Source organism: Amphibalanus amphitrite, unplaced genomic scaffold (assembly GCF_019059575.1).
Source record: "Amphibalanus amphitrite isolate SeventyFive unplaced genomic scaffold, NRLGWU_Aamphi_draft 000065F_arrow, whole genome shotgun sequence".
Taxonomy (NCBI): Eukaryota; Metazoa; Arthropoda; class Thecostraca; order Balanomorpha; family Balanidae; genus Amphibalanus; species Amphibalanus amphitrite.
In genome coordinates this window covers 1180040-1310232 of record NW_024881561.1, presented here as the reverse complement: position 1 = coordinate 1310232, position 130193 = coordinate 1180040, and the positions used below count along the sequence as shown (strand labels likewise).

The following is a 130193-nucleotide window of genomic DNA, read 5'->3' as shown; positions in this document are numbered from 1 at the left end:
ACATAAACCATAGTAGCAGTCAGCTGCCAGCTATGACATAGGTACCATATATCAACCTACACATCGACAAACCGATTCTCTATTATTCAGTCACTATATATCGGTAACCAAACTGAATGCTGAAGTGATGGAGCCTACCCCATCAAACTCAATGGAAGGCGCTTTTGAAACTCGAGCGATGTCAACAATGCGAGGCGGGCCATTCATAAGCCATCGCAGCAGCTCGGGCGAGCGATGACGGCGCCGGCCGCCATTGTTGGATCGATGGCGGTGGCGCCGTGCGGACCAGCCGGATTGCCGGGCGCGTCCGCAGGTCAGGGTCGCGTCACCACTGCAGTGGGCCTGTGACTGCCCCGCAGTGGGCAATCGGTACCGTGGACTAACCAATCTGCGCCCAGCGAGCCGGGTGGATAGGTCAGTTAACACACCGTGGGCCGTGTGAAAGGGAACGTCGATGAGCATGCTAATGGGCGTTGAGATGCTGTGATATTCATCGATAGCTGGCGGTGATCCATCGATCATCCCCTGGAGCGGCTCCGCTCGGCGCGGTATGTACCCGCTGGGAGCCGGCTCCGCCCGCTCAGCACCCCGGCCCCGCCGAGATGCTGCTCCCGATTTAGCGCTCCGAGTGCGCGCCGCGGCCCGGCGGAGAGGGCGGGCGGGTGTGAACCGTGACCGGTGAACTTCGGCGCCGCCAGATGTGGGAGGCAGCGCAGCCTCCGCGGACGGCGCGGCGGTTCGATCAGGGAAACGAGCCCCTACACTCACTACAGCCCGCGGTCAGATTGCGGAGACCAGCGCCCGCGGCTGGCGGTTACGTTAGGGAGACCAGCAGCCAGATGTGTTCGGTGGCATCCTCTGCAGCCTGCGGAGAGATCGGGGAGGCAGCCTCTGCCGCCCGCGGGCATACGAGGGAGGCGGCCTCCGCAGCCACCACTGGCCGTCCCTCCCCGGCCGCACAGTAGCGGACACCGCAACACAGGCGGCGGGTCCATATAGGTATGGGTAGCGGATCCCCCGTCGCCACATCAGATGGAGCCGCCGGCGGGGCACCGGGCCGGGCGACAGGGCCGCGGTCACTGACAGCGCTGCTTTGTACCGGACACGGACGGAATTCGCCCGGCGCCGCCACCCCACGCTGATTACCATTGGTAATGTGCGGCTGTGCCGGCCGGACGAGCGGCCTGCATCGGGGTCGCGGGCACGTGCGGGGTGAGCGGCGGCGGCGCGGGTCGGCCGCCGAGGGCGCTATCGGCGTCACCCGGTGCCCGTCTCCGCGCCGCGCCGGTGCCGGCGGCCGGGTGGTGTCGGTGACCTGGACCGTCCTCAGACCCCCCCCCCCCCGGACACAGGGAGTGCTCGGACGGACACGGTCCAGGCCGAGTGGTTCCCAGAAATGGCTTTCGTTCCGGCTATCGCGCTGAGGTCACCGGTGTCGGCGCGAAAACAGGAATATCACCTGAGCCCTCTGGATCCTGGCGCGGCCGAAGACTGAGTAGCTGCCTCCGCCCGCCTTAGTTTAGGTCTGCATGATAGTGTTATCCTACGTGCAACCGTCTCAGTTAGGTAAATTAGTGCGCAGCGACCGTAACATGCCCGCATTTCACTGCAGCAGAGGCAGACACCGACGGGCAGTAAAAGCCGGCCCTGATTGTTGATGTTGCACACTAGTTGGCACTCACATTGCGGCGAAAGGGGGCGCGACCGCGGCGTCTGGCTTGTAGCGCATTCCGCCGAGACTGCATACACGATGAGTAGGTAGGTGGCTGGGTCAGGTGGCGGCGGCGGCCGTGGGTGACGCCATTAGCGAACAATCCGACCGACCCGGCGGCCACCTCCCGACGCGTCGGGGATGGGCGAAAGGTAGGTATTCATGGGAGAGGACATACACAATATTCCAAACGGAAGACGCTCATCATCATACCGAATTGCAACGAATGGAATGCACCCAATAGGCACAATGTTGCAAGCGCGATTGCTCTTCGCCAAGAAGGTCATCCTCGTATCCAAATGTCGGGTTTTTCTTGTTACCCAATGGGGGGGCGAGGCATTCTTGGGGTGCCGATGAGGTCTTCAGCGCTTTAAAAAAGTTATCAGCTCGGTAGAGCGCCCTGGCAGAGGCAGAGTGTGCCGTCTGCGGCGGCGGGCGGAGTGGCACCGATATCCGGCTGTCGCGACACGGCCACTCGGCCCATCTGGCACCGACAGCAGGTGCCGGCCGACCGACTCACGGTGTACCGAGTGGAGAGCGGCCGGCTGGCCGAGTGGAGAGCGGTGGACAGGCCCGGACTGGCCGAGTGGAGAGCGGTGGACAGGCACGGACTGGCCGAGTGGAGAGCGGTGGACAGGCCCGGACTGGCCGAGTGGAGAGCGGTGGACAGGCCCGGACTGGCCGAGTGGAGAGCGGTGGACAGGCACGGACTGGCCGAGTGGAGAGCGGTGGACAGGCCCGGACTGGACAGCCAGAGAGAGACTCCAGTAGCAGAGCGATGACCGGGCAAACTGGGGACCCAGTCCGTCACTTGGCACCAGGGATGCGGAGCCGGAGCCGGAGCCGGAGCCGGAGCCGTGAAACAATATAGCCCGGAGCCGGAGCCGGAGCCGGAGCCGTCAAAAAAGGGGGCGACTCCGGCTCCTTTTCTTAAGAGGAAACAATTATTTACCTAGTTCGGTTTGACAGCACAAGGCGTAAAACAATGTGGTATTCAAAATAGCCTTGTTAAACAAATACAGAAGCAACGTGTACCAATCCCATCGACTTTTTTCTTCCACCCGTATTTAATTGATCGCATAGGGGATGTACAGAGTAGAAGCCGGAGCCGGAGCCGCCAGAGCCGGAGCCGCCGGAGCCGGATCATTTTACTCGGAGCCGGAGCCGGAGCCGGAGCCGTTTTTTTTTTCTCCGGAGCCGGAGCTGGAGCCGGAGCCGTCTGAAATTTCCACGGCTCCGCATCCCTGCTTGGCACCAATCCTGTGATCGGCCGACCAGCGAGAGTGAGCCTCCAAATCTTGCCTATCCGCCTGAAAAATCGAGCACATTTTACCAGAAGGAGCAGCGCTAATCTCTACAAGCTATAAATAGATCATTCATCCATGCCCGCGGACCGGGTAATGAGAGTGAATCTCTGAAGCCACATCAACACAGAAACAGCGCTCCAACCATAGCCCCATGGGCTCGCTACCACCCAGTAGCCTTTCTCAGCTCCGCCATGAGTCATGTAGGTATCAGTAGATCGGCGCTGGGGGCGTCAAGACGTGGTACCTGTTTAAAGGGACCCTCCCACCTTCAAAAAAGTTAATGAATTGGCATGAAAGTGATGTCGCTGGATTCAGAAAGAGCAAAAATGAATATCTACCAAATTTCATCGAAAAATATTCACCGGTTTTCAAGATATTAGACTTTTACTTTTGTTTACTTTTTGGGATCTCCGCTGTTCCTAGCGACTTTATTTGAAAGTGCGGCATTTGTTGCGCGCAAAGCAGCATATACCACCGCGTGCTGCCAAACGTTTTAGTAAAAGATTTAAAAATCGTTAGATCTCCGCTGACGTCACAAATTCTAAGGGGGCATGCATACCAATGCATTAGCCCCTTAGAATCCGAAAACTGCAAGTTTGAAATTCCATATCTCCGAATTAAAGCATTTTTCGATGTTGTGAATGCCCAAACCGGTATTTTCAGGCCATGGCCACCAATTTGGCTATCTCAACTCAAAACTAATGTTAAGGTGGGAGGGTCCCTTTAATTAGTCAGATAGCGTTCATTGAAAGTACTCGTCGTCCGCCCACCCGCAGCCGGTAGCTGGCGGCGGCCGATACCGGCCATTACGCGCCGTGATTACATCGGGCAGCGGCGGCGCCTGCAGAGGTGGCTGCGGGGCGGCGGGGAGGGAGGAACGGACGGCGGCGGCTGCAGAGGTGGCTGCGGGCGGGGAGCGAGGAGCGGACGGACGGCCGCCGCATCGGACCGGAACGCGCCTCTGAGGCGGACCGCCGGCCCGGAACGGACGCCAAATCCCGATACACAGCCGCCTAACTGGACTGTCCCTGTCCGGGATGAACCGGCCGGGAGAGCGGCGCCCCGTCATCACAGCGGCACGGTCCGACGAGCCCTGAGGTCCATCGATCCCGGGCGATCCGACTTTATTTCTATGGATCCGACAGTCCCAGGCGGTCCGGCAGGCATTGTGCTCTACTGGTCCTTGAGACCGTAGTCCGATGGCTATGGTCCAGTCCGACGGTCTAATAGTGGGACCGACGTTCTGCGAGCACCTGCACAGTGCACGCACCTCTGTGTCACCGACTGGCTGCAGGTGGTGGGTCACGGCCGGCCGACTAGTCACTATCGGCTGAGCAGCGCCTCGTGCCAGTCCGTCTCTGTAAGATGGCATCCCCATGTGAGAGGAATCGTGAACAGATGCACGTCACGCGCTCCCAGTGGGCCATCGATTGTCGCATAACTGCTAAAAACCAACTCTGGAACTGTCATCGCGGGCAGGCTGACTTGTGTCCTCTCACTACAAAGGATAGCTGTCGGAGTGGTCAGATACTGACCTACTGCTGCCGGGGATAACTCCGTCTGTGCTCTAGACAAGAAGCAGCAGCACCGGACCCACCACCGCCCGGGCGCTGGTCCTACCCGAGGTCCCGGAGGTTCCTGCAGTTACTGCACGTTCTGCGCGCACCAGCTGTGAACAGTGCACGCGCCGAGCTCAGGGCGGGGCGAGAACGGCGCGGAGCGCACCCAGCCGTCCCAGGAGCGGCACATGCGTGACCGATGGGTGCCGGCGCCTCACCGCAGCGCGCCGCGCGCCGCAGAAACCCACCGGACAGGGACGCCGGTGCAGAATGTATGGGCGGTGACAACCCGGCGGGCCGCGGCCAGGTAGACCACAGAGCCCACTGTATCTGCGAGTACGGCTACTTTAGTTGTTATCCACAATCCTTCGGTATGATTAAACATTATAAGTTATAGCAAGTAACTTATGCATGCTCTTCAACGAAATCGCAGTTTAAACACCTCGTCAATCTTCCGTTGGCGAGCGATTCTACGGTCCGCCGATTCGGTCGTAGCCCCGGAGACTGCAGGCTCCGCTGGGTGGGAACAGCCGCGCCCGCCCGCGCCGTATATCGCACGCGGGCACCCATCGTGACTAGCATCGCACATCATATCGTCGATACGCCGCCACAATATCCGCAACGCCGACCAAGTCTCACGGCGGGAGTCGAAACGGAAACGGCCGCGCCGCGCTCAGTGCAGACACTATCGGTGTAATGCACCCGCGGCCGACAGCAGCCTGGCGGCACGAATCACCCCCAGTACCGCACTCAGTGATTGAATGAGGAGCGGCATCAGTGCAGCGGCGAGAAGCAGAGGCCGAGATACGAAACGAGCTACCGGCCGTGTTTGGGGAACCGACGGGTAATTTCAATGTCGAAAGCTACCCGGCTAATCGTTAGTTAAAATGATGCATTACAGATAAAAAGCCCTGCTTAAATAAAAAGGCATCCTTAACCATGCCGAACGGCTAACTGACATACGCTCGACAACCACATCGCAGACTACAGGGTCCTGCATAAGTTTTGTCGTATAAAAAAAAATGTGTTATCCAAGTTGCTCTATAAGAGGCAGCGATGCTTTTCAACGTTCAGTAATTCCCCACGAACAGGGATTTGTTCGCAATTTGGTACGCTGGCGACCAGGTTGGCAGCACAGACGGCTTGATTTTTTACCATGCCCGTTTGAGCTGTAACGGCAAGGCGCTGAGGCTGACCGCCGGCTTCTGTTTGTCCAAGTCTGGCTGGACGATATCCTTAAGTTCCTCGATCAGGATAAGGTCTATGTAGATGGTAGCCGGCATGACCCCTCCTTCCTCCAGAGCTACGGCAGGTTCGATTCGTACCACCGCTGGACCTTGGCAGAGCGATGAGCTGGCACGCCGTCCTGCGTGAAAATGCATATCGACCTGTCATCGACCATCCCTCGACTGAGCTGCTGGAGGCTCTTGTAGATAATGAGCCTCAGGGAGCTCTTCCAATAGCGTCTCACGATCCTCTCCGGAGACAGGATAGCCCGTGCGCGTAAGCTTGGCCACTTTTGTCACCAATTGCCTCCTCTAACCTCTAACCGGCCGCCTTTTTCAATGTGATCTCAGTCACCATGGGCGTAGGAACGGCTGGAACATTGTGGGTGCATGGGTGCAGATATCCAGCCATGGCCAAGCGGGGGGGGGGGGGGGGGGTAGGGAGCGACACCCGAGCGAAGGCTCGTTACGAGTTACGAGCTTTGAGGGGGGTGTATACTGTATACCATGTCGAAAAGGTAGCGACCGATTACCGATAAGTGCATTTGGAAGCATTATTTCCCTGGCATGTGTAGGGGGTTCGGATGAGCCCCCCATGGTTTTTTCGCAAATAACTCTCGCAAAAAGCGGCCGATCGCGACGAAACTTTAAGTACCCTCGAGTTGATCAGTTTTACACCTACTCTGAAAATTTCATGACCCTGACCCAAAAGACCTTTGACCTGTGACCTGATGCTCGAGACCATGTTCGGCCGGAATCGCGATTTGGCGTAGGTATGTCAGCTCACATTATCGGCGCGTTTCCAGTCTTTTTGTGATTGTAGACGTCCAAACATGTGAAATGATGTTCGTTCCATGCATCACGGTGGGTGTGAAGGTCACCTGAAGGTCAGGTCAGGTCATTGACCTTTGATGACCTCGATTCACTTTTTCGAGTACTACATGTTCTAGAGTAGTTTTCGGGCTGATTTCGAATTTAGCATCCATTTGAACGTTACCGAAGTAGTTTTAGTGCCTTCGTAACATGCTACGACGCCGTCAGTGGTAGTTGACACCTACTATGGATAGCCGGTAGGACGCCTAATGGTTGACCTGACCTGACCTGACCCGATCTGGCCTAAATGCATGAAGAAATCATCTGTGATCAAAACTAACAGGATATTCGTGATCAGCACCCCGAAAAACCCGATAACAGCTTCACTTTACGCAGTTCTAGCAGGTCCCGATTTTCCCGACTTTTGGAACATTGACCTGACCTGGAAGGTCAACCAATGACCTAGGACCTTAAAATTGGGTATCATTCATCGGCTTCCTCTCGTCACGGGCAACCCCCTCGTTTTTTTCCCGCGAAGCTCTAGCTCGATCAGCCCCTACCCCCCCCCCCCCCCCCTACACATTAGAAGCTGGAAAACGCCGCACACATGTGAGGGTTAATATTGTCAATATTGACTACCGCAAAAAGTAAAAGCGGCCAACTTAGCCATTTTCGAAGATATCGGGCTAAAAATTTTGACAGTGGATCATCGGCTCGGTATGTGTTCAATCACATGCTCCATTTCCTTTTTTTCAGCACAAATGTAAGTTTTGAAGACCATCACAAAAGCAAATGCTTCAAAAGATGGATAGTTGGCAACATATCCTGAATTTGCCGTGCTGCATGGAAAGTAGTGTTGATGAGAAAAGGGGTTTTTGGTTCAGATTATTGTGGTAGCAGAATACATTGTCTGCACCCACTGGAGAAATATTGTGGGTGCAGCTGCGCCCTTGCACCCATGGTTCCTACGCTTATGTCAGTCACGGTCGAACTGGCGGGCGAACGCCCGATCCGGGACGATCGGCAGCGCTGCCAGTAGCCGTATGCTTTTCCACCAACGCCGGACTGTGAAAACTGCAGGCAGATGTCTCAACTGGTCAGCAATGGCAAGCTGTGTCATTTCGGCCTGCGAGCATGCCAACTGTCTGGTTCACCTCCCCGATAAAAAAATCTGACCTTCATTTTGCGACACGGCCGTTCGTGTGGATTTGTGTAAAATTTGTGTAAAACTGGCCCTGGCCCTAACTAGCTCGGTGATCCATGACCCGAGGTCCGTTCACGACATCTTGTCCCGTGGCCAAGGGTCCTGTCACCTCACAACGCAGGGGTGCAACCAGAACCGTTATCCCTTAGGGATAGAAACGATTAGGAAGCGGTGTTATAAGTAGAGGACAAAACTTTTCCTGGACCATGGAGCTGGAACTGCTGTGGCAAAATGAACGAATACTTCACATCGACTTCAACGGACAAATGCCGCGAGCTATAAACATATGACCTTTTTTCGCAGTTTTACCACTTATCACTACACATAATTATTGGTTTCGTTTAGCGACTTACAATACGGCACACGGCAAGTGATCCGATCGGGTATCTGCTTCAGCGAAAGCCGTATCAGCACTGGGGGCAAACAGCTGAATCTGGCTGCCAAGACCTGCCAATGTGCACAGTCTCGATGGCGTGTTCTTCCAACCACAGCCTCAGTCTCTCAGTCTCAGGCTCCCAGTTCCGTGCTCGAATCACGTAAGCACGCAGAAAACATTCACCTGGTCACAGACTTCTGGATATTGTCCAGGTCTCGAAGTGTTCAGTTATGTCCCATGGGTCTCACGGGAACACGCTGCAGCCGGGGATCTTGAAGCAGGCTCAACAGGCTTCAATGTTTATTTAACAACGCCGACGGTGTTACACCTCAGCGCCTCAGTCACTGCACCTAGCAGGAAAGGCGTCCGGCTGGTCGTTGGCCGCTAACGGAGGAGCCGTCTCCCCGGTCGGCAGTGAGCGATGACCACCGGCGACCGCCCACCACACGCGGCGTCCACTCTCAGCCGATCCGCTTCGACGGCCGCCCGCTCACCGTATCGTGACTTGTCACATCGCAAAGCCGACAGATGTTTGCCAAATGGTCTGTTTGACCACTCTCGCCTCTCTCCGACAGGTGTCGCCACTAGCGCCGTCAGCCGGCCGCCGTACGAAGCTCAGTTGCTCGGCGCTCCGCCGGGCGGCGCCACCGGCGGACCATGCTGACCAGCCGGCCCGTGTCGGACGGCTACAGTTTCCGGCTGGACGCTGACTCGTCCAGCACCTACTCGGACTCGAGCAGCTCCGTCTACAAGCAGCGGATCGACTCCCTGTTCCGACCGGCCGCCGCCGCCGCAGCAGCCGCCGCCACCACCAGCTCCTCACACAGCGATTACGAGCCCGTGGAGGCGCCGCCGGAGCGGAAACAGCCGCCGCCGCCACCGCCCCCGCCGCGCGTGGTGCCGGCGCGCCCGACCACGACCACCCTGTGGTCCCCTCCAGGCGGCGGCGGTGGTCCCGGGGGTCAGACCGGCGGGCCCGTGGGTCAGACAGGTGGTCCCAGAGGTCAGGCCGGCGGCCCCGGAGGTCAGGCAGGCGCCCTGGTGCCGGTCAGCAGCTCTGCACCCCTCTGGACCCGGCCGGTCGTCACACCCGGTCCCACAGAGGCGGCCGTCGGCCGGCCCAGCCACGGCACAGAGTTCGCAGTGGAATACCTGGGCGCCGTGCAGGTGGCCGACAACGCCACGCGTCTGGAGCAGCTGCAGCAGCCGCTGAAGCGTCTGTACGTGCCGCGGCTGCGGCGGAGGCGCGCCGCGCAGCTCTCTGACTCGCTGTCCATCAGCGACACCGGGCTGCGGGTCCGCTACGGGCGCGACCAGGAGCTGCTCAACCCCTTCACCACAGTGGCCGTGTGGGCAGCCGTCAAGTTCGTGGCCAGTCGCGGCGGCGGCGGCGGCCGGCTGCGGTTCGGCTTCCTGCCACTCATCTGCGACCCGGAGAGTCCCGAGCGCGGCCGGCTGCTCGATGATGACGAGGGCAGCCTGCCGGCGGACGCGCCGGCAGCGCGCCACCCGCCGCTGCTCGCCTGCGTGATGCGCCGGCCCGGCACGCTGGGCGCCCTCGAGTGCCACGGGTTCGTGTGCGCCGCCGCCGAGGACGCCATCGTGATCGCCGCCAACCTGTACCAGGCGCTGCTGATGCGGATGCAGCCGGAGGCGGGCAGCGGCGGCCGCCGGCAGCCGCGGCCCGCCGACGCGCCCATCCTGGTCAGCGGCAGCGGCGGCTCCGGCTCTGAGGACGCACTGGGGCCGGCCCGGCGGCAGCGACGGCGGCGCGCCCCGCCCCCGCCGCCCGGCCCGCCCAGCCGACAGGACGCAGTGCGCCGCTCCGACCGCCGGTCAAACAGAGGGGCCTCGCTAGGGGAGCAGATAGACCCGGAGCGTCCCCACAGCTCCAGCAGGAGCCGCAGCCGGGACCACAGCCGAGACCACAGCCGGGAGAGCGGTCTCAGCCGGGACCAGAGCCGGGACCACAGCCGGGACCAGAGCCGAGAGAGCGGTCTCAGCCGCGACAGTAGCCGAGATAGTCTGCGGCGGCACGGTGAGCTGAGCCGGGACAGGAGTCGGGAGAGCGTGCGACGACGCGAGTTCCAGAGGAGCAGCAGTCGGGAGAGCGTACGAAGGAAAGAGTTTCAGAGGAGCAGCAGCAGGGACAGTGTACGGAGGAAGGAGTTTCAGAGGAGCAGCAGCAGAGAAAGCATGCGCAGACGCGAAGAGCTGAGTCCCGACAACAGCCGAGAGAGCATGCACCCGAAACAGTTCTACCGGGGCAGCAGCAGCAGGGGGAGCTCGCGCGGCCGAGGGTTCGAGCGGGACCCGAGTAGGGAGAGTGTCCGCAGCCGGGCGCGGGACGCAGCGCCCAGTGACGGCTCGCTGCGCCGGCGGACGGGCAGCGTGGGCGCCGTGCCGGCTCTGGTGGCTGCCGCCGCCGAGGCCGCCCGGCAGAGGGAGCCGGCGGCCGGCGGCGGCCGGCGGCTGGCCCGCAGCTCGTCCGACCCGAGCCGCAGCGCGCTGCAGGTGGTGAGCTCGTCGGCCGACCGGCGACCGCCGCCGGCGGCGCCCGACCCGGCCGTGGACCTGGGACAGCTGCTGGCGCACCTACAACAGCGCGACGGCATCCGCACCGTGGATGACGTGCTGCGCCGGGTGATCGCGCCCGGCGGCATGTCGTTCAGCGAGCTGCGGCCCGAGCACCGCGAGCTACTCCTCCGGCTGGCGCTCACACTCAGCAAGGACGAGATGTACCAGCGCAGCAAGAGCATCATGAAGAAGCAGACGCGCAAGGGGGCGCTCTTCAGCAGCGAGAGCGAGACCAGCACGTCCGACGGCAGCAGCACCATCAGCAACGTGCTCAAGGCCACCAAAAAGTCGCTGTCGCGGTTCGGCTGGCGGACGGGCGGCTTCCAGTCCCCGTCAGCCTACCTCAAACAGCACACGCCGTTCGGAAAGCTCTACAACGCCCGCGGAAACGCCAAGCAAAAGGAGACCGCCGCCAAGAGTCTGGCCGACGAGTTCCCTGCCAAGATATCTGGCTCGGTGTCGGCCGACAGCGAGCCGGCCCCCGACCGGTCGCGGCGGAGGACGCAGCGCCGCTCCCCGGCCCGCTGCGGCTGTGATCGGGACGCGGACCGCTTCGACTCCCCGCGCGGCGGGGGCGAGCGCCGGCCGTCTCGCTCGCTGATCGAGCTGCCGCTGACCTGTGACGCTGACAGCTGCTCGGGCAGCGACCGCTGCTACTGCTCGCTGCAGCGCGGCGCCTCGGCCGACGAGGCCGACAGGGAGCGGGCGGAGCGGCGCCGCAGCGCGGCCGACCTGCTATCGGAGCGGGCCCGTCGGCAGCAGCCGCGCGGCGCCTCCACCGGGGAGTCGAGCGGCGGCAGCAGCGGCGGCCGCGGCCACCGGCGGCGCGGTGGCCGGGCCACCTCGCTGTCACGAGCCGGCAGCACAGACACCGGCATCGGCTCGGCGGCCGATGACGGAGGCGGCGGCGGCGGCCGGTTTCTGGTGGTCTCGGCGGCCGACGAGGCGGGCCGGGTGTTCCACCGCGGCGGCTCGCAGCGCCGGCGAGAGCAGGACGTGCTCACGCTGAAGAAGAGTACCGAGATTGCGGCTACTTTCTCCGGACTGCGGCTGAGTCAGACCACCAACCTGCTGAGCAGCGGCGGCAGCGGCAGCGGCAGCGACAGCGAGCCGGAGCCGGCCGGCCGCCGGCTGCGGCACGGCTACTCGGACCAGGACATCGAGGACTCGCTCGGCTACCTGCCCTGACCGGTGGCGGCCACAGCGGCACACCGGGGAGGGCGACTGGGCGAGCAGAACCTCAGGGTGACAGGCGGCGGCCGAGTCCGGTCACAGCAGTCGGCAGGCGGGGTAGACTGAGCCGTGTGGATTGTTGTAGCCGTTGTTAAAAAGAGGGCCCAATATGATAGCTACTTCTGCTATAGTAAGGAAAATGCGGCGCTATCGTGTTCGTTAGCATTGTTTATTGATGAGATGTTGGATGGAAGTTGTGCGAAAGTGATTCGTAGATCACGATATAAAGTAACTGTGAGATTGAGGTTGGGCTATGGTTGAACGATAATGAAATGTCTTACGCCTTAGGTGTTTCTATGTGACTGCAATGAGAGCACTGAGGGATGATCAGCAGTCGATGGCCAACCATTTTTCCTACAGAGGTTAACCCGCGCACCGACGGGGGTCTGCGCCAACTTAGTACCGACGGGGGGGGGGGGGCGGATGACCGCCCCCCCCTGAGATCTCGAGAACGAAGCAAGATAGCGACAAGCGGTAAACGGCATCGGATACGCACGGACAAGGTCTACAATTTTTACTAAGGTCATTTTCAGGTCAGGTCAAAGATGACGTCACAGGGGTCGAAAAAGTCAAAATGGCGGCGCTAGATATGGAGAGGGTTTTTCTCGAATAACTTTCGAAGTAGTCAAGATAGGAACAAACTAAGGGCATCATCGTGATCCTCTCGTCAATCCGCATCGAATGATATATATGTTGACCTCGAAAGGTCAAGGTCAAAGGTTGACCTCAGGTCACGTGACCTTGAGGTCATCATGTATATCATTCGATGCGTCTTGACGAGCTGAACACAATGAGACCATCTGCGCGGCTGTATCTTGTTCCTGTAAGGAGTTATTGGCAAAAAACCTTTGGTGACCTTTGATGACGTCACATGACCTTACAGCTGCCCAACAGCAAAACAGACCTCAAGGTAGTGAAGGTTGATCGTATGTGAAGTCATGTATGGTATATGGGGCCATTCCGACCCGTTTTAGTGGTAAAAACAGGGAGTTGATTTTTCCCCCATTGACTTATAATGGGGAGGTCGCGAAATTGACCTGACCTTAGGTCACCGACATCAAAATTCCGAGATATACAAATTGTAGCTACTAATGACCTAATAACATCCTGCGACTTTCAAAGGCCTCCGACATCTACTGTAGCTCTGGCACGGTGACAAAGTTGCAAAAAAAGTGACTTGAGGTTGGGTCATTCAAAGTGACCTGGTGACCTGACCTTAAAAGTTAGGAGGTTCAAACTTGCACACCATGTGTAAAATTGATGAGAGAATAGTCATACCAAATTTCGCGGCGCTACGCGCCGCGGTTTTCCCGCTATCCGCGAAAAACCTCAGGGGGGCGGATATCCGCCCCCCCCCCCGTCGGTGCGCGGGTTAAAAGAGCATGCAATTGCAGGAAGTCAGACGAGATGTCCGAACTGCGAAATGCAAATGCTGTTGTTATTGCTTAAATACATATTTAAACGTTGAGACCATTTTTCGACTCTTTGCTTCATGTCGAAGTTAGAGCCATTACCTAGACACGTGCAATTTCGGTCCATGGTGCATGCCTGTCCCACCACTTCAATGAAGGATTACGTGACGGAAAACTCACGAGGTCTGAAAAGTCTCAGAATCTTGTTCGAGTTGGTTCGAGTTCGAAGAAATAGGGGTCCCAAACCAGTCCCAAACCTAATTCAATATACCCTGATCCCAAACGCATAACGAACGAAAGCCCTGAAACAGCTCGCGAGCAAATCGCCGTCCGACTCCAAGACAATCAAACCATTGCCTCATCCCACGCGCTGAAAACACATTATCCGGTCATAAATTCACAGTAAATTGGCCCAACAAACGTGCATCCGAGTCCCAACCAAGTAACAACGAGCTCCGATACTACCAATACTAGCCCGAGCGCTCCCACCACCTTGAAGACCGGGGCCGGAGCCCGCCACCCCAACCGGCCACAATGGCCAGCGAGGAGCAGCTGCAGACCGTCAACGCGGTGGCGCACTTTGAGACGTACGAGGCCTACCTGGACTCGATCGCCTCCTGGCAGGACATGTTCTACCTGGAGGACCAGACGCTGGCCCGTGCCGTCGTCGAGCTCGGCTACCGCGGCACGGCTGAGTTCATGCGCCGCAGGGAGTTCGATGAGAAGCGCGCCGAGTACGAGGCGTCCAAGGTGAGCCGCGACGCGCGTGAGGACGCCCTGGCCTCGGACGGCCTGCTGCTGGAGGACCCGCTGCTGCGCGCGCTGGCCGACCGCGAGGCGGCCAACCGCGACGGCAGCCTCACCACCGTCATCTTCCTGCGGAATCTCAACGAGCGAAACCAGGAGATCTCCGGCTACGTCGACTACGCGCAGCGGCTCAAGACGGACGACTTCTCAGAGTACTTCAGTGGCCGGGCGCGCCTGATGCCGCGGCTCAGCGATATGGCCTATTTCAACTGGAAGACGCAGCACGCGCGCTGCAACAACACGCCCAACTGGCAGGTCCTCTCAGAGAGCGTGCACGGACTGGTGTTCAAGTCGCGCCGCGACCGCAAGGTGGTGAGCGTGGACCCGCGGGTCGAGTCTCCCGGCGACAGTTCGACGCGCAGCCTGGTCTCGTCGCCCAATTACACGCAGGTGGTGCTGTATGACCACGTCATCAGACAGAAAATATAGGGGCGCAGAGACAGTCAACGCGGCCCGCCCAGACAGCCAGTGCTTGGCGGTGGTGAGAAACAATTACTGACGGTTGTAGTTGTTCGACCATGATGTCATAGCTGAAGTTTCAGTGTCTGTTTAAGAAAGTCCCTCGACCTTTTTCACACTCCCAATTGCTCTAACAATTTTCGCCTTATTTTTTAGCGAAATGCAGTACAGCTGCGCAGATAAACGAATTTTCACTAAAGTGAATGCCCAAGAAGCGTGCGAATAGACAGGGAAGGCGGAGGGCGAGCATTCTATGAAGGAAAGCAAGATAAGAAGTGCGACGTTGAGAAAACAAAGCAATGAGAGTAAAGATGGGCTCTAACTACGAAATAATGCGTTTTTTTTTCTTATTACCTACACTGTCGTACACATTCACAAAGCAAGCGCACTAGCTCTAAGACTGATATGGCTGCATTTAGTGCGGATCAGAGGGGCCGCTTGCCTGTTATCTACCGGCGCCGGACGGACGACTGACCCCCAGGGCGGACCTGCAACAGGAGAACACGCCTTTAAAATCTCTGGAGTGTAATTGAGTGATGTAATGAAGAACCAGCACTCATATAACACAAGGACAAGCACGTTAACAGTTAGGTTTAATTAACAAATTTAGTTAAAAAGAAGTGTCTGTAGCATAAACATTTCAACACAGGACCCAGTGACGGGGCCGAGTCGTTTCCCGGTATGCACGTCTGCTGCTGTAGCAAGGAAAAGATGAGCACCATCCCAGTCTTACCGGAGGTGACCCTTGAAGCCTTGCATCACGACATTAACACACGTCGTGACGCCGGAGTCGAACACTCACCTGGTCGCGAGTCCGGGCGAGGTCGTCAGTCCGCAGACGCCGGGTCCGCTCTGCAGGCAGTGGAGGTCGGTAGCTGCACTCTGCCGCTGGGTATGATACGGCACAGGCAGCGCCCGCTGTAGCCGCGTTACGTCCGAGCCCTGGTTAACGGCACGGCGCTACCCGGCGCTGCCAGGGGTTGGCGCTGGGTTTTCATAAGAATTAACCGAATCAACAAGGTTGTTTACGTTTCCATGGATACCGAGCGCCAATGCGTGGCAGCGGCGGGCAGCGGCGTGCCGTGATACAGGGCCCTGGTGCGGTAGGTGGGTTAAAGAGGAGAGCAGAACGGTCGGCAGACTCACTGACCCGTGTCAGCTATCCGAGGGAGCCACATCAAACATGTCAAATGAAACGCCCGAAAATGTAAACGGAGCAAATCTATAAATCTATATACTATATATGGCCTTGGAGCAAATGCTGGATCATTGGTAGCAAAAACTCGCACACAATATCATGCAACTGCCCGTCTAATGAGGTGAAATTACAGGGTGTCACATCCGTTTTGCAACTGCAACGGTGATCTTCTTGTAGCACTAGGCAGAAAGCACTATTCGCCACTCGGATCGTTTGCGGATGTTGCGACGACAACTGACTGATTTCCCTTACAGAGACTGCTCACCGGGTGCTTACAGTCAGGCGCGGTGAGCAGTCGCCGTAAGAGAGGTCGGCCACAGGCTGCAGGTCACCGAACGGGTCTCGCGGCCAGAGAATGGGCCCTCAGGCGCTATTGGATTACCGAACACCGTTGTCACAGCAGAAAGTTGAACAGTCAGACCGCACCATCTCCGCCCGGCAAGGGCAGCTGTGTGTTGTTTTTCGCTATTTCACGCAGCTTTCCGTGGGTTTGAGGTAAAAATAGATTTGTGACATCAGACATATAATGAAAACCAGTCCTGAGTCAAATACGTTGAATACATGTCAAGTCAATTCGACAAAAGAGTGGTCAAATACATTGAATACACGTCGGGTGAGTTCGATAAAAAAATAATGAAGTAATAACCAACACCGTGTATAAAGATGGTCTATATTGTCACACACAACAGACGGTACATATTACAACAGCTTGCAAATGACTAGCGGCTACTTGTATGGCCAGGATTTGGGCGTCGCGTAGCCGCGGTACTTCTTCTTGTACTTTATAGAGGAGACCACTGTCGAACTTTTCGGGAAGGCAGTCACACCACCAAACTTAGTATCCGTTTCTGAAAGGAACCGATATTAAAAATTAAAAAGGACCCTGACAGCATTGAACATAGAAGTTATTTGACATAAGTCGCAAGCAGTATTCAAAACCTTAGATAAAGAAACCACAGGGACACCAAAGACAATTTGAGACATGTGTACTTGTACCCATGGGCTGATGATGTCAGGATTACGATGCGAAGTCGCCGGCCAGCACTCACCGGGGTGAAAGCGCAGGTACTCGAGCTGAACGTGTATGTTCTTGGGGAGTTCCTGTTCACTCAGCTGCTCCAGCGGAGTGCTGGTGGTCACCGGCTCCGAGTAGTACGAAATGACGTCACCTGAGTGAAATGAGGCGGGTGAGCGACACATGAAAATAACACCTGCATGTTAGTTCAGACACGCAGGTATTGGTTTAGCGTGGGCTTCTGTGTGTGAGTGACATGCTCGGAATTCGATTCGCATTGCATAAATCACTGTCTGCTTCCTATCGACTTTTAACGGGCAACGTACACGTTGCAATCAGTAACTTGCTTTAGAAACTTGACGATGATAACATTCGCACGAACTACTGTAGTCATCAGGGTCTATCATACACAATAAGTAGCGACTGTATTAATTGTGGCCTATCCTATCACAATTAATAGCGATGTAACGATGTCATATAGCACGCTGATGTAACGAGGCAATGTTGAATGTAAATTGTACAGTGCACCATTCACCTAGCCCGCGAGTTGCTGGGGGGGGGGGGCGTTAAACGCCCCCACTTTTTTCGCCGGGCCATAGCATAAAAACGGCGCGCCGCAGGCGCGCCAAATTTTTGGTACCTGTAGGGAATTGATTTAAGTCTATTGTGACAAAATTTTAAAAAAAATCGGTCGGAAAATTTTGAAATATCGAGGTTTTAGTGACGTCATGATTTCTGAGTTTTCGACCAAAAACGGCATATGTTCAAAAAATCATATAAAATCACAGAATAGACATACAGACATGCCGTAAACGGCATTAGACTGCCAATACCATGAACAACAAAATGGCTATCTTCGATTATTGATTATCGTTTCGCATTTGCCAAAATCTTGATCTGAATCTTGGCAATTTCTCGTGACTACTTCACGACCATGATACATACATTTCTTAAATTGAACTTTTTGAGCCAAACACGTACACATATGATAAAATGAATGTCACCATCGTGTTCTACGCCCCAAATTACCCATAAAACATGTGTCACAGGCTGCGAATATCAGTTTTGATTTTCGGGGATATGTGCCTACCCGGTTGACCTGACCTTGACCTGACCTATGCTTAACTGACCCCTACATGGGGCTGACACTCTTGTAGGCCTTATATGATGGATTGTGCACCGTTTTGACAGAGTTTATGACGAGAGGCGCTCATTGCGAAGTCTTGAAGTCCATGCTACTGAAAGCCCGATTTCAGGTGTTTGACCTGACCTTGACCCGACCTGTGACCTCAAAATTCAACTTTAAAGTACTCATCTGAAGCGTCTCGTCGCGTTCTTTCGTTTGCCGCCTCGTGTGTTTCGCTGCGCCTATTGGTTCTCGAGTTATCGGCTGGGGGCGTTTAACGCCCCCCCCCCCAGCAAACGGTGGGTGGCGAAATACCCCAGCAACTGCCGGGCTAGCGTGGTCACGTTGTGCAGCACCACTCACCTAGCGTGGCGATGTTGTGCAGCACTACTCACCCAGCGTTGTGTGTACAGCACCACTCACCCAGCGTTGTGTGTGCACTGTGCAGCACCACTCACCCAGCGTTGTGATGTTTTACAGCACCACTCACCCAGCGGCGTGGCGATGTTGTGCAGCAGTAGCACCACTCACCCAGCGTGGTGATGTTGTGCAGCACCACTCACCCAGCGTGGTGATGTTGTGCAGCACCACTCACCCAGCGTTGTGCTGTTATGCAGCAGCACTCACTCAGCGTTGTGTGTACAGCACCACTCACCCAGCGCAGCGTTGTGATGTTGTGCAGCACCACTCACCCAGTGTGGTGATGTTGTGCAGCACCACTCACCCAGCGTTGTGTGTACGGCACCACTCACCCAGCGTGGTGATGTTTTACAGCACCACTCACTCACCCAGCGTTGTGTGTGCAGCACCACTCACCCAGCGTGGTGTGTGCAGCACCACTCACCCAGCGTGGTGATGTTGTGCAGCACCACTCACCCAGCGTGGTGATGTTGTGCAGCTGGCTGTTGGTGACGTGGTGCCCCAGCCGGTCGGCGCAGGCCGTCAGCAGCCGGTGTTTGGCGGCCAGGTCTCCGACGGCCGTGTGGGCGCCGGCGGCGGGACCCAGCACCGCCCGGAACACCTCCGACAGCTGTGAGTGGACGTCCACCGGCGGCTGGTACGGCCGCGACGGCCGCCGGTGGCTGCCGGCGGACAGATGTCAAGGATCAGCGGGGCGACAGAAAGCTGGCCGCAGGGGGAGGGGGGCAGATATCAGGTGTCAGAGGGGCGACAGACGGCCGGCCGCCGGTGGGGTGGCTGCCCGAGGAGGGGGAGGGGGCGGGGCAAGCTTCAGATATCAGGGGGGGCGACAGATAGCCGGCCGCCGGTGGCTGCCGGGGTGGGGGGGGGAGGGGCAAACATCAGATAGGTACCAGAGGGACGCGAGATAGAGCACAGTGACAGATGACAAGTAACATGAGTGGTTGGCAGTGTAAAAGGGACAGGGACAGGTGACAGGGAAAAAGACACTGAGCAAGTGATGAGGCAGGTGACACGAACAGGTGACATGGTGACCTGGCAGAGAGAGGTGTCAGGAACAGAGCACAAGACTACATGACAGGGATAGATGGCACAAACTGGTCACAGGAAAGGTGACATAGACAGGTGACAGGGTCAGGTGACAGGTCACAGGACAGGTGACAAGGCAGGTGACAGGGTCAGGTGACATGTCACAAAACAGGTGACATAGACAGGTGACAGGGCCAGGTAACATGTCACAGAACAGGTGACAGGGCCAGGTGACATGTCACAGAACAGGTGACAGGGCCAGGTAACAGGTCACAGAACAGGTGACAGGGCCAGGTGACATGTCACAGAACAGGTGACATAGACAGGTGACAGGGCCAGGTGACATGAACAGATGACATGGTCAGGTGATAGGGACAGATGCTAGGGACTGGTGACAAAGACTGGTGATAAGGATAGGAACAGGTAACAGGACGGTAACAGGACAGGGGACAGGACCAGTGACTGAACAGATGACAGGGATAGGTGATAGGTGTCAGGACAAGCAACAAGAATGGGTGATGGGGACCATGGTGACAGTGACAGGTGACAGGACAGGTGACAGACACCAGACAGGGACAGGGATGGGGTGAAAACTGACAGTGATATGAAGATAATGACAAGGGTGACAGCCAGATGACAGGGCATGGATAGAAGACAGAGATGTGGTGACAGTTGACAGGGACATGTGACAGGGAAATATGACAAGTACAGGGACAAATGATATCTGATGGGGGGGGGGGGGCAGATTACAGGGTACTCTCACCAGCTAAAATCTAAAATGGGGATATTCATCTTTCAAAATTTTGACAAAAGTCATATTCTTCTGTTTCATACCTGTTGGTGTTGGCCCACTTCAATTCATCAGGCCAAACAGTGTTTTCAGGGAATCTCTGGTCATCCTTTGGAACTTGAGCCTCGATGCCCTTCACCTGCACTGCTGGCAGATCATTTTTCAGGAAAGCCTGAAAAAATTTGAAGGGTTGAAGTAGCAAACACTTCATTGCACTGGCCTCCATCAGAATATTTTGAACACTCAGCAGTCAGTGGTCGGTACCTGGGTAGGTACCTACCCAAGGATTCAATCGTCAAATATTTAATTACAATTTGCCACATGATTTCTAAATGAACTTTAAAATATGATGAAGACCTTCAAAAAATATATCAATCAAAATAACCGAACAAAACTCTGTTTGTGCGATTTTGCTTTGATTTAACCCAGATCTGCCCAGAACAAAAATGTTTTCAGATTTTTTTGTATCGCTGGTTTTGGGGTACTTTTGAATCACATTGCTTACCAGCATGTGTCATTTGTTGTTGGCTGTACTCGTTTTGTCGGAAATTGCCGTATCATATATGATACGCTGGGCATTTTCGCACTTTTATGGCACCTTAACGAGCCTTTGCATTTGCCTATAATTTTACTTGTGAAAACGTCTCAGAATTGCCAGCTTTGAGTTTATTTGTAATAATGACACCAAGGAAACAGTAAATCGTTATTGACCATACCCATAGATACCTATAGGTAAGTAGGTCAACTAGTGCTTTCTGACATAATGCTTACTTTTGGGGCTGGAAGGTATCAAATACAATTTCCGTGGCCAGTTCTTCACTAATAGACAGTAACTTACCAATTAACGTCTGTCTTCAAGTCACTGGGACTTATCTTGGCAGAGAATCTAGACATTCCAGTGGTGGATGACCATGTTGATGGAGATGATGTCTTCGTAAAAACCACCGGAGGCGTCCTAAGACACGTACGAATACTCTAGTGATAATGAGGATGTCACAAGAAAACGTGATATCAACCGTCATCCTGCTCCGTAGCTGAATGCTCGGGCCGAGGTGCGAGGAAGAGAAACTTTCCGGGGCACTATTCCGACGGAAAACGTCTCGAAGACCTTCAGAGATGCGAGGTAAAGCGGAAACGTTGCTGGCCCAGCGTCAGAGCTCAGGAAGGTCTCGAAGCAAAGAGACGAAAGATCTGAAGTGGAAGCAAGGGCACTGTCCTGTGATCGTCTTCACCAGTATGCATCTTTCAGGCTTCGAGTCACACAATACCGTGATTCCTCTCTGAATGAGACATCCCTTCCTTTATACATGACGAAGTCCTCAAGCTCGTCCGGAAGGTCATGGTGTTTCACGCTTTTGACATCGTCGAAGTCTGACCTCGAGTTCTCTGACACTATAAACAAAAAGGACAAGATATCCTCCTTCGTGACACTGCACTCGACCTCAGACTTCAGGCACGTGCTCCATTTAGACTTATGGATGTGTTCCCTTTTGCCCACTTTTCATGTCGCTTCAAGGACCTTCTCGACTTCTGTTGCTGGGATGCAACAACGACGCTGCTTAACCATGCATCTCTGAAGGTCTCCGAGACGTCTTCTTTCTCGGAATCGCGTTTCGGAAAGTTTATTCTTCCTTGCACACTGGCCCTAACACACAGCTGCCGAGCAGGATGCCGGTTGAGGTCACGTTCTTCCGTGACATCCTCATCATCACCAGAGTACTCGTCCGTGTCGTAGGACGCCTCCGATGGTTTTACCAAGACGTCACCTCCATCAACATCGTCATCCACCACTAGAATGTCTAGAATTTGCTCCGAGGTGACCGGAAAACATGCGGATTAGGGACAAGTAATTGTGTAGGCTAATGTGAGAAACTGCCCACCGTATCATATATGATACGAATATGTTGTTATCATTCCTGACACGCCAGCTTTGGCGCAAGAATGTATTCAACCACCTGGTGTGTGAGCTTGAACATTTGGTACTATGCTGCCACAAAATTGAGCAGTTTGGCAGAAAGCACTAGTTAGCATACTAACGTCGGCATTATTGGGTCTGGTAAATTACGACTTCTGTGGGCAGCTGTTTTTGTTTAATCATGCTACACGGAAAATATATGAAATATAGAAAAGGTTACCCACTCTAGAAATAGTACACACGACTGACAACACAACATCACAAAATAAAGTTTCGGCGTCTTTCGGATGGAAGTCGGTTGCCTAGCAACGGTCGAGCGACTCATCGTATCATAAATGATACGGTGGGCAGATCTGGGTTAAACTGATACTGATGTGAGTTAAATACATTTGATATTAAATCTTAATAAGTTAAGATGCATGCTTCCACGTTAATACATAACTGAATTATTTTTCAATATGGACGCGACATACCTTCTGAATAAATGAGACAGAATTCCTCACATTTCCCACAGGTCGTATCCAATTCTGACATCGATGAAGCGCCATAGATTTACAAATGCTAGATAACTTTCTCTGAAAAACTAATGTACAAATAATCACTTTACTTCACTGAATCAGCGTTCAAATCTCATAAATTGTAAACTCACACCCTTGCTCACTCAATTCTTCGCTTTACTGCATGCAATGTTGACTGACAACATGCGAATCAACAAGTCCGTTCAGTGGTAGACCGATAGCAGTTTCGGTTGCTCTGAAATGACGTCAACGTACATTTTCTCCAATAATGTTTTGAATATTTTTCAGATGTTGGCTAATTTTATTGACAAAACTATCAAATAAGGTAATTGAAAACATAATTTGCAAAAATATTTGTTATTGATAGGTATTTATTTAAAAAAAAAACAGCATTAACAGACATTGGGTTGAACGCTGAACTACCGCTGAACAGGAATATCCAAGATTAGTGAAACTGGCGCAGGTGGGACAGTTATAAACAACGAGTTCGTATGCTTATTTCGCAAATTGAAATGTGGAATGCTACGGAAGTTAGCGAGTGTTTAGCTGTTGGATGTGGTCCTTTCCGAGCAGCTTTACACTCCTTTGGGTGTGCGTTTGTTTGGTTTTGATCATTTTCAGCTAGAATATCATTTGTCATTTGCTAGCAGATAATTTTGGCTTCTAAGTAGCCGTAAGTGCACTATAAACCATCCTTACTACCTTTAGGGCCTTGATCCTATTCCTAACTCACTCCAGTGGCCATGCCCCCTGACTAGCACGACATGTAGTAAATTCAATATATCGTCAGTCAGCACTCAGCAGTGCATGATCGAGAATCGTGTATCATCAGCATTTTTAAGCTTGCACACTGACAGATTCCAGGGGGCATTCGGGGTAGATGCCCCCCCCCCCATCATGCACAGTGTCATGATAATATAGGTATGTCCACCAATGACCACTGTGACCACCATGCCATATGTGGATGGTCCATGATTGTGATGATACTTCAAACATACATACATGCACAGTGCCGTAGACTGTCTGGATCTGCCTAAGAGTGTGCACAGCTGTTTTCATAAGTTTTTTTTTAACTTGCCCCTCCCCACCTGTTTCAGACACCATCAGATATCCTCCAGCATAGCAAGATGGCCTCCCCAGAGGGACTGGAGTTTGTTCTGCCAGGTGATGTGATTGAGGCCGAGGATGACGTGGACCTGGGCCCGGGACTGCGGCGTGATCCACGTGGCTGCGTGGTCCTCCAGCCCGGCGTGCACCGGTTCCGGGCGCCGCGCACCCACTGGGTGGACACACACTGCCGCCGGTACGTGCCCGTCCGGGGACAGTGCGTCATCGGCACCGTGACCGCGCGCGCCGGCGACTTTTTCCGGGTGGACATCGGCGCTCACGAACCGGCCGTGCTCTCCTACTTGTCCTTCGAGGGCGCCACCAAGAAGAACCGTCCGAACGTGCAGGTGGGCGACCTGGTGCTGGCGCGCCTGCTGGTCGCCAACAAGGACATGGAGCCGGAACTGGTGTGCGTCAACTCCAAGGGCCGCGCCGAGGGCCTCGGCGTGCTGGCCGCGGAGGGAGCGCTCGACTTCCGCGTGCCGCTGCACGTGTGCCGCAAGGTGCTGTCGCCGCTGTGCGGCCTGCTGGGCCGGCTGGGCTCCGAGCTGCGCTTCGAGATGGCCGTGGGGATGAACGGCCGCGTGTGGGCGCGCAGCGACAGCCTGCGGTACACGGCGGCCGTGGCGGCCGCCATCTGCGCCTGCGAGCACATGGACGAGCAGCAGATCGCGGCCATGTGCCGGGACATCACCGCCGCCGCGCACCAGAACCGGTGAGGGATAGCGAGGGTCCGGGCCGCGCAGATGTGAACGTCTGAACCAACAGTGGAAGAACTTGACCGTCTGAGTGGGAACCGGTGCATTCGTGTTTGTGCGGACCGTGGAACGTGGTTACTCTGACGCCGTCCAGGCCATGCAGAGAACTGTGGTTACCGTCGCAGTGAGCCGACGGGTCTATTCCATCACCGAGCTATCACCGCCAAGTCTTTTACGAACTCAAATGGGCCGATGGTCTCTGGTCATGGCTGGCCCCGACTGTGGCGTCGACTGAGCCCCCGCTGACACCGCCGACCGGTGAGCTGTCGGCGTCGGGTCTCCCGTGGAGCACTACGGATGATCAGGGAAGGCTGGTGTGAATACGCGCTGTGCGGACTGTTTCACGCAAGTGTGGGTAAGATGTCTCGTTATAGCCGTGATGTGATTGTTCATAGGCGTCATTCAGCTATCGTGAGATGCTGCGAGTCATTGGTCATAAAAACGGTACATAAAAAATCCATTATCTTCCAAAGACTTAAAGATTTGTTGATATGCATCGCATTTCATTCATTGAGCTCAATACATCTCCGAAGAATGCTGTTACGTATGGTGCGGACCCGCGTGCTGAGATACGCTCAAAGTAAGAAACTTGGATAGAAATGCGTAAAGTAGGTACCTAACGCATGGTCGGTACTGGCACGATACGAGAACCTATCACATGGCATCACTTGAACGGTTAAAAACATAATCACTCACTGACACAAGTTACGTTTACAGCAATTGAACGCATGCCGCGCTATACGTCGTGGGAACAGACGTGTGTACTATTCTTATGCATCGTAGGCGAAAACAGTAGAGTTCATCGAGATACCGCCGACTCGATTAAATTATTTAGCACTATTTCACAGCCTGAGTGAACGCTCCGTTCGCGGTCGGTCACCGCTCCAGTTCACCGGTCAGACAGCCGTGCCGTCAGCCATTGAAGAACTGGTGCACGGACCTGAGCACGATCTCTGCTAATAGCCGTGTCGTCAGCCGTTGAAGAGCTGATCTGGTCCCAGTCAACTGTCAGCCGTTGAAGAACTGGTGCACGGTCTGCGCCAGGGCCGGGCCCAGCAGCGGCGCCAGCTGCTCGGCCGCCGCCGCGCTCAGCGCCGCTAGCGAGCCGAACTGGGCCAGCAGCGCGTCCGCCTTCTTGGCGCCCAGTCCGGGCACGGCAGTGAGCGCGGCGGCCACCCGGCGCGCCGCGGGCGGCTCGTCGGCCGGCCGGCCCGCCAGCGGCTGCGGCGCGCCGCGCTCGGCCGCCGCCGCCAGCTCTGCCAGCAGCTGCGGCAGCTCGGCCAGCGAGCCGACCGGCAGCGCGGCCAGTCGCAGCTCGAGCGCCGCCTCCAGCTGCAGCTCGGACCAGGGCGCCGCCGTCACCGGCGTCCGCTCCAGCACGGCCACCTGGCGGCCAGCAGCAGGGACGGCCGGTCACAGGGCGGGCGGGGCCTCCTCACCGGCCGGGCGGTCGGAGATGGGCAGTGACGGAACGATATGACGAACACAGGTCACATCACAACACTTTGTGACTGCAACAAAGTATTGTGTGAACAGTGGGAGGAAAGCACAAGGCAAACACTGCATAGTGCATGTACAGCATGCCCAAAGCTGTATTGTGTGTAGCCGCAGCGTAAAACCGAAGACAGCGATCTGACCTTGTGCGGCATGCTTGCCTGCGCCAGTGTCACCAGCCGCCGGCGGCAGAGCTGTGGGCTCATCAGGTCGCGCTCGGTGAGCAGCAGCACGGCCGTATCCGACGCCGGGAGGAAGTCGGCCACTCCCAGCCGGTCCGAGAACAGGGGCCGCAGCGTGCCGGCGCGCAGCACGGCCGCCAGCTCGGAGCCCTGCCAGCGCAGCGACACCAGCACCCGGCCGGGCGGCACCGGCTGCGGCCGCGGCGGGCTGGAGGCCTGCGTCAGCGGCGCGCCAGACATCGCAGCGGCCTGCTGTGCCGGAGACATCAGATATCAGTACTTCATCTACCTTGGAGCTACCTAACAAGACAGCCACAAGACAGTGACAGGCTGGCTTCCAGCAAAACATTTTGATTAGCACTACTAAATAAGATGTATCTTTAAAATTATAATAATTAACAAAACCCAGTGATTCTTACTAACTGAAGTCTGGATGCTGGATTGCTGTTTCAATGCTCAAAGTTTTTTCTTCAAAGATGTGTTTCAACATTTTTTAAGAATGAATTCCCAATTCCCATAGCAAGGAGTGTGGAGCACACACATGACACAGTGCAGGAGTCAGGACACAGTACTCTTTGCACACTGTTGAAAAGAAAATTCTGACCAACACAGACCACACACTGGAGATATTTATCTATACCATTAAAAACCTGACACTGCAAGTTCAGTGACTTAGCTACAGGGTTGATAGGTAGGGTCCAACTCCAGGCATACAATTGACTCATTATTTTTTTTTAACCTAAAACAATTGAAGTCACAGATTGGTTTTGTTGCCATGCTTGGTGTACAATTTGTTTAATGATTAACAATTCAAAATTGAGAGACACATGGCATATCTATGTTATTCATTGTATATTTATCATGTCTCTGATCAACTGATAACAGAAAAACCATCAAGCCATTATTCACTTTGTCTAGAAAAAAATACCTACCAAGCAAGGTAACGGTGTGGCAGGCGTCACTTTGGCGACACCTGCGCCTGCCCCACCGTTACCCCAAGGCCCAAGCAGTTACATACCAAGGGCTGTACATAAGCACCTACAAACTTGAATGCTTTCAATCTTTCATATTGATCTTGATCTTGATCTACTGATTGTGATTGTATATAGGATCTTGCTACTGATGGGTAAAATGTTTCAGCTTTGAATCCAACAGCGGTAACAGTAAGCAAACAATAAGTTGAAGTCAGTGAAGTTGACTTAACCACTTCGACTTATAGTAGGCCGGCAAGGATGAAGAGATGAAACCCTCATTATATTCTACATTGAAAAGCAATTTACCTGAAATCGTCCAACGCAAGGCCGTATATCAACGATGTTACAAAAATATGAATTGAAATATAAACAAAAAGAGCGAGAAAAACCCACAATAAAGCCTGATGATGATGACGAAAATCAAAATTAATTTTAGCTGTCGCGCCTTGTGCGCCACATTGTCATTGATGCGCAGATATCACACACAAAATGAAATATGGCCTCATTTTCACTTCCCCAAATAACTTTAGATATAGGAAAATACTTCATCTCACATCTGTGACTCTTCCTCTGGCAAAGAAATTAAAATTAATATATTCATCTGCCTTTTATTTCACTTATGTTCTATTTGACCAGGTTTTACTAAGAAAGCGGGAAAAATCATCACAATCGAAAACAACGTATTTTTTCAAAACATTTCTCTTTTGAATCTCTTCCCGACCTACAGACCCATTTCTCCGTTTTACTTACAAACGGTAGGTTAGTACCTACACTCGTCTACGGTCTAACGTCTTATGTAGCTTAGCACATTCCATGCCTGTTTCGGCTGTTTGTCTTGTCGCCATCGCTGTACATTTTACTTCCATTCACATTTCAAAGCATTAGTCGGAAGGCGAGTACGAAATCGGTATGGCAGTGCCATTGGTATGCGCGCCTTCCCAGCCACTTGACCACAGACCACTGATCGATGATCACTGATCAGTCCTCTTCGGGGCCATCAGCCCGTGGTTATGCTTCAAAAGCATTTCCTATACGGGGCAAAGCGATCAGATACAACCGATCCTATCTATGAGAAGATATTATACAAAGGTCTTTGAAACACATTCGTTTTTATTATAAAGTCAACATCAGAAAATGCAAATACAAACGGAGCTCAGCGAACGCAGCTCAGCTCAGCGTCTGAAGACACTGGAGACACACCGATGGCCGCGTCAGCATCCCGCCAGATTGTTTTTTTCTCTCGCCATCAACACATTCCACGCTGTCACTGGTTTAACAATGGTTACAAAATGGAAGGAGGCAACGCCACGACAAAACCATGCTATATATCAACTTCCTACGATACAGAGGGCGCAAGGGATGCCCTTTGGTATCGTACATACGTGACAATTTTAATACGTCACATTGTTCAACATTTGAGATGCATGCTATCGAACGTGTTACTCAGCCTTAAAATTAAGGGTACAAGATCCAGCCGACCGTGAAATTTCTTACGGGCAAACAATATTTGCAATTACCTTGCTGGAACGGCATGGTACCAAGAACCCAAGAAAACTTATCATGCACAGTCCAACTGATCCTACAAGCCATCTTCACAGCTATAAGCCACCGTGCGGTCAGATCACATTTTGTATATGCACATGTAAATAATAATCATGCATTGGTATTCAATATACAATTACACATCACATTTAATGCAAGCAACCAACAGTGTAGATTATTCGTAGCTTTACATACGCAACTTGCATTCTGAGATAAAGCGGTAGCACCACGCTAAAACATGGGGCTCTGAGCAAACACGTGACCTCATTCATGCACTAAAGTGACGGTTCCAGTTGGTTCGGCCAGACACAATCCGGCCCACTCGCCTCCCCAATATAACGGCCCTTCCGGACGGCATCACACGCGGCCACGGCGAGCGCACGGCCGTAGCACGGCCACAGCCGGACTCACCTACCGCGGCACGGCTGTTCCCCCACAGTACCGGCGCTCCAGTGGAACCACCCACTCTCCTCAGACACGAACCTACTTAATCACCCGCATCAGCACACGTCCAGCAGTTCAGACAGCCTTTCCACACGCCGATGCAGCTCGTCGGATTGTCGTCGGTAGCGTCCTCTCCACGCGGCCGGTTCGGGGCGTCGGGCGGCGCCAGCGGTCACGGCTGGGATCGGGAGCCGTAGACGAACACAGGGTACGACGCGACGGTAATACCCCGAGCACACAGAGTGCAACATGCAGCAGCGCTACCCTCGGCACGCAGAGGACACCCCGCGATAGTGCCCGCCTGGGCGCGCAGAGGGCACCACGCACGGCGCGGTGGCTGGCGAAAAACTGTACACAGCACGGAGGACGAATGATTGATCTTAACGGGAAAACAGCCGACGAACTTCTGAGAATATCGAGAACCGTGTGGTCGACTCAGGAACGAATCACGGTTCAGGGGCGGACACAGCAGTCGCGGGCGGACAGCACACCTGAGTCCGAGTCTCGACCCCCTGTGGAGTGCGGTGTCCGCCAGAGGGCGCCCCACGCGGCTTCCTAACACCGAGCCGGCGGCGACCCTCAGCAGTAGAGCAGGATGCGTTTCTCGACCGTTTTGCGGCAGATGGGGCACTCCTGCATCCGGTCGCCGCACATCTGACACGTGCCGTGGCCGCACAGGAAGATCATGTTCTTCAGCCGGTCCAGGCACACCGGGCACATTGTCTGCGGACATGGTCAGAAGGGCACAGCGTCATGGGGCGGATACTGCCAGCAGGCAGAGGGCGGGCGCAAACGAAAAAGTTTCTCATTTCTTCCCGTGCCATTATAACTGTGGAAGAAGCTGCTTTTGAAAATAGCTTTTCGAGAGATATACCACCTCAGTTTCTCATATGCCTCAATTCCCTATCATACTCCTCAGATTAGGGGATAGGACAGAGTGTGCATATAGGGTGTAACAGAAAGATAAAGTTCATATAGTCTCTTTTGTCCACAATCCCCTGTTGATCCCCGTTCCGAACCCAGTTTTCCCGTCCGCACTGACCTGCTCCTTGATGTCCTGCAGCTGCTGCTGCAGCTTCTGGACGTCCGAGTGGTTGTTCATGGGCCGCTGGGCTCCCGCCGCGTTGGTGGCCATCCGGCCGGGCCCGGCTGCTGCCGCGGCGGCCGCGTTGGCAGCAGCGGCAGCGGCCGCCGCCGCCGCAGCCGCCGCGCTGGCCGGGTTGTTCGGAGCGCCGCCCGTAGCGCCCAGGTCCGAGTCGCTCAGGTCACCGCCGCTGTCCGGCCCTGAGGGAGGGGGACGGAGGTCAGACTCAGGTCACCGCCGCTGTCCGGTCCTGAGGGAGGGGGACGGAGGTCAGACTCAGGTCACCGCCGCTGTCCGGTCCTGGGGGAGGGGGACAGAGGTCAGGTCACCGCCGCCGCCGCAGCCGCCGCGCTGGCCGGGTTGTTCGGGGCGCCGCCCGTCGCGCCCAGATCCGAGTCGCTCAGGTCACCGCCGCTGTCCGGCCCTGACGGAGGGGGACAGACAGGTCAGACTCAGGTCACCGCCGCTGTCCGGCCCTGAGGGAGGGGGACGGAGGTCAGACTCAGGTCACCGCCGCTGTCCGGCCCTGAGGGAGGGGGACGGAGGTCAGACTCAGGTCACCGCCGCTGTCCGGTCCTGATGGAGGGGGATGGAGGTCAGACTCAGGTCACCGCCGCTGTCCGGCCCTGGGGGAGGTAGGGTATGTCAAGAGACTGAAAGGGATCACTTTCTGGAAAAAAAGCCAGGGAAAGAGGATGGCTACCAAGAGTGAGGTCAGAGTCAGACAACGTGAGAGCTCCTGAGGCACACCAAAGGTGGTCAGGTGCCCGGAGAGGAGTTAGCAGCCTGGGGAGATGTGCACTAAAAGACTGATAAAGGACGATTACCGCCCAGTAGGTAGGTGTTCGATACTCACCCTCGAGGCCGCAGCAGACGGCCAGCGGCACGCGGGCCTCGACGGGCGCGCGGCACTTGACGCACTTCTTCATGAGCGTGGCGCAGGAGTGGCAGGCCACCATGTGCTGGCACGGCCGGAACATCACCGAGGCCCGCTTGTCCGAGCAGATGATGCAGTCCTCCAGCTGCCGACGCACAGAAGAGGGGTGGGGTGGGGTCAGCCGGCTGAGGGAGGATGAATAGGTCGATACGATCACATAGATGTCCATGTAACGTGTTAGGTAGGTGAGCAAACGGCCAGTTACCGGAGACAAGCAGAGTACCTAAACGAGTGCGTTAGTGCAGTGAAAATTAACCACCTAACTGGAGCTGCGGACACATCGAGTTCTCAATAAGGACGTAGACAGCCCCGCTGGTTAGGATTAATAGCGGTCTTAAATTACATGAGGACCAGAACACAGTGCCTCTTTCCATTACCCTGACATTCTTAATTGTGACCGACAGTAACGCCCGAATTCTCGTGTAAAATTGATGGCATAACAAACAGCTGGACTGAGATCAGACGACACATACAGCCGAACGGACGGCTCTGACTCCCTCGCGTCGAAAACACCCCACGCCTCGTGTGAGCCCACCACCCGCGACTCTCCCTCCCCTCCCCCACCCGGCGGCGGCACTGACCTCCGAGTGGCTGAGCACCTCGCGCCGGCAGATCAGACACTTTTTGACGCGGTCGGCGCAGCTGGCGCACGTGCACACGTGGCCACACGGCTGGAACAGCACGTCGCGCTTGTTGTCCGAACAGACCATACACTCCTCGGCGGCGGCGGCGGCCGTGGACGCGTCACCGGCCGGGTCGCCGCCGCTCGCCGCGCCGCTCGACCGAGACGAGGTCATGACGCGCTCAGTCGCCTCCCTGTCAGGTCACAGCGGTCACAGAGGTCACACTGGGTCAGACGAGGTCATGACGCGCTCAGTGGCCTCCCTGTCAGGTCACAGCGGTCACAGAGGTCACACTGGGTCAGACGAGGTCATGATATATCCATGACAGGCCAAGGGGTCACACTAGGTTAGACGAGGTCATGATTGATAGGTGCCTCCACGAGATATCAAGAGCAAATCGAATCGGGCAAAGGCATAGCACGTATCACTGACCGTCGGGACATCACAGGGGTAAGTTATTTTGACCAAGCATTTTGCGTATGAGCATTGAGCATATGCCGTTTGCGTGACGCATAGTGATTAATACTGAAGGCATGTTCCGACGGCGCCTTTGGCTACCTCTCAGTCACCTAACTCCCCGCCGCCAGCTCACTCACACGGACTTCTCCCGGTAGCACTTGGCCAGCGCCTTGCTGAGGTTGGGGTCGGGGCACAGGTCGAGCGGCGTCTGTCCCTTCTTGTTCTTGATGGTGAGGTCGGCGCCGTTGGCAGCCAGGAAGCAGGCGATCGAGGCGGACGACTTTTTGTCGGAGCCCTGGCTGCCCAGTCCCATCACCAGCTGGGGAGAGATCAGGTCATAGGTCAGCAGTGGGCCAGGGGAGGACAACCATAGGGGAATCGAAATCAGACGTAAGTAGTATACCGGTCAGCATTTATCAAGTTACAAATACACTTGTATAAATGTTTGGCATTTGACACAAGTATCATCGCAATTGTCATTCATAAGGCGCCTGTCTTAAAAAGATCGTAGGTGTTTTAAAAACGATAGGAATAATGCCGGCATAAAATAGTGCCGGTAGGTGCTAGCTCCCTTCATGACTCATACCAACCGTCCAGGCGCGCTCACCTCAGCTCCCCTATTTCCCACAGTGCGCTCTCACCTTGCTGACGCTGACGTCGGGCATGTCCTGCAACTGCCGCAGCTGGGAGAGCGTGTGGTGGCGCAGCGCCTCGTGCAGCGGCGTGTCGCCGTCCTTGTCCTGCACGTTCAGGTTGCAGCCCTCGCGCACCAGCAGGCGCACGATCTGCACGTGCTGCCGCTCGACGGCCAGGTGCAGGGCCGTCTGCAGGTTGACGTTCTGCAGGTCCATGTTGGCCTTGCCCTGGATGACGAGCAGCTCGGCCACCTCGACGTGGCTGTTGAGCGCGGCCAGGTGCAGAGCCGTGTAGCCGTCGTCCTTCTTTTCGTCCACCAGCCACGGCCGGGACAGCTTCGACAACAGCACGCGCATCGCGCTGAGCAGACAGAGGGGAACGGGGAGGTCAGGGAGCGGCACACATCGCGCTGAGCAGACAGAGGGGGGGGGGGGGGTCAGGGGGAGGCACGCATCGCACTGAGCACGAGGAGGGAGCGGGGAACGCGCGGCACACTCCCACCGCAGAGGTACGGAGGGCAGGGCAACGCTCACACTCACCGCAAGGAGGTCAACTAGCCAGAAAACGTCAAATATCCTTTGGTATGGGACAAGTAGCGAAAAGAAGACAAGGAACATCGATTGTTACAAACCTGTTGCAAAAAAAAACTGCTAGCTCTATAACAGGTGGAGTCCTACGAAAAAAAAAAACGTTTCGTACAACCAAGCGGGAAAATACGTTTAATTCAAAATGAGATCAGCAGCTCATATGTCCACTGTCCAGATACCTTGTGAGCCGCTTATCTGTGACAAAACCTTGCTGGGGAAACGAGCATTTATTTATACGTGACAATGAATACCGGCCCGCAAACATCCCGTAGAAAAACGAGCCAGAAGCAATGAGCCGACCGAGAAGACGGAGCCGAGGCGAGTTGCGCCGCGACAGGAGCGTCTCAGATTCCATTCCTTTCCGAGCCCAGCTGTGGAACTGGGCAGGCAGGATGAGCTGGGGTGGGGTGAGCTGGGACTGGGGTAGTTAGGATGAGCTAGCTGGGGCGGGGCGGACTCGGACAGGCCAGGATTTGGCTGGGGCTGAGGTGGGGTGGAGGGAGACGAGGCGCCGCCACCGGAAACCTGCCGGCGCCGCCGCGCTGCGTGCCGCTGTTTCACGGCACATACCGGATGGCGCCGGGGCGGGGTGGGGTGGGGAGAGGGGGAGAGGAGCGGAGAGCGGCCCGGCTCGGCAGGGAAGATCCCCTCCGCGGCCGTATTTCGGTGAGACGCCGGGGAGGCTCTGGGGAGGGTCGGAGTGGCTCCGGGGAGGGCCGGGTGCGTGGGGGAGCGTCGGCCGCAGCTGGTGTCGCCGCCGACGCAGGAATGTAGCGCGCGCCGCGTGCCCCCCCCCCCCCCCCGGCCGGTGGCGCCGTGCCAGCCACGTGGCCGCCGCCGCCGCACGTGACCGGCCGTGCACGGCGCGTGGTGCACGACCGCCTGGCACGGGGCAGGGCAGCGGCCGTCCTGGCACGGTCAGACCTCTGCACGTCAGCCTGGCCGGCCGGGGGCGGTGTGCGGGCACCTGTCAACTATTAGATCCTCACCCGATGGACGGACTGCCTACAGGGAAAGAGCTGCTCTGTAGGACAAGGAAAATACAAGATCAACAAATAAACAACACGCACTACTCTGCAAGCAATTAGTTCCGCGGATAATGAGAATTATCTTCAGGCAGTATCGCAACCAGCATACAGAGGCCAAAGCCAATAAAGTTGGCTTAGATTGTGTTTGCGTCGACTGGCGAGTCGCAGACGACTAAGCTGGAGAATGGAGTTGACTATCTAACCTGCGTAACAGAAACTAAATCAGAGATAAAAAAACATAAAACGGCGAATTAATGTTAAAAAGTCACGCATCTTGAAACGTCTTCATTTAGTTATGAGCAGAAATAATCTGGTTATTAGACCTACTACCTAGAGCTAGTACCTACAACCCCAATAGTCCGTATTTTCGAAAATAATTGGTTTATGTTCAGAGGGCTTTCATCAAAGCAGGCAATAAAAAGTGGTCCTTTTTGTCCAAGTCATAATGGGCACACTATGGATAGAACACTGTTTTCTGCATAATCTTTATCTAAAAATGGGAAAACAAAGCGCAATTTCTACGCAACTCCGATACACTCGATTTTCGACTTTCGCCCTTTGAAATTTCCTCTTTTCATTCATATATATTAGGGACATCCATAAAAAAGCTATGAACTCGGTGAACGGGTTTCTAGTTTGTTATTTTGCCTCTGGCCATCCCGTGTTCATAAAATCAGGGCGATTGTTTATTATTATTGTTTATTGAACACTTAAGAACCCATCCATACAACATGGCTATTCCTGAGTTCGTGTCATAGGAGGTGAAAAAGTAAATACAAGGGGATGGTGACGCAATCAAGCACACATAAAAAAATACATAGCCCACAAGCACGCATACTTTCTAAAATTGGCCCAGACGCCGTTTCACATTCCTTTTAAAAGCGCCCGGTGGTTGCTCCCTGACAGCGAGAGGCAGGGCATTGAAAGCCGACACAGCACGGTACAAAAATCTCCTTCGGCCGGACTCGGATCTTATCCGTGGAAGAGCGAGGTCTGCGTCCTGCCGTGTGTTGCGCTCTCTCCCCTCTCCTACTGTGGAGAGCTGCTCGGCGATATCCTGAGGAGCGCCGGTCACCAACATGCGCTTGAGTAGGCACAGAGTGTGGTAAGTGACCAGTTCACGAGCCGGGAGCCAGGTGAGAGTTCTGAGTGCGTCACTCACGCGGTCATGCTTGCGCCGCCCCGTAATAACTCGTGCACCGAAGTTAATCACCTTTTGAACACGAGACATGTTTTTGGCGACCGCAGTACCATAGACACTGATACAATATCTCACGGTTGACAGAACCAATGCGTTGACAATAGTGATGAGAGTCTCTTTCGGTAGTCTATATCTGGCATGACTAAGACCTATGAGAAGGCCAGTACATCGTCCGACAAGCTGATCTATATGGTACTCGTAAGACAGCGTGCGGTCCATTACCACGCCCAAGTTTTTGACGCGATCACTCTCGTGGATGGTACTGCCGCTCACGGTAAGGGTAACAGGCGGAACACCTCGTAACATTTGGCGCGTACCCAATACTATAAGCTGCGTCTTGCTGGAGTTCAGTTTCAAGGAGTTTTGCATAAACCAGCGATGCAGGGTGTTAAGTGCACACTCCATGCGATGGACCAGTGATGCGATGTCACTTTTTCTGCCCGTAACGAGGAGCTGAGTATCATCAGCGTATTGAACGATGGTCACCTCGCTCTCTACGTACAAACTGATGTCGTTCGAGTACACGGTGTACAGCAAAGGTCCGAGCGAGGTACCTTGGTACACTCCAATCGGGTTTCTCATCGGTTTGGAGGTCACCTGTTCGTTCTGTGGCGAGCTCATCCGAACGTATTGAAAATGATCCGAAAGATAACTTTGGAACCACTCAGTGTTCACTCCATAAAGTTCGAGTTTTTGAAGCAGTTTGGCGTGATTCACAACATCAAAACATTTACTCAGGTCTAACAAGACAAGAAGACAGATATGACCCTGATCCATGGCCTGATGGATGCGATCGGTAATTTGAATAAGTGCCGTTTCGGTAGAATAGTTTCGGCGAAAGCCATGTTGGGCGGAAGCAAGAAGGCAGTTGTTAACGAAGAAAGAGTACAACTGTTCGTGAACTAGCCGTTCTATGATCTTTGAGAGACAGGGCACAAGCGATATAGGGCGAAAACTAGATGGGTCGGTGAGAGCACCGACTGACTTGTAAATGGGCTGTATCACGGAGAGCTTCCACGGCGTAGGTACTGTACTGGTGACCAAACTAGTGTTAATTACGCAAAGGATCACATGTGCTATCGCGTCAAAGCAGGATTTCAAAAACTTCATCGTAATCCCGTCTGCATCACACGCCCCGCTGCCGTTCATGCACAGTACCGTAGCACGCAGCTCTCCCATAGTGACAGGTCTCACACGGAACTGAGCGGTGGAGACACGGGGGAGTCGAACAGGCAGCTCACGGAAATCGGGGGGACGCGCGACAGTAACAGATTGGGCCGTTTTTACACCGATCTCCGTAAAAAACGCATTCAAGGCGTCAGGGGCCACATCCGGTAGTTTGTGGCCGGCGAAAATGCAATCATCATTTTTATCACGCAATGCCAATTCATAAAAATCTAGGAACTAGGCAGAAGAGAACTCCAACTGACTACAGCTGCAGCTATCACGTCAGTCCCGTCTACATCGGTGCAATTGCACAGTGGGCACTCGGCATCAAACCCCATGCTCGGCATCAAACCTGCTGGGTGCTGGTTCTGCGCCAGAGGGGACGAGTTCTCTTTTTTATTGTTACGCCCCCTTTTCTTGGATAAAACTTTTTATCATAAACATATTTGGCCTTCCATCGCTATCTGCTGGACAGGGGTGACCGACGCCCCTCGGCCTGACCTGGCGGGCCTCCTGCTCTGGGCCGCCGCTGACGTCACCGTCCGCCAGAGGGCCGCTCCAGTTACCTTCTGGCAGCGGCCGCCCTCGGCTGCCATATAAAGCCGGGCGGCGGCGGGCCCGGCGGCGGCCGGTCGGCCGAAATAGCCGGCCGGCACCGCCATTGATTCGTCTCTCTGCAGGCCGGGCCAGGTCAGGGCGGACCAGGTCGGGCCGGGGAGGCGGGTCGGCCCGGTCCGGTCCGGACGGAAATAGGGCCCGCGGGGAGCGCCCGTCCCACCGCCGTCCCGCCGCCAGGTGACGACGGAGCGAGGCCCCGCTCCGGCGCACCCTGCCACGAGCGGCCGCACCGACCCGACAGCCGGCCACACACCGACTGGGTGGTGGGTTCAGATGTTACTGATAGGCGGGCACACCGGCATCATAACTTCAAAGGCAACTCACACTTTTACTACAGAATAGCACAACCAGCGGATTATTATCACTGCTGATTGGTTATAACTTTTCGGGGATATTCTAAGTATTTCCATACCAGCGGCTATCCAGTCAGCGTCCTGAGAGTTTCGACTGAGGAACAGTCGGAACGATCCAAGCGGTCTTTGGGCCTCGCCCTGCTGCGCAATCATGAGTAATGCAACGGATGCTTTTCAGCAACTGGCCGCTGCACATTGATGAATAATGTTCGATCATGCACAACGCAAGGCATCAAAACAAGACCAATCAATCATAGGTAACGTTTACTTGCAACTCACCGAACAATTGCTATAGTTACGAGCCATTAGCCAACGAATTGGCCAACTGGGTGACCACCGGGACCCATATTTAATTATCTGGATTTCCAGATTCGCATGAAAAAGATCTAAAACATCCAATAGGCTTAGAAAGAACGTTCATTAGGTGCTTGCGATGGTAATAGTGGAAAAATAAGGCTAATAAATGCGTATTACATCTAAGCAGCAAGAATAAAAACATAGCAATAGCCTTCCCAGAAAAGCGTGAATTGTTCTGCTTTTCCTGCGTTGCTTGGTGTGAAAAAGCTGGTTCGAACAATTATTTGACGCAGACATAAAAAACTGAAAGAGCTCTGCATAATGCTCTCTAGAATATTTATCACTAAAGTACCATATTCCATTTCTATCATTGACCTTTATCTATAGGTATATCAAGCAGCATTCAACCAAATCGAAAACCCAGAAAGGGAGCATTGGAGAATGAACGCACATCATTGAAGGTGCGCTTATAAAACAAGCTGAAGCTTGGAACAAGCCAAGTGAGCTCGATCCTTACCACACTTTTCCCTTTTCCTCATGATGAAATGTGACTGTCAGCCCATTCAGCACCAGCAGATGGACCGGCAGCAGCGCGGCAGCGCCTGCCTGGCCGACGGCGCCTGTACCGCCGCACAGCGGAGCTCGGCGGCACAGTCTACCCGTACAGGCACGGCGGCCGGACCGAGCTACGCACTATGGTTGGAAACGGCCTCACGGATGGCCGTGGGCAATTTCGGAATATATGTATATTTGGGGTGTCATTCTGTTGGAAATTGATGAAATGTTTTGAATTGGGCAGAAAAAATTATTTAGTTGCGCATTTAGTCTCCATTATTGTACGTGGAATCGGGAGTTTCTGATAGTGGCTTTTTTGGTGCGCCGTCAAAGGTTTAAACAACCGCGCTGGTGATAGCATGTGGAGTACCTCCATGACGTTGTAAAACTGGATTATTATATATCAAAATAATCCTTGTTATGTTGGCTATCGAGTGGAGTGACTCTTTTTCCCATGCGTGTTCAAAATCAGGAACGGCATTGCATTCTGTTTGCAGTGTCACCACAGCAATATTTGCAAAATTACGGTTATGTTTCATTGGACATACAAAAAGTTCTCCATCGACCTCCATTGAGCTTTTTGGCAGAATAAATCTCTGTTCAATTCTGTGTAAGGGGAACGTAAAAGCAGACTGCGCACTTGTGCGCAAAATCGTCCGTGAAGCTTCATCTCCCGAGGCGTACCTACCCGTCGCTTCGTTAGCACCAGGTCGGCTCGTCAGTCTTGCAATCGTTTATCCTTATAAATGATGGTAAGAAGCAGGGTTGCGGAGTCGTGGTGGCGCCAAATACGACTCCGACTACGACTCCGACTCCTGACTCGTTGCCATGACTCCGGCCGACTCTGTCTCCGACTCCGGACCCCTGCCAGTGTTTCGGAGTCGTGAGGGAGCTGTTCCGATTCGGACCGACTCAGACTTCCACTGCGGGCTCCTGACCGACACCGACTCCGACTCCGACTCCTGGCTCGTTGCCACGACTCTGGGCGACTCCGACTCCGACTCCGACTCTGACTCCGACTCTGACTTCGACTCCGCACCCCTCGTAAGAAGTAACTGCTCGCCCCTGCACCTGGAGTATGGATATCGTGCAAACGTATATGGATATCCTGGAGTATGGATATGAATATCCACCGACAGAGCAGACATACAGACATGCTGTAAACGCCATTACACTGCCAATACCATGGCAAATCAAATGGCTATCTATGGTTTTTGATCATCGTTCTACATTTTCCAAAATCTTGAGCTGAATGTTGGCAATTTCTCGTGACTATACTTCACGACCATGATGCATGCATTTCTGAAATTGATCTTTTTTCAACCAGCCACGTACTCGTATGATAAAATGAATGTCACCATCGTGTTCTACGCCCAAAAGTACCCATAAAACATGTGTCATGCATGGGCTGCGAATAGGTACCAGTTTTAATTTTCGGGGTTATATGCTTACCTGATTGACCTGACTTTGAAACTGGCCAGTGGCCTATGTTTGACTGACCCCTACATTGATCTGACACTCTTTTAGCACTTATATGAAGGGTTGTGACAGTTGTGACAGTTGTGACAGATTGTTTAGGACCAACTGATGACTGAATTTATTTAGGACCAACTGATGACGATATAATCGAAACGCGAAACGCGAGGCACCGATTGCGAGGTTCTAAAGTCCATGCTACTGAAAGCCCGATTTCAAGTGTTTGACCTGACCTTGACCCGACCTGTGACCTCGAAATTCAACTTTAAAGTACTCATGTGAATCGTCTCGTCGCGTTCTTCTTTCGTTTGCCGCGCCTCGTGCGTTTCGCTGCGCCTATTTGTTCGCGAGTTATCGGCTGGGGGCGTTGAACGCCCCCCCCCCCCGGCAAACGGCGGATGGGAAATACCCCAGCAACTGCCGGATTAATCTGACGCATGTTTTGTCATTTGATCGTTATTTTATTTCTTGCTTTTTTGCCCAATCTAAAAAAAATCATAAATACTCTTTCTCCAAATTTTTTACCCTTTATGACCAATAGTAAGACACTGTGCGTCACTACGTTGATATTTCTCGCCCTAAAGCATAACAACAATATCCATTCAGTAATAGCAGTATTCAAAACATGTTCAAAATGCCTCGCGATATCGATAACATAACGAAAGACATAGGCGACTTATAACATACTTGCAATGATGACGTCACACACGCGTGACGTGACGTGACCTCGTCATTTCTGAGTTACTGTATGATGCACGAAAGACACTGGTATACCTATGCAAAGTTTCATCGCAGTCGGTCTACGCATTAACAAGTTATGGGCAAAACATTTTTTCGCGTTGACCCCCGGCCATCCGTGAGGCCGTTTCCAACCATAGTGCTACGGCCCGACGGCCCAGCGCAGCGGCCCTTCTGAGTCGGGTTGGATATCTAACTGTAACTGTATGCATGTGTTAGATTGCTTACAGGTAATTTAATCTATTAAGGTGAGTGGTTTATAGTTAACAATTAAACGGATCGTCAGCTGCTGGCATTTCCGCACGTAGCTCAATTGGTAGAGCGTGACTCCCGACTCGGCCGAGTCAGAGTTGAAAAGGTGCTCGATATATGTACGCAATATGTAATGTATGTTATGAGACTATCGACAAGGATGGTCTGTGTTTTGCTCGATGGGAGCAGCCGCAGCCAATTGAAGTCAGTACTGAGGGACGGATCGTATCTCGCTATGTGGGAACGCTAGGCCTCGGCTTCCAAAATGTCCCAATAACCCGGAGTTTCCTGATCGGACGGTGGAGCTCAGGATCTAGGAAACAAGCTCTGGTTAGCCTCGGCTTTAGGTTCGCCATTCCATCTATTCATAACTTTCGGACTACATTCGTCTAAAGAAATAGCACAGCAATGCTTATTATAATACCTACTTGTAATCATGACAGAAAGAATATCATAGCAATTGAAAAAGTAACCTAAAACTAAGAGCACAGCGAGCTACTTATGAATATGTAATGGATAGAATAAAAAGACAAGTGAGGCAGTCAAACCAAGGGGGACATGAGGTGTTAATTTCATTTGTGAATCGAGCGTTCATTTGCAAAGTGCGACTTTGATAAGACCAAACTGTCAGCCCAAACAGAATGGGCTGACAGGCTTGTTTCATCATGATGAAAAGCCAAACTTCAAGAACCAAACTTAATAAATTGAATGGTTGCATGACACTTACGATGAATGTTTCCTTGGCATGCGCAATTCTGCACGCTAGTTGTTTAACCGCTCAAATAAGAACTTTTCGACGCCTACAATGCGTAAATATAAGAACTTCTCCAAATGATACCGTTTCAAAAATCAAGTCACCGCATAGTCAAACAGTGGTACGTCTATGGTTCACCTAAAAATAGGAATTGGATGGATGCTTCGTTGACTCTTCTTGGAAACCAAGTGAATACCCAGAACCATTGAGGATTATGACCGAGTAACGCAGCTACTCGTGTCTTTTCCCGCAAACCATCTCCTGGTGAAGGGATGAGAATCACTATGGTGGTGACTGGTGACGGTGGTGGCAGTTTTAGCGACACCAGCCGCTGATCTCCACAAGTCGGCTCATGGTGGTGCGCTGGTGGTGACTGACGGGCCGATGTGGAGCGGTGGTGACAGCGGTGGTGACTTTGGCGGCAGCTGCGGCTCCGTCGAGCCGGCGCGGTGGGGACGGGACGGGGGCGGGGGCGTTCCTCGGCTCCCCAGCCAGCTGGAGTCGAGATGCGCCCGCGGCTGGCTTATTTCTGTCTGCGGCGCGGCGGCCAATCGCAGCGGAGCGTCTTGGGAGGCTGAGACGGCCGCCGGGGACGGAGCCAGCAGTCCTGGTGCCGGCAGATCGGCCTCAGTCGCAGCAGAGCTCCGGTGGCCGCCGCACGCGCCCCGCGCCGCTCTCTAGGATCGCACTCGGCGTACCAGCAAGACCCTTGGACAGTTGGGCAGTTGTCAGCCAGTGAGTGCGACACTCTCCGCCGCTACAGCCGCCGGACAGCCGTCAGCAGCCGTCAGCCGCACTAGCCCGTCGAATTCCCATTCTTCTTTACATCCTGTATGACATTGAATGTATGGAATGTTTAGAAGTATGGAGGAGCGACGGGCTGTAACATCGAGAGCGCTGGACGGTTGCGTGGTAGAACTGCGACTGACTGCGGCTGAGCCGACGCCATGCCTGGCAAGTGGAACACATTAGAAGGGGACGGTTCCAAACACGGTGCCGCTACCGCCGCTGGTCCCTGGAGGTGAGACTCGCGCAGCCCAGGTGAGTAGTGTTCCCAAATCGGTCAGCTGATGGGCGCAAAATGGCCTAAGTAGTCGGCGCGCTCTAAAGACCTAATAAACAACGCCAGATGCTCTCAGCTGGACTCCGCTGGGCTAATGCCTCTTTCGCACGAATGCCGTTTAAAGATAAGGAAAGAATTGATTTTTCAAAGCAGTTTTGAAATGCATGTTGCTTCGCACTCAAAGACAGCAGATTCTAGATCCAAGCAGTAGTCAAAACTGGCGTTGATTTTAATCTTAACGCTAATCGTTGACAAGAGCCCAGGAAACACGTAAGAAAAGCAAGAAGTGGCCCAGCAAGAGGACTTCAAATCGGCACCACACAGCTTGGTAATTGCTTTTTTTAATTGCCTTGTCACATTCGTCTACAAGCTTAGTTCGTTTTAACTTTGTATGACGCTACTGCCAGATATTGAAGACACCATAACACTGTCAACTGTGATCCGTAGAGATTGGGTTCATACAGTCAGAAAAGGTTCGCAGTTTGGCAGGTTTGGCTCCGAGATATCTCCTGCGCCGGTCAACCATCACCGTCGAGCGCACCCATGTCCTCCCTCCTTGGTCTCCCTTCGCCGCCGTCCTGAACAGCTGCGGGGCGTCGTCCGGGTGATATGGTGTGCTCGGCTTACTCCTCAGTCTCTCCCGCTCTCCCACAGGAGAATCCCAGACAGCTGCTGGGTGACGACATTCCTCGGGCCCCTCCAGCATCTCCCCTTCTCAGAGAGATGCGCCCGACAGCTGCGAGCGACATCCGGGCCGACCTCTTCACCCGGCGCAGGAACTGAGGCAGGGCCGGTCGGGACCCGCCGGAACCCGGGCAGGGCAGGCCGCCAGCTGAGGGACCCGAGCGCCCTCTGGTGACAGAGGAGGACCCGGGGCTGGAACCCGGGCAGTGCAGGCCGCCAGCTGAGGGAGAGCTAGCTACCGACAGCCGGCCCGAGCGGCCTCTGGTGACGGCGGAGGGTCTCAGAGACCGGTGGCGCCCTCAGCGCCCCGCTCTGCCAGGGAAGCTCCGTTATATTATGTCCTGCCGCTTAGCAGAGCACTGTTTAGTGTGCAATCGGACCAATACATGTGTAATATGTCCAGACAGAGGGACAGGAGCTGCTGCAAGCTATGTGTTTGGCGTTATTATGTGTAAATAATAAATCTTTCACCCTAACGGGTGTGGAATGGATTACCACGGAAAATATAAACCCTTCCACTGAAGAAAAGTGAAGATCATGATTGTTGCATTCTGTTTCCGTCAAAAGGTTTGCATGCGTTCAATGGAACATGAACTAGATAGAACTTTGAACTCTGTGTATTGTTAAAAGATTCGAAATAAATTTTAATAAGCAGCAACCACTGAAATACACGAATACGGAATAACTGACCACTTCAATTGAACTGATTTTCGACAAAATATGACAAGGCAGGTTTGTTTTATGTAGGAATGAAACCATATATGAGTAGCTCTGCCAATCACTGCGTGTAGTTTCAAGACGATGAGGCAGAGCAGAGGATCAATTCGCGCCAAATCTGGTTTGCTTTCTATGGTGAAACACTTCAAAATCCTCCGTGGACATTCTACCGACCGCTTCTAAGACTCAGCCAAAACGCAGATACCGTAACACAGACACGACTTGAGAGAGCCGAGAAAACCCTCCCGTACACGGTTCAGCTGGTCCAGCAGTAGATGGAGCAGCGTACCGCAGTCCGACTGGTGGCGCCACCTACCTACATCCCATCACAGGCCAGAGTAGATGGCGCCACGCAGACACAGATGTGCAGGAAAATACATTACCGACGCCTCAGCAGGCCTATGGTCAGGAAAATCACCCTTCAACCTATTTAGCTAATCTGCCACGTGTATTAGATATGCAGCGGATTCAATACTGGAATCGAAGGCGGGCCCTTTCCTTCCGTCGGCACGGTTAAAACCATGTTAAAACGCAGCAGTGGGTCAAATCAAACGCTTACGAAGACTTCCGTTCCCCTGTGTCATCGACCTTACCGGGCCGCCATTCCAGGAAATCTCTGATCCATCTCATCCATCAGGGCGCTTACACCTTTCTCTTCAAGTCCCGGAACCACAGCTCTGGGCTGGACGGTCACCTTCATCCGACGTGAGTGGTCCCCTCAGGGCCAGGCTCACATGCATGGAGCGACCGTTTGTGTGGACGGCTGGCCTGTCCACTGTGACGGGCTGAGCCCCGGCGCGGCGGACGTGCACCAGGGTGGCAACTCAGAGCAATACCTCCCCCTAATTCTTATTGTATTGCAGTTCTGAAATGGTCTCATTAGACCGAGAGGGCCTGATCCAACACACGGAACAAGCAAACAATTCCATTAAGTACGGTTCATTCTCACTCCATCCGGGCACTGTCAATGTCTCACGTCCCGCAGTGCGCCGGGTCACTGTCCTCACCACTGTCCGTCGGCCCGCCCCACTGTCCGTGCCAGCGGTGTCGTCCGGAGCTGCCGCAGCTGACAAGTTCCCAGCTCAGTGAATGGCAATACGGCCAGGCCGCGGCGGGACGGAAACAGAGCCGCCAGGCCGCGGCGGGACGGAAACAGAGCCGCCACGGCCGCGGCGGGACGGAAACAGAGCCGCCGCAGCGGACCGACAAGGAAAATAGAGACGGTGACGGAGACTGTGATAGACGGTGACAGAAAATGAGGCGGGAACGGAGGCAAAGACGGTGACAGAGACGGAGACGGAGACAGAGACGGTGACAGACGAGAGGAGGCGGAGGCGGAGAAGCTTCACGCGAAACTAAGACCACCGACACCATCCTTTGATTTGCCAGTTGTTTCTGTTAGATCGGGTGGCTGATCGGATCGGACCGTCCCGGTTTCTGGTCGGCGGGCCCGCCTGCCTCGTCGGCGGCCGTCGGACCCACGGCGGCGGCGCGGCGTCGTCGGCAGCGACGGCCGACGACCCGGCGCGCACACGGCGGGCGGGCCGGCAGCCGGGTGGAGGCACCACCGACCGACCGAGCGACGGGAGGATCACGGTATACCGAGCGACGGGAGCGACAGACGGACGGGAGCGACGGATGGACGGACAGAGCAGGATAGACGGCCGGACGGCAGCAGGGAAGAACGGGACACTACGACACACAAGGAGAGGGAAGCGGATAAACACAGACAGGTAAGTGATACACTGTCAATATTGGAGAAAACTTTATATTGGCCAGCAATACCCGTCTAATGATATCCGAGAACCAGCTCAAGAGCAGCCTGAATGCCAGATCGGCCTCACTATACCCCAGAGTTGCTGACAGCATGGTGCGCGTCTTGAATACCAATCGATCCGGTGCGCAGTGCGTCCGCATAAGATTTGTAACAGCACTCGCGAGGCGGGCTTCATCTCCGGACCCATCACATCTCAGAAACCGCGCCAACTTCCGACAGCCTACTTTAAATGCGCGACCCGATCCACGTTCAGAAGCTGACGAACATCGGCCCGGAGAGCTCTGCCGGGTCTCCATTTAACTCAGGTAGAACATGTATTCGATTCGGGTGAAGCCTCCATTGGTTGGGGTAGAGCATCTATCAGTTCCGGAAGAGGATCCATGAGTTCGACAGCAGCAGCAATCAGCTCGGGTAGAGCATCTAACGAGCTCAGTTAGATCAGACTTTCGGCAGAGCCATAGTCAGAGATATGTGCGACTCGTGTCCCCAGCAACACCCGTTCGATGACTGTTCATAGCCAGGCAAACATTCAGCCGGAGCACTGCTGGTCGACCGTGCGTCAATGAATGGAGAGCCCAGCGCAGTGCGACTGTGAGCACCGGTATCGAGCATCACACGATCAGACCTGGTCACAACCCTATCGGACCACACATCCACCCTGTCCTTCTCCCAAACTGAACGAGTCCTGATCCAGCCAGAGCATGATTTACCTGGACCAAATCCAAGGACAACCCACAACAAACCGCACCGATGGCGGACCGGAGCCCACTGTCCCAGAACCCCGACGGGGTAAGGCTTTCAAGGTGGTTACTGATCGCTTATTGGCACACAGTGTCCAAACTAATTATAACTGGTGTCTACAATGTTCAGTTGAATCTAGTAATTCAATTGGGGCTCTGCTCTACCAAGCTTTCTCTCCCGAGGATCGTGCTGGCTTTTACCGCAAATCTCGGGCTCAATTAGGGACCAGACGTGACGGGGATCTTGTCGAAGCCCCTCCTCTCATTGCATCGATAATCACAAATCGGCCAGGGCCAGCGTGGATTACGGACGTTTAGCGCTTAGCAGTCATGTTAGCAAAACAAGTGCTTCTTCGGCGGAGAGAGAGAGAGAGAGGGTGTGCGTTGCGGACGATGCATTCCACCTGTCTTTCCGTGATTGAAAATAAAACTATTGAAAGGTTGAACCTGCAGCTTGTGGAGTACGAAGGTTTCCGCTCAAGTTTTACTCGGCAGTTCTACTCCAGCTTCAGCTTTCTGAGCGTGTGATGCTCATTGCGAGGCCGGCTCGGTGGACAATAACGCATCAAAATCAGCTAGTAGTAACTTCAGCATAAACGGGCTGATCGCGTAATGCCGCAGGGCCGCTGGAAATGTTGTCCTTTTAGTGCTCCGCTCAGAGATCTGACCTCGTCTGACCTCTCCGTTGAGTGGTCTGGCCCCTCAGGTCAAAGGTCTAACATCTCCGCTGAACGGTCCGACCTCTCCGCTGAGTGGTCTGACCTCAGTCTCAGCTCAATGGCCTGACCTCTCAGCTCGCGCCCGCAGACGATGCCTTTCCGACCCTATCGCTCAGTCAGCAGCGGCTGGGTCGGTATTCCATCAGTCACAGGGAGACCGTCCGGTCCGGTGCCGGGCAGAGACGGCGGCGGCCGGCCGGCGGACGTCTCACTCTAGGAGCCAGCGGACGTCCCAGCTCCACTGTGTAGGCCGGCGGTCGTCTCAGCACCACTGTGTACTGTGTAGGCCGGCGGAAGTCTCAGCTCCACTGTATAGGCCGGCGGTTGTCCCAGCTCCACTGTTTAGGCCGGCGGTCGTCCCAGCTCCACTGTGTAGACCACCGGCTGAACACGCCCCACGGACGGAGCGGCCGCGCTGCGGACCGGACGGAGCGGCCGCGCTGCGGGCCGGACGGGCGCCGCACGCCGCCGGCCGGCAGCGTGGCGCATTGATTTTGGTCGCTGCCGGCGGCCGGGCGGCTCGTCGGCCGGCCGCCGCAGAGCCACGCCGCTCGCTACATGGTCCGAGCTGGCGCCGGCCGGGGCTCGTCCCGCTCCGACCCGGCCGGCCTAACGCATCCGCCGCGTACAATAGATGGAACTGAATGGAAAAGACCAGGACACCGGCAGGCCGACCCTTGTGGGATGAAGACCACATTCATTCGATGAACGAAGCTCTCACGTTTCTTGCATGTTTGCGATGTTCTACAACAATTATCATAACTGCGGCGATAACAAGCCCAAATCACATTGTGTTTGTATAATGCCCTCCACATTTCCTCCCAATTCAATAAGCCTAAAAAGCACCGCAAACATTATCGTGTTGAGAGTTCCTCGTTACCGAAGCCAACGAGCCCAGCAGCCTCGTTAGGAGCAATTAATGAACGAATCGCCGGCAGCCATTGCTGCCGGCTTTCCACGGGGGCCGCTCCGATCTCTGGCCTGCCATTTCACTGATTGCAGTGTTGATGGCCGGTAGGCTCGCTCGGAGTCCTGGAAGATAGGCTTGCCATAGCGGTCTGGCGCCGCTCAGACTCTGGAAGGTAGGCTGCCCGCCGGACACGTCTGTTCAGCGGTACAGCCTATCCGAATAATGCCAGGCGCGGCGGGCGGCGGGCGGCTACACGACGGACGAACCCAGTCATTGCCATGGGAGTGGGGAGTGGATCATCTGGAAGATAATTCACGATTCTGAGTTAGTGGCTATACGCATAAACAAGGTCTTGCGTGTAATGATTTGAAAACTTTATATGACAAACATTTTCGAATAACAGTCCCAGACGCAAGACAGAAGTTGGCTAAATTGGGCAAAAATGGGTACCTACAGCTTGGTCGTCAAACATAGAAGTATTCGGTTTAAATCCCGGCTGTCTTAACCCACACATTGTGGTAAACTTGGAAAAGTTCGGTTTGCCTTAGATCAACCACACCGTAAGCCATACGGGGCAGAATTTTACACCGAATGATTATGCCATACCCCAATGGCCAATGGATTAGTTGCAATGCTTCAATTTAATTCCTTTTCACATCATGCTCATTGGAACAGTCATAGAAGACCTAAATGCCGCATCCTCTCGGAACCTTACTGACACAGTGCCTGCTCCTACGACAGTACATGACCAGAAACGATAAATTGAGCTAATTGGTCCCCGCGCTCCCTCTTGGATCCACATACACCATAATTTCATAGCGCATGTTGATCGAGTACACGACACCCAACATTAGCAGCGCCGTAAATCAACACGACCGGACGTGGCCGGCCTTTTATACGGCCGTCGTGCGCTCAAACACAAGTGTCGGCCCAGTTCCGCCTCAGACAGCCGCGAGCTGTTTGCGTGGCGCGGCGGCGGCACGCGACTCGTCTCAGTATCGAGCGGCCCTCCGCTCCGAACCCGGCCGGGCCGCCGCAGGGGGAGAGGGCGCAGTCGGTACGGGGCGGGGCCGGGGACAGGGTCCCCCACCCACCCGGAACCCGACACCGCCGCGCCGGCCGCACGAGGACCAATTAGTGCCGGCCGCAGGGCGCTGATACACAACAGAGGCCACGGCGGGGGCGGGCAGCCCGCTCAGGAGTCGGCCGCGTCGTCTAAAGCGTCCATTATTTCCCAGGACCGGTGCGGGCGGTTTGGAGCCGCCAGGGCGCGGCGGCCGGCATCGACCAAACTGGGGAGCTGTATCGGCCGACCGTCGGCCCCGGGTCGACCGAACCGGGCTACAGCTCAGGACGGCATGGAACTGCGGGCGCTGCTCAGGCCCTGGAAGATGGGCTCGCGGCCGGGCGCCTCTCTCGGACCCTGGAGGGTAGACTGCCCGCCGAACATATCTGCTCTGCGGTACAGCCTAGCCGAATAGCGTGTGACAGGACGGCACGGGACTGCGCACCGACCCGGTGATTGTGGGTCACAGGGCAGTTAGGGAGCGAGACGCCGACCGGCCTGGGACTGACACCAACCCGTGTTATCGAACGGAACCGGATTGTAACACCGGTGTGCCATCACTACTCGCAAAGCCAAAAGCCTCCGTAACAGTGGAAAGTGATGTCAGAGGACCAGCGTTCATCCCTGGAGCCTGGAGTTCTTCGGCGGTCACCACAAATGGCCACGGCGCGGCTCGGGAACGATACTGGCATGACGCCAGCTACATAACGTAGGCAATGGTAGCAAGTAGCAACACAAAATTAGGCCGGCGAAAAGAATGCTCACAAAAGCGCAACATCGTATCAGCGTAGCATCGACACGGCTGCACATCCTGCCGTATCAGGTCGGAGTATCTCGCCGCCGTCTGCTCCTTTGCCTGAGCCGACAGGATCAGATCGAACAGAGCATCTCGTCCGCCGTCTGTACGTCTGTCTGTGCCGTCCGGCGGCAGCTGGCTGGACTCGGGCCGAATAGTTCAGTTGCCTCTATTGGTCCCCTTCAACCAGCTGTGGTCGGCCGGCACTCTACGGGGCAGTCATCAAACGAAGACAGCGACCCATACCACCGCAGCACGGGCGCTCGACAAGAACGGATCCACGTCCCCGCAGTACGGGCGCTCGACAAGAACGGGGGTCGATGGCCAACATCCGTGACACCATGAAACTTCAGCGATGCATAACTCAGCAAAACTTGCTGCCCTCTAGATAGTAAGTAACTTCGAACTGTAGTATCCGAAACATAAGTTCAAATTGGTGCTTACTTTATTAGGGTAAAATAGTTTCAAATAGCATTGGGTTATACACAAAAAGCCAAACCCGCCAGCGGGATGCGCAGGTTGTATGACTGGCCTAATCGAGCCGATGGTTTTTTTTATCAAACACCGGCAGCCGGAGCAGATCACCACGATCAGCCGGACAGCCGTAGTCGGGTCACCGAACCCGTGTCGAGGCGCCGTCCGATTGCCCCATGGTCTGCCGTCGGGTCACCGCGCCCGTGTCACCGGCAGCGAGGCGCCGTCCGATTGCCCAGTGGTCCGTTCACATCAGCTACCAGCCACACCGGAACTGAAGCCAGTGGAGCGAGAGTGTCGAGCTAAAATGCTACCATTTCTCAAGCTTTCCAGAGCCAATCGGGCAGAACTCCGTATGTTCTGTAGACTGGGGGGTCATCAGGGTCGTTGAGTCGATGGTTTTTCAGTGACCAGACTCTGATTCTGGCTTTACATAATTGACTCAGGCTTCTGTTGCATCCCCTCTGAGCAGGTACTGCATGGTGACTGTGATGCTTTTTTACTGAAGCCTGAAGTACTTACGCCAGCAGTACTTCAGTCGCCGAGTGACGCTCAGCCGTGCATCCGAGAACCATGATACGCCACAGCTGGTCTCCACTGGTCCTTGTTAGAAGCTAGAACAGCTCCTAGGTCAACGAGCGATACCAGCTGTTGTTAGGGCCAAGTAAAGCTGCATATACCACGACACGGTGTATTGTGCTTCCAGCGACCGAAGACCAAGCACGGACACGGCGACCCGCCGACTGACCCAGTCCGATCACGGTCGCGCCCTTATATAACCACGGCACAGAGCGCATGCGCAGTGACCGCGCGGCGGTCAGGCGGCTCGCCGGCCGGCCGGCCGAGCCGCCGGCCCGGCCCGCGCCTCGGCCCCGCACGACCGGTCCGCGGTCACAATATCCCAACAGATGCAGGCTGGGTGCGGCACCCGCTGGACTCCTGGGGATGCAGGCTGGGTGCGGCACCCGCTGGACTCCTGGGGAGAGTGGCCCGCTCTCTCCCTCTCCCTCTCCCTCTCCGCGGACATCCGTCAATCAGCCTGTCGGGCCCCGGGGCCGGAGTGGCGCACCAATCCCATTACGATCCCGCACAGCCGGCGCGCTGTCTTACCATCAGCCTAATACCACACCGGTGTTGTTGTTCGATTACCGCCTCATCACTCCGAGCGCTGCCGGAGGACCAGGGGAGAAAACGTGCAAAAATCCACCGTACGTTTGATCCAGGCCCGACCGACCACCGCTACTGCCGCTGCGGTTGCGTTGGTAGTCCTGGCTCGGAGCCGGCCGGACTGCGGGCGGGACCCGTCGCTAGAAGTCGACCCGACCGCCGCCAGACTGGGGACCCGTCGCCGCAGCGTCTGAGCCCCAATCCGGACTGCAGCGGTGGCGGCTGCGGAGGCCCATCGCTAGGAGCTGGCCGGACCGCCGCCGCAGCGTCTGGGCACTATTCCGGACCGCGGCGGTGCCGGTCTGTCAGCTGGCCGCTGACGGGGAGGGGCCGACGGTCGGCCCGGCTCACCTGAGTGCCCGCCAATCGATACACGGGCGGAGGCGGGGGCGGGGGCGGGGGCGGCCGGTCCGTTCACGCCGACCGGCTGCTAGGTGCCGTCTAACGACCGCCGATCAATGGCGAACGGCCGCACAGCTGAGCAGACGGACCAACGGTCACTGACCAGTGGTCAGGTGGCAGCGGTCAGCGACCAGTCATCAGAAGTCAGACTCCAATGACAGCTCTGTAAAGTTGTCAGTGGCCGATGCTCTGAGGTACTCAGCTAAGTCGGTGGTCGCTGGTTTCCGCCGATCACAGACCACAGAAAAGTACAACCCAAATGCCGCCGTAACCGACGTTACCGTTTGGTTCACAGAAGCTGTCGGTGATCTACGTGCGTGCGGACCGCGACACCTAGCCGCCACTGTCTCTGCCACCACTGCGGCCGGGCCGGGTCGGGTCGAGCCGGGTCGGCACCGGGCGGGGCTTCGGCTTCCACTGAGATGGTTGGACAGACCTCTTCGGAGGACGCTTGTGCCAAGGTAATATTTTATTTTTGACTAAATATGAATTAGGAGAGGACTCAAATTATGACGTCGAGAGTGACAGAGCGATTGAGGCATAAGCTGACATTGGTCCGTGACCAGAATCATCAGTGGACCGTTTGACTGGTGGTCCAAGTCATTATAGGCGCCCTTGTTTACAGACATTTGTCAAGTGAATGTTTCAAATGTAACAAAAGAGCGTGCCAGTTGTGACCACTTTCCGTCCAATAAAAAAATGAATGATTAGGCCTACGAAGAAAGAGTGCGGCTGGGCCGGCCCGAGCAGCTCGCTCCAGTACCCGTCCGTCCGTCCGTCCGTCCATCCGTCCTTCTGTGGGTCCGCGGTGGGCGGCTGGGCCGTCCCGAGCAGCTCGCTCCAGCACTGGTCGGCCGTCCGGCGGGCGGGCGGCTCGAGCGTCCCGGCCGGTGCCATTGATCGCAGTCCGGATGGCGACGGCGACGGATGAGAGTGTTACGGGCCCCCGACGGACGGCCGAGAACGGCGCGGAGACGGAGGGGGAGAGAGAGAGGGCGGAGGAGAGGGAGAGACCAGGGGAATGGGCGAGGCCGGCGGCAGATGATGGTGGCAGTGATCAAGATTACTTAGAGATAATACCCATGGAGATGTGATGGATATCTCCTATACAATGCGTAAGAATCCCATCCAATGTGCTATATATCTATAAATATTATAGCCCTACCCAGCCCGTATATGCCGATGAACTCACGGCGCTTATTCAGCTCGCACTCAGTGCCGGGGCAGTAGAGCACACGACTCTAGTATAGCACGCGGCTCCAGTGCCCGAGGACGCACGGCTCCAATGCCGCTCGCCGGCCACCTGTGTGTGGCCAGCGATCCAGTGTGTGACCCGCCACCCACTACCACCCGCATATGTAGTCGATCCAGCCTTCCAGCCGCACTGAGCCCCACCCGCGCAGCCCGCGTCACCGGGCCAGCGGCGGCGCCGGTGACGCGCGTGCATTCAGGCTACCTCGGCCGGCCGGGGTTGCCGGAGATCGATACACCGTGCTCACTCGGTGCCGGCGGCGGCGCGGGCAGGTGGGAAGCCAGACACCACTGTCCAGCCGTCCGCAGCGGCCGCCCGGTGACCGCGGCCGCACGGGGCTTCCTTAACCAAAAGGATGGCCACCGCCAGAAGTGCGGCCAAGTTCCGCCCGGCAGCGCGACAACTTCGGTCCCGGCGGGCGCACAGTCGGGTGTGCTCGTCAATGGAAATGGGATGGTCGGTACGAGTGAACTGATGGCACTCGTCGTGGTAGCACTGGCATTTGGTACTTGGATTTGGGAGCAAAGTCGTATTTTGCCAACGTTCGGAAGTAAATGACAAGATACTTCGTCATCGGCATTGAGTGTCAAGGTGGTCCATCTACTTGTTTGCAAGTACACGAAACCTGCGTCCGAGAGGCAGCAATCAACCACTCATGCATTTAAATAACAATGATGGCGTAAACCTGCGCTTTTGTATGAGCTCCCCGACACAGATCGTTTACAAAATGTGTCTTAGGATCGAGGATACCAGCAGCGGAAACGTCCACTGACTCGGGGTTGCGCAGGTGTCCCTGGACTGACCAGTGGCCCCACAGAGGTGTCTGATGGCTGACCTGGGGTTGGACTAGTGACTGTGAACTGACCTGGGGTTGGGCAGAGGTGTCCGTGGACTGACCTGGGGTTGCCGGACTGACCTGTGGCTGCCCGCAGTACCGTGGACTGGCCTGGGGTTGCCGCACGGTGCCCTGGACTGGCCTGAGGTGTCGGTGGAACTGAGCTGGAGTCGGGCTAGAGCTGACTGTGGACTGACCTGGGGTTGGGCCGCAGAGGTGTCTGTGGACTGACCTGGGGTTGCCGCTCAGAGCTGACTGTGGACTGACCTGGGGTTGCCGCGCAGCGCGGCGTGGTGCAGCGCATTGAAGCCGTTGTTGTTGGCCAGGGTGATGTCAGCGCTGTGCTCCAGCAGCAGCGACACCATGTCGTCCCGCTTCTTACTGATGGCGTCGTGCAGCGCCGTGTCGCCGTCCTGGTCCTGAGGAGAAAGAAGCAGACGGTCAGTATAGGCGCTGCGAACGGGTAACGAGCAGGGGAAAACTCGGCTCTGGGGGAGGGGGAAGACCGCAGCTTCGCTAGCGACGATTGGTTTCAAAACGAGCCACAAACAAATGATTAAAATATGGATTCGATGAAAAAATCATTAAATGTATTCATTCAACACTACAAACGTAGAAGCATCGTTGTGATTTTATTTGGAAAGGATTGCATCTTAGTCCTCACCAATAATCAACGTCTTTCTTAGATCGCCGACCTGTGCGACTATACCCTTTCGGGCACCATCTACTGATCATTTTCGATAGAAATTAAATGCAGGTTTGCCAGCGCATTTAGTTTGGTCTGTTCAATATACCGCCGTTAGAAGCTAAACTAGAATTAGCTAATGAAATATGGAGCCGCACGGTGTGGTGGAAACCCATAAGGAAGTTACACGGGCGCCAAATCCAGCTCAGAGCCAGTGCGGCGGCGGCCCGCCCGCGGCCGGGCCGTTCGGACGCGGCCCGGGCTCAGCCTCCGCCCGGGTTAAGGGAGGGCACTCCGCCCCCGTCCAGGGAGGAGGGGGAGCACTCGGCCACCCAGCGCCGACACTGATTGGATCAGACGCCATCAAAGCGGCGGGCCGACCGGCCGGCCAGCCAGCGACCGTTCGCCGCACGCGCTGCCCCCCCCCTCCCCGACCCACTGACGCACAGCCCCATCCCCCCCCCCGGCCGAGCGGCTGCATTAAAGAGACCCTCCCACCTTAACATTAGATTTGAGTTGAGATAGCCAAAATGGGGTCCCTGGCTCACAATTACCGGTTTCGGCACTCACAACATCGAGAAATACCTTAACTCGGAAATATTGAATTTCAAAATTGCAGCATTTTGATTCAGAGGGGCTAATGCATAGGAATACCCCTCTGAATGTGTGACGTCAGCTCAGATATCTAACGATTTTTAAATGTTTGACTAAAACGTTTTGTGGCACGCGGTGGTATATGCTGCTTTGCGCGCAACAAATGCCGCACTTTCAAATAAAGTCGCTGGGAACAGCGGAGATCCCAAAAAGTAAACAAAAGTAAAAGTCTAATATCTTGAAAACCGGTGAATATTTTTCGATGAAATTTGGTAGATATTTGTTTTTGCTCTTTCTGAACCGAGCGACATCACTTTCATGCCAATTCATTAACTTTTTTGAAGGTGGGAGGGTCCATTTAATAACACGGCCCCGGCCGACTCATCAGAGAAACGGTAATTTGGCTGCACCAGGCAGGAACCCAGCACTTATGTGTGCCACTCCGACTCAATATAAACCGCCCTAATTTAGTGCCGAGGGCCTGAGTTCAAAGAAAGAGACATAAAATGTCGTGCATATTGGATGTTTAAAAGACCCAGAGATGTTAAAGTTAATGACGGTAGTCACGGCTTGACAGTGATAGAGTGATGCCTGCTGCTCGGATCGAGCCACCCAGTCCAAATGCTACCAGACGGGGCGCAGAGACGGGGCGACGTCAGGTCGGAACGACGCTCATTCATTGTCACGACCGAGTTCATGAATAAGTTATCACAAGGAAATGTTTTTTAAAAAATCGTCATATCAGCAGAAAAACGCCCAAAACTTTTTCTTTTTTTTTTACAAATAATAGAGTAATTATGAAATTTCACCACACACTAAAAATTATGCGCGTTTTGCAGCGGGGATTGATTTACAAGATTTTTTACAAAAAAAAAGATGTAAGCGCGTATGTTAAAAAGAGAAATGGGGACCGCCCGGCGCCCGGACAGAGCAATTTCCAGGTCCTGGATCCCCATCCATCTCGGGCGGCCCAGCGGACATTAATCATGCAGCGCGGCAGCTCTCCTGGCGCCACCAGAGAGAGAGAGCGCTCAGCAGGGAAGGACGCGGCAGAAGAACGGAAAGAACGGACCGGTTTAATTCATTTTCAAACATAATTTCCGCTCCCTCTGTCCTCTCTTATAACATTTCTTTCATAGTTGTGGCCGCATTCGAGCAAAATTCGTGCGCAGACAGGTGTACTACAGCGAGGAACATACAAGAACTTCGCGAAGCTGCAGCTTATCATGACCTTACGTTACCCGCCCGTTCCTTAACCAAGATACCTAAAATTAAAAAAGACGTACCCAAACATAAAGAGCTTCGACTTTTTAAGAGTACAGACGTGCTAGGCCATTGAACGGTTCTGGGCCATGACAATGACGGTGAATTGAAATGTTGCGTGACAATGCTTTTTTAAATTGATCATTATCGCAACCATACGGAAAAAATGGTGTGCATAATTAGGGAGGAGGTATCTCGTGCACGCTTCCCATTGATAAGAAATACTTAAAAGAAATGCAAGATCCGCCTGCAAATGAAATAACCAAACGAATCGCCGTCGGCGGTAGCTATCCTGTCGTCAGTGACCGACCTGGAATCTCGAGTGGCAGCCGTTCTATCGACCGTCGACGGTGTGTACCCCGGACCAGTGACTGACGTGCAGGCTGGGGTGGCAGCCGTTCTCTCTACATTCAGCAGCTACCCTGGCGTCAGTAACTGACCTGCAGGCTGGGGTGGCAGCCGTTCCCTCTACATTCAGCTACCCTGACGTCAGTGACTGACGTGCAGGCTGGGGTGGCAGCCGTTCTCTCTACATTCAGCAGCTACCCTGGCGTCAGTAACTGACCTGCAGGCTGGGGTGGCAGCCGTTCCCTCTACATTCACCTCTCTACGTTCCCTCTTCACGCGCTCAATGACCAGTATGCTCCAAACACGATGCGCAGCATGTTCACGCGGAGACGAGACACGTCACTTCGTGATACCCGTCTCGCTCGATCAGAGCAGCTCGCGCTGCCAAGGGTACGGCTGAGTACCACTCAACGTGTCTTCTCTTACCGAGCCGCGACAGCGTGGAACACGCTCCCGCCTACTGTAACACAGTGCACTTCGAGAGGGCAGTTCATGGTCAGGTTGGGAGAGGTGCAACAGAGTGGAAACAGTGCTTAGGTGTGTGATATCTGTAGGCATGATTTATCATCGAGTGTTTATCTAGAACGCCTCAGTTTGTCTTATTGTGTGTCTGTGCAGTGTGCAATGTGCATTTATTGTATGACGCAAACATCCGAACAGCTGTGCGCGCACGGATGGAGTTTAATATACCATACCATATACCATATTCAGCTACCCAGGCGTCAGTGACTGACCTGCAGACTGGGGTGGCAGCCGTTCTCAGGTAGGTACTCTGCCGTCGGCGGTGGCTGTTTAACTGACCTGCAGGCTGGGGTGGCAGCCGTTCTCGAGCAGCGTCTGCACCAGGTTGTAGAGGCCCTTGTTGACGGCAATGTGCAGCGCCGTCTGGCGGCGCTTGTTGCGCGCGTTCGGGTCGGCACCGGCCTGTATCAGCTGCACCATGACGGCCGGCTCGTCCCCGTGCGCGGCGTGGTGCACCGCCCGGTCGCCGTCCTTGTCCTGGGAACAGACATACCGACGTGACCACCTATACACGGAGACAACACCGCCCGGTCCCCGTCCTTGTCCTGGGAACAGAGAGACAACGGCCAGTCAGCCACAGACACATACACCGCCCGGTCACCGTCCTTGTCACAGACAATGCCCGGTAAGTGACGAATATGCAGCACACAAACATACACCTTCACACAACGATACCATGAATACATCACGTGTCCATACTGACGGTCTCTCACCACTCCGCGTAACTGACGTCTCAGTTCTACAGCACACGTTCACCTCCCGTGTAACTCCACCAGCTCTCCAACCCATTTCAATGTCATCTTTGCACTGCAATCTGATCCTCCCGGCTCCCGCCCGCCGTCTCACGTCCTCTATAAAGACATCTATCTCATTCCCTCACCCGCCCTCTCAGCTGTACTACAAAGACATGCCGCCCTCTCACTCAACCATTCTCTCAGATCTCTACAAGGACATCCTATACTCTCACCCTATCATCTCACCTCGATTTCGGTGTCGACTTTGTGCATGAGCAGCAGTTTGATGACCTCCTGGTGGCCGTTCTGGCTGGCCGCGTGCAGCGCAGTGTGCCCGGCGAACACGCCGTCCCGCGACGCGTCCGGACGCTTCAGGATCTCCTCGCACTTCTGGATGTCGCCGTTGGCGGCCGCCTTCACCAGCTCCTCGTTCACGTCGCCGGAGACTTGTGAGTCAAACAGCTTCTTCAGCATGGCCGTCAGACGCTCTGCGGACGGGCGAGGGACGAGGTAAGGTGGAAGGTAGGCGGCCAGAGGTCTGCAGCTGCAGTCAACGCAACGCCAGGGTGATCTGCTTAGCAGCTTACAGCCGAATCCAGCATCAACGCTCATCGGGCAGTTATAGTCGACAAAGAATGACACCCAAGTCGAAAATGGTTGACAATACAACAGCAAAGATCTTGAGCTGGTAGCCTTTGACAGCCTAATCAAAGCAACGTTGCTAATTAGCTGAATTAATAGGCGCACAAAAGCAGCTGCCAAATGAGGGCTAGATGACAAATTACCACGGGGAAACGTCATAGAAGCGTCAACTAAATACCTAACAGTCCCGAGAAAAGTCCGCGCATCTCCTGTATATCTGTTAAAAAAAGTCCGAGCTCACTAGCAGAAGATCCTGCAGTGTCTCCAATCCCAGTCAGTCAGCCCGGCCCCCACCGCTCACACCCACTAGAACAGGAGGCCACTGAGCCCTCCAGACGACCCCGCAGGTTCACCTCCCCCCCCCCATGTCCGTCCGTCTCTCACCTCCGCTGGAGGAGGAGGCCACCGATACCTCAGAGGATCCCCGCAGCCCCCCCCCCGTCCCTTGTCCCCTGCTCACCCCCGCTGGACGAGGACACCACCAACCCCTCAGAGGACCCCTCAGCCCCCCCCCCTCCCCGACCCCTGCCGTTCGCTCACCACCGCTCGACGAGGAGGCCACCGATCCCTCGGAGGCCACCTTGGTGACGGCCAGTGGGTTGTAGGTCCACGAGGTGCCGCATACCTCCACCTTCAAGTCGTTGTCGTGGTAGATCTGCTGCACACGGCCGATGTTCCCCAGCGTCTGGCGGCGCGGCCGGCAGCCACAGTCAGACACATGCCGGGGTCGAGAAATGCGCGGGGAGAAGGGAGGCAGTAGGGGAAAATTGATCGAGGGGTGTCTGTCTGGAGACAAGTGTGGCAGAATTATTGTCAGGGAGAGAGAAGGTGAAGCGAGTCAGTCGAGAGATGGTCCTGCGGGGTTACTCGGGGAGGGAATAAGTCAAAACAAAAACCAGCCATGAATGACAAAAGTAACTGAAGTCGACTGAATCTAACACAGAATTTGTCACTGATTAGAAGCGCGATCGACCACCTGACTGCCACACAGTTTTGAACGACACTTAACCATCGGGTCGTCACTAACCACGCGCACACAGTCCCCGCCACGCCCTTCACTGGCGCTTCCAGTCCCACCCCTGTCTATCCGGCGGTCGGCGGTGAGCACGGCTCCTCAGCGCTCCCTGGGATCGTCTACTCACCGGCAGCATGGCCTCGGCCCACTCTCCGTGGCCGCGCTGCAGCACCTTGATGCGCTCCAGGTCGCTGTGAATCTGCACCAGGTCGCCGACGGCGAACTGGCTGCCGGCCGACTCCGGGCCGCCGCCGCTGGCGCTCGACACCTTGTTCAGCGCGCACGGGTTGAACGTCCAGCTGACGGCGGTGAGAGGGACAGTGTGGTCAGAACAGGGGTGGTCGGCGGTCAGAGGGGGGACAGTGTGGTCAGAACAGGGGTGGTCGGCGGCGGTCAGAGGGACAGTGTGGTCAGAACAGGGGTGGTCGGCGGCGGTGAGAGGGACAGTGTGGTCAGAACAGCGGTGGTCGGCGGCGGGAGCAGTGGGTGAGAGGGGCAGTGTGGTCAGAACAGGGGTGGTCGGCGGCGGTGAGAGGGGCAGTGTGGTCAGAACAGGGGTGGTCGGCGGCGGTGAGAGGGGCAGTGTGGTCAGAACAGGGGTGGTCGGCGGCGGTGAGAGGGGGGGGGGGCAGTGTGGTCAGAGCAGGGGTGGTCGGCGGCGGTGAGAGGGGCAGTGTGGTCAGAACAGGGGTGGTCGGCGGCGGTGAGAGGGACAGTGTGGTTAGAACAGGGGTGGTCGGCGGCGGTGAGAGGGACAGTGTGGTCAGAACAGGGGGTGGTCGGCGGCGGTCAGAGGGACAGTGTGGTCAGAACAGGGGGTGGTCGGCGGCGGTCAGAGGGGCAGTGTGGTCAGAACAGGGGTGGTCGGCGGCGGTGAGAGGGTCAGTGTGGTCAGAACAGGGGTGAACGGTGAGAGGGACAGTGTGGTCAGAACAGGGGTGGTCGGCGGCTGGGAGAGGGACAGTGTGGTCAGAACAGGGGTGGTCGGCGGCGGTCAGAGGGACAGTGTGGTTAGAACAGGGGTGGTCGGCGGCGGGGAGAGGGACAGTGTGGTTAGAACAGGGGTGGTCGGCGGCGGTGAGAGGGACAGTGTGGTTAGAACAGGGGTGGTCGGCGGCGGTGAGAGGGACAGTGTGGTCAGAACAGGGGTGGTCGGCGGCGGTGAGAGGGGGGGCAGTGTGGTCAGAGCAGGGGGTGGTCGGCGGCGGTGAGAGGGGGGGGGGCAGTGTGGTCAGAGCAGGGGTGGTCGGCGGCGGTCAGAGGGACAGTGTGGTCAGAACAGGGGTGAACGGTGAGAGGGACAGTGTGGTCAGAACAGGGGTGGTCGGCGGCTGGGAGAGGGACAGTGTGGTCAGAACAGGGGTGGTCGGCGGCGGTCAGAGGGACAGTGTGGTTAGAACAGGGGTGGTCGGCGGCGGGGAGAGGGACAGTGTGGTTAGAACAGGGGTGGTCGGCGGCGGTGAGAGGGACAGTGTGGTTAGAACAGGGGTGGTCGGCGGCGGTGAGAGGGACAGTGTGGTCAGAACAGGGGTGGTCGGCGGCGGTGAGAGGGGGGGCAGTGTGGTCAGAGCAGGGGGTGGTCGGCGGCGGTGAGAGGGGGGGCAGTGTGGTCAGAGCAGGGGGTGGTCGGCGGCGGTGAGAGGGGGGGGCAGTGTGGTCAGAGCAGGGGTGGTCGGCGGCGGGAGAAGAGGATGGGAGGGGCTGACAAAGACGAGATAATAACAGTGCACGGTAAATGCTGCCTAGTGCCCACTGTACTTGTGAGTGACTGTTCAGGAAATTGTGCATACGAATCAAATAAGAAAACACGGAAATCATATAAAAACTACAGCTGAGAAAAACATACCGCGCGATAAAACATACCAGTATTAACCGCGCAACCAGGTCACCATCAAAAGGCATCTTCTCCTTTGAGACACGGGTCACAAAAGGCAGCCGAGTCGCTCCCACCGTCCACCCCAACCACTGCCCCGTGTCCCTCCGTGCGGTGTACCCCACATCGCTCGCCGCGGCCGCCGCTCACCGGCCGCCGCCGCCGCTCACCGGTTTCCGCTGGGGTAGGAGACGACGATGTCATGGTCCTCGTCGATGCCGACCACGGTGCCGGCTGTGCCGAGACACTCGAACATGCCGTCCGTCCAGCCGCCGTGACCGTACTGCAGCGACTGCACGATGTCCAGGTCCAGGTCCACGTTCACCTGCCGAGGACACGCGGGCGTCAGGTCACGGCACACGGACAGTGGAGGGGGAAGGGGAGTTCAGCTCAGTTATACAGTCGACTGAGTGAGTGAGCATTTACCAAACCATGGAGGACGAATGCGGAGCTAGCCAGAAGGCAAATCACTCACACTCAGCGAAGTAACAAAGAAAAAGCAATGAAACCTATACAGAGATAAGTACGCTTATTTTCCAGAGCAAGAAAAAAAGGAAAAACGAGTGGCAATGGCTTAACTGGGCTCTAGAACTGCCTGAGCCGGAAATATGACATAACAAGCATGTGAGTTTCAAAGCAGCCGCACAAGTTTCCCAGTCCGTGCAGCAGCTCAAAAGTACCGACTGACCTGGTCGCCGATGCTCCACCCGTGTCCAGCGCTGCGGCCCGGCCCCTGCTCCCCCAGCAGCGGCAGGTGGTCCCGGTACACGGTGCCGCCCTTGGCGTCATTGACCACCTTCAGGTCGGCCTGTACGAGCATACAGTCAGAGCTGGTCAGTGACAGTGAAGGGATATGGAGGAAGGAAGGAGACCGTGACCCTCTGGGCGTCATTGACCACCTTCAGGTCGGCCTGTGCGAGAATAGTCAGAGATCAGTGGTCGCGAAACATACAAACTGCGCGACGGATGGAGGGAGAGACGGAGATTGATATAAGAGCGGGAGAGGTAGACGAAGGGAGAGAACAGAGAAGTCATCAACTGGCTTATATGTATGCGTACGTAGCTGTCGAAGACAAAATTCATGCTCCATGTGTGCACAGCTAAATATGCTACCGATCCATGGTATAGGCTACCCATCGGTCGCCCGTTCTGCAGTCACTGAACTGCTGCCACAATAAAAAGATGTCAGTCGGGGTCAAACTTAATCAGTTCACACCACCACAAATACATCACCAGTTCAACACCAGCCCAATCCTACGCCACCCTCCCTCGCTCCTGCCCTCCGCCGACGGGCGCTCACCATGCCCTCGAAGCCGACCCGGTAGAGGTTCTTCTGGCCGTTGTCCCAGATGACGTACGCGGCGGAGCGCGGGCTGGCCGCCGACCAGTCCTGGATCTCGGTCACCTTGCCCCGCCGGCCGTTACCGCCGTCCTGTGGACAGCAGCAGCGGTGGCCGTCAGGTGGCGTCGAACGGTACAGGGACGCCGCCGCTGCCGCTGCTCACTCGGGCCCCGGTCGAAAGTAGAGACTGGTGCAGCGTCAGGAAAAAACTTAAGATACGGTTAGCACTGAGCATTAAGCGAAATATCAACACCTCAAAAAAAAAAAAATGATAGGGACTTCTTGGCTGGGAAGTTGGGGACCTTTAAACAAGAAAACCCGCGACCATAACTGCGACCATAATTTGCCATAAATGCGACCACAACCGACCATTACCATAACTGCGGCCACCCAGCTAATCTGCACCGCCAGCCTAGGGAGCAGTATGACTCTCACCTGGTCCTCCCACTGCCAGTCGACGCCGCGCACCACCCGGGCGCCCGGAAATATTCCCCGCACGGACGTCTTCTTGCTCTTCCGACGCGGCTCGACCAGCACTCTGGAAGCAGGCAGGCAGTGTGAGCAGCTCGTGGCATTGTGATGCGCGAATGCTAGACGACAATACAGATCTGTCTCTGTGCCGTCACAACCCTGCCTTCGTACACTGCAAATACAATACCTCACTTCACACTACGATGTGTTTCGGTCCAATGTAAGCAAGCGAAATACAATCTATACCCTATGAATCCCATATGAACACGCTTACACACAGTTCAATTACCGACGCATTACGAGCGAGCTAATTGAAAAATATATCTTTTAAATTTTCAAACTTCATAACTCATATTTTCCTAACCAAACATCAACCTCTCGGATGAGCCCAGCATCTAGACCCTGAACTGAACAACTGTTCTCAAAACAAGCGATCTCGCCACACTGTTCCCCGATGCTGAGTGAGTGCTGAGTAGGCGTGCTGCCATCTACATACAGCTTCCTTTCCTAGTCGCGTGCCTGCCACCCGCTCAGTGGCTCAGCTCAAACTCCGACCCTGCTGAGGCCGACCATGTCATCTACCGTCCACCCGGCTACACTGGACGGCTTCCGTCCCACCCGCAGCTGTCCCAGCACGCCTCGACGAGGGGCGGAGCGGCCCAGACTCGGCCGGGCGGACGGCGGCGGCCGTACCTCTCTGAGCCGGGCGCGGGGCGGGGGCCGTACCTCTCTGAGCCGGGCGCGGGGCGGGGGCCGTACCTTTCTGAGCCGGGCGCGGGGCGGGGAACGTACGTACCTCTCTGAGCCGGGCGCGGGGCGGGGGCCGTACCTTTCTGAGCCCGGCGCGGGGCGGGGAACGTACGTACCTCTCTAAGCCGGGCGCGGGGCGGGGAACGTACGTACCTCTCTAAGCCGGGCGCGGGACGGGGGCCGTACCTCTCTGAGCCGGGCGCGGGGCGGCGGCCGTACCTCTCTGAGCCGGACGCAGGGCGGGCACCGTACCTCTCTGAGCCGGGCGCGAGGCGGGGGCCGTACGTACCTCTCTGAGCCGGGCGCGGGGTGGGCGCCGTACGTACCTCTCTGAGCCGGGCGCGGGGCGGCGGCCGTACCTCTCTGAGCCGGGCGCGGAGCGGCGGCCGCACGTACCTCTCTGAGCCGGGCGCGGGGCAGGGGCCGTACCTACCTCTCTGAGCCGGGCGCTGCGATCCGGTAGAAGCGGTGACGCAGTTGGTGCTTGTCAGCGTGGTAACACACCGAGCACAGGTCGTAGTTGGAGCAGTCGGCACACTTCCAGCGGATCCCGAAAATGGGCTGCTGCCGGCAGGTATCGCAGATAGTACCCTCGTGCTTGGTGCCTGTCGGTACAGGGGCAATGGTCAAGGCAAATCGCCGAGCTGCGGTGCGCAGACCGCAACACACGCTCCGTATAGCAAAACTGTTCCGAACTAGCTCTGTGAATACAACCGTGAATGTGGTAACGGTTGTCCAAAACCAAAGTGCATACGTGACTGGATGCTTCATAAAGAATTGACGATTGGAGTTTAATACATTCATTCATCGAGCAGGAGTATAAGCGTAATGGTCTTGAAAGGTTCCTTGAAATAGATTACGAACAGGAGCAACATATGATGCGAGTCGAAAGAAACCCCGGAGCGGAGCGGCTCCCTCTCCGGATGCTGGTGCACGTCAGACTCCCGGGGCTGAGCCTGCACCGGCCCGGCTGCGGCTGGCCGGCGGACCACATGCAAGCACAGAAAGTACGGCGACGGCCCTCCAGCGGGCCAATGGTTGGCACTCAATATCTCATGACCGTGACACCACAAAGACATGCAAACACCACCTATGTTACAAGACCCGAGGCCGTTGCACTGGACGGCTCTGCATTTGGTTATTGGAAAGAGGTTACGTTATACACATTTTCGAGCCGCAAGGTATGCCATTAAAATTATGTACAACCATGAAGTAGATAAATCAAGTGAAATAAATGAAATGAGCCAACAAATGACGGGATATTAACATCCCGCCCGCCGAGGTCAGCTACCCTTCCATTCCATCCCGGCCGGAGACCGGCTGTCCCTACGGACGTGTCCGCCGAGCGGCAGCGGCGGCGGTGCACCCCTCACCGGTGGGCGCGCTGTCGATGACACGCAGGTCGTAGGCGCCGGCGCAGCGGTAGTTGGCCGCCGTGCCGTTGTCCCAGACGACCACCACCTCCTCAGAGGACTCAAAGTTACGCACGGTGCCCACGTGGCCCTCGCCGCCGTCCTGCCGGCCAGCCGTACGGTTACTGGGTGTCCGGGACACAGTGCACGGCCACACAGCTGCATCAGACGGCAATCAGGGAGAACAACAGTCGGCTGCACAGTGAATAGTATACGCTCCTCGAGATTATACAAAACAAAACACAAAGCTGGATAGAATCAGCAATCGGTAGTCCCTGGCATTAAAAATGGCAAAACAAGTAAAGAACATATTGGAATTCTTTAGACTTTTATTGAACAATTATAGCACATATGATGCTTAGACAGAACTAGATCACAAGTAAATAAAAAGATCCCAATTCGACTGCACACAAGATGATCCACAAACTGGCAGCTAGGTACTCTTGGAGTCAGACGACGAGCTAGTTACTAGCTGACGATCACGTCTGGTTCGCACTCCTCCACTGATGGCGACAGTCGGTCACTGCTGCCCCCACCGTCTCCCAGTCCCTCTCACCTGTTTGCACCATTTCCAGTCGGGGCCGCGCATCACGCGCGCGCCCACGCCCTCCATCATGATGCGCGCCGTGCGGGTGGGCACCACAGAGTTTCGAGCTGACACGCCGTCCATGGTCCGCCCCGAGAACTGCACCCGCCGGCCGGGTCAAACAGCCTGTGACAAGAAACGGCTGTCAGCTCGCAGCCACCTCCACGTGGAGCGTTTGCCTTCCGGTCCATGGCTGAAAATCTTCACTGTGACAGTATGTGGGTGCTCCGTGACGATGTTTCTGGTCTGATGTTAACACACTTATGTGTACCTACTTCCTAATTTGTGTATAAATAAATGCATCGTACACATCCAGCCAATGTAGGTAGGAAGAACCGTGTGAAACGCCCAGGGGAGGTAAAACGCCCCATGTCCTTATTTATGACACAATTGTTTTCTTCCTTTTATAAACATTACAGGTGAAACAGGTGCTGTGGAAGCAAAATGCTGATTAAGTTTGGTGGGCGCCATTATCATTGGGCTTATTTTATAGCCAAAAACATGATTTTATGAGATTTCTTAAATAAATATCTGTCATAAAAACGACATTAATTCACTGTTTAGTTGTCACTTTGAGCTGAGATGCTTCGGCAAGCAAGACTAGTTTATTGTCTACCAAAAGCTTGCTTAAACTAAACGTAGACATGGTACTCAAAATGACTGTTCCAGGTTTGCTGATTTATCAGATATGTCGCCACACAGAGGCATTGTAAAATTTGCAAAACGCTCCGGCACCTGGTTTCAAAAACATCCATACCATTTTTACATGTAAATGTGTCGTACGTTCCAAAAGTGGCTTAATTGCGATGCATTGCTGCTGTCGGGTAAAGAGGTGACAAGAATATTGGAAACAGTGAATTTTTTGCAACGGGTCAGTATATTGAGCAAGATGAATTTGCTTGAAAAAGCTGAAGTATCGTTTGTTTTCGAAACGGTACTTCATCTACCGAAACAACACCTAAGGTATTTCATCTAACTCTATTGACTATTCTCCGAAGGCGATGGTACTGACCTTAATACGTTTCTACTTACCTAAACAGGAGAATAGTACGGCTGAAAATGAAATATTAAGTGCAATATTGCAATGCAATTTGCCGGCCCCGTAGCTCGATTGGTAGAGCGTTGGACTCCACGTGGTGAGAGCACGCGTTCCCGGTTATAACAGTCCGGGTTCGAAGCGCGACGGGCGCTTGGCATTTATGGGCCTTCTGACAGGTATGGCTGCGGTTGGTGGCAGGCCGTAGCCAGACGAAGTCAGTGAAGGGACCGGCCGTGCGCGGCTTTGTGCGCATGTTAAACTTTGGACTCTAAATTCTGCCATAGAACTGGAATTGCGCGATCGTCCTCAATCAAGATGTTCGCAGATGACACGAAAATTTACAGGAGTGTCAACCGGGCATCAGACGTTCTCACCCTCCAAGCTGACCTAGATACACTCGTTGAATGGTCGGAATGCTGGCAGCTGCCCTTCAATGGAACAAAATGCAAGTCACTGAATCTGGGCTCCCACAATGGAAACCACGTCTATCACATGAGCGCCACGCAGCTGGACCACACCTAATAGAGAAGGACCTCGGAATCTACGTGGACCACCAACTCAAGTTCCGTGAGCAGGCAGCCGCGGCGATTTCGAAGGCATCGCGCCTGATCCGTCGAAGCTTCGCCCTCCTAGACGAGAACACTCTGCCTCTGCTGTTCCGAACCATGGTCCGACATCACCTGGAATACGCAAACTCCATTTGGGGACCTTTCAATCAGGAGGACCAGAGGCACGTAGAAAAGGTCCAGAGGAGAGCTACGAAGCTGGTTGCCGCCATCCGAAATCAGCCAGATGAGGAGAGGCTCCAGAGTCCAGATTCTCGACCTGCTGTCTCATAACTGTCTACCAGGTGCTCACATAGGGGATTGACCTCGAGGCAGAGGGATTCTTTGCGGCGGCAGCGACAGGCAACACCCATGGACACCAATGGAAGCTGTCAAAACCGAGGGCTGTATCCCGAGTGCATCGAAATGTCTTGAGTCTTCTCGGTCCGAGTCATCAACGATTGGAACGGACTCCCGCCATCAGTTGACGATGCCCCCGGCCTGAACGCCTTCAAAGCCAGACTGCAAAGCATGGCAATTTCGACGAGATCTCGTCGGTGCGGGCTTGTTCGGCTGGTGCGGATTTGGCTTGGACCTTGGAGCGGTGCGGACTTCGCTTGGTCTTCTTACTCGGCCGGGTTCCCTGCCGAGATCCCTGACTGTTCTTTGGAAAGCCCTATAAATGCGTGCCAGCCACAGTGACGCACGGTGATGGACCAAAGTTTTAAATTTACTCTATGAACTAACAATTGCGGCAGAACAAATCCATTCTCGCCTCGGGAATTATCGTGAGGAAGACGTCATTAGAACGAAGACTGGTTGCGGTGGTGACTGGTGATTGTGTGCTATATATGTCACATTTGCGAGCAGCTGGTTTGGATTGCCAATCAGTGCGCTACTTTGGAATGACATCATTGTTTTTACTCATACTTAAGTTTGTTGGGGCAATTTGATCAAGGCTCGTGAAATTCACACGTGACATTTAGCATGTAGAAGGCCCACAGAGGGGGAGAAGTTCCGAATGTCATGACTCATGTGACCCAATATGCCCTCCAGCGCCCTATTTTCACAGACGTCCGTCTATTTGCTCTATTTCAAACTTCCGGTACAAGTGCGCGGCGCGGTCCCGTGGTGAGTGTTGCTCAAGCGGTAATTTAAACTGAAATTGCACGGGAAATAATTATAGTAGATGAATTAAGTCCCTTGCATTAAAATTGGCTATGGGTTCGGTGCGGATTTTTGGGCTCTCGGCCCGCTATGGTGCGAATTTTCCGGCTCAATTTGAAGGGTTGGTGCGGATTTTGAACTTGGGCCAGTGCGCCTTGTTTTTCGACCTACGTGCCCTGGACAAACACTGGGCACATTTCAGTAGGTGGAACTATGGTCATGAGTACCCAAATATAGGAACGTTCCCATTTTTGGGAACGGAGTTCCCAAATATGGGAACGGGCGTTCCCATTTATGGGAACGGAAGGTAATTTTTCGGCCGTTCGCCCAATAAAACTCATTAGTGCATCACGTTTCAAAAAAGTGCACGCTTATTTAAGTATCTACTAAGTCTCTATAAAATTATCTTTAATCTGACCGTTGCACAAGGAAATTGACCGTCGAATGATATTTTTAATGATTTTTTGAAGTGACGGAATGGTGAAAACATGGGTTATACTACATTTAACTTGCAATTTTAAGGAAAATGAAGCGTTTTTAACATTTTGAGGTCAAGTATAATAATTTTCGCCTGGTTATGAAGTTTCATACTAGCGACACCAGATGCCGACATATGCAAGCGAACACGCGGACAGTCCGGGGGTAATATTGGTGACATTTGGTGTCGGGGCGCACGACCGCATGGAACGTCAGTGATTTTACCGAACTACTGTTGTAAACTCAGTTTCAGAGGTTTAAAATTATTCAGCTGTATTTTATCATCCCAGAAAGACATATTTTATTTGGATGCTAGCTGTTTAGAGTTGTTTTATAAGGAGCGTCATGAGCGTGGTTTTTGTCTTCCGTGTTTCTAAGCGTGATCGTTTTGGGGGAATTTCTCTTATATAGGTCGCTCTGTGTGGCTTATTTATAATTTTTATGCTGATTTCGATCATTCCTCGTGCCCATCCTACCAGGCCTTTTGCCACTTACACTCATCAAGAAAGGAAAAAAACTAGATTTTCATTGGGACTAGGTGTTTTGAGGGTGGAACATATTCAGCGTTCCCATTTTTGGATACTTCCTTGTGCTCGTCAACTATCGGTGATAAACAGACAGGTGCTTGACATGTCTCCACCCTCGGCGCGGACGGTGGATATAGGTATGGAAGACCTTGTTGAACATCGCTGAGCGTTGTGAATTACGTAATCCTGCAGAGGGGGGCGTGCCCGCAGCGAGATCGACGGGAATAAAAGCGCAGAAGACCGGGCGAAACATGCGACGGTCTTGCCGGAAAGGTCATCTGATCATTGTTGCGTTAACAATAATTTGCGGCGTTGGACGTGATGCTTGTTAATGAAAAGAGCCCCTGAAAGGGGTCGGTGAAATCGTTCCCAATTTTGGGTACGCCGTTCCCATAATAAGGAACGCTTGCAGCGCCAGTGTACGAGAGCGTTCCCAAATTTGGGCTCGCGGCCCGGATGATGGACTGCTTTAGAAATAGGGGAACGATTTGAAACTACGATGGGCCTTACAATATCAAACTCTTTCCCAACAATATTGAGACAAATATCAGGCGGTTCACGATCGTTTTATATTTTTTGGACGTCATTTAACGGTTCTTTTTCTTGTTTTGAATAATGCCTACATGGCGTTCCCATATTTGGGTTTATCGTTCCCAAACATGGGAACGAAAATGCGTTCCCGAAAATGGGTACGCTTGACCATAGTTCCGCCTACTGATTTGAAACACACAACTCACCTAAACGACTGAGTCAGGACAATGAGTCAGTATGGAGTTTGATAGGACTGGATCCTTGAGGCCAAGTGGCCTTTCAAAATTCCAAACTTTATAAGTATAAGTAAGTACCTAAGTATAAGTAAATAGGTGCATTCCGAGGGGCGAGGAAGGATACCTGCGGCCTGCGGGACCGCCATATCTATTGGTACTGTTTTATATTTTTTCATTTTGTATTCCATCAGGAAATAGCCTTAACCCCGATTTAGTGAAAAATAGATTGTATTCTACCTAAAACCTGTCATATGACGCGACTGTGACATTTGCGGCACAGAGAGACTGATGAGTTAGGAGATGATAACCATAAACACACTAGCCCAAATTATGAGATACAGACATTAATACTTCATAGAATCATACAAAAACCCTGAACTTACTGTAAGCAATCAATTTCAGGCCGAATACAGACCCAAACTATCCTCCCCTGCTGTCAGAATGGAAAATTAGTGTCTTGTCAAGGTTTAGCTTTTTCGGCCCGGTACCTTGTGGCTAAATTGAGTTATAGTTGAGTTTGACACTGGGTTTGAGCCTCCATATTTGAAGGGAAAGTCCCTGCTCTGTTGGATGGCATTGTAAACCATTATGATCATGCCATATACCTATATTATGCGTTTCACTAGATTTGCTTTCGAGTATTTCTCAACAGCGTTGAAAATGAATATCATTATTCTTTAATAGTGCTTACAAATCGGACAGCGAAACAACTCCCTTGCCTTGGCTCAGTGGCGTATCCAAGGGGGGACCCTGGGGGTCCTAGGGTCCCCCAGGGGGGCGACACGGCTATTCGCGCAATGTATTAATTTATGGGCCGCGCGGGGCCTCGCGATGACGCGGCTGGAGGCAACTGCTCAGCGCGCTAGGATACTTCTGGCCGGGCGGGGCGCTGAACGGTGTGCAATGAATGGGTTATGGTCGGGCCGACAGAGATGAGGTATTGAATTTGAATTGACATCAGCAATCGGGTGGGGAAGGAGAACGTTCCTAATCGAGCTTGGGTTGGGGAAAGCCGAAAATATCGCGATCGGCTCATAGCTCAGACAGGGCCGGGTGCCGTACCATGTGTTGTATACATATTTAGGCGGGCAGACAGAGATGAGTTATTGGATTTAAATTCACCTTACCATCGGTTTCTGGTGGGGTTTGAAAATGGTTTTAGTCAAGCTCGGAGTGGGGCAACCCACTGGCGGATCCAGGGGAAGGCATTTGGGGCAAATGTCTTCCCCCACATTGGCAGCGCCCGAAATCGCTTTTCGAGAATCAAAGAAAACTTCACAACTTTTCTGAGGAAATGTTGGTTAACCCTAGAACGCCTAGGGGGGGGGGTTGTATCAACCCCCCCCCCTGAGGTTTTTTCGAAGTGCACGCTAAACGGCTTGTCGTAGCGGGCTGAAATTTTCAATACCCCCTGGGGCAACCTTTGCGCATCTTTTGCCGAAAAAAAATTGATCAGGTCATGTCAGGTCACGGAGTTATGACGTCATAAGAGGTACAGCCTCCGGCCGGATTTTCACAAACTGAGTGCCAACGCCCGAGGTTTCCTGCCGGTGGTACGGACATCGGTTGATGGATCGTGATGAAACTTCCCATGCATGTTGGGGCAAGTATTGGCTATCATATGGTATAAGAAATTTGACCGGGTCAGGTCAGGTCACGGAGCTATGACGTCACAAGAGGAACAGCGTCCGGTACTATTTTTGAAAAGCGCCCGAACCACTATTTTGCTAATTCTTGTCACCTCAATGGGAATATGCAGCAATATTAGCTTCTATAGGGAGCAAATGGACCTCCCAAATCCAAAAATACAATCAGATTTCAAAAATTTAAAGTTTGATTTTTCGAATTTCTGCCGCCGACTGTGACCTTGCCGACTTCCGGCGCTCCCAACGCGCCATTTTTAGAGCTAGGGAAACGAAATACATACCAAACGATAGAGAATTGATTAAGGAACACGATAGTGAAGGTTTCAAGTCGATATCTCCCACCGTTTTGCCGCAATCGCCGCCGAAAGTTGAAAAAAGTCTATTTTTCCGAAAATTTGACCTTTGACCGGTCAAAAGTAGGTCAAATGTTGACCTAGGACCAAAAAATATACCACCAATCGCGAGATCTCGTTGAGAGCAATCCGTTGGTTTTTTCCGCTAAGCTCTACGACCTTCCGTTTCGAAACGCCAGGGGGGGGGGTCGTAACAACCCCCCCCCCCTGGTCGTTCGTGTTATGAGAAATGGCCTGGTCGTGCGAGGGTTAATCACACTGCACAGCAGTGCGCAAGGAATCGAAATCAGAGTTTTTTTTTAATTAATTCCAAGAAACCTTTTTGGGGTAAGCCCCCGCAGTGTCCAAGACCGCTTCCTGGATCCGCCAGTTGTGAATAAGTCACGGTCGATACCGAGCTTCGGCGGGACCAGGCGCTGTATACGTTGTTCTTTCAATGAAGAGGTGGACAGACACCTAGCCCCACATCCTACTGCTATGCCCGTGCTTCTGTGGGTGAAGCACTAAAGCATCACGGAATCCCACAGGACCTGCGAGTCGACGAGGTGGGCCGCTTTGGCCGCCGGGTACTGCAGCTCCCTGGAGTTGCCTGGGACCGATGGCAAAACAACAGCTACGGCGGTGCCCCTATGGGCCGTAGTAATTAGCGAATTCCTGTAATGTAGAGATCATATCCTCAATAATCTCCATTACCATTTTATATTCCTAAACAGTATGACAGAACAATTATGCTTGCCTACGTTCAGGCATTACCTCTGATGGTCATACGTCCAGTACAACATGTGTTGTCTGTCAAACAACAATCGACGACGGGATCTCTTCTCATTATCTCTTAAGCCATCGGTTGTCAATTCACCCACCCCGTTTCCCTAAAAATAGACGGTCAGATTCGGCCTGGGCCCTTACGACCCCTCTAGATTCGCCAGAGACGGGATCGGATCGCCGTTATTGCACCCGTCTTAGTGTCTTTAATACTATGACAGCTTCGACCACGGACTTCGGACGGGGTGATCGTTCCACGAATGTAAGAACCTCAACCATCCAGGCCTAGAGTGCATCGAGGTTTAAAAGAATGCAGTCTGTAGATCAATAAACATAACAATGGTGGTATCTTCTCATTATCCACATTATCCACATCTTCTCATTATCCACATTAAAATATCTCCCCGGCTCCCGCAACGTTCCAACGCCCCTCCGTTATGCATTCGCCTTGTGTGTCCGCCGAGCCGGCTTGCCTCCAATGACGTCATCGGCCGGCCGGCGGCGTTCAAGGTCAAACGGCTGGTGTCCTTACCTGGAGTTCTATAGCCTTGGGGTCCCCCCTGGAGCAAATTTTTTTTTTTTTTACTCGAAAAAAAAATTGAAAACACTTTGAGGGCCCTTTTCACCACTTACATTTTTTTACATAATGAAAAGTATCAATTACATTTTTAGGGACCCTTTTAGGACTATCAGAGGACCCCTTTAGGCCAACGAGGGACCTTGTAGAGTAAATTAAGGGCCCTTTACAACGAACAGGACCTTCTCAGGCACACAGAGGGCCCTCTCAGACACACAGAGGGCCCTCTCAGGCACTCAGAGGGCCCTCTCAGACACACAGAGGGCCCTCTCAGGCACTCAGAGGGCCCTCTCAGGCACTCAGAGGGCCCTCTCAGGCACTCAGAGGGCCCTCTCAAGCACTCAGAGGGCCCTCTCAGGCCCGAGGGCCCTCTCAGACATCTTGGAGAGGTCGAGAAGAGCCCTCTGAGCTCAAAGAGGGCCCTCAGATCAAAAAGGGCCCTCGGAGGCAACAGAGGGCCCTACAATGCAACAATAGAGCCCCCTGTGGTCACCAAAGGGCCCTCTGAGGCGAATAGGGGGTCCTTTTAGGCAAACAGAGGGCCCTTTGAGGCAAACAGAGGGCCCTCTAAAGGGGCGAATAAAGGGACCCTCTGAGACGAACGGGGGCCAGAGCCCAGAGAGCCCTCTCAGGCACTCAGAGGGCCCTCTCAGACACTCAGAGGGCCCTCCCAAGCACTCAGAGGGCCCTCTCAGGCACTCAGAGGGCCCTCTCAGGCACTCAGAGGGCCCTCTCAAGCACTCAGAGGGCCCTCTCAGACATCTCGAATAGGTCGAAAAGAGCCCTCTGAGGTCAAAGAGGGTCCTCTGAGATAAAAAGGGCCCTCGGAGGCAACAGAGGGCCCTCCAATACAACAATAGAGCCCCCTGTGGTCACCAAAGGGCCCTCTGAGGCGAATAGGGGGTATTGTATTGTATTGTACTTATCGTGGCAAGCCGATCCATCCGAAAATGGCTATTATTGGCTGCCGAGTCAGGTGAAACGAATGAGGTGGGCACAACATTACATACGACACACACGCATCACATTTGCACACATATTCACATTTGCGCCACCGCGCCGCTACACACTGGCCGGGTCGCCGTGTTGCTCACGCAGTAGGAGCTTCCGATACTCCCTCCGAAAGAGCCTGTGACCGAGATTGCGCAGCGCCTGAGGCAGAGCGTTATACTGCGATACAGTGGCGTATAGGAACCGGCGGCGCCCGGATTCCGTTCTAATCACGGGTAAATCGAGCAGGTCGGCCTGACGCGTATCACGCCCATGCACGCTACCTCGCGACACAATCGCGTTGGATAGGGCTTCGGGCTCTCCTGTCTCGAGCATTTTCTTTAAAGGGACCCTCCCACCTTCAAAAAAGTTAATGAATCGGCACGAAAGTGATGTCGCTCGGTTCAGAAAGCGCGAAAACGAATATCTACCAAATTTCATCGAAAAATATTCACCGGTTTTCAAGATATTAGACTTTTACTTTTGTTTACTTTTTGGGATCTCCGCTGTTCCTAGCGACTTTATTTGAAAGTGCGGCATTTGTTGCGCGCAAAGCAGCATATACCACCGCGTGCTACCAAACGTTTTAGTAAAAGATTTAAAAATCGTTAGATCTCCGCTGACGTCACAAATTCTAAGGGGGCATACCAATGCACTAGCCCCTTAGAATCCGAAAACTGCAAGTTTGAAATTCCATATCTCCGAATTAAAGCATTTGTCGATGTTGTGAGTGCCCAAACCGGTATTTGCAGGCCATGGCCACCAATTTGGCTATCTCAACTCAAAACTAATGTTAAGGTGGGAGTGTCCCTTTAATAGCGTGACAGACTGTAGACGCCACATATTCTCGGCCGAGAGCCACCGCAACTCTTTCAGCACTTCGCTTACATGGTCATACTTCCGCTTGCCCGACACAACACGAGCACCGAAATTGATAAGCCGCTGGAGCCGAGACATCTGGGTGACACCACATCCACCATAGACAACAATGGCGTACCGGATCGATGAGACTACTAGAGCCTGAACCAGAGTGGCCAGCGTACTTTTCGGTAGGTAGTGCCTACTGTGACTCAGGCCGCTCAGAATACCGGTGCATCGGCGGGCTACATCAGTCACATGATTTGAGAAGGTCATGCTCTCGTCAAAAGTGACGCCGAGGTTTTTAGCTGAGGACGTTCCCACAGTAGTGGTACCCATGAACCTGATTTCTATCGGGGCTAGTTGACGAATTTGCTGCCTTGTGCCCAAAACAATGATCTGAGTTTTATCTGCGTTAATCTTTAACCCATTTTTTCGGAACCAGAGTGACAGAGCTGCAAGGTCCCGCTCCAACTGGGTTACCATAGCTCCGACATCGCTTGGACTCCCCAGTACAGCTAGCTGCGTGTCATCACAGTATTGTACAAGACAACGATCGTACAAGGCACCTTCCGGCAAAAACAGTGACATATCGGTGGTGTACACGTTGAACAACAACGGCCCGAGCGCGGATCCCTGATAGGTGCCGATGGGGTTGTCCAAAGGCCGTGACAGAGTACCACGACCGTCCGGTGTACGAATCTGGACTTGTTGTTGGTGATCGGTAAGATAACTGGAGAACCAGCGGACGTCGACGCCGTACTGCTCAAGTTTGACGAGCAATCGGTCGTGGGGTATCACGTCAAAGGCCTTAGACAAGTCCAGCATACAAAGTAGCGCCACCTGTCGTCGATCCATCGCCTCAAAAACCCTGTCAGTTAAGGTCAGAAGTGCAGTTTCGGTAGAATGGTTGTTTCGGAAACCATGCTGGCTGGGGGAAAAGAGATGATGGGCTGAGAGGTAGGAAAAAAGTTGCTCATATACTACTCGTTCAGTGATTTTGGCGATCGTTGGAAGGATGGATATTGGTCTGAAGTTTGATGTCTCTGTAGATTTAGGATTTTTCTGGATGGGATGGATCACTGCGAGCTTCCATGACCGAGGGACTGTGTGAGACGTTAAACAAGAATTAATAATGTGCGTGATGACGTGGCAAATTGGTTCAAAACACAGTTTGATGAAACGCATGCTGAGTCCGTCGGCGCCGCATGCTGAGCTGTTGTTCATTTGGGCCATAATACTGACTAATCGTTCCGGCGTAACGGGATGAACCTGAAAGCGTCCCGAGGTAACCCGAGGCAGACGCACAGGCAGCTCGGGACCTGAGGTGTCTACTTGTCTCGCAATCTGGGTGCCAACATCAGCGAAGTAGCGATTCATGCTATCGGCATCAGCACTCGGCATTTGTTTCGATGTCCGTTTCCCCGCCAGAACTGGACCAATAGCACGCCACATGCCGCCCCGGCCGCTCTCCTGAATGCGCTGCTGCAGGGCGTTACGGGTGTCACGGCGGATAGCAGCCTTAACCTGCCGATTCAGGTCCCTGTATCGCTCTCGGTCTCCGAGTTGTAAGCACGCGCGCCGTTGAGACATCAGCTGTTTGGTCTCAGCAGTGATCGGCGGGGCTGTCGGGTTTCGTACCTTTAAGCGTTTGAGGGGAGCGAGCGAATCTAGAATGGGCGTGACTTGGCTAATGAAATAGTCCCATTGTGAGGCGGGGTCGGCGCTCGAAAAAACAGGCATCCAGTCAACACATCGCAGTCGGTGAATCGCCTCAGAAGCATCAAATCTGCTCCAGCACCGGGCTGTGACGCTACACTGCGGTGGGCGATGCTCGGGAACTGTCACGAGGGCGCGCAACCACCGGTGGGGGCTGTAATGACAGCTGAGTGATCCCGCACGGGCACAGCTGCTGGTGGAACACAGAATGTCAATGGCGGATCCAGACGGCTCGTACGTGGGACCGCGGACGTGCTGCTCCAGCGAATATGCGTCCAGCAGTTCTTGCAAACGTCTGGCCGCAGTGGTGTCTCCTCTGCCGGCTGAGTTGATGTTGATGTCTCCCGCCAGTAGTACGGGACCAGCGCAGTCGGTCAACACGTGCTGGTACTGACGTTCCAACTCGTCAATATCGGCGGCGACGCGAGCGGATGTCTGCACCGGTGGCCGGTAGAGCGAACAAACAGTCACTCGCCGCGAGCCGATACGGACTCGGACCCAGGGTCCTTTTAGGCAAACGGAGGGCCCTTTGAGGCAAACAGAGGGCCCTCAAAAGGGGCGAATAAAGGGACCCTCTGAGACGAACGGGGGCCAGAGCCCAGAGGGCCCTCTCAGGCACTCAGAGGGCCCTCTCAGGCACTCAGAGGGCCCTCTCAGGCACTCAGAGGGCCCTCTCAGGCACTCAGAGGGCCCTCTAAGGCACTCAGAGGGCCCTCTCAGGTACACAGAGGGCCCTATCAGGCACACAGATGGCCCTCTCAGGCTCACAGAGGGCCCTCTCAGGCACACATAGGGCCCCCTCAGACACACAGAGGGCCCTCTCAGGTACACATATGGTCCTCTGAGACACACAGAGGGCCCTCTCAGGTACACAGAGGGGCCTCTCAGGCTCACAGAGGGCCCTCTCAGGCACACATAGGGCCCCCTCAGGCACACAGAGGGCCCTCTCAGGCAAACAGAGGGCCCTCTCAGGCAAACAGAGGGCCCTCTCAGGTACACAGAGGGCCCTTTCAGGCACACAGAGGGCCCTCTAAAACACACGGAGGGCCCTCTCAGGTACACAGAGGGCCCTTTCAGGCACATAGAGGGCCCTCTCAAACACACAGAGGGCCCTCTCAGGCACACAGGAGGCCCTCTGAGACACACAAAGGGCCCTCTCAGACACACAGAGGGCCCTCTCAGGTACACATATGGTCCTCTGAGACACACAGAGGGCCCTCTCAGCCACACAGAGGACCCTCTCAGGTACACATAGGGCCCCCTCAGGCACACAGAGGGCCCTCTCAGGCAAACTACACAGAGGGCCCTTTCAGGCACAGAGAGGGCCCTCTCAAATACACAGAGGGCCCTCTCAGGTACTCAGGGGGCCCTCCCAGGCACACAAAAGGTCCGCTAAGACCAGCAGAGGGCCTGTTAAGACGAACAGAAGGGCCTCTGAGGTACGAGGGTCAATTTCAGGCCACAAGGTATCCTATGAGGCCACCAGACGGCCCTCTTAGATTAAAGATGGTCCCTGGAGGTCACCAGAGGGCCCTCTGAGGTGAACAAAGGGCCCTCACAGCCACCTCAAAGAGGGCCCTCTGAGATCGAAGAGATCAAAGAGATCAAAGAGGGCCCTCTAAGGCGAATGGAGGTCCTTCAAAGGCCACAAAGTGCCCTCTCAGGCCACTGGAGGGCCTTCTGAGGTGATATGATGCTATGTCAGACCACCATGAGCCCTATGAGGTCATCAGGCCCTCTGAGATCAAAGAGGGTCCTTGGAAGTCATCGGAGGACCCCTTGAGGCCCCTTGAGGCGGACAAAGGCCAGAGGGCCCCCCTTAGACACCACAAAGAAGTAAAAAAGATGCCTCTGAGTTCAAAGACAGCTCTCTGAGATGTAATAAGGCCATTTGAGGCCTCTGAGGGCCCTCTGATGCCACAGAGAGGCGCCCGCTGATACCTAAATAGGGTCCTCTGAAGTCTGAAGCCACCAGAGGGCCCTCTGAGGCGAATAGCGGGTCCTCACATCCCCTTCAAAGAGGGCCCTCTGAAAATCAACTGGCCCTCGGAGTCAGTGTCCCAAAATTGTATTTTGGCTTGGGTGTCAGAGGGGGAAATAGGTCACCCAAAAGGGGGATAAGAGTGGACAATTGTCAGTCACAGGTCAGCCGGAGCCCTCTGAGAAGGTCACTTGAGCCTTACAACAGAGGGCCCTCTGAGGTGATATGAAGGCTATGTCAGGCCACTATGGGCTCTATGAGGTCAGCAGGCACTCTGAGGAAAAGACTGGCCCTCTGAGGGGAACAGAGGGCCCTTTAGAACAATCAGAGGACTTTTTAGGCCAACTAGGGGCCTTAAGAGGTCAACAAAGGGCCCTTTGGGACACAAACAGGGCCTCTCAGGCCACCAGGGGCCTCATGTACATATTAGATAAACATACGGCCATCTGAAGTAAAAGAGGACCTTTTGAGGTAAACAATGGCCCCTGGAGAGAAAACAAAGGGCCCTTTCAGGTACCTAGAAGGTCCATGGAGGCCACTAGAGTGCCCTTTGAGGCCAGTGATGGTCTGCAGAGGCCCTCAGAGGGTCCCTCTGAGGGTAACAGAGGGTCCTAAAGACGACCAGAGGCCCCCCTTGAAAATGCAGGTGTCACAAGGTCCGGTTTGCATCAAAGGTCAGGTAGCTATGCCCAGTTTTGGCTCTCTGTTGCCGACGTGTTCCGAGCTGTCGCAAAAAAAAAAAACGATGTGGTGGCACCCACCCTCCCACTCGGCCGGCCAGGGTCCTTCTAACCACGGATGCGGAGCCGTGGAAATTTCAGACGTCTCCGGCTCCAGCTCTGGAGAAAAAATCGGCTTCGGCTCCGGCTCCGGCTCCGGCTTCGACTCCAATACTCAGTACATCCTCTATACAATTAAATACGGGTGGAAGAGAAAAGATGAAGGATTGGTTCACGTTGCTTCTGTATTTGCATAACAAGGCTATTTTGAATACCACATGTTTTACTGCCTTGTACTGTCAAACCGAACTATGTAGGTCAATAATTTTTTCCTCTTCAAAAAAGCAGCCGGAGTCGCCGCCTTTTGGACGGCTCCGGCTCCGGTTCCGGCTCCGGGCAAAATATGCCGGCTCCGGCGGCTCCGGCTCCAGCTCCGGCTCCATACCCCTGCTTCTAACTCGGCTTCTGAGCCACGTACCAGCACGCCAAAGGCAGCGTTCGAAAGGACGCAAACAATAATGACGAAATTACTCTGGTCATTTTTAGATCAGGTCAAAGGTCAGTTCACATAGGTCATCCAAGGCTAAATTTCGCCAATTTTCTGGTCCAATTTCGACAATTTTCAACAAACCACCGCATCACTCGGAAATGAATGCCGTGCCGGGGAAAAGCGTAGTTAATAGCTCTTTTAACCCGCGCCGGGCCGGTGCTCTGAGATTCCGCGCCGGGCCGGAAGGGGGGTGTGTCTGAACACCCCCTTCTAACTCGGCTCCTGGGCCACGTAGCGACACGCGAAAAGCGGCAACCGAAAGAGCGTCCAAAATAAGGACGAAAACACTAAGGTCATTTTTTGGGTCAAGTCAAAGGTCAGGTCACCAGGGGTCACCAAAGGTAAAATGTTGACTATTTCAACATTTTGGAAACTGCCAACGACTATCTCGGGAACCGATAGAGCTACAGCGCCAGAGAAAAAGGCATTCAATAGCCCTTTTACAGACCTTTCTGAGTAATGTTCTCAGATTTGACCTCAGGTCAACGGTTTAGCCTCCAGAGGGCAAAAACTCCAAAAATAGCCGTTTTTACGAAAAGCGTTTTTTCGACAATAACTTTTGACTCAAAAGAGTCATGACATTAATTTTGCCAGCATCGTGTTCCTCTCGTCGAGACGCGTCGAATGAACTATAATTGGACCTTGGAAGGTCAACTTGAAAATTTGACCTCAGGTCAAGGTCATGACCTGACCGGAAAAGGTCATGTTACATATCCCGCGCCCCGCTGGGCTATTCAGCCATACGCGCCCTGCTGGGGGGGGGGGGGGGCAGATTCTGCCCCCCTGTCTAACTTCCGAACCGATGGTCATAGAAAGACGGGGAAAACGGCAATCGAAAGCTCTCAACAAGGCGGATCTTAAGAGCCCAAATTTTTTTGCTTAAGTAGGTCAGAGGTCAGGTCAAGGTCAGGTCAAGGGTACAAAATGCAAGTTTCTACAGTATCGGCCTTGCACCGTAGTTGCCGAAGAATGGACTGAGACTGATTGCCCAAAACGTGTTCTTAGACTACCAAGACAATATTCGTTGCACACAATGTCATTCAAAGGTCAAGGTCAAGGTCAAGGTCAGGTCAGGTCAGGTCACCAAAAACAAAATATAGAAAAGGGCATGTGCGACACATGTTTTATGGATCATTTTACTCATAGAATTCAATAGGCACACTCAATAAGCGATATGGACCACCTCTGGATGAAGTTCAGGTCGAGGTCAGGTCAAGGTCAGGTCAAGTGAGGTCAAATTTTGAAGTTGGTTGTTAAGGCCTAAAAAGGTGTCTATCCGATGCAGTTTTTCACGGCGAATCGAATGGTGCTATTTTTATTTCCGTACGAGGTCTAGAACTTCCAAAAAAATCATTTTTCAAAATTTTTGTGTGTCGTGACGTCATGAAATTTTGAATAACTCCCACATTTCTGAACCGATTCTTCTAAAAATTGGTATGTAGGTGCACATAGACCACTTCTTTGACATATATTCCGTTTTTTTCGATAAACTCAAAATTTTGAATTTAAAATATTTTCCCAAAAAAGTCAGTTTTTTGGAAAATTTTTGGCCAAAATCCAAAATTTTCAAAAAACCGAGATAGCCATTTGATAGACAAAGTAGAATCACGTATAACCTTTTTTGTTACGTCTTGATTCCTTTAAAAATGAAGAAGTTAGCGGCGTTTGAAATTTTGCCGTTTTTTAGGCGAAAATGGCGAACATGACGTCACTAAAACGTCAATTTCTCAAAAATTTTCCGACGGATTTCGCTCAAATTTTCAGGGAACGTGTCAAATTGATGTATGATAAGGTACTGAAAGTTTGACGTCGCTGGCGTAACGCGTTTAGAAGTTATTGGCGAAAAACGGGAGGGGGGGCAGATTCTGCCCCCCCCCCAGCGGGGCGCGGGATATCATTCGATCCGCGACGTCGATTCGATCACATCTAAGGCGTTTTCAGCGCTCTAGTACGCCTCTATCAGAAGTTATTGGCGAAAAACTGTTAGATTCTGTTCGTGACCTGAGATGACCTCGGGGACATAACGAGGGGTCACAGTTGCCATTTTCCGATTCAGTGTGCCAATTTTACTTACATCTCGATGTTAGAGAGTGTCTAGAATAGCGTTCGTGCAAAACAGACGCTTTTCAATTTTCTCCCATTGACTGATAGGTAATGGAGAGGCCGCGATACTGACCTGACCTTAGGTCACCGATATCGAAATTCTGAGATAAACATTTTATAGATTATGTTGCTCTTATCAATCGCTGAAAGTTTCAAGGCAATCGATCAATCGGTGTAGCTATGACGAGCATTCTTATTTTTTTCTGAGGTGAGGTCACTTGGCGTGACCTGGTGACCTGACCTAAGGCGACCTGGGTCTGAAATTTTCACAACATGTGCGGAAAATATGCACAAACAGGTGTGGAGCGCCGCCGTTTTTGAGATATCTGCGAAAAACCGCAGGGGGTGTTCAAACACCCCCCCCCCCCCCCCCGGCCCGGCGCGGGTTAACACCCGTTTCGCCGTTTCCATCCTCAGGACATTCAAATCCTTCTCCTCCATGCCGCAACCCATGATCCAGGCTGGACCTGGACGGGCAACTTTATACCATGCGGGCGGCTCCCATTGGAGCGCACTGCAGCTCCCAAGGAAGCACACTCGTAACCGGGTGCAGTGAGCACTTTGGGGGCTGCAGTCGGCCTGTCCTGTTGGACAGGCTCAGCCCCGGTGACTCACCAAGGTGCCCACCCAGACCAATGTCTCCCTCGGCCTCAATTCCTATCATCCTTCCGGCCCTGAAATGGTCTGGTCAAGGGTATCATCATCATCATCATCATCAATTGTATTACGTCTAGAGACAAGACAAGCATGGGCATAACAAACATACACAATGCACACAAGACATACGCCAGAAAACATATGCACAATCATACCTACACCAAAACATAGGCATACCAAAAACAACATACCTAACACTATCATATGGGTGGCGCTAATATCATTTGTATTAGTGCCCATGCCTCCCCAGTGTTCTGAGCCAGGAGCCAACTGAGCGAGTCGGTGACTCCACAGGGGGGTCTTGGGGTGTACATAATCTCAGGTGGGATATGACCTCCAGCAACCTGTAGAAGCACACGCATATTGGCCCCACATACGATGAACATAAATCTAACGATAGGCGCGCAGTGTCCCGATGAGGTATCCCCAAGAACAAGAGTGGCCAGGCTGGCAACCAGAATTTGGCGTAGGCGGTGATTTTCGCGGAACGCATCACGGAAGCACGCGATGATGGAGCGACGTAGAGTCTCCTGCACCTTCGGTATGTGCAGAGCAGCGAGCAAAGCTGTGTGGTGGGCTCTGGATGGCAAACGTAAGGCAGCTTTGACTGTTGCTGCTTGCCAGGACTCGAGACGAGAGATGTCGGCGGGTCCCAGAGGGCACAGAGCACAACCAAATAACAGGGTCGGGGATACTATGGCTCGCCAAAGGAAAGCTTTGTCAGGGCCAGGGAGCTGCGAGCTGAACAAACCCGCTCGGGAGAGACCGAAATAGGCGCCTCGTCCACGGGACACGCGTGCATCTACGTGCACTCGGCCCTGAAGGTTCGGGTGCAGCTGAACACCAAGGTGCTCAGTGTATTCCTTACACGTGAGCAACTGGTTGCATAAGTGCCACTCAGGTCGCTGGGCTAAAAGACCAGCACCGAAAATGAAACAGTGACTTTTGGTTGCGCTCGGAACCGGGTTAACAAATTCGAGCCTCCAGCTAACTGAGAATTCTGAGACAGAATCCAATAGCTTTTGCAAGTCAAGTGCGTTCCCCGACATGACTAGGAGGTCATCAGCGTAAGCCACTACTGGGACATGCTTACCACAGACCATTGCACCAAGGCCGGTAGCGTCCAGTTGCTGTATCAGCGGCCTTAAGAAAATATTGGCCAAGCATGGTGACAGAAGCGCACCTTGCCTCACCCCTCGTCGTACGGAAAACGCATCCGATATAGAACCTCCGAACCGAACTCGTGCTGAGAGGTCGCTATACCAGAAGGCTAAAACCAGCCAGCTTTGGCGAGATAAGTAGTCTTTAGCCCGAAGTAGGATGCCAGCGTGCCATATTCGGTCAAAACACTTACGAGCGTCGAGATTAGCGACAAACAGCGGGGATTCGTGCAACAAATAGTGGCCAGCCGCTTCCTGGACGAGTAGCGTTGCCTCTCTGGTGCCCCGGCGCTGAAGGAATCCAAACTGTAGGTCTGAAGGTCGGAAAGAAAGTTGGATTTCTCGAAGAAGCAGTAATTCGAGCAGCTTTGATACCGTGGACACCAAAGAAATTGGTCGGTAGCTATCCGGACAGTTTGGGTCCAAGCTGCTTTTTTTAATAAGTGGGACCACTGTGCTTCGCCGGAAGCTGTACGGTACTCGCATCTCGGCCAGGCTGGCAGATAAGAGGAGAGCGATTATGTCCAGAAGCGTTGGTGAAGAGCCATGGATAAGATGGTCGGCGGTGACACCGTCAGGGCCGGGAGCTGCATTCCTGTTTAGCTCCGTTATAAGGCCCGCTACTTCACGGGCACTTATGATCCTACTGGGACCCGGTGCTTCAAGCGCAGATGTCCTATATGCGTATACTAACTTATGAACGGTCTCGTGCTCAGCTGCAAGCCCCTCAGAATCACCGTCCCTGTGCGTGAGGCTGAAGTGGTCAGCAAGATCATCAGCCGAGAGTGTCGCACGAGGGGTAGCTGAGCCTCTCCGCGCTCTCTCAACCTGCCGCCAAAACTGTTTTACGTTACCGTCACGGCGAAACGCTGCCATCAGACGAGCGCTGTCGTCCACCTTGGCTCGTGCGGCTGCGACACGAGCTCGTCGATAATCTCGCCGTGCAGCACGAAAACAGCTGTGAAGCACCGTCAGCTGTGGACGATCTGACTCTACCCACAATCGGTGCCAAAACCGAGCGCGATCACGGGCTGCAGAGACAGCCGGAGTCCACCAAGACTTTGGCGGTTTCCAGCGGCGAGAACAGCCGGACTCGGACGCAGCTCGATGAATAGATGCCGTCAGGTGGCTGTCCAGCTGCTCGACATCCAAGTCTTCCGGATTGCGCAAAACCAGAAGCTGGGCTAGACGTCTACGGTATTCATCGTTCCGAACATCACAGCTCCAGTTTAACACCGTGCGAGCCGGTGAAAATGCACTCCCCGCCGCCTTCTGGCACCGCCTTACTGTGAGGGATAGTGTGCAAATCAGAGGTAAATGTGGGCTCAAGTTATCGACACATGGCTGAATGATGTGGCAAGACTGCAACTGACTAAAAATGAAGTCATGTGGTACTAAGATGTGATCAATGTGTGTCGAATAGGCACCGCGCTCATACGTATAGTCTAGTGACTGACTAAATCTGAACTCCGCCGTTACTAAGTCATGTGCGTCCAGAAGCCGCTGTAACTCGCGGCTAAATGCGTTAAAGCCATGGAGTCTTGCCCATTGAGCTGGACGCTGAGCGAGTGGGAGTCGTGGGAGAGCACAGTTAAAATCTCCGAGTAGCATAATTGGCGCTGCAGGTCTGATTTCACACATCATGGAGTCCAAGCTCGCGCACGTATCTCTATACAGTTCTAACTGCTCAAAAGTGCCACTAAAGTACGGCATGTAGCAGCCTATAACATTGAGCACTGGCAGCCCACCGCTGCTTATTTGGAGCCCCAAAAGACGAGACGACTCGCACTCAATCTGAGCAAACGTAAAAGAGTCATCACACCTGCATATCATGGCTGTTCCGCCGCGCCGGCGCCCTTCTCCAGCGCCTGGAGGTGTCTCCATCGCAAACGATTGAAATATTTGTACATTATCAACATCGTAGCAGTTAAGGGCATCCCCCAGGAGGTCTGCTTCGGCACAGGATACCCATGTCTCGGAGAGAAACAATACATCTAAGTCCTCAAACAGGACAGCAATGTAAGCGGCGGCGCTTAATGCTCCCTCGCAGTTATAGCAGCCGACGCGAAACAAGCGATCATTCAGGGAGGTCGTATCAGCCTCTCCAGATGGGCAGTTACTGGCCCCACCAGGATCCACTACCGTTTGGGACAGGGACGCTGCCGAATGATGGGGCGCTGGTTGTGAAATGTTCCGTCCGGCCTGATCCCCCGGCTGACAGACAGGGCCAGCTCTCCGTCCGAAACGGACCCAACGCTACCTGGTGCTGACTACGCAGCGGTTGTAGTTCACCAGCAGACGCATGTGCAGGGGGCTGCTGCAGATGCTGCTCCCGAGGCTGCAGGTGAGGTGGGGACAGCGGTGTCAGAGGCTGTTGCTGCAGTCGTGGCCACTGTTGCTGCTGCATCTGTTGATCTCGAGGTTGCGGTTGGAGCGGTGGCAGCTGTTGCTGCTGCTGCTGCTGCTGCTGCATCAGGTGCTGCTGCTGCTGCTGCTGCTGCTGCAGCAAGTGTTGCTGTTGCTGCTGCTGCTGCAGCAAGTGCTGCTGCTCCCTGTGCAGATACTGAGGCGGCGGCACCGATGGGAGCACTGTACCTTGCTGCTGCAGCTGAAGCTGCTGTAGCATTGGCTGCGTCTGCTGCAGAGTTGATGAGAGCTGTGACATCTGGCTCATGGTCTGCGGCCTTGGCTGAAGGTGGATGTTCACCATCTGAGGAGGAGGAGGCTGAGAGAACTGCTCGTTGTTCTGGGGCTCCAGCCATGGGGTTCCTGGCTGCTGGTACCTGTATGCACCTTGCCACTGACCAACTTCAGGTTGCGGTGGAGCCGTTGACTGACGACCCCATACCATTGGCTGAAGGCCAGCCGGTGGTGGCCGAGACTGCTGAAGAGGAGCCTCGGCTACGCGTTGCTGCCACGGATACGGCGGCTGAGAGCTACGCTGGGTCGTATAGCCATGAACTGACGCCTCTCTGCTGGTCACCTGGCGCTGGAACTGCTTCCCTTGCTGTTGGTGCTCTTGTCTAGGGCGGAAGAATCGCCTTCTGCGGACTGGATCTCTCCCGGTGGGACGAGATGGCAGGTCAAGACGCTGCTTCTGGCCCTTCGGTTTAGGGTCAGCGGGCGCCCTGTGCTCTCCCGCCTCATTGCCACTGTCGTCTGTGTCGGTCTGTTGGCCAGGACCAGAACGCTGATGCATATGGGAGACGATAGCACGTGCCAGACGGTCCAAATCGAGAGAGCGGGCCACGTCAGTTTCGGTACTCGCTGGCAGCAGTGGCTGGCTTCCTTCCGGCTTCTTGTTGTCCTTGTTCTGCCTGGCAGAGACAGAGGGAGGTGGCAGAGAGACCGGCTCATCTCCTGTAGCAGCGCTGCTGTCTGGTTCTGGCATGGTGAGAGGCGTTGGCTTGGACGAGGCACTTGTCTGTCCAGGCTCCGGGCGAGTGACGCCGCTGATTGTAGCAGCCGCACTGGGTACAGGCTCTGCCTGATCAGCGGCTGGAACCACGGTGGGATCTCCTGATCCAGACGAATCTCCAGTAGGCTCCGTGGTTCTGTCAGGAACGGTCGGGTCTGCTAGATGGATGCTAGATGTGGGAGACTCGACGTCGTCCTTCGCAGCACACTTCGCTGCCCGCTCCTCGAGATTGGCGATACGGACTTGCATAGTAGCGAGGATAGCTCGAAGGTTAGAGTTCGAGGCTCTAAGCTCCTGTATTTCTCTGTCCATTCGCAGTGAATTATCTAAAACGGCTTCTATGCGTCCAGTATCGGGTTCAGAAGGCAGGGTTTGTGTGCCAAATGAGAGAAGTGCGTTACTCGACTGGATGCGCCGGTCCGCAGGCTTTAGCAGGTTATCTGCATCCTTGAGTAGAGCTGACCGGGCCAGAGAACTCCCGAGTGCCCAGCAGTCTTCTACTAGTTTTGCAGTGCTGCCTGCTTGACGTCTGGTTAGTGGCCTACCAGCTGTGGATGGCATCTCTCGCATTAGCTGAGAGTAGCCCAACAAAACAAACAAAACTCTTTTGACACTCTTTCTATAATTTGTGCTCAGATTTGACCTAGGGTCAACCTTCCAGCCTGGGCCCAACCCAAGGTGGTGCTAAACTGTGCTCAGATTTGGCCTAGGCCTGTTAATTGTACACCTTTTATCTCGGAACATTTTTATGTTTCTACAGCTCTGTAGGGCTGACAGCTCTTCCTGCGAAACCTTTTTTGGGTCGAAAATGGCAGAACATGACGTCATTTGCGGCCAACCTATCATAGCCTCTGGAAAAAACAATGGTCACAATGTGTAAAATGGATGCCCGTAGAGGTTCTGAAAGTTTGGTGGGGATATCTGCAGTCATTTAGGAGATAGCTACGGAAGAGGGCAGGGGGCCGTTTCGCCCCCCCCCCCACGGGACGCGGGTTGAACGCCCTTTCAACTCAGGCTACAAGAGCCCTTTTGCCACTTAAGGGCCCTTTCAACCCAGTCAGTCAAGGGCCCTTTTGACTGCGGATCCCCCCTGAGAGAAATCCTAGATACGCCACTGCCTTGGCTTCATGTCCCCAATTTATATTGACAATTATCAACAATTTAGACGCCTAGGCCTAGGTATTGGGGCGACAAACGAGCGAGCGCGAGTGTCAAGTGTGAGCCATGTACCTACGTGTTGAAGCACGAAGAGATAACCTTGGAGATAACCTAACTGTCTGACTTGTGCACAACACTCTATTCTTCGCGGTTACTAAGATTGTAGGTAGGGGAGAATGGGGCAAGATATGCCCGGTATGCCCCTCGCGTAAGACGCCCTAGGTACAGGGGTGCAGCCAAGGGGGGCACACTGGGCTTTAGCCCCTCCCAAATCTAGCAGGCGCCCTCATCCAGCGCCCTGGATGGCTCCTTCCACGATCATTTCGGGGCGCCGAAGGCGCCTTTCTAATGTCCAGCACTCTAGGCGCCCTCGACGATAAGCCACTGCGGTACACCATGCGGCACTGGCGCCCAGGTTTACAATTTTGTGGGGTTTTACAATCTCTTTGTGGGTGAAGATGCACTCACATTCCTGAACTGCCGGATATCCACCGCCAATCTCCTGACCATGTCTAGTGCCCTCTTCATCTTTAGCGCCCTTTTGTCTGTTCGGCGCCCTTCTGATCTGTCGGCGGCCGGCGCCCTTCTCGGCATTCAGCGCTCTTATGGCCTATCGGCGCCCTTTTCACATTCGTGCTCTCTGAGCTGACCAGTCGGCGCCTTCATCGTCCTTACCCCACAGAATCCTCCTGATCTGTCTGCGCCCTCCACACTTGTCGGCGCCCTCCTGACCTGTCAGCGCCTTCCTTATCGTATTATAGCGCCCTCCTCACCGTACAGCGCCCTCCTGACCTGTCGCCGGCCTCCTCACTGTATAGCGGCCTCCTAACCATACAACGCCCTCCAGACCGGCGCCCTCTGCGTTAACCCTCGCCGGCACAGGCCATTTTGAGTCCTTCGACGGCACAAGGGGGGGGGGGGTTGGTACGACCCCCCCCTCGCGTTTGGCCCCTGATCGAGCTAGAGCTTCGCAGAAAAAACGAGCGTGTTGCCCGTCACGAGAGGAAGCCGATGATACCCAATCTTAAGGTCCTAGGTCATCGGGTGACCTTCCAGGTCAGGTCAATGACCCGAAAACCGGGAAAATCGGAACCTGTTAGAAAGTCGTAAAGTGTGGCTGCTCTGTGGTTTTCCGGGGTGCTGATCACGAATATCGTGTTAGTTTTGATCATAGATGATGTCTTTAAGCATTTAGACGAGGTCGGGTCAGGTCAGGTCAGGTCAACCGGTAGGGGTGTGACGGGTATTCGTAATACGTGTCAACCGCCTCGGACAGCTTCGTAACATGTTACGAAGGCACCAAAACTACTTCGTAAATGTTCAAATGGTTGCTAAATTCGAATTCAGCTCCAAAAACTAGCCTAGAAACATGTAAAACTCGAAAAAGTGAACCGAGGTCACCCGAGGTCACCAAAGGTCAATGACCTGACCTGACCCTCAGGTGACCTTGACACCCACCCTAATGCATGGGAGCAACATCAAATCACATGTTTGAACGTTTGAAACCACGAAAAACTTGCAAACATGCGAGCCGACATGCGCCGAACCGCGATTTCGGCCAAACATGGTCACAGAAAAGAGGTCACAGGTCAAAGGTCATTGGGGTCAGGGTCATGAAATTTTCAGGGTAGGTGTAAAATTGATCAATGCGAGGGTACTGAAAGTTTCGTCGCGATCGGCCGCTTTTTACGCGAGTTATTTGCGAAAAACCTTAGGGGGGGTTGCATCAATCCCCCCTGTGCCGGCGTGGGTTAAGCGCCATCCTGACAAGTCGGTGCCCTTTTCACCGTAGAGGACCCTCCTGAGCTGTAGGCGGCCTCCTGACCGTACGTCGCCTTCGTCACCTGTCCGCGCCCTCCTCTTTAAGCAGTGCCCTCCTGACTTGTCAGTGCCCTCTTTACTCGTAAAGTGCCCTCCTCATCGTATAGCATCATCCCCACCAGGCGCCCTCCTGACCTGCCGGCGCTCTCCCCTCCATACAGCGCCCTGCTGACTTGTCGGCGCCCTATTCACGTAGCGCCCTCCAGATCTGTCGCAGCCCTCATCACCGTGCAGTGCCCTCCTCACCTGTCGGCGCCCTCCTCGCCTGTCGGCGACATCTCTGCGTTCAGCGCCCTCCTGACCAGTCGGCGCCCTCCGCAATGTATAGCGCCCTCATCACCATACAGCGCCCTCCTGACCTGCTGGCGCTCTCTTCACCATACATCGTCCTCCTGACCTGTCAGCGCCCTTTTCACCGTAAAGCGCCATCCGGACCGGCGCGGCGCCCTCCTCACATTACAGTGCCCTCCTTGTCCTCACCGATTGTCGTTCTTCTCACCATACACTCCGGACCTGTCAGCGCCCTCTTCACGTTACCTATGTTGGTTACTGACCGCGTGGTAAGTTCTGATCATTGTGTGATGGGTTTAGATGTGTAGGTATAATAAGGTATATACCTACCCTCTATGCGTTAAAAGTAGCAACGTTGAGGTGTTTATCATCGTCCATCTGTAAAGAAGAGGCAAAGACAGCGGTGTAATTTTTTATCTCTTTGTGGGAGCAGATGCACCCACAATCTTGAATTATACCCCTGCACAATGATGAAATGTACCCACAAGTCTTTTACAAGCGTCCTTTCGTGAGCACGGCGCCCTTCGCATGCTCTAACGGCGTCCTCCTCACGGTCTCGCGTGACGCGTCCCTGGATAATATAGCGTTTCTAAAACTCGGCGCCTCTCTGGGAGAATGGCGCCCCTTTGACAGCACTGCGCCTTTCTCATGGTCTAACGGCGCCCTCCTGACTGTCTCGCGCCCTTATGTCTCTGTCCACCGTGCCTATTTCCTAGACTGGTGTCTTCAATCACTCGGCGCTGTAAACTGTGTGTCAAGAGCGCCCTTCGGAGAATGACGCCCTTTTCATGGTCTCACGGCACCCTCATAACCGTCTGGCGCCCCTATGTCCCCACCAACTTATAGCATTACTGACTGTGTGCCGCCCTTCTGACCTCTCTGCGCCCGTGGATCATAGCATTTTTAACCCTCGCCGGCACAAGCCATTTTGAGTCCTTCGACGGCACAATTGGGGGGGGGGGGGGGGTTGGTACGACCCCCCTCGCGTTTGGCCCCTGATGGAACTAGAGCTTCGCGGAAAAAACGAGCGTGTTGCCCGTCACGAGAGGAACCCAATAATACCCAATTTTAAGGTCCTAGCCCTAGGTCATCGGTTGACCTTCCAGCCTCCAGGTCAGGTCAATGACCCGAAAACCGGGAAAATCGGAACCTGTTAGAAAGTCGTAAAGTGTGGCTGCTAAGAGGTTTTCCGGGGTGCTGATCACGAATATCGTGCTAGTTTTGATCACAGATGATGTCGTTAAGCGTTAAGACCAGGTCGGGTCAGGTCAGGTCAGGTCAACCGGTAGGGGTCGTGACGGGTATTATTCGTAGTACCTGTCATCCGCCTCTGACAGCTTCGTAACATGTTACGAAAGCACCAAAACTACTTCGCAAATGTTCAAAATTCAAATGGTTGCTGAATTCGAATTCAGCTCCAAAAACTAGCCTAGTAGGAACATGTAAAACTCGAAAAAGTGAACCGAGGTCACCAAAGGTCAATGACCTGACCTGACCTTCAGGTGACCTTGACACTCACCCTAATGCATGGGAGCAACATCAAATCACAGGTTTGAACATAATAACTCAAAATGAATGACCTTTTCCTCGAATATAGAAAGTTTAAATGTCGAAAATGATGTATTTAGATGAATTTTCGCCCACAGGGCCTCATCAGACAAGCAATTGGCACAAATTGCTGGCAACAATTGCTTGTCTGATGATGCCCTGTGGGCGAAAATTCACCTAAATACATCATTTTCGATATTTAAACTTTCTATATTCGAGGAAAAGGTCATTCATTTTGAGTTATTATAACAACATGTTCCTCGCGAGAGCACTCAACACCATATCTTCACATGTTTGAACGTTTGAAACCACGAAAAGCTTGCTAACGCGCGGCTAATGCGAGCCGACATACGCCGAATCGCGATTCCGGCCAAACATGGTCTCGGAAAAGAGATCACAGCCCACAGGTCAAAGGTCATTTGGGTTAGGGTCATGAAATTTTCAGGGTAAGTTGTAAAATTCATCAGTGCGAGGGTACTGAAAGTTTCGTCTTTCAAAGCTTCTTTCTGAAAGCTGCTTTCTTTTCTTCAAAGCTGAAAGTTTCGTTCAAAATTGCACACATATCACCGTAAAGCGGCGCATATGTAAGTCAGGATACAGAAAAAGATTGGGCTACAACTAACAGCGCCGCAGCAACGCGCATTCGATAGCTCTTTTTAAGCTCTTTCTTATAACCCATCCCATATTTGACATAAGGTAAACGTTTCAGCCTCAAAATATACCTACCTACGTTTTCGCGTGTGACGTTTATCTGTAATAGGCCTTTCGGTTTAAACCTGCACGAGATTAGTTTAACCGGCATCGTGTTCCATTTTTCGAGACGTGTCAAAATACCTCACACGCATGGTCTGCTGAGGGCTGTAGGGGAAAGTGCGGGGTATAAGACGGGCACCTTAACTTTGGAGCCTATTTTCGGCCGGTTAGAAGCATCATATAAACGGGAAACTAAGTGAAAACCTTTTTTAGACATTTTACTACCATTTGCCAGAAGATGAGACTTAGATATGATTCAACAAATAAACTGCAGCTATTTTTGCAAAACCTTGCAAAAACCCGTCGGGTGAGACGGTCACATGGGTAGGGCAAGACGGCCAGCTTCTCTCACCGACCAGCACAGTTCGCAACAAATGCCCGAGATTAGCCGCATTGATATTTGATACAATCGCTCGTTGGTCTCAAGTGCTTCGGAAATGGCAGTATACGAGATTCGTGCAGAAGGCGTATGCTCGTATATAGGCCCTAGTTCAGAAGCCATGTAGAACCGTTTTTCACATTCATTATTCGAGAATAAACTGTGCCGAAGGAATATTGTTATGTTTTTGTGTATCGGAGTCGAACATATTCTTATCAGCCAAATGCGTCTTTTTTTCTTACAGCAACAAAAATATTTTCACCATTACAGACCCATTGGATTCATATTTCATAGTTGCCCATCTTACCCCAAACTCAATGTCAGAGACAGAAGTTCAGCACGATTTTTCTCTGTGGACAATTCGATGCAGACAAAGCAAGTCCGCAGTAAATGATCACTAGCATGGCTGCATATGAGTCAGTGTAGGGGAGAGAGGTCATATTGCGCCATGTTCTTAAATGCGCCACACCTTCCTCCTGTCCAAAATTCGATTCGAATGAATGCTCGAATGTGTGTATTTACTTCACCACCAATAACTCGCTCTTATTCCGGTCCACGGGGGCAGGTGAGGTGTCTCAGCTTTCTCGCAGACCATTTTTTGTGATTTCCTCTATTTTCTTACGCGAAACAGTCTATTTCGACCTTTGCTAGTGTCATGGTTTATCTTAGAGATAGTGATTCAACTAATAATCATTGTTAATTGCTCGTTTAATGGTATTTTTGAAAGTTTATCATCACCGTGGCTTCGCTGTCCTCGCCATATTTGAAGCTCATGAAAAATGTGTTCCATTCGTAATTGCGCCCACCCTATTTGCGCCCTATTCTTCAACCCAGAGAAACAGCATCTGGTGGTTGGGACACATTTCATTGAACACTTTGATTATTAGAACGCTCACCTTACCATTACCTTAGCCTTCACAGCATAAATGGTTAATGGGCTGACACGTTCAAATAGGCTACTTAGTTAGGTGGCAAACCGTTGTTTTTTGCAACAGTCATTTTGTTCCTGAGTAACGACCGATTTTTTTTTGGACTCATTGGGTCCCATTATAACCGAAATGGGCATTTGTTTTGATCTGAAAATGCTTTTCCGGTTTTCAGAGACGATTTTCGATTTTTGGCCCCGAAATTCGGTTTTTGGCCCACTGTGTCCGGTGTAATTGAGTAATCGACTCGCGGTAACTTTCATCGCCCTTCCTATGCCACAAGCTTTCGAATGATATCCGGTTTTGCATATTTGCGTGTAAAAATAACGTCATAAATCTATGTTAAAGTAAGAAAATATTGAAATTTTGTAAAAATTTGACATTTTTTCGATTTCATTTCAAAATAGAGAAAAACTAAAGGCCCTATCCAAATTCTGAGCCCAGTTCCTTGAAGAGCATTCAATTTCCGTTCGGAAGGTACTATTTTAGTGCATTTTATCGGTTTACTGTGGCGTCCAGATTGAGTCACTTGAAAAACGGGCCCCCAACAGATCAAGATTCTGAGCGACAGGACTGCTCAAAAGTAAGTTCCTGCGTGTGACCCGAGGTCACAAGGGGTCAACAAAATGACCTCAGTTGACCCCTCGTTGATCCTATGGCGTTAACATACGTTATCAGGTTAATGCTATGTGATATGACTTAGGATATGTGTTTAGGTTAACTCAATCTGGACGCCACAGGAATCCGATAAAATGCACTAAAAAGGTACCTTCCGAACGGAAATTGAATGCTATTCAAGGAACTGGGCTCAGAATTTGGATGGGGCCTTTAGTTTTTCCTCTATTTTGAAATGAAATCGAAAAAAATGTCAAATTTTTACAAAATTTCAACATTTTCTTACTTTAACATAGATTTATGACGTTATTTTTGCACGCAAATATGCAAAACCAGATATCATTCGAAAGCTTGTGGCATAGGAAAGGCGATGAAAGTTACCGCGAGTCGATTACTCAATTACATCGGACACGGTGGGCCAAAAACCGAATTTCGGGGCCAAAAATCGAAAATCGTCTCTGAAAACCGGAAAAGCATTTTCAGATCAAAACTAATGCCCATTTCGGTTATAATAGGACCCAATGAATAAGAAAAATTCAGTCGCTTTCCAGGAACAGAAAATTTTTCATTTTTTGTTGCATGGTGGGGGAAAGTGGGTGTATTGCGCCCTCCTAACTAATTGCGCCCGCCCACATTCCCACGAATTCAATGGCATGTTTAGTAGTTTGTTTTCGAAAACATTATTTTCACCACTGGATAGTTCTTTTTATGGCCCAAGCTCTCCGATGAAGCCAATCAGCAAGGCTCATTACGCCATCAAAGATATTACAGAGTTTTCTTAGCTTTTTTACAGCATTTTGAACCGTTGGCTATAAAAATAGGCGACACATGTGTGATTTTGAGAGTGATATTTGGAAAGAAAAATCCTTTTTTTATTATATTTCACTGAAACAGTAAACGTCCTTCAGTATCTTTATGGTAACTTCTACGCTTTTATTAAAAAGTATCTCAATTTTAATTGCGCCCATGGCAATTGCGCCAGGGGGGCGCAAATAGAATAATGGTGTAGCTATTGTATCACGACAGTATGAATGCATCATTAACTGATCGCGATAAAGGAGTTTTATGTCAGGCAGGGAAGCAACCCGCCATCGTCAGTCCAAAAATTATTTCTCTCGTCGAACTTATATTATAATGCAGCTGCCATTTAGGCTATGAACTTGCGGTTTAATGGGGAAAATACGGCATTTTTAACATGGACTCAGGCGTGAGAGGTGACAGGTATGATACAAAGTTAGAACTTATGTCCAAAAAGTTGTCGAAACAATAAAAAATATTAATTTAGAGAGAAATGATTGAAAATATAACCGTCTAGGCGCATACGTTCATATATATCTAGTCGGTTACATCAAACGTTTTCGCTCTACTTCACAAGCATACCGGACACAAGTAAAGTTATTTACCTGCGCAAAAAAACATCGCAATTCATATCTACATTTATTATGTATCGAGCTTGATTCACATAATACATGTTCAAGTAAGCCACAATGACATAGACTGCCGGAGTGTATGCATTCCGTCTCCTTTGCTTAGCCATGTTAAAGGATAGGGCGCAATTGGGTTCTAATTGCGCCATCCCCCTGGCGCAATTTACATCAGTTGTTGGTAAATGCGCCCTTTTGCATGTTTTTGAAAAACAGCTGTCAGAAGCAAACGAAACATTCTTCATTGATCGGGAGGCTCTTAAATCGTAGCCAATGAGTTCCTCTTTGAAATGGTGAACAGTGCATGCTTACATCTCCAGTGGTTTTCTTACAATTAGCGTTTTTCCTTAAGGTGGCGCAATTCACCCTCCTTCCCCTGTAGGGCGCTTTTACATGAGAGGCATGGGCGCTTTTTGATGGGGTAGTCCGTAAATGCGCCCTTTGCAGGTATGTCGGAAAACTTTTCTCTTGTTAATTTTTATGGGTATGATACAAATTAGGAGTTGTAATTTGATGCCAAAATGCCAAAATAACTGAGGTACAATTTGAGATATCATCAAGCATGACAGCTGGTCAACTTTAGCCGCAATAGGCCGATATCCTTAACCCTCGCCCATGTACGGGGGGGGGTTGGTGCACCCCCCCTGAGGTTTTTCGGAAATAGTGCAAAAACGGCGGCGCGCAGCGCCGCCAAATTTTGGGTAGGGTAAGGTGCCTAATTAGCGACCCCCTTAATTTGAGCCGTCATTGCTCACGCTCTATGGGTGTCACTGTATTACTGGCTTGATTTTCGGAGAGATCGTTCATTGTTCTATTTAAATATAGTCATTTTCTGCCCCAAGATCCACTTATTTAATTTTAGTGAGCATTTTGGCAAACCATTGCAAAAAACGCTAATAGGGAACTCTTCCCGATTAGCGACCGGGGAGGGTCGCTAATAAGTCTATGGGTTTTCCCATATTAAAAATGGCAAAAAATGCGACGCCTGAAAAGATAAAATATGATCCCAAAAAGGTAACCTATACGCAAAGCACTCAATCACTCGAACAGGAACGTTTATCCAACACGTTTACGTAAGTAAAAACTGATCACGTGATGCAACGAAGGCGAAATAAGGCGAATACCCACATTTTACGGGCTATCTCGTATGATATTCGAGGTCCGCGCTGGATTCGGCACCTCTGCAGTCGGTGACGACATTTGGCATCCCCCGCCACATATTGCAAGCTTCAGCAACACCTCATTTTCATTTCTCTCCGTTCCCCTTTATTTCCCTTCTTGAGCTATTTGCGACCATGTCGGGCGCAAATAGGAAACATGAGTTGCGACACATTTTTAACCGCCATGCAGTGCACAGCTAAGCAATTCACTACGGGAAAACGGCAATCAATTGAAAAAGGATTGTTGATTCAGGATAATAAAGGTGCATCATCCTAATGTGCATCGCTTGTCATCAGAGAGGGCCCAAACACACACGTTTTGGATAAGAAACTCGTCATTTTTATTTAAACTCACTTGAAACGTCCCACCAGAAATACCGACAACCGGAAAATAATTTAATTTGATAACCAAAGTATAGCCGACCTTTTGACAATGTTTTTACCCCGTTTTCCCCTGCCAGTTGTTCTCTAGGGAGGTAGGTCGCAAATAGGAAAGGGTCGCTAATTAGGCACCTTACCCTACCTTATGGGGCAAACCTTGCGCATCTTTTGATAAAAAAAAAATTTGACCGGGTCATGTCAGGTCACGGAGTTATGACGTTACAAAGGGAACAGCCTCCGGCCGGATTTTCACAAACTGAGTGCCAACGCCCGAGGTTTCCTGCCGGTGGTACGGACATCGGTTGATGGATCGTGATGAAACTTCCCATGCATGTTGGGGCAAGTATTGGCTATCATATGGTATAAGAAACTTGACCGGGTCAGGTCAGGTCACGGAGCTATGACGTCACAAGAGGAACAGCGTCCGGTACTATTTTTGAAAAGCGCCCGAACCACTATTTTGGTCATTTCACGATGGAACCGTGCAAATTATATTAGCGGGAAGTTGCGCCCTAGTCACCTCCCACCTCCGCCAGCGCCAGGTCGTGCCTCAACACGGAACAGGCCGTGCCACCTAGGTGCGCCGGGGAGAACTACAGGTCGCTTAGTGCCACCAGATGTCGCGCACACACGACAGGCGCAGATAAATAGATTTTAGATCGTGGGTGATATATTGTAACAGCGTTGATTTCTACCATGCATGTATTTTAGCAACTCACAGCGTGGGCGCAGGCACTGGAACCACAACGGCTACCACAACTGCACGTAAGTATGTCCGACATACGACTTGTGTTTGGACTCTAGGCAACGCTGCCCAAGCGGCCTTTTCCGTTAGGACGCCGAGCGACGGAATGCGCGCAGCATTTTTTTTGTTTTTTTTTGTCTCCCTCTGTTCTTTCTAGGGCGTCTTTCAGAAGAGCCCAGGAAGGGGCCAGGGGTCGAGGCCAGCCAATGCCAAAACACCGAACGTATAGCTCCGCCCGGACTCACTTAGCAACCTTAACGCTAATGCTAATTCTTGTCACCTCAATGGGAATATGCAGCAATATTAGCTTCTATAGGGAGCAAATGGACCTTCCAAATCCAAAAATACAATCAGATTTCAAAAAATTTAAATTTTGATTTTTCGAATTTCTGCCGCCGACTGTGACCTTGCCGACTTCTGGCGCTCCCAACGCGCCATTTTTAGAGCTAGGGAAACGAAATACATACCAAACGATAGAGAATTGATCAAGGAACACGATAGTGAAGGTTTAAAGTCGATATCTCCCACCGTTTTGCCGCGATCGCCGCGGAAAGTTGAAAAAAGTCTATTTTTCCGAAAATTTGACCTTTGACCGGTCAAAAGTAGGTCAAATGTTGACCTAGGACCAAAAAATATACCATCAATCGCGAGATCTCGGCGAGAGCAATCCGTTGGTCTTTTCCGCTAAGCTCTACGACGCTCCGTTTTCAAACGCCAAGGGGGGGGTCGCACCAACCCCCCCTCCCCCCTGCATGGGCGAAGGTGGCAGATCGCCGTTTACGGGCGAGGGTTAAGGTGGCGCAATATGACCTCTCTCCCCTACCACAAATGGTTGCGAAGCTCTAAACTGCTGCACACAAAAGCTTGCACAATACATCATGGATATTTTCAATGAAATGAATGTTTTAAAGAAATCAAAATAAAAGATTATCGACTGAACACAAATTCACCAGACTTCAATGGTGGTATGTACCTAGTGGGAAAGGCAATTCATTCTGATCATAATTTTTCTCGCTCGTAGCGCTATTGGTTTGGTCTGCAGAAGGACTGCCCGTCTTACCTACCCTGACCGTCTTACCCCACTTTCCCCTATGTACAGGTCTCGCGGGTTTTAGCGGTAGGTTTTGCACCTAGAAAATTTAGTGTACCTCAGGCTATATCTTCGTCGTCTTAAGCTTTTAAGTGTTGAAGATGCGATCGACTTGTTGGGTACCAAGCCGGCCATGATCGTGTAAAATGGCTTCATCGTAGATCGATTAGTTTCTGAGATATACCGTAAAGTGGGGCTATTTGAGACAGTGGGGCTATTTGAGACAGCAAGGCAATGGTATAGTAAAATCGCTGTAAAATGAAAACCGTTTGATGTTTTTTCGTCATTTTTGCTTAGGCTGATGTGGAATTGAACAATGAATGCTCTGAATAACCTTTTTGAAAATTTCGAAAAGTTCTGAAAGAAATTTGCAATAAAATACGAAATACAGAAAAACGCACAATTTAAGTTGCTCGAAAAGGACCCCTACCTGCAACTTAAAAAAGGTGAAGTTTTAACAGCTTCGCCACTGTATCTATCGCTACTACCTTTTTGCTTATAGGTTAAGCACATTTTTCATGAAAATATTATATATTGTTAACGGTACTGCCGATTGCGTAACCCATTGTCTCAGAATCCCGATGATGCCCACCTGGTCAAACCTCAACAGATATGCCAAATAGCTGATGATAACGGTGATGCGATGCACCCGAGAAGACTTGCCGCCATCTGCCTGAAGTGCATCGACCGTTCGACATGAGCAACACCGGTGAATCGGTCGTGGTCATAAACGTGCAGTGGGTTCATGCCTCATGGTAGGTAATTTAAGCAGCAAGCAATATTTATATGTTCGTAGTGTAACATAATAACCCTTTAGCTGGTGACGAAACTAATTATTCTGATGAATATGTGCTTAAAATGTGCTTCATCAGTCACTGACTCATTCGACAATCAACATATGTCTACCTTGGTTGACCAAAAAACACCATCGAATGTTACTTAACACATGAACGTACTGTTAGGTGAGCCTATCCAAGTACTTGATGTGGTAGGGTAACCGGCCAATTGATGCGGCATGCAGCGATCGAGGAAAATCGGCATAAAATCAAAACCGTTTAACATTTTTCTGTTATTTCTTCGCATGGAGATGTACAATGGAACAAACAATCATGCAGACCATTCACTCAAATGTTTTGGGAAACCTTTTGCCTTGTTTGATTCATTACAGTGTGCTTCATAAGGTAGCGAGACTGTCTCAAATAGCCCCACCGACTTTCGGTATATCTGTTTTCACGTCACCGGGGCTATATACAAAAACTTACTTTCAAAATTTTACTGTCGATGACTTTAAAATGGTCCTTGATGATCATCCCGTCAGTTTGAAAGCTATGGGTCACACCATATTATGATAGCCTTAGCATATAGTGATGCAATTTTATACCCTACCGAAATGAAGTGTCCTACGAAAAAGGAAAAGATTGAATATAAAAGTCATATAACAGCTTTTGAAAAAAACAATTTATGCCAAAATGATCAAAATTCAATTTACAAATGCATGGCGTTTAAAAAATTATCTCTAGCGTGACCGAAATTCTTTAATTTCCTTGCAACTAAAACTGTCTCAAATAGCCCCACCCTATGGGGCTATTTGAGACAGGCTTTAACATAAAAAATAACCTCAGTCATTGTTACTAGCTGAACCAAAATACACCTATATGAAAGAGCTCACAGAGAACTACATTTTTGCAATTTACATGCTATAAGAAATGTGAGCCGTCTTAAAGGGAGAGGCAAAAAACTGTAAAATCCGTTTCAAATAGCCCCACTTTACGGTAACCGGAAATGTAAAAGTGCAAAACCTACCGCTTAATCTCGCGAGACCTAGTGTACATGAATCGTGCTAACTATGATCATATAAATAAGTATAAATGCTTGTTTAGAATGGACCTTGCCTATCCAGGGGGCCTTAGAAACTTTTGCCGGTTCTCTCTGACGCCAGTGAGCTCGGTGAGTAACACTGCGGTATAGCGGCCTGCGTCAGCCCCGCCATGTTCCCGCCTCGGTGTGGGTACCCGAGCATTGTTGTCCGCTGGCCCCCTCCCCTCGCCGCGCCGCGGAAGTGTAATTACCTCACTAAGCCGCCGCGGGCCGCCGGAGCGGAGCGGCCGGATTTGTACCGTCCGCATCCCGCCCGCCCGCCCGCCCGCCCGCTGCCCACGGCACTGCGGCTTTGCACCCAGTACTAGCCGCTTCCCAGTACCGTCCGCGCCGCGCAGAGCGGATCGTTGGCGGCGGCGCAGTTTTGCACCCGGCACTAACGCCTGCAGTTTTCTCGGGTATAAAGAGACCGCGCGTCACAGCTGGGCACTGATTCACAGAGTATCGGGTGCCGGAGGAAGACGGACGGACACCACTGACTATCAACATGAAGTGCGGAAACTGCTGCTGCAACAGTGAGTAACGTACTACTGGCATACCTATTTTGGCCAAAATGTGATCGGTGCGACCTTTTTTTCTGGAGGGGGAATCGGCCTGCGGCTAGATTTCGTGCGAACACTTAGGAAATGTTGGGCAGCAGCCCATAGACGTATTCTGATAATTGTTATGTTGAGATATCTCATAATCGATCAGAGTACCTATTTTGATCGATTATTATAATCTGGGAAACAAAACACTTAATCTTTGGCACACATACCTTATACCTTAATAGGCACACACGAAGGCATATATGATGATTGAGGGGAATAATTTGAAAGAATAGGTAAATTTTGAAGGTAAACGGAAATAAGCAAAGTCGGCTCCAGCACAACTATTTTTTTATTTTCCTTTGAGGATAGGTAAAATGAACTAAAAAGAAACTGAATGTAAGGCTGTCGTATTGGCACACTCATACCTATGATTCATGTCGTTGTTTCGAGCTATTGCTCATTCCAAACGTCCGCAGCCGTGAACCTACATAGGTAGACGGTTTCCTACGAGCAAGACACCCATCCTCATCCCTGTCCCTGCTATAGGCCCTAGTCACCCTGCAGGCTGCAATAACCCCGATCAGCACGCCCGGGTGGAGAATTGTCCTCCGTTGCCAGCTCCGTTGGACCGGGCGGCGCCGTGTTCAAGCCGTTCTGAGGCCCGACGCTGGTCTCCGGGGACGGCGGACTGACTGTTCACAGTCCGCAGTCAGCCACAGCCGCCGGCAGCCGACGGTCTGACCCTCTGACCCTCCGACGGTCTGACGCTCTGACCCTCCGACGGTCTGACCTGACCGGGCCGACGGTCTGACCTTCTGACCCTCCGACGGTCTGACGCTCTGACCCTCCGACGGTCTGACGCTCTGACCCTCTGACTGGGCCGACGGTCTGACCTTCTGACCCTCTGTCCGCAGAGAACGTGTGCTGCTCGGTGGGCACCTGCTGCCAGGCCGGATCCTGCTCCTGCGGCAGCTGCGGCTGCAAGAGGTCGTGCTGCAAGTCCAGCTCGCCCAGCAAATAGAAGGCCCCGGCGACCGGCACATCTCACCTATGTACCAAATAGACGGCCCGTGCGGCCGGCACATCTCACCCATGTACCAAATAGCCGGCCCCGACGGCAGCTGTCCCAGGCCGCCCACCTATAGCGGACAGCCCGGCGGCAGCTATCCCAGGCCGCCCACCTATAGCGGACAGCCGGGCGGCAGCTGTCCCAGTCAGTCCACCCGGGCGGGCAGCTTTGCCAGGCCGTTGGCCGTGAACTGATCGTGATTCGTGACTGCAGGCCTCTATACGGAGAGGCCGCTCGATCTGCCCTCGCTGACTGCCCATTGAACAACATATAGACCAATTATACGTTTTGTAATAAAATATAAAAACGTGAGCTTTTGTTTGGGTGCGACAGCAGAATACGGACACAGAACGTTCTGGTTCGCGTGAGGAAAACGGTGCGAGGCCTATGGTGATCAGACCAAACACTGAGGTTGATTTTATGTCCTTCCCATTTTCCGTTTAAGATTTGTATGTTCAGGTACAATTCATATATCACCTTTGATGACGTCAAACGATATTAAATTCACGTTGTGTCTGAAATAATTCAAGGAAAGCGTCGCTATGAAACGTTCAGGTGTGAGGTGACCTATGCTGAATTTATCAGACACCAACCAAGTAGTTGTCAATTAAACCGTGACACGTTGGGGGTACAAGTTCACTGGAACGTGCTGGAGGGAGGGGTCAAATGTGATTACCTCAAAAACTGCGAAAGATAGACGCAAAATAAGCGACCGATGATATTTCAAAGAGATATTTCAGAGAACGTATATACTATACATATATAGTTACTTTTTTGCTAGATCAGCTTTAAGCAATAATATCATTTAAAGGGACCCTCCCACCTTCAAAAAAGTTTATGAATTGGCATGAAAGTGATGTCGCTCGGGTCAGAAAGAGCGAAAACGAATATCTACCAAATTTCACCGAAAAATGTTCACCGGTTTTCAAGATATTAGACTTTCACTTTTGTTTACTTTTTGGGATCTCCGCTGTTCCTAGCGACTTTATTTGGAAGCAATAGTTTAGCATCTGAAAGTGCGGCACTTGTTGGGCGCAAAGCAGCATATACCACCGCGTGCTGCAAAACGTTTTAGTCAAACATTTAAGAATCGTTAGATATCTGCGCTGACGTCACACATTCAGAGGGGTATTCCTATGCATTAGCCCCTCTGAATCAAAATGCTGCAATTTTGAAATTCAATATTTCCGATTTAAGGCATTTCTCGATGTTGTGAGTGTCGAAACCGGTAATTGTGAGCCAGGGACCCCATTTTGGCTATCTCAACTCAAATCTAATGTTAACACGCGCAGTGGAAGGGGGGGGGGCGGATTTCGCCCACCCCTCCTGTTTTTCGCCAATAACTCGCGCCGCAAACAAAATATTAATGTGAAATTTTGGCTACCTGCCCAGAATTGAATTGCGGATCTTCTCGTGCAAGAAATAAGAAAATCGGTTCACAACTTTTCTAGTAAGAGCGATGTAAAGTCAAACATCCTGCCGCCGCGGCGGCGCGGCGGCCGGCGCTAGCCGTTACGCGCCGCCTGAATTGTAGACTGTGCCGGGGCGGGACGGTTCCGTCTTTACATCGCGCTCCTTACCGCTGATTATATTATATATATAATAGTTATAATAATATAATAATAATTATATATTATTATATTATATTATAATATATAATTATATTATAATATAATAATAATTATATATATATATATATATATACATATATATATATATATATATATATATATATATATATATATATATATATATATATATATATATATATATATATATATATATATATATATATATATATATATATATATATATATATATATATAGATTATATTAGGCGAGGGTTAACCCTCGCCGGCCGAGGGGAGGGCGGGTGCCGCCCCCCATAGTTTTTTTTTTTCGCGATAGCTCCGAACACACTGGCGATAGAAAACTGAAGCTTGGCATGCATGACCGTTGCTCCAAGCCGAAACTTTTGACACCAACCGCATTTTCGGGTCAGGTCAGATCACTGACCTATGACGTCATAAGTGAACCTCTGCACGGTTTTCAGATGTCGCAACTTCGCAACGCCCTCACTGCCAGAGGAGCTTTCACATGGGGAAATGAAACTTGCAGGATCTAGTACCCATTACCAGTCTCACAACTTGCATATCTCGAATTGTTCTTAAAGGTCATATGAGGTCAGGTCATTTTCGTGACCTCACCATTATAAGTCAATGGGAAAAATGAAAACTGCTATTCTGGCGCCGGGAACGATCTCCAACTATCTCAAGCACACAGAATCATGATTTGATGGCTGATGCACTCCTTGCAAGATTTGATGCGTCACTTTTGCAATGCTGACCTTGCGTTACGTCATTTATGACGCCATTATGGTCATATTAGTTTTTCGTCAATAACTCCCGATCAAATTGAGCTAGCGAGTCGGGAAAGCCACCAATGGACTCAGGAAGACATGCCGAATCGAATGATATGCGACATGAGCTCTTCCGACCAACTTCGTGACCTAGGGGCGCTGACCTGATCGTGGCCGGAGGTCAACAATCAACACCCTAAGTTGACCTCACCCAAACAAAAAGTAGGAATATCATTCGACGCGCCTGAGCGAGGCGAACACGATGCTGCCAAAATCACGGCTCTGCGGCGTTTTTTTTGCTAAGTTAGTCACCACGGAACCGTACCTCGGGGCACTTGACCTGACCTCAGAGGTCACCGGTTGACCTAGGACCTTAAAATCGGGTATCAATCTCTGCGTCTCGTAACGTCGCACACGCTCGTTTTTTTAACCCTCGCATGTGTAGGGGGGGGGGTCGGATGGACCCCCCCATGGTTTTTCGCGAATAACTCGCGTAAAAAGCGGCCGATCGCGACGAAACTTTCAGTACCCTCGCATTGATCAATTTTACACCTACCCTGAAAATTTCATGACCCTGACCCAAATGACCTTTGACCTGTGACCTCTTTTCTGAGACCATGTTTGGCCGGAATCGCGATTTCGCGTATGTCGGCTCGCACTAGCCGCGTGTTTGCAAGCTTTTCGTGGTTTCAAACGTTCAAACATGTGATTTGATGTTACTCCCGTGTGTGTCAAGGTCACCTGAAGGTCAGGTCAGGTCATTGACCTTTGGTGACCTCGGGTGACCTCGGGTCACTTTTTCGAGTTTTACATGTTTCTAGGCTAGTTTTTGGAGCTGAATTCGAATTTAGCAACCATTTGAACATTTACGAAGTAGTTTTGGTGACTTCGTAACATGTTACGAAGCTGTCAGAGGCGGTTGACACGTACTACGAATACCCGTCACGACGCCTACTGGTTGACCTGACCTGACCTGACCCGACCTGGTCTAAATGCTTCAAGACATCATCTGTGATCAAAACTAACACGATATTCGTGATCAGCACCCCGAAAAACCCCTTAGCAGCCACACTTTACGACTTTCTAACAGGTCCCGATTTTCCCGACTTTGGGTCATTGACCTGACCTGGAAGGTCAACCAATGACCTAGGACCTTAAAATTGGGTATCATCGGCTTCCTCTCGTCACGGGCAACACGCTCGTTTTTTCCGCGAAGCTCTAGCTCGATCAGGGGCCAAACGGCAAGGGGGGGGGGTCCAACCGACCCCCCCCCCCCTACACATTAGAAGCTGGCAAACGCCGCACACATGCGAGGGTTAAGCTACGCGCTAGCTCCACCAGGGGCGAAACGGCGAGGGGGGTCGTACATACATATTATGTACATACCCCCCTCGGCCGGCGCGTATGTAGAAAACTAATAGGACCGGCAAGGGTTAATTTGATAGTAAACGAATTCGTTCATTCTGAAGGTTACAGAATAATTCTCTGTTAACGATCGTATGAACAAGTCATCATTTCCGATAGCATTCGCGCTATCGCTCTCGAAAGTCAGACAGTGACGCACACAGTTGCAGGCATGTTTTTATGTGTTTTTTACCTACCTACTGTGTCTGTGTAGGTAGTGTAAAATGCACCAATGTTATGTCATGTGTCATGCGCATGGAATCGTGATTTTTAATCAGGGTTTGGTGTTTGGATGTTTGTTCACGAACAGTTCGTGAATGTTTGCTTGTTTATTTGAAAGTTTAAGAACTTGGGCATTCAAGATCACATGTTCACGAGCCGTGGTCTGTTCACGAACAGTTCGTGAACGCTCATGAACGTTCATGAACGCTGACCTGGCCTGGTATCAGTGAACTTTTCTAGCAACATATGTAAACAACTGACGCTCTATCGACGATTTTCGATAAAATGCGTTTTACGCGATGTTATAGGCAACGCATTCCCTACAAGACCCATGACCGGTGAAAACTTTTGCTTTGACGTGACTTGTGACGTCATCGGTGACCCCGAGTTCAATGAAATTAATTTCCCTGAAACAGTTTTTAAAGGGATATTGAACGCCGTTAGAGATTTACGAATCCGTCCAGTAATTTCAGAGTGACGAGGAGAAGGGGCAAAAATAGCCCCCCCCCCCCCACACCAGGTCGCGTTATAATAATACCCCACCAGGGCGCGAGTTAAAAAGGCTAAAGCACAGGGCATCCCCTTTGTCCCGGTCTCCCTTAATGGAAAAATGACGGGGATCATGGCTGGACATGTTTGACAGGGCAGGTGGAACACTACCCATGGTCGAGGAAGGGGCGCGGGGGGGGGGGGAGCGGTAGCCGGAAAGGCAGGGGACGACTGACGGATAGGTGCGGGTCAGCCCGGCCCCGACAATCACTGAGCAGTCAGCGCAAACCAAAACGCCCCGTCCGCGGTGTCAGCAGTGAACAGCTCAGCACTGCCCGTGCAGCGACAAAAGCTGACTGACAGCCTGTCCCACTGGACTGGCCTCAATCAACGGCGATACCCAGCGCTCACCCCTCAGTAGGAGGGGACAGGGCCCTGAGACACCGACAGCTGCCCTCGTGTGCGTCTACTTTATCGAGATCACACCATAGGCGCGGGAACCGGGGGAGGGGGGGGGGGGCAGTGGGGGCAGCTGGCTTGGGCCGTGGGGGCGGTGCTCCCGCAACTTTGAGACGGAATGCTGCACTTTTTTGCAAATGTTTTCTTTTATGTTGAAAAAGCCAAGGGATAAAAAGTGGCCTATAACCGGCGATAAAACTAGATTTTGGGGTACCCTAGGTTGATCTATGTTTATTATGGTGTGCCCCCCCCCCTTAGTGGCGTAACGAAGGGGGTCCCTATGATCCCTAGGGACCATCCTTGGGCCTTCCATGGGCCCCTGTCCCCGAAGCTGACGGCAGGGCCCTTCGAAGTTTCAAAAGTTCCGGGACGGGCTGTTTCAGATCGGGGAAGCCACATGTATGGGGCTTTACCTATGCACGCTGCCCTTTAGGGCGGACTTCAGACACTTTATTTTTAGGGGCCTCTTTTTTAATCTTTATTCAATGTTCATTTCTTATAGTTTGGTTGAATTCCGAGGGACCCTATTCAGAGCTAGTGAAGGGGCCCCTGATAGCTTGACGGGGGCCCTCTAAAATAAAGAAAGGCTCCGGGTACACGAGAGGGCCCTCTGAAAGCATGAAAGGGCTGCCTGATCGCTTGACGGCTGCCCTCTGAGCTACAGGAAACCCCTCTGATTGTCTTAATAGGGCTGGCATAATTGGCTTAATAGGCATGAAAGGGCTGCCTGATCGCTTAACAGGGGCCGTCTGAACTACAGAAAGGCCCTCTGAATACACGAGAGGGCCCTCTGAATGAATGAAGGGACCCCTGATCGCTAGACGGGGCTCTCTGAGCTACAGAAAAGCCCTCTGAGCGCATTAAGGGGCCCTGATTGCTTGCCACGGGCCCTCTGAACTGCAGAAAGGCCCTCCGAGTACACGATAGGGGCACGACATCTATGGAGCCCTCGATCGACCTGAGAGAGCCGTCTGTTCACCTGAGTATCGTTCCAGCGCCATCTGCGGACTTCTACCGTCGCCGGTGCCAGGATCCGAAACAGGGGTCGCCGCGAACTCATAAAAGGCTGGCTGCCATCATGGTGATGGTCATTTTTGGGATGCTTTTCTTCACGTAATTAATCGATTTATGTGATGACACACTGAGCCGTCAAACTGATCACTGTAGGTATGTTTGTTACAATCGAGCGAGCGAGCGAGCGACTGCGAAGTCGCTTGTAAAGAGTCTTAAAATAACGGAAATTCCTTAGTCGGCGCTTCTGATATGCCCACTAGCCCAGCAACCACTTGACCGATTCATCTTTTGAAGGGCAACTTCATCCCTTCTAGGTACAAAGTCATGGACTGTGAGGGTGACTCCTAATGCATGTATCACGGGCAACATGCCATATGGGTATTGGGTAGGCAGGCACCAATGGAGCAGAGCAATTCCTGTGTCACGGATGCGGTGTTACTGCGGCGCATACGTGCAAGGGTCGGGGTTTTTGGGCGCCCGGACTCACTACAGTGGTCATCAACAAGAGTCGCTTCCAACTATAGAGAATAGCTGGGTCAATTGCACTCCACTTGCAGAAAGTAGGTTGCAGGGCACCGAGTAGGATGCAGTGCGCAAAAGTTAGTAGAGACCCGGTCTGCACGTGCTTCCACAATTCCAGAACCGCTAAAGACCGCTTGGTAGGGTGCCGTGCACAAGTCTGTTGGAAACGTCCCCTCGCACTCTCGCACGTGCAGGGCTCACTCTCGTAATCGCTCGTTTGTCGCCCCAAAAGGCGTCTTACTGGCGGAAAATTGGTGTTGTTGCAGTTATGTAATAATATACCCCACATCGTCATTGCATGTCGGCTGATAGACTCCTGTCCATGATAATTTTACTAAGACTGTCTGAGCTAGAGGTGGCAAAAGATGAAAATTTTGGGAACCAGACTCGAACCAGACCCGGCTGGACATTTCTGGAACCAGTCGGACCCGGTCTTAGTTGGAATCGGAACCAGTTGGACCCGTTCCCCAAAAGTCAATTAATACAAACTACCTACTTGTAGGTATCATTAGTTGCATCATGTAAAACAGCCTATTTCCCACTGGGAATACTCATGAGATACTGTGTGCAAAGAACCATTCACTTCATATTTTGCGGTAATGTGTAGTGTGCAAGATGTATAGTTAATGGTGGGACCCGGTTGGACCCGTCAGAAAAGTTCCAGGAACCGGTCTGGACCCATATGGGTCCAGACTAGTTCTTTGGACCGGGTCCACGGGTCCACATTTTGCCACCTCTAGTCTGGGCACCCAACGTCGTACTTCATCATCCTCTAGCAGGGCAGCCCTCTTCCAAACGTGCGGCAAACCTGAACTCCGATCGAATTCCCAAGATATGGAACAACAGCAGTCGGCACCATAAAAACGCAACCTAACGCAAAAAAAAAAACTTTAACAAATACTCAGCTAGCGGTTAGAAACGTTAGACGCGTTCGCCTCGGAGCATAACGTGTCCCGCCTAGTGGTTTAAACGCCACACATTAGGATAATTATAAAATACGACACAATCTACTATAGAGTCAAACGAGTTCAAAAGTACACCGCAGTTTTCACACGTTTTATTTGCAATCATAAGCAAAGTATCACTGAAACGGACCCCACCAAATGTGACATGGAATGGCGCACACCGACCAGAATGCGCCCGCGTGCAGAGCTGTGTGCGGTGGCAGACGGGTATGGCATTTCCCCGAGACTCGCAGCAGTAGTTCCACTGCCGCAGCAACCAGCCATCTGAAAATGTGCGACATAACGCATTAAAAAAATGTTATAACTGTGTGGCAGGTGGCTGTAGTAAGAGCATAGCAATGCTCAATCACATGGCTCATCATCGGCACTGATAGTGCATGACTAAATATTGCTGTCATCAAGTAGGCTCACTGACACATCACCAAGAAATTCAATAACAATGCAGGCAAGATCTTAAAAAACTTAAGTCATTGAAAAAGTACCCTTTACAACAACAAAGTGTCTCTTGAATCATGAATGTATAATGTCTATCCATAATGTTTTCCATGTCTCTTAGTTTTTTTTTTCTACACATGGATTCACATTTCCAATATGTCAGTGCCAGGTAGTCACTCACCAGTTATTAGGCATGCTTAGGGTTGTTGGCTGCAACATAATGGTATGCAACCACCAGCAAAAAGAGGGAGACTCCCAGCAGGTTGACAAACACTGCCAGCTGCACGTCAGTGATCATTGCTGTGTCAGGGCCTCTCACCGGTCTCACAAAAATGCGGGCCAGTCAGATAGCTGGAAAGCAAGACAGGGAACAAACAATTGTCACTGGAGAGCAGCTTCAAACATTTCAGTGGACAGTGATATTTCACACAAAGTTTTAAACAAATCAACCATTAAAACATTGCCATGCCAACAATACCATGATCAGTGATGACATATTATTTGTAAGCAAAATTATAATGTCCCTATTGTAAATGAATTGAATAATCTAAATGGTGTCTTTATTTCATTCACCACAATGAGTGATGCAGAAAGGCCACTAGCCCACTCTCTGTTGGGAAAGGGGGTATGCTTGAACATCCCCTGTGGTTTTCATATACAAAAAATGGAGGCGCATAGAGCTACCGTTTTTGGCAAATCTATCATAATCTTTCCTGCACATTGTGAAAATTTCAGACACCTGTCTCTCAAGGAAGTCAAGGTCAGGTCACCACTCGCCAGGTCTCGTAACATGACCTCACCTCAGAAAAGTTCCAATGGTTGTCATAACTACACCGGGTGACAGATTGCTGTAAAACTTTCAACTGTTTCATTTTTCATTTATTGACACAATGGGTATACCTTCCAGAAATGAATTACTTAGTACTTTCTTAAGTTCTTTTAAGAAAACAGACCTGCTGATAAACCATCAGATCATGAGGATGACATTTCCATAATAATGATCAGCATTACCTGTTTTCACATAAGTAGGTACTTAAAGGAGGAAAACAAATTGAATGAGCTCATGTAAACAAACTGAAACAGGAAATGCGACATAATGATAAACGGTATTTATTTACTTTAGGTCCGCAAAACAGGGGTAAATAAAAGTCATTCACACGATACTCTAAGACCTCCTGATTTCATTTCTGATACTTATTCCTTCTAGAAACCAATTGAAAAACACCAGCACACTAGTATCACCAGTATCACCACCAACGGCCCTACCTCCGACCGGAACTGCACCGTGCACGTGTCAAAAGACCGTCTGCGTGGCGCACCCGCTACAAATGGTCCAACCAAGGTTGAGCGAAATTACGGATGATAATAAATTGTAAGGAAAGTGACGTCAAAATAATCGAGGCGGAGCGGTGCAGTGCCGAAGGCAATGCCTTAGGAGAGATTACAGGCAATTTGACTTACCATTGCTTGCAATCTATTCATGCAAGTCACTTTTTCCTTTTCCCCCAGTAGGCAAACATCAGTAGGTCAGGTTAGGTAAGGTTTGGTTATGTTCTGATCATTTTCTCATGCTCTATTAACTTTGCTAGATATTTTCTCTTTTTTATTCACCGTTTTTCTTGTGCTTTGATATTATGACGTCATTTTCATAACGTCGAAAACTAATGAATATCCGCATCATTTTTTTTTCTTTTATAGGGCAGCGTTGTATGTTTCGTTTTTGTCTCGGAAGCGTGCTTTCTTCAGTGTATATTGTGCAGCAGTGCGGTGTAATGTGCTGGGGTTTTAGTATCTTATTTTACATTTTTTTGATGCATTTAAGCATCATATCTGAATTCAGGACTTCAAATAGTGTAAGAATGTGCATTTTTTCTTGTTAAAATAATATTGCGGACCTAAAGTAAATATTTTTTTTTTTTTAATAAATTTAGTCCGAACCTTTTGATGGGAAGGATTCACAAGGACAGAGCCACCGCTAAGCGAAGCTTGTTGCGATGACCCTGCCCTCTACCCTCCGATCGCGCAATTCCGATTCTATGGCAGAATTTAGAGTCCAAAGTTTAACGTGCGCACAAAGCCGCGCACGGCCGGTCCCCTCGCTGACTTCGCCTGGCTACGGCCTGCCACCAACCGCAGCCATACCTCAGTCCCACGCACAAGGGGGAAAAGCTCAAAAAATTGAGCGCTCAAAAAATTGAGCGGGCCCCATTATGAAGGAATAGGCGAAACGATGGTATTTTACAATGCCTTTAGCGTCACACTACGGCAAATATCGTATCCAAATAAGGTATCAATGGCAAGAGAGAGCAACAAGGTTTCTTCTCGAACACTCGCCGTGATAATTTATATCGGTGTTTTTGGAAAGAAAATGCCCTAAAGACGCTCAACTTTTTGAGCGCCACTTGTCGTTCGGGACCGCGATACTCAATAAATTGAGCGCCACGACAGACGACAGTCAGCTGGCGCTCAAAAAATTGAGTGCCGGCCAGCATCTACACTCAATTTTTTGAGCGTTCTCCGTGACAGGTGAAGCCGGTACTGGCTGCCATTTTTGATGTTATGTTCGTTGAAATACGTTAAACTGAGTTGAAACAGAAATGCAGGAAGTTGAATGCTACGTGGTACCTAAACTTTTCACAAACCCATGGCATCATGTCACATTTTCCGCTAATAGTTTTATCGGTCTTTCGGATTCGGCACACCTTAAATAATTATACAAGGCTTGAATAATCCGTATGAATACTGTAATTGATATTGGGCCTGTTCCAGCGCCTCCAGAAACCTCCAGAAAGCTCCAGAAAGCTCTAGAATCCTCCAGAGAGCGTTCCAGCGCCTCCAGAAAGCTCCAGAAAGCTCTCGCCAAAGCTCCAGTAACCTCCAGTAGCCTCCAGAGAGTTGGGAGGTCCAAATTTCTCTGGAGGCTCTGGTCTACAATTATGGCGCACATGTGACAATCACGAACGTAAACAAAGAACTTTTGACTGATAATTTTACAACTTGAATGTAAAGAAAAGTACATTGCTATAATTTTGTTAATCTTTTTTACTAAAATTGAAAACAAATTTTGTGTTTCAAGAGAGAACAATTGTCATTCTTTTGGTATCTATGACGCCAATCTCCAGAAATCTCCAGATTGCGTTCCAGCGCCTCCAGTAAAACCTCTGGTAGAGCCTCCAGTCAAGAATTTCTTCTGGAGGCGCTGGAACAGGCCCATTCTCTGACTGTACTGGGAGAAGGGAATACGTGAATACAGAGATATCCACCCACCCTTGAATATTGGAGAATTATAGCAGGAAAAACTGTATTGCCACGGTTACAACTTACAAGGCCATCGGCCGCAAACAAACAAAAATACTATACAATGTGGGTTAGATTCACAAACATCATCAAGTGTGGAACAGAGACGAGCAAGACAACATCACATTATCGCATGCCAGCCCGACCACATTGGAACCGGGTCCGGGTGACCTGCGACCGGAACCTGCGTCTTGCCAGCATACATCACAAAAGCAGGAGGCAGTGTCGTACTGCTTTGATCCAAAATATGCCATATAACAAATGATATAAACGACCTAAGCTCGGACTAAGCTTATCATTATCAAATCCTTAACATGTAAAAGACGAATGGAAACATCGAGTCTCAGACCAGCAGTAGCAACGATCACAGTAGCAACATCACAAAGAACACGCGGCATTATCAGACAGCCGTTTTGTTATCGGGCTACAGGCGGCGACGGCGTGGTTGCAGACCAGCTGCGAGGTAGCGGCGTGCGGGCAAAAGGCGCGGGCACACCTCCATGTGGCCGTGCGGACAGTGCGCGGTCGGCGTCGCATAGTGGGCGGCATCGGGCTGTCCCGGGCCGTCGAAGCCGCACAGGTTGTCGGCGCATGTGGGCGCGCGCGATCACCACGGCCAGCTGCTCACCGCCAGCACAGACTGCGCAGCGTCGCCGCTCCGCCGGCCAGAACACGCAGACAACCCTTCTTGCAGTCGCACAACACGTCGCCAAACTCATTCACCTGCTCCACCATGTTGTTGATGTCCCCGAGTCGTTCGAGTTGTGGCTCGTGCCGTCGAGCATGACCTGCCCGATCGGACACGGGTCAGCGGCTTCTGCTCCAGCGAAGTCTTCATCTTAGTGACGTCTTGCTGATCTCCACAAAGGCTGAGCAGATGACCTTACCCACAGAGACGGCCGACGTCCTCGCCAGCGACCGCTTGGTTGTGCAGACCTGCCAGAAAAAGAAAAGCTGTTTGGTGATCTCAAACGATTTTTTTCTTTATGCAGTGGAACAAAACGGAAAATATGTCACACAACAGGAACTAAAAAAGAGATGCAGCCTAGGTCGTCTAAGAAATGGGTGCAACATTGATAAAATTCTTCATTGAATGAATTCTGCAAATGCTTTTGATAAAATGTGTGGTGATTATAAGGAGACCACTTTACTATAAAATTGCTCAGGATTCCCTATCTGGACCTGTCAAAAAATCCTGACTGCACACCAACAATGAGCATTAAATCCAAAACCTCTACCAGGTACCTAGGGATAATTAAATTCTGATTCAGGAAAATATTTCACATCATACAAATAAAAACCTTTACTATATTGAAACTGAAAATGTGATGCTGATCCAGTGACCTAAGGGTCTCAAAGTATAATAATGAATTAATTGATTATAAATTTGGTGGTGACTGCCGACTGGCGTCTGGCGGCCTGGACCTTGAGGCTTGAAAGTGGCCTTCCTTTTCCGTTGACTCCGATCCTCCAGATGGAAATGATATAAAGGATCATTTTTATCTTATTTCATATGAGCGAGCCAGTCAGCAAAGTGGCTATCCTGTTTCAGCATTCACCCACACAATAGTTGACTGTCAGTCTGTCATGCTGTCAGTGTTGTGAAGTAATGAAGGAGTTGAGTTTTGTTGATTATAAATTGTGATGTTATGTAAAGGACTGGAAAATGAATGTGAAAACTATGGAAACATATTGGCAGAGTATTGTCACTTACTATCAGGACATATGGATAGAGAATACATTCAAATTAATAAGAAATGCCAAATATCAAGGTACTCAATCACTGATAGCAGTGGACTATCATATGTTTTAATGTCAATTATATGAAAGTTAAGACTGAAACTACCTTTTACCTCATCATAACTAATGAAAAATTGTGTGAAGAAAACATTCACAGCCTCTTTGAAGCACTTAGACCACTAAAAAACAAAAATTTTCACGTAAATATGTTGTGTCTCCTTCCTTCAAAACATCATATCGGATGGCGCCACTTTCGTCGACAGTTACTTATCTGCACGCAAATCGAGGAAAACGTGAATTGATTGACGTTTACGTGTTTCCAAATTTAAAATCACAGCATATTCAAACTTTTCAGTGTACCTTTTAACATCTAAGTACAACTAAAACGATAAAAACTTACCCTCAACACAAGGACGACGACAACCACGCTACCGGAGACGTCGCGACGAAATAAACAAACGGCGCCGCCAAATGAAAAATATACTCGATATGGGTAATGTGAAATTGAATCGCAATCATTTTGGGTAGTATGAAAAATGCTCTTTCCAACAGAACCCTAGTAAAAAACGTGAATGGACAAAAAATAACTTTTATTTCGACATAAATATTGGCCTGTTTTTAAGGCATCCTGGTATGCCGTAAGATTTCGACCTATAAATTGGTGTTCCCCCAATCATTGAAGCTTGAGCAGTGAAAAATATGAAAGCCTAATCTGTTTTGCATCATTAGTGATTCTCCTAGGGTGTTGCGATTTCTCCCTAGGTGTTGCGAGTTGCTTTTGCAAAACGTGTTCCTGAAACGGCTCAATTTTTTGAGCCCTCAGCATTACGCCTATGGGAGCCTCTGACGTCACACGCTCAATATTTTGAGCGCTCAATAATTTGAGCTTTTCCCCCTTGTGCGTGGGACTGACCTGTCAGGAGGCCCATAAATGTCGAGCCATGATATTTACCATGATAAACTACCTTGTACCTACCATTTTCATTAGGTACCACGTTATCTTTAGTATGAATAAATCTGCAACATAACAAACTTACCTATTCCAAATATTTTTTCCCTTTTTAGGCCCTTCTTATTTCAATCGTTTCAACCTCGCAGCACCGGGACGGAAATCCACGTCCTCCGCCACCTCAACTCTCAACTTCGCCCACTCAACACAAACTCAACACTCTGCACTCAAACTGCAAAGGGAATACGAGAAGACTGTTCAGCCGTAATGGCTCACGAAAGCATTTTTGTTGAAGGCAGCTAGTTGCCTAGCAACGCTAGCACTATTTTCGGTATTTTCGGTGATACAATGACAATGATATTTCAGCGACAAAATTTCAATCCTAAAAGAATCTGGCAATAAAAAATAAACGTTAGCAATTGGCTTCATACATAGCATCTTCTTAAAATTATTTCCCTTTTGCAAAATATATCTTTAAGCGCAGGATAAACTAGTAAATCTGAACATTTGCAAATTGTATTTGATGCGTCATCTACGCATTCAACGGTAATACGTGTCCAACTAGCAACCGACTACTAAATAAATAGGTATGCTGATAAAATTAGAAACACTCCCTCACTGGAAGTCGTGCAAAGTGTTCGATAGCCTAACCCATCTCTTCTTCTTCTTACTCAACCAAACAAAATTCATCCATCAAGTCTATCATCATCATCAAGTCTTCGGGACCGACATACAAGACTATGCCGGTCCCGTAGCTCAGTTGGTAGAGCGTTGAACTCAGCGTGGTGAGAGCCAAGATTCTTACAAATAGAGCACGCGTTGAAGCGTTCCCGGTTATAACAGTCCGGGTTCGAAGCGCGACGGGCGTTGACATTTATGGGTCTCCTGACAGGTATGGTTGCGGTTGATGGCAGGCAGTAGCCAGTAGCCACTAGCCAGGCGAAGTCAGTGAGGGGACCGGCCGTGCGCAGCTATGTGCGCACGTTTAACTTTGAACTCTAAATTCTGCCATAGAACTGGAAATGCGCGATCGGAGGGTAGAGGGCAGGGTCATCGCAACAAGCTTCGCTTAGCGGTGGCTCTGTCCTTGTGAATCCTTCCTATCAAAAGGTCGGACTAAATTTATAAAAAAGTCTCCGCCTATTTTTCATTTGGTACCAACTTATAGGAGCCTGTATCATAGCTCAGTTGGCACAGCGTGGGACTCCCGCAGTAGCGGCAAAGCGCCTTCAATTAAGGGGGGAGGGGCACTGCCGACTTTTGTTCCCATTCTTTCCATGCAACGCCCATAGGGCTAATGTTAAAATGCCAAAATCAAAGGGGGGCACGGTGCCCCGGTGCCCTCCCCGTTCCGCCGCATACGGACTCCCGGTAGGTACTTACCCGGTAGTGAGAGCCAGGGTTCGAGTCGCCCCGGCGGCCGGCGCGCGATATTTGAAACTCCTGACGGGGATGGTCTGCGGTTGGTGGGAGCAGCCGCAGCCACTTGAAGTCAGTTGATTGGGACGGACCATGCCCGGCTTTGAAGGGCACGTTAATCTTTGGCATCTAAGTAGATCCTCCCGTTACCGGAATTGCGCGATCGGACGGTAGGGGTCGGGGTCTACGCAACAAGCTCTGCTTAGCGTGGGCTCCGGCTCTGTCAGTCCGTCCACTCCAGCATTCGAGCTAAATTTGTGGAAAAAAGGACACGGTGTGTTGAGGTCAAAAGGTGCGCTGTCAGCGCAGTGACCGTATCGGCTGCGCTGCACCGTCCGTCCGTGGGTGCCGAGTGGCTGTGCCACACAGCGGTCACAGTGCAGCCCTCACACGCTCAAGGACGCTGTCTCCCAACAGCTGTCACGAAATTTCTACAGGCTATACAGCTTTATCAATGGTCAGGTGGGCTGACTCGGTGACCAGCACTAACATCAACCTGTATGGAAATTGAGAAAAAAAATGAACATGTTACAGGTACGCCAGTGCGCTTAAAATTTGGCTTGCAGTCAATCTCATGTAACTAAGTCTCAGTAACTTCATGCGATATTTGCGGGAACTGCATGGCGGATATGACTATCAGTGATGCAAATGGGCTCACGAGTGGCCCATAAATAATGTCCAAATGACCCAAAACTCAACTTAAGGTAATCGAATAAATCGTAATATGGCCAGCCAGGGAACTGGTCGGGGTGTCTGAAAAACATGATTTTCATGTTGTTGTTAAAACCGGCCTGTGTAGAATCGTCAGATGTGACATTTTTATTTTCGTAAAATGACTGTCAGGTAGGTACCTACTTGCAAGTTAAAACGTCGCTAGTGTGCGTTCATTTCACACAAACTGCAAAAAAAACTATCCATGAAAATGATCCCCAAAGCCTGCTGCTTCTAATGCCCGGTGACAAAACTCAAAAGTCGTATCTGTTTTAATTTGGCGGCAATTCAACTATTTATCATCATATTGTAATCGCACTTTTTTACTAAAAAGTTTTTACTTTCTTTGACTTACAGCAATTTACACATTGTGTGCCCGTTAGTCCACCATCCCTTAGCCTTCTCTAGTCATTTCTGAGCCGCAGCGTGAAAGACCGACGCTACTAAAGTTCTCGTCCGGTGCGGTCGGGTGCCGCGGAGAGCGGGCGGGCGGCTTGGCCACAGCGGAGGTTCGTTGGTGCATCCCCTGCTGTTGCTAAACGAAACCTCCTATAGAGCCTCACGACAAAACCCAGCGCATTGCTCTTGACGAGATATCGCTATTGAGCATATTATTTTTTTACTTTAGGTCAATATTTGACCTAGCTGGCCCGGCCTGCGCCGGTCGTCGGCCACCAACGAGCCATGGCTCCGAAATTACAAAAGATACCGATTTGCCTCCCCTCACAAACTTTTACCTGATCATTTTGTTATATTTTAAAACAATCAAGAAAAACTGACTTGCATTTTGCAGTTTAATATGATCAATTTTCCAAAAGGTTGCAAAGGGCACAATTGCCGAACACGTTCGTTAAAACCCTCGCCGGCACAGGGGTGATGCAACCCCCCTAAGGTTTTCCGCGAATAACTAACGTAAAAAGCGGCTGATCGCGACGAAACTTTCACTACCCTCGCATTGATCAATTTTGCATATAGGGGAGAGTGGGGCAAAGCGGCCACCCTAACGCTTCTCACGATACCAACGCTTGATTTTTAAACTTGGAAAGATTCTTTCTATACCAATGTGATCCCTATTAAAGGGACCCTCCCACCTTCAAAAAAGTTAATGAATTGGCATGAAAGTGATGTCGCTCGGTTCAGAAAGAGCAAAAACGAATATCTACCAAATTTCATCGAAAAATATTAACCGGTTTTCAAGATATTAGACTTTTACTTTTGTTTACTTTTTGGGATCTCCGCTGTTCCTAGCGACTTTATTTGAAAGTGCGGCATTTGTTGCGCGCAAAGCAGCATATACCACCGCGTGCTACAAAACGTTTTAGTCAAACATTTAACGGACGCTCGAGAGCCTGATGACGTCATCAGATTCCCGTAATGGTTAAGAGATAGGGACCACGCTGGTCCCACCCTGCAAGTAAAGGGAAGAAATTTATTGAACACCATAAAGCTGCGGGGGTTGCGACCAGGATAAATGGTGGCTTCTGAGCCTGGCCGCAAACTTGGCTATCTCAACTCAAAACTAATGTTAAGGTGGGAGGGTCCCTTTCACCCGCGCCCCGTAGGGGGGGGGGCCGAAACGGCCCCCCCCCCCCGTCCTTTTCGGTCGATATCTCCTAAACGGCTGGAGATATCGCCACCAAACTTTCAGGACCCCTCTGGGCATCAATTTTACACATTGTGACCAAAAATTTTTTTCCAGAGGCTATGATAGGTTGGCCACAAATGACGTCAGAGTGACGTCATGTTCTGTCATTTTCGACCGAAAAAAGACCTTCATGAGAAGACCTGTCAGGACTACAGCTTTGAAGATACAGAAAAATGATCAAGATATAAAAGGTGTAGAATTGACAGGGCTACAAAACTGCTATCTCGAATTTTTGAAATTTTTGAGTTTTGACCCCCAAAAATCAAAAAAGCATTTTTTGGATATATTCGCCAAAAAATCCAAAAAGTTTTTGAGTTTCGAAAAACCGGAACATATGTGATAGTGCCTACCGTCTTCTATCTACATACCAAATTTCAGATCGATACCTCGTTTTTTGGCCAAGTTATAGCGAAAAAAACTGTTCAAAAATGATGACGTCAAATTTTCAAACTCAATTTTTGGCAATTCTAGAACTCGTAGAGCAAAACGAAGATCACCATTAGACTCCCCGTGACGAGCTGCATCGAATCGATACCCATTTTATGCAAAAATATCAACTTTGAAATTTGACCTAATTTGACCTGACCTTGACCTGACCTTCACAAAAACGACCTAGGCTGGCCCGAAAGGCTGCCTAACCCACATAATCGCATTTGTCATGTAAAATGGACCATAAAACATGTATCACACGACACATTCATATTGTGACCCCCGGTGACCTGACCTCGCTGTGACCTGACCTGGTATCAGTGACCTCAGATAGCAAAGTATGTGTTTGACGAACAATGTACCATCGATGGTTTTCAATAAATTACCAATTTACTCGCTTTCACAGCACATTTCTTGAATTGCCTGTGAACGGTGAAAATCTGACCTTTGACCTGACCTGTGACGTCATCGGTTTGACCTAGGTCAATGAAATTTGGTCACAAGGTAGTTCCCGGGTGGGGCTATCGAACGCCGTTTGAATTTTGAAAATCGGCCGGTAACTTTCCGTGATCTTAGGGGGGGGGGGGGCCGAAACGCCCCCCCCCCCCCTACGGGTGGTAGGGTCCGCCGGTAGCCCTACGGGGCGCGGGTTAAGTTGCCTTTTATTTCAACTGTGTTTTATTTCCAAAGGCGTTCACATATGAAAGATATTGACAAAACTTTAAACCTATGCACATTGGCCACTTTGCCCCATGCCCTGGGGCAAAGCGGCCACCGGCGTCTTCTCAAGCCCTGATATGAGAAACAAAATAGTTGCCTCGTGTACGACTAGGGTATTTGATGGTGACAAGGTTAAGCGAGGATGGATGTTTACTTAATCATCTGCCACCTCTAGGTAAACAAAGAAAGGATTTTCATGAAAATAAACATTTAATTGCATTATTTGGTAACTCATGCAACTGAAAAGTGGCCAAGATGAATACATGACGACACATTTGAATATAAATAATGTTTTTATCCAGATGGAAGCAACTTATGGCCAATTGGGGGGTGCCCACTTTGCCCCGGCCACTTTGCCCCGCGCATACCGTCCGAGACAAAAATATTCCAGCTTAGCTATTAGTGGGGTAAAAAACATTAAAATTGGTAGAATACATGTACGATAACCATGCAATGCATGGATAAGAACGCTTATAAAAATTCCAAACGGTTCTGGAATAACATAACATTTAAAAATTGTAAACATAGTTGGTAACCTGGCCAGAAATGCTTTTCCGTGTTTCACAGAACAATGGTGATGGGCCTGAAACCCCGGTCTGGCTCATTCGAACGACCGTGGGGAGAAGTATAATTGGAAACCATAAATTGGAACTGACGCCAGCTATGAAGGGCTAAAACGATGGGTGGCCGCTTTGCCCCGGGTGGCCGCTTTGCCCCACTCTCCCCTACCCTGAATATTTCATGACCCTGACCCAAATGACCTTTGACCTGTGACCTCTTTTCCGAGACCATGTTTGGCCGGAATCGCAATTCGGCGTAGGTCGGCTCGCATTAGCCGCGCGTTTGCAAGCTTTTCGTGGTCTCAAACGTTCAAACATGTGATTTGATGTTGCTCCCATGCATTAGGGTGGGTGTCAAGGTCACCTGAAGGTCAGGTCAAGTCGTTGACCTTTGGTGAGCTCGGTTCACTTTTTCGAGTTTTACATGTTTCTAGGCTAGTTTTTGGAGCTGAATTCGAATTTAGCAACCATTTGAACATTTACGAAGTAGTTTTGGTGCCTTCGTAACATGTTACGAAGCTGTCAGAGGCGGATGACAGGTACTACGAATACCCGTCACGACCCCTACCGGTTGACCTGACCTGACCTGACCCGACCTGGTCTAAACGCTTAACGACATCATCTGTGATCACAACTAACAAGATATTCGCGATCAGCACCCCGGAAAACCCCTTAGCAGCCACACTTCACGTGTTTCTAACAGGTCCCGATATTCCCGATTTGTGGGTCATTCATTGACCTGACCTGGAAGGTCAACCGATGACCTAGGGCCTTAAAATTGGGTATCATTGGCTTCCTCTCGTGACGGGCAACACGCTCGTTTTTCCGCGAAGCTCTAGCTCCATCAGTGGCCAAACGCGAGTGCCGTCGAAGGACTCAAAATGGCCTGTGCCGGCGAGGGTTAATTGCCCACGCTATTGGGCGCAATTAAATTCAAATGCGTTCACCTATGTAGATGACACGTACCTATTGTCTATGCGAGTGGAAAACGAAGAGCGCTGACTGCAAAAGTACTGTAATCGCAGCATATACAGTATAGCCCGCGCACGGGCTAAGCTTTTCATGACTGTATACAAATGTGACATATAGGTAATTTATGTAACATAACATGTCAATCCATAGGGTAAGGTGCCTAATCACCGACCCTTTCCGATTTGCGACCTACCTCCCTACAGAAAAACTGGCGGGAGAAAACGGGGTAAAAACATCGTCAAAGGTCAGCCATACTTAAGTTATCAAATTAAATTACTTAACGGTTGTCGATTTTTTTGGTGGGACGTTTCAGGTGAGTTTAAATAAAAATGATGAGTTTCTTATCCAAAACGTGTGTGTTTGGGCCCTCTCTGATGAAAAGCGATGCACATTAGGATGATGCACCTTTTTATTCTGAATCGACATTCCTTTTTCAATTGATTGCCGTTTTCCCATAGTGAATCGCTTAACTGTGTACAGCATGGCGGTTAAAAATGTGTCGCAACTCATATTTTCTATTTGCGCCTGACATGGTCGCAAATAGCTCAAGAAGGGAAAGAAAGAGGAAAAGAGAGAAATGAAAATGTGGTGTTGCTGAAGCTTGCAATGTGTGGCAGGGGATGTCAAATGTCGGCACCGACTGCAGGGGTGCCGAATTCAGCGCGGACCTCGAATGTCATACGAGATAGCCCGCAAAATTTGGGTTTTCGGCTTTTCGCCTTCTTTTCGCCTTCGGTGCATCACGTGATCAGTTTTTACTTACGTAAATGTGTTGGATAAACGTTCCTGTTCGAGTGATTGAGTGTTTTGCGTATAGGTTACCTTATTGAGATCATAATTTCATCTTTTCAAGCGTCGTATTTTTTGCCATTTTTAATATGGGGAAACCCATAGACTTATTAGCGACCCTCTCCGGTCGCATCGGGAAGAGTTCCCTATTAGCGTTTTTTGCGATGGTTTGCCAAAATGCTCACTACAAATAAGTTAGTGAATATTGGGGCAGAAAATGACTATATTTTTAATAGAAAATTGAACGACATCTCCGAAAATCAAGCCAGTGATACAGTGGCACCCACAGAGCGTGAGCAATGACGGTTCAAATTAAGAGGGTCGATAATTAGGCACCTTACCCTACGTTTTACACTACACCGTAGCATTGCACGTTCCAATGTTGATATAAATGCGACCCGGCGTAGGGGGCGCATTTATCCCGGCCGCATTAAATATCCTAATCTGTCAGTTGTCACACAAATCATGGCCTCTCCCCTCACAGCAAAACAATTATCTTGTCATCATGTCATGCGCCGTGTTTTAACTGAGCCGAATTGGTCAATGGAGTGGGAAAATACAACAACGGTCATGTAAATATATTCGAGGTCTTATTTTTTAGCATCCAATATGCGCATTTTTGCTAAGAAACTCCCACTTTTTACAAATTTCTGTCTGACGGCTCAAGCAGTCTTACCTCTGACAAATCGCTACCGAAAAATGAAGTTTCATTGCGATGGGCAGCTTTGGTAGCCATCACTAATTACACGCATCTATGAAACCATCATCTTTGATCAAAACTAACATAAACTTCGTGTTCATCACCCCGAAAAAAAAAACATGACAACTAACCACACCTTTCGAAGTTTTAGCAGATACCGATTTTCCCGATATCTGGGTCATTGACCTGACCTGGAAGGTAAACCAATGACCTTAAAAGGTAGTGTGCCAGCTTTCTTGGACCATATGGAGTTAATGACCCGGATAAGGAGAACCGGATTTTTAGAACTTATCCATACCTTCAAAACTTATGGAAACGTCTTAAATTCTTCAAATTTTGAGTACCCCAGTGCGAAATTCGCCCCGACGGGTTGTCGGTCGTACCCCAACCACATTTCACACCACTATGAACAATAAATGCACACACTAAAATCGCTATTACCGATAGGCTCATCCAATCAAGTTTCGATAAACCCGTTCATCATCATCTCCTGCGGTTTCGAACACGCCTGTTAGGTGGCTTCTGATGCTCGTCGAGGTCGGAATTTCCAAATACGCGTGGTGCGTCGGGCCGCGCGCTCTGACTTCGGCCAAGAAAAATGCGTCAGCTGATCATTGTCATTTCTGCCACTTGCGTGTGGTGTAATGGGGTCATAACTTAAGAGACGGCTGTTTCATATCAATTATTTTACATAAAATCATATTTCAAACCACAAATTAATGTTCAACAGCCAAATTTAAGAAACAATACCAATACAGGCTTACAGTTTAAGGCTCGACATTGTGTTGTCTACGATTAGACAGCTGATAACTCATTCCCGTACGTCGTATGGTCGTAACACTATAATGACCTTTGCTTATTGTCACAAGTGCGCCGCATTCGCGATTGTTGCCCGACGCCTGTTTGCAGGTGAGCCCACTACAGTTGTTATACATATCTAAAAACCGATAAACTTTTAGGCGAAAAAGGCACTATTCCAGGCCCATTTTTGATTTTTTTGCGATATTAGGTAAAAACAGAAGCTTCTTATCCTAGGAAAAATAAAACGGGAAATCTTTCAAAGGTGGCACACTACCTTTAAATTGGAAATTTTCGGCTTCCACTCGTCGGCTTCCCCAGCTCTAGCTCCATCAAGGTCCGATCGTCAGAGGGCCTACAGACCCCCGCTCCCCGTATACGTTAGCCCGCGGCCGCGCCCCGCTGGGCTATTCAGCCATATGCGCCCTGCTGGGGGGGAGGGGGGGCAGATTCTGCCCCTCCCCCTGTCTAACTTCCGAACCGACGCGATGGTCGTAGAAAGACGGGGAAAACGGCAATCGAAAGCTCTTAACAAGGCGGATCTTAAGAGCTGATTATTTTTTTGCTTGAATGTGTCAGGTCAAGGTCAGGTCAAGTGTACGAAATGCAAGTTTCTACAGTATCGGCCTTGCACCGTAGTTGCCGAAGAATGGACCGAGACTGATTGCCCAAAACGTGTTCTTAGGCTACCAAGACAATATTCGTTGCATACAATATCATGCAAAGGTCAAGGTCAAGGTGAGGTCAGGTCACCAAAAACGAGATATAGAAAAGGGCATGTGTGACACATGTTTTATGTGTCATTTTATTCATAGAAGTCCATAGGCACATACAATTAGTGATATGGACCACATCTGGATGAATTTCAGGTCAAGGTCAGGTCAAAGTCAGGTCAAGTGAGGTCAAATTTTGAAGCTGGTTAAGACCTAAAAAATGTCTATCTGATGCAGTTTTCACGGTGAATCGAATGGTGCTATTTTTGTTTTCGTACGAGGTCTACAACTTAAAAAAAACATTTTTTTAATGTGTCGTGACGTCATAAGTAATTGAATAACTCTCACATTTTTTAACCGATTCTTCTAAAAATTGGCACGTAGGGTAACTGTGGGGAAAACGCACCCCTGGGTTAAACGCCTCCCCTAAAAATCGTATTTCTTATCGACGGATAGGTGTTTTATCCTGTCTTTCGGAACAGTCAGCTGCTTGCTTACGTAGGTCTCTATTTCCGGTTCTGCGTCTTGAGGAGCAGCGTGGGTAGGTGCTGATGTTGGTTTTGGGTGTTGTTTTTGTTGTTTTTACATAAGATTCCTAAGATTTTGATGCCCTCTTTATATCACAAAACTTGCTATTGTGCACATCACTAAAAACTGCGTTTTATTGCCATTCTGTTGAATTTATTATGCTGCGGCGTTAGTGGCGCGTTTTTTGTCAATATTTTGTTGACAGGAAATGGAATGGATGGGGAAAGACGCCTACTCGATGCATGGGGCAAGACGCCCCCAGTTTTCTGAAAGGGGGACGGTGGTGAGAGTGCAGGGTAGCGCCCTGTAGGTGGGTGCCGAAAAGGCCTCTCCCTGTCCTTTTTTGCTGATATATCCTAAACGACTGCAGATATCGTCACCAAACTTTCAGGACTCCTCCGGGCATCCATTTTACACATTGCAACAAAATTTTATTCCAAAGGCTATGATAGGTTGACCACAAATGACGTCAGAATGACGTCAAGTTCTGCCATGTTTATCATTTTCTGTTGATGGATGGGTTGGGGGCGCTTTGCACCTGGGTGTGGGCGTATTACCCAGGGTATGGGGCAAAACGCTCTTTTGTAAGGGTATGCGAAAACCCTTTTGGGGGGTTAAATACCTACCACACGCAGGTGTCTTTTCTTGGTCTCAAAGCGTAGTAAAAAGAATGAGCTACATGATGGTGCCCGAAGGTTTGAGTAATCTGTGTTGGGTTGAGTGTCAGAAGGTTTCGCGCTTAATGGGGGCGTTTTTGACCTATTCACCCTAGGTGCACATAGACCACTTCCCTGACATATATGCTGTTTCTTCGATACACTCAAAATTTTGGATTTTATGATTATTTATCCAAAAAAGTTAGTTTTTTAGAAAAAATAAGCCCAAATCCAAAATTTTCAAAAAACTGAGATAACCATTTGATAGACAAAGTAGAATCACGTATAAACTTTTTTGTTGCGTCTTGATTCTTTTAAAAATGAAGATGCTAGCGGCGTTTGAAGTTTTCCCGTTTTTGAGGCGAAAATGGCGTGACATGACGTCACTTAACCCGCGCGGGGCTGGGGGGGGTAAATTTTACCCCCCCTCGCGAATTTTTGCAATATCTCAAAAACGGCGGCGCACAGCGCCGCCAAACTTTCAGTACCTTTTCTTACATCAATTTGACACGTTCCCTGAAAATTTGAGCGAAATCCGTCGGAAAATTTTTGAGAAATTGACGTTTTACTGACGTCATGTTCGCCATTTTCGCCTCAAAAACGGCAAAAGTTCAAACGCCGCTAACATCTTCATTTTTAAAGGAATCAAGACGTAAAAAAAAGGATTTACGTAATTTTACTTTGTCTATCAAATGGCTATCTCGGTTTTTTTTGAAAATGTTGGATTTTGGCCCAAATTTGTTTTAAAAAAAACTGACTTTTTTGGGAAAAAAGCTCTAAAATCCAAAATTTTGAGTGTATCGAAAAAAACGGAATACATGTCAGAGAAGTGGTCTATGTGCACCTACATACCAAGCTTTAGAAGAATCGGTTCAAAAATGTGGGAGTTATTCAAAATTGTATGACGTCACGACACACAAAAATTTTGAAAAATGACTTTTTTGGAAGTTCTAGACCTCGTACGGAAACAAAAGTAGCACCATTCGATTCGCCGTGAAAAACTGCATCAGAAAGACACCTTTTTAGGCCTTAACAACCAACTTCAAAATTTGACCTCACTTGACCTGACCTTGACCTGACCTTGACCTGAAATTCATCCAGAGGTGGTCCATATC

The 130193-nt window shown here is 51.6% G+C and overlaps 7 protein-coding genes and 1 long non-coding RNA gene across 15 annotated transcripts; 4 read left to right on the top strand and 4 right to left on the bottom strand.

Moving 5' to 3' along the window:
• The first annotated feature begins 8853 nt into the window (after positions 1-8853).
• LOC122378774 lies at positions 8854-12072 on the top strand. The gene is made up of 6 exons (XM_043360241.1): positions 8854-9042; positions 9301-9900; positions 10006-10587; positions 10711-11524; positions 11630-11827; positions 11978-12072. Exons 1-6 carry the CDS (start codon positions 8854-8856, stop codon positions 12070-12072), a joined length of 2478 nt encoding a protein of 825 aa, XP_043216176.1.
• A 1880-nt stretch (positions 12073-13952) lies between these two features.
• Positions 13953-14654, top strand: LOC122378773 (cilia- and flagella-associated protein 299-like). The gene has a single exon (XM_043360240.1). It carries the CDS (start codon positions 13953-13955, stop codon positions 14652-14654), a length of 702 nt encoding a protein of 233 aa, XP_043216175.1.
• A 1884-nt stretch (positions 14655-16538) lies between these two features.
• On the bottom strand, positions 16539-22873 carry LOC122378775 (39S ribosomal protein L50, mitochondrial-like). 3 transcript variants are annotated; one of them, XR_006256073.1, is made up of 5 exons: positions 22827-22847; positions 20307-20434; positions 18900-19105; positions 16932-17051; positions 16539-16730 (listed from the first exon to the last, which is right to left on the bottom strand). XR_006256073.1 is itself a non-coding variant. In XM_043360242.1 (5 exons), the coding sequence occupies exons 1-5, from the start codon at positions 22723-22725 to the stop codon at positions 16609-16611; spliced, it is 651 nt and encodes a 216-aa protein (XP_043216177.1). In that variant the 5' UTR covers positions 22726-22873; the 3' UTR covers positions 16539-16608. The 3 variants fall into 3 exon arrangements, 2 of the variants coding, with proteins under 2 accessions (XP_043216177.1, XP_043216178.1); XM_043360242.1 differs by having other exon boundaries at positions 22651-22873; XM_043360243.1 differs by having other exon boundaries at positions 22681-22870.
• A 310-nt stretch (positions 22874-23183) lies between these two features.
• On the top strand, positions 23184-25100 carry LOC122378778 (exosome complex component RRP40-like). Of its 3 annotated transcripts, none has more exons than XM_043360247.1 (2): positions 23184-23368; positions 23793-25100. In XM_043360247.1, the coding sequence occupies exon 2, from the start codon at positions 23823-23825 to the stop codon at positions 24519-24521; it is 699 nt and encodes a 232-aa protein (XP_043216182.1). In that variant the 5' UTR covers positions 23184-23368; positions 23793-23822; the 3' UTR covers positions 24522-25100. The 3 variants fall into 3 exon arrangements, with proteins under 3 accessions (XP_043216182.1, XP_043216183.1, XP_043216181.1); XM_043360248.1 differs by having other exon boundaries at positions 23185-23286; XM_043360246.1 differs by having other exon boundaries at positions 23199-23225.
• Positions 25047-27630, bottom strand: LOC122378779 (Fanconi anemia core complex-associated protein 24-like). 4 transcript variants are annotated; one of them, XM_043360250.1, is made up of 3 exons: positions 27255-27502; positions 26198-26488; positions 25047-25946 (listed from the first exon to the last, which is right to left on the bottom strand). In XM_043360250.1, exons 2-3 carry the CDS (start codon positions 26474-26476, stop codon positions 25569-25571), a joined length of 657 nt encoding a protein of 218 aa, XP_043216185.1. In that variant the 5' UTR covers positions 26477-26488; positions 27255-27502; the 3' UTR covers positions 25047-25568. The 4 variants fall into 4 exon arrangements, with proteins under 4 accessions (XP_043216185.1, XP_043216184.1, XP_043216188.1 ...); XM_043360249.1 differs by lacking the exon at positions 27255-27502 and adding an exon at positions 27517-27630 and having other exon boundaries at positions 25531-25946; XM_043360253.1 differs by lacking the exon at positions 27255-27502 and adding an exon at positions 27517-27630 and having other exon boundaries at positions 25531-25946; positions 26216-26488.
• Positions 27631-28302: 672 nt separating this feature from the next.
• LOC122378776 (E3 ubiquitin-protein ligase MIB1-like) lies at positions 28303-71799 on the bottom strand. The gene is made up of 19 exons (XM_043360245.1): positions 71706-71799; positions 66771-66926; positions 66176-66317; positions 65236-65407; positions 64017-64119; positions 63540-63671; positions 62928-63047; positions 62410-62564; positions 60494-60665; positions 59892-60036; positions 58956-59197; positions 58255-58452; positions 54831-54982; positions 32941-33295; positions 32437-32618; positions 31799-32033; positions 31137-31302; positions 30239-30480; positions 28303-29919 (listed from the first exon to the last, which is right to left on the bottom strand). The coding sequence occupies exons 2-19, from the start codon at positions 66882-66884 to the stop codon at positions 29776-29778; spliced, it is 3171 nt and encodes a 1056-aa protein (XP_043216180.1). The 5' UTR covers positions 66885-66926; positions 71706-71799; the 3' UTR covers positions 28303-29775.
• Positions 71800-103094: 31295 nt separating this feature from the next.
• On the top strand, positions 103095-104895 carry LOC122378772. The gene is made up of 3 exons (XM_043360239.1): positions 103095-103108; positions 103323-103499; positions 104429-104895. The coding sequence occupies exons 1-3, from the start codon at positions 103095-103097 to the stop codon at positions 104775-104777; spliced, it is 540 nt and encodes a 179-aa protein (XP_043216174.1). The 3' UTR covers positions 104778-104895.
• Positions 104896-112094: 7199 nt separating this feature from the next.
• Positions 112095-118689, bottom strand: LOC122378780. Its single transcript, XR_006256075.1, has 3 exons — positions 118527-118689; positions 112634-112803; positions 112095-112281 (listed from the first exon to the last, which is right to left on the bottom strand). It is a non-coding gene; the product is annotated as an uncharacterized LOC122378780 (long non-coding RNA).
• Positions 118690-130193: the final 11504 nt, after the last annotated feature.

Excerpts from the sequence above, each read along its gene's own strand:
- LOC122378774 (XM_043360241.1), top strand. The coding sequence starts at position 8,854 with ATGCTGACCAGCCGGCCCGTGTCGGACGGCTACAGTTTCCGGCTGGAC. Across the intron at positions 10,588-10,710 it reads TGCGCCGGCGGACGGGCAGC|GTGGTGAGCTCGTCGGCCGA; the intron begins GTGGGCGCCGTG and ends AGCGCGCTGCAG. Across the intron at positions 11,828-11,977 it reads TTTCTCCGGACTGCGGCTGA|CGGCACACCGGGGAGGGCGA; the intron begins GTCAGACCACCA and ends TGGCGGCCACAG.
- LOC122378773 (XM_043360240.1), top strand. The coding sequence starts at position 13,953 with ATGGCCAGCGAGGAGCAGCTGCAGACCGTCAACGCGGTGGCGCACTTT.
- LOC122378775 (XM_043360242.1), bottom strand. The coding sequence starts at position 22,725 with ATGGCGCTTCATCGATGTCAGAATTGGATACGACCTGTGGGAAATGTG. Across the intron at positions 20,435-22,650 it reads CTGTCTCATTTATTCAGAAG|GCTTTCCTGAAAAATGATCT; the intron begins GTATGTCGCGTC and ends AAATTTTTTCAG. Across the intron at positions 16,731-16,931 it reads GTACCTGCGCTTTCACCCCG|AAACGGATACTAAGTTTGGT; the intron begins GTGAGTGCTGGC and ends GGTTCCTTTCAG.
- LOC122378779 (XM_043360249.1), bottom strand. The coding sequence starts at position 26,476 with ATGTCTGGCGCGCCGCTGACGCAGGCCTCCAGCCCGCCGCGGCCGCAG. Across the intron at positions 25,947-26,197 it reads AGGCAAGCATGCCGCACAAG|GTGGCCGTGCTGGAGCGGAC; the intron begins GTCAGATCGCTG and ends GCTGGCCGCCAG.
- LOC122378776 (XM_043360245.1), bottom strand. The coding sequence starts at position 66,884 with ATGGACGGCGTGTCAGCTCGAAACTCTGTGGTGCCCACCCGCACGGCG. Across the intron at positions 63,048-63,539 it reads GGGTCGGCTTCGAGGGCATG|GCCGACCTGAAGGTGGTCAA; the intron begins GTGAGCGCCCGT and ends ATGCTCGTACAG. Across the intron at positions 62,565-62,927 it reads GGTGGAGCATCGGCGACCAG|GTGAACGTGGACCTGGACCT; the intron begins GTCAGTCGGTAC and ends TGTCCTCGGCAG.
- LOC122378772 (XM_043360239.1), top strand. Across the intron at positions 103,500-104,428 it reads CGGAAACTGCTGCTGCAACA|AGAACGTGTGCTGCTCGGTG; the intron begins GTGAGTAACGTA and ends CTCTGTCCGCAG.